This window comes from Dasypus novemcinctus, chromosome 14 (genome assembly GCF_030445035.2).
Source record: "Dasypus novemcinctus isolate mDasNov1 chromosome 14, mDasNov1.1.hap2, whole genome shotgun sequence".
NCBI lineage: Eukaryota > Metazoa > Chordata > Mammalia > Cingulata > Dasypodidae > Dasypus > Dasypus novemcinctus.
The window spans coordinates 108,760,699-108,888,562 of NC_080686.1; the positions used below are offsets into that span (position 1 = coordinate 108,760,699).

The window sequence follows — 127,864 nt, forward strand, 5'->3', positions numbered from 1 at the left end:
AAAGCTGACTGTGTCTGTTGGGTGGGACAGAGCAGGGCGCGCAGCAGGGCACAGAGCTTCCCCAGGCCTGCCGCCACCGTCCCGTAAGGAGGCCGAGCGCCCCCCGCCTGCCGCCACCGGGTCCTGCGTATGAGCAAGTGATAAAGGCATGACCGTCGCTGGGCTCCCGTGTGGTTTCTCGGGATTATCACATTCGTTGGTCGGGCTTGACCACTGTGCTACAATTGGTGTAGTCGGCAGGATATTCCAGAGTCGGCAGGATATCCCCAAGTCTCCCAGTGGTGTAAGAGCTGCGGAGGCCATGGCAGTCCCTTTACTGGGGAGTCTGCAGGGAAAAATCCCGAGCGGCCTCATTCCTCTAAGTGGTTGTGTTTAACCCTTCAGTCTGCTTGTGCCTAGGAAATGAGACCTGGGGTCCTGTACGTGACTTGGGGGGTGCCCTGTATACGCCTGCAGAGTTAGTACAGTTAGAGAAGAATGTAGATGTCTTCCTGATGAAGAAAGCACTGGGCCATGGCTGCAGTCGCTGCTTGGCCCTCGTTAGCCGCCGTAGGAGACTGCTGCTGAATCCCATGCACGCTGGGTAAAAGAGGAGCTTGAAAGAGAGTTTAGACTAGTCCAAAAGTATCGCGAAGAAGTTGGAGGAGACACAGGAGCAAGTGCAGACTTTGGCGTGCGTTATGCACCCCTGAAGGGGAGAAAGCTTACTAAAGCACAGATTCGCTAGGTAAGAGAACGGAAAGGGTGGGATCTCCACAAATGGAGCCCCACTTCTGACTCATCCAGCAGTGAGGGGGAAGAACGCATCCGACTACCTATACCCCAGAAATTAAAAGTAGTTTCCAAAAACGAGCTTGCATGTGACAGGCCACACTGATTCCAGAGAGATCTTGAAAGCAGTGAAAATCAGAGATGTGAAATGATGGAGAGCTTAGAAACAGCCATACCAAAGTAGTAAGAGTATGAGTCAATTCAGTCTGTTGGTGTGTCTTAACTCTTTTTTGCGTGTGTTTGTCTGTTTGCTCCAAACAAGATACAGAAAGGGCAGAAGGTTCAGGGAAAAGGAATTTTTGAGGTTAAAGTTGAGTCATAAAATCAGGGTGGAAATAAGTATGACAAGGCTTGAATGAGTAAAGAAATGTGTTTTGTAAAAGTGCAGAGGCCACTTCAATCTGCATATTAAAGTGGAAGACTATAAAAATAAGAAAGTTTCTTCTGTGCTGCTGAAGTTAATTAACATATTTTACATCATCACAGTGGGTGTAGAAGAAGCAGTGTAAGTCTGCTTGCAGTACATTGCAGTTTTGGGCTCCTGCAGCAGTCGGCAATCTCTGGATAGTGGACAGAGAACACATTGCAGTTTCAGACTCCTGCAGCGGCCAGGAATGGCTGGGGATGGCCAGGTGTACAACAGACCTTTCAAGTGTTGTCACAGGGTTGTTTACATACACCCACGTTGTGTCCTAACCTCTAATGATGTGTTAATCAGGGAAAACTATGCATGGGAATAGGAGGAACCCCCCAACAGGCTGCTTTTAAGAAGTGAAAAGGGCCATAGCAAGGGCTCAGGCAGTAAGGGGGCACAGTGGACCCTAACTTCCCTGTGACTTGGATGTGGCCAGCACCAATATTGGCTTTGGGTGGGGTTGTGGCAAAAGCAGCAGTCTCACAATTGTGAGAAGGGGCCAAAGTAAGATGCAGCCTCTTAGAAAAGCAACCCTGTGCAGCATGCCATGCCCTGTTGCAAGTAAAGGGGTTAATTCAATAGTGTCGGTCACTCTGAGGACTGCCATCCCCATCTGGGGGTGGAATGTGGTGCTGGAAGAGCAGTAAACTGTCACTATCTGTGAGGGGAAAGACCCATGGGGCGTCCACTGGCAGGTAAAACCAAGAAGCGGCAGAGTGGCTCCACAGGAAAAGTGGGCATCATGGCTACCAGACCTTGTGGTGCCAAGCCTAGCGGTTCCAGCCGCATTGTGCTCACTGCAGCCACGGCTGCTTCACCGGATTGGACAGTGACCAATCACCTCATACAGACCGCCCTTTAAAGGAAGAGATAAAAGGTGATATGGGATCACCGTCAGCTGTGGCCCTGGGCAGCTGAAAAGCTAATAGCATACCGCTGCAGGCAATGAGATTACAAGTTAAGCGGCCAGCGCCTGAAGGGTTGGAGAACCCACAGGCGGGTACCTAGGAAGGTTTCCCAGAAAGCCAGGTGGGCCTGAAGCTTCCAAGCAGGAATGGTGTGTGCACAGACCTGAGGGGCCAGGCCCAGAAGGGGAAGTAATAATAATCTGTTGTTGCCTGTGCCTCGAACTATACAAACTGGGAAAATGAGGTCGTGTGGACATTGTACTGGCCTATGCAGCTTCGCTGGCTGGAAATCTTAAGCCCATTTAATGTTAGTAAAGGAAACTTAGAGAATTTAGAAGGGGAAAAGGTATGGTATGGGAAATTTGTATGAAAGGTCCCACAAAAAAAAGGAGAAAGAAAGAGCAACATTTGACAATGACATCAAGGGCAATGCATGACCCTGGACAAGATTTAACAAGGGAGCAAAGAAGGCTCAAAACAACATTATTGGACATATAAAGAATTGGAATATAGACTGTAAGCTTTGTATTAAGGTTAAATTTCTTAAGCTTGGTAACTGCACTTAAGTGATTACATGGGTGAATATCCTTGTAAATGTACATGATTTTGTTGTTGTAGAATATGATAGGTCACCAGAAAATAGTTAGAGAATGGAAAGCTGAGGGCTAGTCTGTGCAGAATTGGTTGTAAATCTTCATAAATGAATGGAAATGGTGAGAGCACATGATATTTGTGACTAGCAGAGCTATTATACGGATATGAGAGTGGCTGAAAGGGAAAGTTTGTGAACATGGATATTACTGGAGGGAAATTTTTAAAAAGTAAATTGGGACTAGTGAAATCTTACGTAAAATGTATTGACTACTAAAATATATTGACTGCCATTGACCGTAGGCTTCGTGGTGCCTTATATTGTTGCTGTGGACTTGGGGTACACTGCATCAGTGCCCTAACTGCTCAGATATTGCGGAAGATTTAAGGGGCAGAGCGTATGGTGGAAAGAGCGTTGGGGTGGAGTGTAGGATGAGTGAAGATGGAATGCCCTTTCCATGAACTCAAGGCCCTGGAATGCTGGGTTGGTCTGGCAGCCACCTGACCCTCATAAACAGGGTTTTGGATGTGAGCATCGGGGGCACACCTGCGACAGTGATCAGGAGGTCTGGTAATTATTAACTAGGCCACTGTTTATAACCTTATGAAAGCTGTGTCTGTTGGGTGGGACGGAGCAGGGCACCGAGCAGGGTGCAGAGCTTCCCCCGGCCTGCCGCCACCGGGTCCCGTAAGGAGGCCGAACGCCCCCGGGCCTGCCGCCACCGGGTCCTGTAAGGAGGCCGAACGCCCTCCCCCGGGCCTGCCGCCACCGGGTCCCGTAAGGAGGCCGAGCGCCCCCGGCCTGCCGCCACCGGGTCCCGTAAGGAGGCCGAACGCCCCCGGGCCTGCCGCCACCGGGTCCTGTAAGGAGGCCGAACGCCCTCCCCCGGGCCTGCCGCCACCGGGTCCCGTAAGGAGGCCGAGCGCCCCCCGGCCTGCCGCCACCGGGTCCCGTAAGGAGGCCGAACGCCCCCGGGCCTGCCGCCACCGGGTCCTGTAAGGAGGCCGAACGCCCTCCCCCGGGCCTGCCGCCACCGGGTCCCGTAAGGAGGCCGAGCGCCCCCCGGCCTGCCGCCACCGGGTCCCGTAAGGAGGCCGAACGCCCCCGGGCCTGCCGCCACCGCGTCCTGTAAGGAGGCCGAGCGCCCCCCGGCCTGCCACCACCGGGTCCTGTAAGGAGGCCGAGCGCCCCCCCCACCCCCGGGCCTGCCACCACCGCGTCCTGTAAGGAGGCCGAGCGCCCCCGGGCCTGCCGCCACCGGGTCCTGTAAGGAGGCCGAGTGCCCCCCCCCCCCCCGGCCTGCCGCCACCGGGTCCTGTAAGGAGGCCGAACGCCCTCCCCCGGGCCTGCCACCACCGGGTCCTGTAAGGAGGCCGAATGCCCCCCGGCCTGCCGCCACCGGGTCCTGTAAGGAGGCCGAGCGCCCCCCGGCCTGCCACCACCGGGTCCTGTAAGGAGGCCGAGAGCCCCCGGGCCTGCCGCCACCGGGTCCTGTAAGGAGGCCGAGTGCCCCCCCCCCCCCGGCCTGCCGCCACCGGGTCCTGTAAGGAGGCCGAGAGCCCCCCGGCCTGCCACCACCGCGTCCTGTAAGGCGGATGAGCACCCCTTGGCCTGCCGCCACTGGCTCCTGTAAGGAGGCCGAGCGCCTCCCCAAGGCCTGCCGCCACCGGGTCCTATAAGGACGCCAAGCGCCCCCGGGCCTGCCGCCACCGGCTCCTGTAAGGAGGCCTAGCGCCCCCCCCCCACCCCCCCCACCCACGGCCTGCCGCCACCGGGTCCCGTAAGGAGGCTGAGCACCCCCTGGGCCTGCCGCCACCGGCTCCTGTAAGGAGGCTGAGCACCCCCCGGCCTGCCACCACCCGCTCCTGCGTATGAGCAAGTGATAAGGCACGCCCGTGGCTGGGCTCCCGCGTGGCTCCTCGGGAATATCACATTAGCTGGTCCGGCTCAGTCCGCGTTACAATTGGCACAGTCCGCAGGCCAGGGTCTCCATCAGTGTTACAGAGGTGGCTACGTGACATTATGCATATGTCAAAATGGATAATTCTTCATCATGTTAGTGAAATAAGCCAGATCTAAAAGGACAAATTTCGTATGGTCTCACTAATAGGAAAATTAAAATAAGGAAACTTATACTCAGAAACTAGAATACAGGTTACCATTGCTGGGGCATGGGAAGGGAATGGGGAATTAATGTTTAATTGGTGCAAAGTTTTTGTTTGGGGCAAAGGACAAGTTTTGGTGTGATGATAACATTGTGAATGTAATTAACAGCAGTGAATTATTTATTTTAATGTGGTTAAAAGGGGAAATTTTAGGTTGCATATATGCTACTAGAATACAATTGAAAAAAAAAAAAAAACAAAACCCCGGGCTGTACAACACAGTGAACGCCAGTGTAAACTATGGACTGTAGTTAATAGTATACTTACTATGGTATTGTGTCACCAACGGTAACAAAAATATACCACACGATGGAAAATATTAACAGGGGAGCTGTACAGGGGATGTGGCAGTTTGAGATTAGTTATGAGTTCCAAGAAGAGATATTGATTATGCTTGTCAACTGGTCTGTGCCTCTGGGTGTGATAGCCCTTGGATTGACTTAAATTCAGAGGTTTCGCTTTCACTCTATTAAATCGAGATTAGGGCTTTGATTTCATCACATCACTAGGGTGACTAGTTTGAATCCCTGCCCCCTTCATGGACTATATAAGGGGATGGTCACACAAGAAAACAGAGGAAGATGCAGGGGTCTAGAGAGCTCCACAGCCAGGCAGAGGAGAGAACGTGAACCTGGGCCTGGAGAGAGGGGGCCTGAGAGGCCACAGCTGGCCTTGTGAAGAGGCCAGAGCAGCTGGGCCAGAAAGACGAGTCCTCGGGCCCACAGCTGAGACGGGAGAAGCTGGGCTCACAGAGACTTAAGACGAGGAGGAGGGCTGGACCCTCGCAGATGTCACCCACCATCTTGCTTCAATATGTGGCAATTGGTGAGAAAGTACCTCTTATGGTACCTTGAGTTGGCCTCTTTGGGGTCTGTGACTAAACTTCTACCCCAAATAAATACCCTTTTAAAAGCCAACAGAGTTCTGGTACTCTGCATCAGCACCCTTTGGCTGACTAATAGAGGGGGTTATACGAGAACTCTATATTTTCTGCATGATTTTTCTATAAACCTACAGCTTCTCTGATAAACTTTGGAGAACTATATACACAATGAGTGAACCCTAATATAAACTATGGAATTTAGTTACTAGTAATGTATCAATATTGGTTCATCAGTTATAACAAATGTGCCACACTATAATCCAAGATATAATAGGGGAAACTATGAGTGTGTGTGGGTGTGGGGTATATAAGGGAACTTTCTGTGTAACGTTTCTATAAATCTAAAATCACCCTAAAAATGATTTATATTTTAAAAAAGGAAAAAAATGTTGACTGTGGCCCTTTCCTGGAAGCATAGGGAGAAGGAAAGAGAGGCGCTGGCTAAACCTGACAGAGTAAGACAGGGCAGTGTCCTTCCCCCACCCCAGGAGGGTCAACAGGTGACCCAGGCCCACGGCAAGGTTGTACACCCTGAGGTTCAAAACAGCTCAGGGGGCAAGAGCCAACCAGCCCACGGCCAGGACACTGTCCCACCACTCAGCCCACCACGGACCCTGCGTGTGGCCAGAGTGGGGTGAGGAGGCTGGCAGGCGGCTTGGATCCTCCTCCTCTGCACAGCAGCAGCGGCCTTGAGAAGACAGCTTTAGGGGAAGCTGGCTAAAGCTGCAAAGAATTCAAAGCCGAGAGGGAGCAAAGATTCCAAAGTCCTCCAAGCTGGAAAGATGTGCCAAACCTAATGAGACAAATTTGAATGGGGACAAACTGTGCAGAAGCCAGTGACCCCAGAACGGTGGCAGGGGGAGAGTGGGGATGGTGCTGAGTCAGCAAGTGGGAAAGCACCCACGGCTGGTGTGCAGTGAATTCCAAATGAGCCCGTTAGGACTGAAGCCCTGGCTGCTCTGGGGCTGCACAGGCACCCTGCGTGGGTGCCAGGAGGGCCTTCCTCCCGCTGCACGCTGAGGACACCATCAAGGGCGCAGGCCGCACAGACACCCGCTGCAGCTCGCTCCCTGGACTCTCAGCCCCAGAACACAGGATCCAGATTGAGGTGGATAAATTTGGGGATGAAGCCCTCACTCTCCAAATGTTTTCTATCTTTATCCCAAATTCACAACTCAGACCCAATAGATTTAGATACCAAAGGACTGTTTTTTATACATGACCAAAAAAAAATAAGTCAGAATGAAGAAGTAAGAGTGGAGAGCACGGGTGTCGCCTGGGAGGTGAGTGCAAGGAAAGAGCTGGGGCTGGTTGTCCGCTGGGGGCTGGGCCTCTCCTGTGGGCCCCTGCTGCACGCTGCCCAAGAGGCACGGAGGCTGGGCCCAGGAGGACAGGGATGGTGAAACGGTACCCCACACGCCTTCCCCTCGGCCCAGCCCCCCCATCTGACCCTCCCACCTGCCCCTCCAACCTCTCCAGTCTGGCGTAGCCAAATCGCTCCATCAGCACAGTCTGGCTTCAAGCACGCCCTCGGCCTTCCCCTGACCTCTCAGCAGCCCTGGTCTGCTCTGGGGCCCAGGCGGGCTGGTCCTCCTCCCTGCCCTGCTCCCCACGGGCCCCTGAGGCCCCTTCTCTGTTCATCCAGGGCTGGGGAAGTCATCCACTCCCATGGCTTCACGTGCCACCCAGACGCTCACAACTCCAAGAAGTCTTCCAGCCCTCCCAGCTGGTTCCCCCTGGGCCCCACAGCAGGACACCCTCTGGCTCCTCGCCCTGTGTCTTCTTGGAGGCCTCAGAGGCATCTTGCCCTCAGCAAGCACAGCCCACCTTGGGATCTTTGCTCCACACTTGGCCTTCCTCACTGCCGGGCTTCCCCGAATACCTGTGCTGGAGACTGAGAGGAAGCCATTGCTCTCGCCCTCTGCTTCCCCCATTTCCAACCACACCCAAACCTACCCGTTCCATACCTGCTAAACATTTCTCAACGCTGCCCACTTCCCGCCCTCTCCACGGCACCAGCCGAGGCAGGCCCACCTTCACCTCTTGCTTGCTCCTTACTGCCCTCCGCTCCCTGGCTCCTGGCTCCAACCCCTTCTCCACACCCCTATTCTCACAGCCCCTCAAGGACTAGCCAAGCCCTCAGCCCTCAGCAGCATGCACACCACTGCCTCTCACTGCCGTCGACCCCACACACCTTCTTCCAGCTCTTTCCATGGCGTGTCCTCCCCCTCCAGGGCCTTCCTCCACTGGACAGCTCTCCCACACGTGGTCCGGCCACTTCCTCAGGGAAGGCTGCCCAGCTCTGCCTGGTCTCGGCCCTCTCCCAGCTCTGTGCACCGCCCTGTGGCATTTATCACAGGTGTAGCGTGACACTCATGTTAACATCTGCTCCCCCAAGATACAGAGGCAGTGCCCGGGTCTGACTAGCCCTGAACCCCAGTTCCTAACACAATGTCTGCCACACAGTTGGTTCTCGATGTAAGCGTTGAGAAGGCAGGAAGCAGTATGCAAGGCAGCATGGCAGCTCTTCAAGAAGCTAAATGCAGAGTTACCCCATGACCTGGCAATCCCACTGCGGGTGTCGACTCTCAGAGCGTGAAAACAGCGCTGCAAGCAGATGCCTGTACACTCGTGTTTGCAGCAGCATTACTCACACCTGCCAAAGGTGGAAGCAGCCCGTGTCCATCAGACAAGCGACGGATAAACAAAACACGGTCCATATACCAATGGAATATGATTCGGCCGCTAGAAAGAAGTTCTGAGACAGCTGCACCATGGAAGATCCTTGAAATAAGCTCAGTGAAATAAACCAGACACATACAGCCTAACTGCGTGATGTCACTTAGGAGAGAGGTTCAGAAACAACAAATCTGCAGAGACAGGAGGCCGACGAGAGGTGATGGGGGGCGGGGGACTAAGGCAGGAATGGTTAGTGGCTGTGGGGTGGGTGCCAATAAATCAGTAATAAGGAAAGACAGCACCAGCCCAAGGAGAAGGCTGGAGGGGAGGATGAGCCATCCAGAGGACAGAGACGAGCGTCGGCGCTGGGCTCGGCCTGCTGGGGGGAAAGCCTGCAGAGGCTCTGCTTTGGGGAGGGGAACTGCAGGCCCTGGTCCTGGCGGGACTGAGCCAGCAGGGGTGACAGTCTGGGGCTCGGAGGAGGGGTGGGGGCTGGCCCCCCATTGTGAGGTCTGGGTAGAACGCTCAACTCAGACTGCCCCCAGGCCAGGCTGACCCCCCTCGCGCCTGATGGCCCTCCCGCCTGGGCCCCACCCTCCCACCAGGATGCCCTCTGGCCCGCCCGGGGTCTCCACCAGCAGAGGTCTCAGGGACCCCGAGCTCAGGCCCACGGAGCTCTCTGCATAGATGACCTAGGGAAGGGCGGGTGGTGAGGACTTGGGGCCTGGAAAAGAGGCTCTGAGTTCTTGGGACCAGAAGAGGAACTCAGTCTTGGGCTCTTGAATGGTTCAAGTCAGGAAAATTCATGGAGCCAGGAGCAGAGGCAGGGACAACCGGGAGTTTAGAAGTCATGGAAACGGAGTTGTCAGAAGTGGAAACTCCCAGCTGCAGGGAGCCAGGAGCTGGGCAGCCAGAGGAAGACACTGAGGGCCGGGGTCAGAGGCCAGCACAGACACGAGCCTGGGACAGGGTGGGCCCAGGGAAGGCATGCCCGGGATCGCAGCGAAAGGGGCAGCCTGGCTGGGAAGGCGGACGCTGAGTTTCCATCCTCTAGTCACCTAATTTTCCATTACCCACCTACACTGTGCCAAGCCCAGGGCTGGACGCTGGGGGTGCCAGGGTAAGTGGTGCAAAACCCTGCCCTCACCATACAGGGAATGAGATGGCCGCAGAGAGAGAACTGCAGGCGCCATGGGAAGGGCTACGGCAGAGGGGGACACATGCTGGGGCGGCCAGAGGGCGGGAACTGCCTTCCCGTGGGTGACAAGCCGCTTTGGAGGAGGCAGCCTGAGGGCAAAGCTGGCGGGACAGAGAAGGCACAGCCGTGCGCAGGCCCGGAGGCACGGAGAGCGGAGCCTGCTGGAGCACAGGCCAAGGAGGAGGGCACAGCCTCTGACCTCACAATACCCAGGGCCCTGCTGGGCCAGCCTTGCGAGCTCTGGCGCCCCCCACCCCCAGCCCGGGCAAGGCCCGGGGCCCTGGGCAGCCTCCCCCGTGCAGCCCCCCCCGAGGGCCGCACCCTCCCCACTGCCCCGGGGCATGTCTCTACTCACCAATTATGAGGGGCTTCGGCATCAGATCGAGAGGCTAGTGCGGGAAAACGAGGAACTGAAGAAGCTGGTGCGACTCATTCGGGAGAATCACGAGCTCAAGTCGGCAATCAAGACTCAGGCGGGTGACCTGGGCATCAGCGGGTTCACCGGCGGGCTGGGCGAGGCAACGGCCGGCCCTCCCCGCCAAGGTAACTCTAAGAGGGGAGCGGAGGGGGCTGGGGTCGTGGGAATGCAAGGAGGTAGAAGCAAGCCTGCGGGCAGGGCCCACCGGGAGGGGGCAGCAAGGACAAGGACCTTCAGGAGAAAAGGGCAGAACTGGCCCCAGGCGCAGTCGCCTCCGGGAGGCACCTCGCCCCACGCCTCCCCCCTCAGCTGAACTGCGGGCTGCGCCACAGATGGCCTTTCCCAGCCCTGGAAACCAAACGCGCCTCAGGCTGGGTCCAGCACAGCCCTCGGGGCCTCCCCCACTGCTCACCACGGCCCCCTCCCCGTTCTCAGCGCCCCCCTCCCCTGCTCTCCCCATCACTGTCCAGTCGGAGCAGCCTGTAGGCAGCTGGCAACAGCAGCGTAGAGGCCCAGGCGAGGCCCAGGCCTGAGATGGAGGCTCGGGGCTCACTCGTGTGCACGGGAGCCTCGGGGCTGGAGACTTACAGAGCAGGCTGAGCGTGGCGGAGGCCACTGGAGAAAAGCATTGGCAGTGCCCACCCCATGGGAGGCCCGGAGGGTAGGGCCTGAGGCTGGGGGTGCCCAGAGGCCGGGAGGAGAGGCGGGAGCAAACGAGGTGCTGGAAGGATGGAAGGCTGGGGGCGGGGTGCTTGCATTGGAGGTATCAGAGAGAATCTCCGGGGTGGCAAGGTGCCAGGGTGTGCCCAGAGCAGGCGGTGGCTGGAAGGGGGTCTGGGCGAAGGGAAGAGCGGCGGCTATGACTCCCTCCTGTCCTGGGGAGGCTGGGTGCCCCCACCCCCTGCAGCGACCTGCCCTGTGCCACACACCCTCCCCGTTGGCCTTCCTGCTGGGCCCTTCCCGTCCACACTCGGGCCTGACACCCTCCTCCTTCCCTGAAGGGCAGTGTGCCAGGAGGCCCCTCCTGCTCCACCCACTGGCACCTCAGGGGCAGCAGCCCCAACACTCGGCTGCCCCAGAAAGGCCCTCGCGGCTTCCCGGGGCCGCTGCAGGGCCCCGGGGCTGAGGAGCCCCAGGTCTCCTGCCCTGGCTCATCCTTGTGGCTCTGGGTGCAGCCCCTGCCCTCCCCTCCACTGCCTGTCAGAGGGTCCCTCAGACCCAGCAAGACCCCGGTCCCTGGAACGCAGACACGCTTCGGAAGAACTTGGGCCTCCTCGTGGGCCGCTCGGGCCCGGATCTGCCCTGGCCCCTACTCTCCCTAGGCTCAAAGCCCCCTTCCCTGGACCCCTAAAGGCTGCCCTCCCCACTCCCTGCCTCGGGTTCCCTGCCATCCACCTGGCTGTGGAGAGGGGCCAGTCTTCAAGGCCCTGTGACCACAGGCCCTTCCTGCTAAGGTGAGAGGCGCCAGCAGGCAGGGCACGGCTGGACCCTGGCTTCCAGCCACCCCGTGAGCCTTCCCCTCTGAGGCCTGAGGCTGACGGGAGTCCCCGACCCACTTGGGATCCTCAGGGGAAGGGCCAAGCTTAGGGGTTTGGGAACGGCTCTCTGGAGGAGGGAGCAGAGAGCTCCTGGTGGGGCAGGGGCGAGTGAGCCGCAGGCAGAGGGAGCAGCGTGGGCAAAGGCCTGGGACCCCTGGGGGTGGCAGACGTGACAAAGACATCAGCGGGCTAAAGCCCAGACTGTGTGCACGTGTGAGAGGAAGAGTGTGTGGCCTGTGTGAAGGTGTGTTTCAGAGACAGTGGGCATGTGTCGGCTGTGTGCACGTGGAGCATGTATGTGAGTGTGATGTGTGTGTGTGGTATTTGTGAGTGTCAGGTGTGCAAGTGTGAGTGAATTGTGTGGAGTGTGTGGTGCATGCATGAATGGGTGTGTGAGGATATGTGTGAATATATGTGCAAGTCTGGAGTTGGTGAGTGTATGTGGAGTGTGGTGTGTGCATTTGTGTGAATGTGAGTGAATCCGTTGTGTGTATCATGTGTGAGGTGTAGGTGTGCGTGTGACTGTGTAGTTGTATATGAGTGTGTGTGCTTTGTGTGGCTTGTGAGTGTGGTGTGCATTTGAGTGTGAGCGTGAGTCTCCACAGTGCGTTGCAAGCTGCGGAGGTCAGCAGGGTCAGATGGTGCAGGGCTGTGCGTGGCGTCCTAAGGACTGCGCTCGACCTAGAGGCGATCCTCGGAAACGGACGGTTTGTGCTTCAAAGGCCTCAGCTGCTGCGGGAAAATGGTTTCGAGGCCGAGGGAAGCAGACGGGTTAGATCGAGGCTGTCGCAGTCGGCTGGGTGGGAGATGATGGTGGGAACCAGACGGTGATGGGGAACTGGTTAGAGTTATTAACATTTAGGAAGCAACAGGGACACCCTAGCTGCTCGGCCGTGAGGGATGATGACAGCGTCCACACGCGTCTGGGTCCTGGCTGGCACGACAGGGTGCCTGGTGGGGCCCCTCCCTGAGACTGCAGGCCTGGCCGACCCGCCCCCCCACACACGCGTAGGTCATCTCTGTACAGCTGCCTCTGAAGATCCTTCTCGGGCCCCCTGCTCATCCTGCCCGTTCATCCTGCCTGGTCCTGTGATAGGCCTTCCTCTTGGGGTCAGGTGCACCCTCACTTTGCTCCCATGAACTTGACCCTCGAGTCCTCGCCTCTGGGCCCACCCTTCTCCTGCCTTGTGCTCTTGTGCACAGCTCTCGCTCCTAAGGCCCCCTGTTCAGAACTTCGGTCCAACCCCCTTTGGGAGAGGGCACAGGAGGTGTGAGCACAGCCAGGACACATGGGCTGTGGGTGCTCACAAGCAGGGGCGCCAGCCCCTCACAGGGCAGCAGAGCGGGGGTGGGAAAAGGAGGGGTGCAGGATGAGGGTGAGGGCCTGGAGCTGGCTCTCCTGGAGCCACCACATTCTGGCATGGAACTCCAAAGAGTCCAAGAATTCTAAACACAAATGAGACCGTCCAGGTTGTGACAACGGTTCTATTGTACAATTAAAAAGAAAGAATGTAATTTAACAGTCTGTTAGCTTGACAAATAACTTTGAAATATTTCTATCTACGGTATGCAGCCCCCCCATTTGTGCGCTTGCCAGGGCCATGCAAATGTCAGGGGTGAGCCTGGGAGAAGGAAATGCAGTTTTGGAGGAAGAGTATGAGTTGTATTTCAGACTGACTTAAGGACATGCCCATGACATCTGTGTGGAGTGTCCAAGAAGCAGTGGTGAGGTCAAGTCTAGAGAGAAAAGACTGCAGAGTGTTGATCTTTGAAGCTGCGGGAGGGGGTGGGAAGAGAACATCCTGGGAAGGAAGGAGGCGAGGCAGGTCCCGAGTGAGGAGGGCTGAGGAGGGGGTGGCACAGGAGCACCAGAGAGGCAAGGGGCACTTCAAGGAGGGATGTCCCGGAAGCCAAGAGACAGCCTTAGAGGGGATGGAGTGTCAGCAGGCTAAAGAGCAAAGACCGAGCAAGAAGTACGCTAAAAATGGGCCACAGCCTCTAATGCCTTGGAGATGTAACGACGTCCGTCAGTGCAACTTCATGCCAGGATAGATGGAAGGGCAGCGGAGTGAGGGGAAGAGGGCTCGAGACAACGGAGGTGACAGATGCCCACACGCAGGTCAAGAAGTCTGGCTTGGAGGAGGTAGTGGGGCGCGAGGGCGCTAGCTGGAGACAGCTGGGAGTCAAGAGATGCTTTTCCAGATGCAGAGACACCAGTCTGTTTAGATAAGGAGGGGAAGGAGCCAGAAGAGACTGAAAATATGAGAGAGAAAGGGGCGCTTGACAGAGCAGGGCCGGGTGCGCAGGAGGTGGGCTGGCCTTGACGGCAGGAAGGCAGGCCAGCGCCGACAGCGAAGGGGTGAGCGGAGGGAACTGCAAACTGGCTTCAGCGTTCTCTGTACAAAAAGATGGAGGAGCAGATGTGGCTCGAGCAGCTGAGCCCCTGCCTCCCACACGGGAAGCCCCAGGTTTGGTCCCTGGTGCCTCCTGGAAAAAAACAAGAACAAGCAAACAGAAAACCCCACCAGCTTCCCACACATGAGGTCTGGGATTCACCCACCCCAGTATCTTGAAAAAAACCCACTGTGATTCTGGAGAGCAGGGGTGGAGGGGGAGGCTGGGGCAGGTCTGCAAGGGACGGAAAGCGAAAGCCAGAGAAGCAGCTGTGAGGGGCAGGGGGCTGCTGGGCGCACGGCGGCCCCAGGGGAGTTAGCGCCCTGGGTTAGCACAGGCGGCGAAGCACAGCACCCAGGCGGTGCCGCAGGGGGCTCGGCGGGATGTCACTGCGCGCTGGACCGCCCTGGACGGGGGGCAGGCCCGGAGGGTGTCGGCGGCCACCTGAAGGGCAGGCCAGGGCCGTGAGGCCAGCGATCAGGGAGGCCGTGAGGTCAGGGGGGCTGTGAGGCCAGGGCAGGGCCAGCGGTCAGGGTGGTCGTGAGGTCATGGGGGCCGTGAGGTCAGGGCAGGGCAGGTGGTCAGGGGGGCCATGAGGTCAGGGCAGGGCCGGCGGTCAGGGTGGCCATGAGGTCATGGGGGCCGTGAGGTCAGGGCAGGGCAGGTGGTCAGGGGGGCCATGAGGTCAGGGCAGGGCTGGCGGTCAGGGGGGCTGTGAGGTCATGGGGGCCGTGAGGTCAGGGCAGGGCAGGTGGTCAGGGGGGTCATGAGGTCAGGGCGGGCCGTGAGGTCAGGGCAGGGCCAGCGGTCAGGGGGGCCATGAGGTCAGGGGGGCCATGAGGTCAGGGCAGGGCAGGTGGTCAGGGGGGCCGTGAGGTCAGGGGGGCCATGAGGCCAGGGGGGCCATGAGGTCAGGGGGGCCGTGAGGCCAGGGCGGGCAGGTGTTGGTGGTGGCCGCGGCCTTTGCCCCGCTGCCCGCCGGGCCCTCGTCCCCTCTCAGCACCGGCCCCTCGGGCCCGCAGGCGGCGGACGCTTCCGGCAGGAGGGGGTCTCCCCCCCTGGGGGTGGCCCTTCCCCTCCGCACCTGCCTGCCCCCGCTGGGCCGCACCCCCCAGGGCCCCCATCCTCCGGGCCTCCCCCAGGCCCACCCCCTCATGCCCACCCCCTCAGGGCCTCTCCCCTTCAGGCTCTCCCCCCTCAGGCCCACCCCCTCACGCCCTCTCCCTCAGGGCCGGCCGCCCCTCCGCGGCTCTCTCGAGGCAGCGCGCTCTCACAGACCTCCCCCTCATCTGCCGGGCCTTCCTCTCCGTCCTCAAACTTTTCCGCCTCAACTTCCCGCCCAAACTCAGGCCCCGCCCACGGCCGGCCCCGCCCACGGCCGCCCCCTCTCCCCGCGTCTTGGCCACGCCCCGGCTTCGCACGTCCTGGCCCCGCCCCCGGCCGGCCGCCCTATCGGCTCCCCCGCCGGCTCCCTCACGTCTTGGCCCCGCCCACACTTGCTCCCGCCCCCCGCGCCTACTCACGTCTTGGCCCCGCCCACGGCCGCCCGCCCCCTCCCCTCACGCCCTGGCCCCGCCCCCCGGGGTCCTCTCAGGCCACCGCTGTCCCCAGCGTCCCGCGTCTCACCCGCGGACGAAGGCGCCCACCCGCCGCCCGCCGCGCCTCGGTCTCGCCGTTGGCCTCGGGTGGGTCGGCCCGGCCCTCGCGCGGCGTCCCCTCGGCGGCCCGTGGCACCGGCGAGGAGGAGCGACGCGGGAGGGCCCGGCGGGGTCCGGGTGCGGCGGCTGCAGTCGGGCGGCGGCGAGGCCGGCGGGGCCGCGAGGCGGCGGGTGGGCGCGCGGGAGAGCAGCCTCCGGCCGAGGGAGGGCGGTGGAGGGGTCGGGCTGAGAGGGGCGGAGCAGGTTGGGGGGCGCCCAGCGCCGCTGAACAGAAGGGAACTGCATTGGCACGTTTGGGACTTCTGCTTTTACTACTTTATTCTTATTCGCGGAGTTACAGATTTTCATAAAAATCATGTGTGCAATACACGGTTCCCACATACGCCCCTATTAACACCTTACGTTAGTGGGTGCCTTTATTACAACTGATGAAAGAACTTTTTTTTAAATTGTACTATTAACTAGTTTATGGTTTACATTTGGGTTCCCCATTTGTGTTGTAAAGTTCTTTTTTTCCTCTAGTAACGTACATTAAACTAAAAGTTCCCCTTTAACCACATTCAAAGCTGTAATTCAGTGCTGTGCTATCATCATGCATTACCAAATGTTTACCATCAACCCAAATAGAATCTCTATTAATTCTGGATTTTAAACTCTCATCAGATATGTGGTTTCCAATTATTTTCTCCCCTTCTATAGGTTTTCTTTATACTTTCATGATGAAGTCCTTTGATGCATAAAAGTTTTTAATTTTGATGAAGTCCAATTTATCTATATGTATAATTTCTTTGCTTGTGCTTTTGGTGTAAAATCTAAGAAACCATTTGCTAACAAGGTCTTAAAGATGCTTCCTTAGATTTTCTTCTAGAGTTTTATAGTTCTGGTTCTTATATTTAGGTTTTTGATCCATTTTGAGTAGATTTTTATATACGGTCTGAGGTAGGGGTCCACCTTCATTCTTTTGAGATCCAGTTTTCCCCGCACCATTTATTGAAGGAGTTATTCTTTCCCCATTGAGTGGACTTGGCACTTTGTCGAAAATCAACAGATTGGTAGAGAGCGGCTGTAGCTCAGTGACAGCACCTGATTCCCACGTAGGAGGTGCCAGGTTCAATCCCCAGGATCTCCTGAAAAAAACACCAATTGGCCCTACATGTGATAGTTTATTTCTGAACTCTCAAATCAGTTCTATCAGTCTATATGTCTGTCCTTGTGCCAATACCATGCTGTTTTTATTACTGTAGCTTTTGATAAGTTTTAAAAATCAAGAAATTTGAGTCCTCCAACTCCATTGTTTTTCAGGATACCTTTGGCCATTTGGGCCCCTTACTCTTCCATATAAATTTTATGGTTGACTTTTCCATTTCCACAAAGACTGCCATTAGAATTTTTATTGGGATTGTGCTGAATCTGTAGTCATTTTGGTTAGAATTGACATTTCAACTAAATTTATTCTTCCAATCAATGAGCACAGAATGTCCATTTATTCTTTTTAAATTCATTTAAGCAACGTTTTGTAGTTTTCCATGTACATGTCCTTTGCATACTTGGTTTAATTTATTCCTAGATGTTTGATTGTTTGGGTTGCTATTGCAAATGGAATTTTTCTCTATTTCCTCTCCAGGTAGTTCATTACTAGTGTATAGAAACATTACTGGTTTTTGCTTGTTGGTATTGTACCCCAGGACTTTGTTGAATTTGTTTATTAGCTCTAGCAGCTTTGTTGTGGATTTATCAGGATTTTCCATATATAATCTTGTCATCTGGAAACAGGGAAAGTTCTACTTCTTTTCCAATTTGGATCCCTTTTATTTCTTTTTCTTGCCTAATTGTCTAACTATAACTTCCAGTACAATGTCGAGTAACAGTGGAGACAATGGGCATCCTTATGCTTTCCTGACCTTAGGGGCAGAGCAGTCTTTCACCACTGAACGTGATGTTAGCTGTGGCTTTGTTTTTTACAAATGCCCTTGATCATGTTACAGTAGTTTTCTTTCTATGTCTTGTTTTCTGTGTGTTTTTATCAAGAAGGGATGTTTGATTTTGTCTTTTCTGTGTCGATTGAGATGATTGTGTAGTATTTTTCATTAGTTCTATTAATTTGGTATATTCCATTAATTTACTTTTTTTATGTTGAAACCACCGCATGCCTGGTAAAAAGCCCACTTGATCATGGTATATAATTCTTTAACTGTGCTGTTGAATTTTGGCTTGCCAATATTTCAATGATGGTTTTTGCATCTATATTCATGAGGCATGTTGGACTTTAATTTTCTTCTGGTATCTTTATGTGGCTTTCATTTTAGGGCAATATTGGCCTCATACAATGAATTAGGAAGTGGTCTCTCAATTTTTTGTAAGAGTTCAAGCAGGATTGGTGTTAATTCTTAGAATGTTTAATAAAATTCACCAATGAAACCATCAGGTACTGGACTTTTCTTTATTGGGTGTTTTTAAAATTACTTATTGTGGTAGTTTAAAGCTATTTGTGGCCCAGATAAGCATTTTCTTAAATTTCATCCATTCCTGTGGGTATGAACTCATTGTAAGTAGGACCTCTTGATAAGAATGAAACTCAGACAGAGAGAAAGTCACAGGAAGTAAGAAGCTAAAATCAGTGAAACCCAGAAGAGAAGGAGAGACCTGGAGATGCCACCTTGTGCTTTGCCATGTGACAGGAGCCAAAGATTGCCCGCAGCCAGCCCCAGAAAGCCACAGGCTCTGGGGAGAAAGCTTCACCTTGATGATACTTTGATTTGGACTTGCTTTTAGCCTCAAAACTGTAAGGCAATAAATTCCCGTTGTTTAAAGCCTGTCCATTTAATGGCATTTGCTTAAGCAGCCTAGAAATTGAAACACTAATTCAATCTTTTGTCATTGGTCTATTGAGATGTTCTATTTCTTCTTGAGTCAGTGTAGATTGTTTGTATGTTCCTAGGAATTTATTCATTTCATCTAGGTTATCTAATTTGTTGGTGTCAGATTGTTCATAATATCCTCTTATATTCCTTTTTTTGTGGGGTCGGTAGTAATGTTCCCATTTCATTTCTGATTTTGGTTATGTGTGCCCCCTTTTATCTCTACAGTCTTCCTAAAGTTTTGTCAATTTTATTGAACTTTTTAAAGAACCAAATTTGGTTTTGTTGAATCATTATATTTTTTCTTAGTTCATTTATTTCTGGTCTAATGTTTGTTATATCTTTCCTTCTGCTCACTTTAGGTTTAATTTGCTTTTCTGTTTCTAATCACTCCAATTATGATATCAGCTCTCTGGTTTGAGATCTTTCTTTTTTTTTTCTTTTCTTTTTTTGATAGATTTTCTTTTTTGTCTTTTTTTTAAAGATACATAGATCACAAAAAATGTTACATTAAATAATATAAGAGGTTCCCATATACCCCACCTCCCAACCCCCCTCTTTTTTTTAAGATAGGCTTTCAGAGCTTTAAACTTCCCCTCATCATGGCCTTTGCTGTGCTTTCTGTAAGTTTTGATTTGTTGTTTTTCCATTTTCATTTGTCTCTAGATATGTCCAAATTTCATTTGTGATTTCATCTTTCACACATTGGTTTAAGAGTGTGTTGTTTAATTTCCACATATTTGTAAATTTTCCAGATCTCCCTCTGTTACTTATTTCTAGCTTCATTCCATTGTGATCAAGGAAGATACATAATAGGATTTCAATATTTTTAAACTTATTAAGACGTTTTTGTGAACAAATGTATGGTCTATCCTGGAAAATGCTTGGTTTGTATTATTGTTCAAGTCTTCGCTTTCCTTTCTGATCTTCTGTCTGAATGTTCTATCCATTGAAATTCATGTATTGAGGTCTCCTACTATTATTGCAGAACTGTATATTTCTCCCTTTAAATCCATCAATATTTATTTTGTGTATTTTGGGGCTCTGCTATTAGGTGCATATATATATATATTTAATTAAAGTTAATAGATAACAAGGAATGTTATATTTAAAAACATAAAAAAACAAGAAACATAAGAGGTTCCCATATAACCCACTCCCCCCACTCCCCACCACATCATTTTTGTAAATTGTATTTTTTTGAAAATATATACATCACAAAAAAAATGTTACACTAAAATATATGAGAGGTTCCTGCATACCCTCCACCCCCCCCCACCCCACTCCTCCCACACCAACAACCTCCTTCATCATTGCGGCACACTCATCACACTTAGTGAACACATTTTGGGGCACTGCTGCACTACACAGATAATAGTTTACCTGTGGTTCGCACTCTCCCCCACTACATTCAGTGGATTATGGCAAGATATATAAGGTCCAGCATCTGACCCTGCAATGTCATTAAGGACAACTCAAAATCCCAAAAATGCCCCCACATCACATCTCTTCTGCCCTCTCCCTGCCCTCAGCAACTACTGTGGCCACTTTCTCCACCTCGATGCTAAAATTTCTTCTATTACTCGTCACAATAGTTTTATAGTAGAATATCATTAAGTCCACTTTAATCCCTATTTTATTCCTCCATTCCATGGACCCTGGGATGGCAATGTTCTCTCCACCTTTAGATCAAGAGGGGGCTTAGATTCCACATGGATGATGGATGCAATTCCTCTGCTTACAGTTCTAGGTACTCTTGATTCCCTGGTGTGGTGGTTGACCATCTTCACCTCCCTGTTAGCTGCCCTGGGTAAGACCAACGAACCAGAGAGCAGGAGTCACCACTCTGCTGAGGCTCAGGGCCCAGTTGGCACATGGACAGTCCAGAGATTCAAGTCTCCTGAGTATGGACCATCCCTTGCGCCAACCACAGGTTCAGTAAAAGTGACAGAAGAGGCACGTGTAGAAAAGTCACATCTGAGTCCAGCTCCATCACACTCAGGAGCACAAATTCCAAAGTAAGGCCATCTGACATGGCACAGAGCTCCAAATCCATCTGCCATGACCATATATACAGTAGATCTCCATAGCCTTCAGGAGAACCAGTACCTAGGGTTGTATCTACTTTGGCTTTTTCTGGGGTCCTGCTGAGGTGTGCATAAGCATGACCCCTCTGATGACCTCCCGACTCTTTTTGGAAGACTTTTAGCCATAACAACTCATTTGTCTTTGCCATTTCCCCCTCTTATTCAAGGTCAAAGAGCAGTTTTTAACACTTGATCCAACATGTAGGCTGAGATATTGTGCTGGCCTGAGTTGACCCTTTTATTTGAGGTCTCTTTCTAGTTGCTTCTCCAGTTAGTGATTGGTAGTAATCCCTCGGCGCTAGGGAGGCTCATCCCCAGGAGTCATGTCCCACGTTGGGGGGAAAGTAATGCATTTACATACTGAGTTTGGCTTAGAGAGTGGCCACATTTGAGCAACATGGAGGTTCTCAGGAGGTAACTCTTAGGCACCCTACAGCTCTAGACCTAGTTCATATTTCAGGCACACAGGCCTCTAAGCATAGTCATCAGTATCAAGGGCTCATTATTGGACCATCCTTCCTTGTTGATCTTTGCTGTTGCACTTGGGTATATATTTATAATTATTGTGTCTTCTTGTTGAATTTAACCCTTTATCAGTATGTAGTGTCCTTCTCTGCTCCCCTTACCATTTTTCTTTAAAAGGTACATGGGAAACAGGTGCTTAACCACTGACTATACCCATTCCCCAACCCCTTAACAGTTTTCGACTTAAAGTCTATTTTATCTGCTATTAGTATACCTACCCAGCTCTCTTTTGATTACTGTTTGCATGGAGTATTTTTTTCTATCCTTTCGCTTTCAAATTACTTGTGTCTTTGAATTTATGGTGAATCTTACACACAGCATATATTTGAGTCATGCTTTTTTTATCCATTCTGCCTTTTGACTGGAGAGTTTAATCCATTTACACTTAAAATAATTACTAATAATGCAGTACTTTCTTCTGCCATTTTGCTATTTGCTCTGTTAGTCTTATCCCTTTTTCTGTCCCCCAATTTTTACATTAATGCCTACTTTCATATTTATTTGATTTTTTTTGTAGTGTGCCATTTTGAATCCCTTCTAATTTCCTCTGTATACATTTTTCAGTTATATTCTTTTTTTTTTTTTTAAAGATTTATTTTTATTTATTTAATTCCCCTCCCCTCCACCGGTTGTCTGTTTTCTGTGTCTTTTTGCTGCGTCTTGTTTCTTTGTCCGCTTCTGTTGTCATCAGCGGCACGGGAAGTGTGGGCGGCGCCATTCCTCGGCAGGCTGCTCCCTTCTTAGGGCTGGGCGGCTTTCCTTAGGGGTGCACTCCTTGCGCGTGGGTCTCCCCTACGCGGGGGACACCTCTGTGTGGCACGGCACTCCTTGCGCACATCAGCACTGCGCATGGGCCAGCTCCACGCGGGTCAAGGAGGCCCGGGGCTTGAACCGTGGGCCTCCCATGTGGTAGACGGACGCCCTAACCACTGGGCCAAAGTCCGTTTCCCTCAGTTATATTCTTTGTGATTACTATGGTGTTTAAATTTTTTCATCTTTATGTATTTACATTTTATATAAATGGAATCATACAATATGTTACACAATATATTTAGTTCATAGTAACACAATCATACATTATTTGTCCTTTCTTTTTAAAGATTTGTTTTTATTTCTCTTCCCTTCTTCCCCCCACCCCCGTGTCTGCTCTCTGTGTCCATTTACTGTGTGTTCTTCTGTGTGCGCCTGCATTCTGGGCGGCACCGGGAATCTGTGTCTCTTTTGGTTGCATCATCTTGCTATGTCAGCTCTCCATGTGTGTGATGCCACTCCTGTGCTTTTTTCACATGGGGCACACTCCTTGCACATGGGGCTCCCCTACGCAGGGGACACCCTGCGTGGCACAGCACTCCTTGTGCACAACAGCACTGCGTGTGGGCCAACTCACCACATGGGTCAGGAGGCCCTGGGTTTGAACCCTGAATCTCCTATATGGTAGGCAGATGCTCCATCAGTTGAGCCACATCCACTTCCCCATTATTTGTCCTTTTCTGTCTGGTTTGCTTCACTCAATATAATATCCTCCAGGTTCATCCATGTTGACATATGCTTTATGACTTCATTTCTTCTTGCCAATGCATAATAGTCCATCATGTGAATACACCACAATTAGTTTATCCATTCATTCATTGGTTGATGGACACGTGGGTTGCTTCCAACTTTGGCAATCATGAATAATGGCGCTATGAACATTTGTGTCACTGCTCTCAGTTCTTCTGGGTACATACCCAGTAGTGGTATTGCAGGGTCACATGGAAAAATCTATATTCAGCTTCTTTAGGAACTGTTCTCCGCAGTGGCTGTACCACTCTTCATTCCTACCAACAGTGAATAAGTGTTCCTATCTCTCCACATCCTTTCCAGCATTTATAGTTCTCTTTCTTTTTAGGTATGAGGTGGTATCTCATTGTAGTTTCCTCTTGCATTTCCCTAATTATGAGTGATGTTGAACTTTTTTTCATGTGTTTTTGTGGGGTTTTTTTGCTATTTGTATTTCTTCTTTGGACAAATGTCTTTTCAAGTCTTTTGCCCATTTTTAATTGGGTCCTTTGCTTTTTTATTGAGTTGTAGCATCTCTTTATATATCCTGGATATTAAAACCTTATTAGGTGTGATTTCCAAATATTTTCTCCCATTGAGTCAGTTGTCTTTTCATCTTTTTGACAAAGTCCTGTGAGATGCAAAAGTGTTTAACTTTGAGGAGGTTCCATTTATCTGTTTTCTTTTGTTGCGCGTGCTTTGGGTATAAAGCCCAAGAAACCACTATCTACCACAAGGTCTTGAAGATGTTTCCCTACATTTTCTTCTAGTGGTTTTATGGTCCTGCCTTTTATAGTTAGGTCTTTGATCCATTTTCAGTTGGTTCTTGCATAGGGAGTGAGACGGGGTCCTTTTTCATTCTTTTGGTTATGGACACATAGTTCATACAGCACCATTTGTTGAAGAGACTGTTTAGTCCTGTTAACATGGACTTGGGAGGTTTGTTGGAAATCAGTTGGCCTTAGAGGTGAGGATTTATTTCTGGACTTTCAGTTCTATTCCACTGGTTTGTCTATCTTTATGCCAGTACAATGCTGTTTTTACCACTGTCACTTTGTAGTATGTTTCAAAGTCAGGCAGTGAAATTCTTCCCATTTCACTCTTCTTTTTTAGAATGCTTTTGGCTGTTCGGGTGCACTTTCCCTTCCAAATGAATTTGGTAATTGCTTTTTCTATTTCTGTGAAGCATGCTGTTGGAATTTTGATTGGTATTGTATTGAATCTATAAATTAGTTTGGGTAGGATTGACATCTTCGTGATATTTAGTCTTCCAGTCAGTCCTTGAACACGGAATGTCTTTCCATTTGTTTAGGTCCTTGTTGATTTCTTTTACCTTTGTTTATAGGAACTGCACTTCCTTGGTTAAATTGATTCCGAGGTCCTGGAGTCTTTTTGTTGCTGTTGTAAATGGAATTTTTTTTTCTAATTTCCTCCTCAGATTGTTCAATACTAGTGTACATAAACATTACTGATTTTTGCATGTTAATATTGTATCCTGCTACTTTGTTGAACTCATTTATTAGGTCAAGTAGGTTTGTTTTAGACATTTCAGAGGTTCTGAATACAGGATCATGTCTAATTGCCCTAGCTAGAACTTCTGGTACAATATTGAATAACAATGGTGACAGTGGGCATCCTTGTCTTATTCTTGATCTTAGAGGGAAAGCGTTCAACCTTTCCCCTATGAGTACGATGTTGGCTGTGGGTTTTTCATATAGGCCTTTTATCAGTTTGAGGAATGTTCCTTTATTCCCTTCTTTTGAAGTGCTTTTATCAAGAAAGGATGCTCGATTTTGTCAAATGCCTTTTCTGTGTCAATTGAGATTATCATGTGGATTTTTTTCCCTTCAATTTGTTAATGTGGTGTGTTATGTTGATTGATTTTCTTATGTTGAATCAGCCTTGCATACCAGGAATAAATCCCACTTGGTAGTGATGTATAAGTCTTTTGATTTGCTGTTGAATTCATTTGCAATTTTGTTCAGAATTTTTGTATCTATATTCATTAGAGAGATTGGTCTGTAATTTTCATTTCTTATAGTATCTTTATCTGGCTTTGGTATTAGGGTGATTTGGCTTCATAAAATGTGTTGGGTAATTTTCCCTCCTCTTCAGTTTTTTGGAAGAGTTTAAACAGAACTGGTGTTAATTCTTTTCAAAATGCTTGTTAGAATTCACCTGTGAAGCCATCTGGTCCTGGACTTTGCTGGGAGATTTTTGATGACTGATTCAAGCTCTTTCCATGTAATTGGTTTGTTAAGTTTTTGTATTTCTTGTAGTGTCAGTGTAGGTTGTTTGTGCGTTTCTAGGAATTTGTCCATTTCATCTAGGCTGTCTAGATTGTAGGCTTACAGTTTCTCATAGTATCCTCTTATGATCCTTTTTATTTCTGAGGGAAAGTCGTAAGTTCCCCTCTTTCATTTCCGATTATATTTATTTGCATCTTCTCTCTTTTTTTTTCTTTACTAGTCTAGCTAGGGGGTTGTCAATTTTATTGATCTTCTCAAAGAACCAGCTTTTGATTTTGTTGATTTTCTCTGTTTTTTGGTTCTCAATTTCATTTATTTCTGCTCTAATCTTTATTATTTCTTTCCTTCTGCTTGCTTTGAGATTGCTTTGCTCTTCTTTTTCTAGTTTCTCTAGTTGTTCAGTTAAATTTTTGAGTTTAGCTCTTTCTTCTTTTTTAATATACTTGTTTAGGGCTATAAATTTCCCTCTTAAGACTGCCTTCACTGTATCCCATAAATGTTGATAAGTTTTGTTCTTGTTTTCTTTTTTTTTTTTTTTTAAGATTTATTTTTTTTTAATTTATTTAATTCCCCTCCCCTCCCCCGGTTGTCTGTTTTCTGTGTCTTTTTGCTGCGTCTTGTTTCTTGTCCGCTTCTGTTCTCGTCAGCGGCACAGGAAGTGTGGGCGGCGCCATTCCTCGGCAGGCTGCTCCCTCCTTCGCGCTGGGTGGCTCTCCTTATGGGTGCACTCCTTGCGCGTGGGGCTCCCCTACGTGGGGGACACCCCTGTGTGGCAGGGCACTCCTTGCGCGCATCAGCACTGCACTTGGGCCAGCTCCACAGGGGTCAAGGAGGCCCGGGGCTTGAACCGCGGACCTCCCATATGGTAGACGGACGCCCTAACCACTGGGCCAAAGTCCGTTTCCCTGTTCTTGTTTTCATTTATCTCAGTGTATTTACTAATTTCACTTGCAATTTCTTCTTTGACCCACTGATAATTTAGGAGTGTGTTGTTTATCTTTCACACATTTTTTAAAATTTACCTCTTTTCTGTCTATTATAGATTTCCAGTTTCATTCCATTATGATCTGAGAAGGTACTTTGTATAATTTCAGTCTTTTTATATTTATTGAGAGCTGCATTGTGCCCTAACATATGGTCTATCCCAGAGAAAGACCCATGGGCACTTGAGAAGAATGTATAATGCGCTGAGTTTGGATGCAACATGTATAACGCGCTGAGTTTGGATACAACATTCTGTATATGTCTGTTAGGTCTAACTCATTCCTCATATTGTTCAAGTTCTCTTTACCCTTGTTGATCTTCTGTCTAGATATGAGCGGTGTGTTGAAGTCTCCAACGATTATTGTAGAGATACCTATTTCTCTTCAGTTTTCCCAGAGTTTGTCTCATGTATTTTGGGGCACCCTGGTTAGGTGCAAAGATATTTATGACTGTTCTATCTTCCTGGAGGATTTTCCCTTTTGTTAATATATTATGGCCTTCTGTATCTCTTATAACTTTTTTGCATTTAAAGTCTGTTTTGTCTGATATTAGTATAGCTACCCCTGCTCTTTTCTGGTTACTACTCAGGTGGAGTATCGTTCTCCAGCCTTTCACTTTCAGCTGGTTTGTATCCCTGGGTCTAAGATGAGTCTCTGGTGAGCAGCATATGGATGGCTTATGTTTTTTTTTTAATCCACTGTCAGCCTATATCTTTTGATTGGGGAGTTTAATCCATTCATATTCAATGATATTACTATAAATGCATTATTTACTTCTACCATTTTATTCTTTGGTTTTCATATGTCATATCATAATTTCTTTTTCAAAGATTTATTTTTATTTATTTACACCCTTCCCCCCCAATTTTTTTATTTTTTGCACTCACCATCTGTTCTCTTTGTGTTCTTCTGTGTCTGCTTGTCTTCTCTTTAGTTGGCACTGGGAACCAATCCTGGGACCTTGTGGAGTGGGAGAAAGGCACTTAATCTCTTGCACTACCTCAGCTCCCTGGTTTGCTGTATCTCTTATTGTCTCTGTGTCTCTTTTTGTTGGCATACATCTTGCTGCACCAGCTCTCCAAATGGGCCAGCATTCCATGTGGGCCAGCACTCCTGCATGGGTCAGCAGTCCACATGGGCCAGCACTCAGCTCAGGCCAGTTCACCACGCAGGCCACCTTGCCCAGGAATCAAACCTTGGACCTCCTATATGGTGGGTGGGAGCCCAGTCACTTGAATCACATCTGCTTCCCTTTTTTTATTCTTTTGTTTATCTTTTCTGCTATTCTTTCTTCTATACTCTCTTGCGTTCCTGTCCTTTTCTTTTAGACTCTAAGGATTCCTTCAATACTTCTTGCAAAGGTGGATTTTTTTTTTTAACTCTCTTAGTTTCTATTTGTTTGTAAATATTTTATACTCCCTTCATATTTGAAGGACAATTTTGCTGGATAAAGAATTCTCAGCTGGCAGTTTTTCTCTTGCAGTATCCTGATTGTATCATACCACTGTCTTCTCACCTCCATGGTTTCCGATGAGAAATCTGCACTAAGTCTTACTGGGCATCCCTTGTATGTGATAGTTTGCTTCTCCCTTGCTGCTCTCAGAATTTTTTCTTTGTCTTTGACATTTGACATTCTGAGTACTAAGTCTCTTGGAGTAGATCTTTTCAGATTTATTCTGGTTGGGGTACGGTGCACTTCTTGGACATGTAAGTTCATTTCTGTCATGAAGTTGGGAAATTTTCTGCTATTATTTCCTCAAATACCCTTCCTGCCCCTTTTCCCTTCTCTTCTCCTTCTGGAACTCCCATGACACGCATGTTGTTGCTTTTTGTGTGTCACTCACCTCCCTGAGCCCCTGCTCAATTTTTTCCACTTTTCTCTCTCTGTTCTTTTCTTTCTTCAATTTCAGCTGTTCAGTCTTTGATATCACTTATTCTTTTTTATATCATTTTGAATGTGCTGTTGTATGCCTCTAATGTATGTGTTTTTTTTTTTAAGATTTATCTTATTTTATTTATTTCTACCCACCCCTTCCTTGTTTGCACTTGCTCTGTCTGCTCGTCTTCCTTGTTTCTTTAGGAGGCACCAGGAACCAAACCCACAACCTCTGCTGTGGGTGGGAAGCACCTAAACCCAAGCGCTCATACCACCTCTACTCCCTGATTTGTTGCATCTCTAATTATGTCTTCCTTCCTTGTGTCTCTTGTTTCATCATCTTGTTGCATCAGCTCGCTGCGTCTGCCTGACACATCAGCTTGCTGTCTTCTTTAGGAGGCACTGGGAACCAAACCAGGGACCTCCTGTGTGGTAGGCAGAAGCTCAGTCACTTGACCCACATCCACTTCCCTCTAATGTGTTTTTTTTTTTAAGATTTATTTTTTATTTATTTCTCTCCCCCCCTCCCCACCAGTTGTCTACTCTCTGTGTCCATTCGCTGTGTTTTCTTCTGTCTGCTTATATTCTTGTCAGGGGCACCTGGAATCTCATTTTGTTGCATCATCTTGCTGCATCAGCTCTCCGTGTGTGCAGAGCCATTCCTGGACAGGCTGCACTTTTTTCATGCTGGGTGTCTCTCCTTACAGGGTGCACTCCTTGCGCATGGGGCTCCCCTATACAGGGGACACCCCTGCGTGGCACTCCTTGTGTGCATCAGCACTGTGTGTGGGCCAGCTCATCACACGGGTCAGGAGGCCCTGGGTTTGAACCCTGGACCTCCCTTGTGGTAGGCAGATGCCCCATCCATTGGGCCAAATCCACTTCCCTCTAATGTGTGTTTTTTTTTAATGGTGAAAGCACACCATAGTGGGTTTTTTTAAGATTTATTTATTTATTTCTCTCCCCCTCTCCCCCAGCCCCAGTTGTCTGTTCTCTGTGTGTTCTTTGTCTACTTCTGTTGTTGTCAGCGGCCAGGAATCTGTGTTTCTTTTTGTTGCGTCATCTTGTTGTGCCAGCTCTCCGTGTGTGCGGCGCCATTCCTGGGCAGGCTGCACTTTCTTTCGTGCTGGGCAGCTCTCCTTATGGGGCGCACTCCTTGCTCCCCTGCACGAGGACATCCCTGCATGGCACGGCACTCCTTGCACATCAGCACGGCACATGGGCCAGCTCCACACAGGTCAAGGAGGTTCAGGGTTTGAACCTTGCACCTCCCATGTGGTAGGCAGACGCCCTAACCACTGGACCAAGTCCATTTCTCCTCTAATGTGTTTTTTATCTCACCTATTGTGTCTTTTATTTCCATGAACTCTATTACTTTTCTATTCAGGATTTCAAATTCTTTTTATTTGCTCAACATCTTTTTTTTTAAGATTTATTTACTTTATTTTTCTTTATTTATCCCCCACCTTCCCCCAGACGGTTCGCTTGTCTGTCTGCTCACTGTTTGCTTACCTTCTCCAGGAGTCACCACAAAGTGAGCCCAGGACCTCCTTCCTGAGAGGTGAGTGTCCACTGGCCTGGGCCACTTCTGCTTCCCTCAATGTCTTCTCAGTGTCATTTATCGCTTTAGCCATATTGCCTTTCAACTCATTAATTTGTTTTTGGAACTTTGTCTGCATCTTGTTCATTAGTCCTCTCAAATTCTGCGTCTCTTCTGGGGCTTTGATATATTCCTTTTCTTGGGCCATTTCTTCCATTTTCTTAGTGTGGCTTGTAATTTTTTGCTGCTGTCTAGGCATCTGATTAGGATGGTAGTTTTCTCAGATGCTCAATTTCTTTCTCTTTCACAGGGATTTAGTGGCAGGAGGCTGTGTAACTGCTGCTCTTGGATTCTTGGTTCGACCTGGGTCATTAGGCTTGTTCCTGTCGGGTGCTCAGAACGGGGCCCTGGACCCTGAAATGGGCAACAGACCTGCTTCCTAGGGCAGTGGGAGGAGGCTGTCAAGGCCGGAAAACGCCTCCTCATCTGTTCTTAATTTTCTCACGCGCACTTCCTGGGTCCGCCAGCAGACGGCGCCTCCGGCAGCCCTCAGTCCATTGCCTGGTTGGGTGTGTTCACTGCAGCAGGGACTGGATCGAGGTGACAGAGGATCCTGCTGGAGGCCGAGAGCCTGTAATTCAGACTTTCTCAGGGGCAGTTCTCCCGCCGCCGCTGGCAGCCCCCTCCCTTTTCCCGGGAAGGAAATATCTCCACTCCCCCCTGCGTCCTCAACAGCCAGTCCTGGTCAGTAGAGGGAGATTGAGAGGTCGGATCTCTTTAGCCTGTTGCAGGTTCCCGAGGAAACCCAGCCTGGAAGGGCTCCTGGACACAGCAGACCAAACCTGGGGTCAGGAGCTGAGGCACCTGAGGCTGAGGCCCCCTCTCTCCCCTTTCCTGGGGTGGCGGGTCTCGGCCACCCCCTTTGTCTGTAGCCGCAGGCCCAGAGGCCGGGGATTCTAAAGTGTCTTTAGTGTGGGAAGGGAGCCGGCAGCAGCAGCCGCTGGGCTCAGCGCACTGTTCTGTCATGGCGAGTCCCTCCTTTGTCCCTTTCTCTTCTGGGTAGTGTCCAGCCTTTGCCTAGTGTCCTAAACCCTGCAAGATTTTTTCCCCAGGCCATTTAAGCTTGTCCTTTCACTATTTTTCTCTGGTATTTAAATTTGACTACTAAAATCTATAACAATTATGTTTGATTTTATACCAGCTTAAGTTCAATAGCATACACAAATACTTCCTATCTCTCTCCTTTTCCCCCTTTTTTGGTGTACTTGTTACAGATCATATCTTTATACACTGTATGTCCAAAACCATAGACTTATCATTACTTTTTATACATTTGCATTTTTAAACCCGTAAGAAGTAAAAAGTGTATTTAGTTACATACCAAAAAATAAAATAGTACTGACATTGACAATTACCTGTATGGTTATATTTACCAGAGGTCTTTATTTTTTATGCCGCTTTGAGTCACCATCTGCTGTCCTTTCCTTTCAGTGTGACAGACCCGTTTGCACTGCCTGTAGGGCAGGACTAACAGTGATGACTTCCCTCAGCTTCTGTTTATCTGGGGATATCCCTCATTTTTGAAAGACAGTCTTGCCAGATATAAAATTCTTGGTTGGCATTTGTTTTCTTTCTTCTCTTTATTTTCACTCACTGCCTTATTACCTCCATGTTGATGAGAAAATGGTACTTAATCTTACTGGACTTCCTTTCTACAAAATAGCTTGCTTTTTTCTTCCAACTTTCAGCACTCTCAGGAGAGTTCCTTTGCATTTGACAGTTTAACTACTATGTATCTAGGCATGATTCTCTTTAAGTTTATGTGTTAATTTGTGTCTTTTTATTTTCTTTTTTCTTTTTTTTTTTGAGGTACTGGTAACTGGGGGTTGAACTCAGGACCTCATATGTGGGAAGCCAGCACTCAACCACTGAGCCACATTGGCCTCCCTGAGTTGGCTTTTTCATTTGTTTTGCTTGCTGTTTGTTTTTTTGTTTTTTTCAGGAGGCACCAGAAACGGAACCTGGTAACTCCCATGTGGGAGGGAGGCACTCAACTGCTTAAGCCACATCTGCTCCCCTGTGTGTCTTTTTGAACACTGGAGGAACAAATGAGTTTGTTGCTGGAATTACATGAAATGAAAGTACCTGGACAGAAATTTTTATTTAGGAGTAATCCTTCCATTAATTTATTGAGCTGCCCTTTGTCTGTTATTTTATTTTTTGAATTTGAAAGAAAGTTTGAATAAATAAAAAAGAAAAACTAAGAGATATAGAAGATCTCACACTTTTGCCTAGGACTGATCTTCTTGAAAGGAGGCTAAACTATTGGGCATACACCAACCCCAGCACCATCCACAGGTATAATAAAAGGGACATAAAAGGCATGTGTAGAGAAGTCACACCTGAGTCCAACTCCATCACACTCAGGAACACAAATTCCAAAATGGGGCCCCCTGGCAAGGCACTGAACTCCAGAGCCATCTGCCGTGACCGTAGGACCTGGGTGTCTCCATAGCCCTCAGGAGCACCACTAACTGGGTTTGTATTTACTTTGGCTGTCTCTGAGATCCTGCTGAGACATGCATAAGCGTGACCCCTCTGACGACCTCCCGACTCATTTTGAAGTCTCTTAGTCATATAAACTCATATGTCTTTACCATTTCTCCCTTTTATTCAAGGTCTTTTTCTAGTTGTATCACCAGCTGGTGATTGGTAGTAATCTCTGGGTGCCAGGGGGGCTCATCCCCAGGAGTCATATCTCACAGTGGGGGGAAGGTAATGCATTTACATGCTGAGTTTGGCTTAGAGAGTGGCCACATTTGAGCAACATGGAGGCTCTCAGGAGGTAACTCTTAGGCACCCTGCAGCTCTAGGCCAAGTTGTAATTTCAGGTAAAACAGGCTCATAAGCATAGTCATCAGTATCAAGGGCCCATCACTGGACCATCCTTCACTGGTCTTTGCCTTTGATTTAGGGGATTGTTGCTGTTCCATTGGGGAATGCAGCAGAGCTCCCCCGGATGGGAACCCAGCACTCCCTCAGTTGTTGTGTGAATCTCTACCCACTGTATCAATACCCAAAAAACATCTCAGCAGATCTATATACCCCATATGCATGTCCTGGAGAACTCGCTCCCATGCATCCCCCATCAATGACCCCAAAATCAATGCTCCTGCCATGGCTGAACCCCTCTGTGCTCCAGAACTTCTTCAAAAATGAAACCTAATATAATGCCAAATTAAATGAAATAGTAATGGTAGGTTTAAACATTAGAAATAAAATACATAATAATTTAGAAAAGCTAAAGTAAAAAGTTGGGGTATTAAAAAATGAAAAATACTATATAGACACACTACTGATTTTTGCATATTAATCTTGTATCCCACCATTTTATTGAAATCATAAGTTCTAATAGTTTTGTTGTGGATTTTTTAGGATTTTCTAAGTATAGGATCATATCATAACAAATAGCTAAAGTTTTATTTGTTCCCTGTTTCTTTTCTTTTTGTTTTTTTCTTGCCTACTTGCTCTAGCTAGAACTTCTACAATTTTGAAAACAGTGGAGAGAGTGGGCATCCTTGTCTTGTTCCAAATCTCAGCAGGAAAGCTTTGAGTACCATTGAGTACAATGTTATATATGGATATATACACTTTATCATATTGATAAATCATATCATATTGAGAAAGTTTCCTTCTATTCCTGTCATTTGGAAGTGTTTTTATCAAGAAAGGATGTTGTGTTTTCTCAGATGCCTTTTCTGCATCTATTGAGATGATCATGTGATTTTCTTCAATTTATTAATGTAGTGTATTACATTGATTGATTTTATGTTGAACCACCTTTGTATACCTGACATAAAGCCCACTTGATCATGATGTATAACTTTTTAATGTGTCTTTTATTCAATTAAGTATTTTGTTGAGGATTTTGCCTCTATATTCATTAGAGAAATTGGTCTGTAATTTTCTTTGTTTCTTAATTTTGTCCTTGGTATTGGGGTAATGTTAATCTCATAGAGTGAGTTTTGTAGTGTTCCTTCCTGTTCAATTTTTTGGAACAGATTGAGCAAAACTGGTAGTAGATCTTCTTTTAATGATTGGTAGAATTCACCTGTGACACCATCTGGTTCCTGGACTTTTCATTTTGGGGATGTTTCTGATGACCATTTTCAGTCTCTTTACTTGTAATTGGTTTGTTGAGGTTTTCTATTTCTTCTAGAGTTATTATGTTTTATTCGTGTGTTTCGAGGAATCTGTCCCTTTCATCAACACCATCTAGTTTGTTGGTACACAGTTGCTCATACTGCCCTCTTATGATCATTTTATTTATGTTGGCTCAGTAGTAATGTCCCCCTTCTCATTTCTGATTTTATTTTTTTGCATCTTCTCTCTTTTTTTCTTTGTTAATCTGGCTAAGGGTTTATCAATTTTGTTGATCTTCTCAAAGAAGCAACTTTTGGTTCTGTTAATTTTCTCTCTTCTTTTTCTTTCTCCATTTCATTTATTTCTGCTGTAATCTTTATTATTTCCTTCTGCTTGCTTTTGGATTGGTTTGCTCTTTTTTTTTTTTTTTAGTTCCTCCAGGTGTGCAGTTAGGTCATTGTTTTTAGTTCTTCTTTTTTGATATAAGCACCAAAGGCTGTAAATTTCTCTTTTAGCACTCCTTTTGCAATATCCCATAAGTTGTTTTTTTTAAACACTAGTATTTTTTTAAATTTCTCTCCTCTTCCCCCTCCCCTTGTTGTCTACTCTCTCTGTCCATTTGCTGTGTGTTCTTCTGTGTCCGCTCGCATTCTTGTCAGCAGCACTGGGAATCTGTGTCTCTTTTGGTTGTGTCATCTTGCTGTGTCAGCTCTCCGTGTATGTGACACCACTCCTGGGCAGGCTGCGCTTTTTTTCATATGGGACGGCTCTCCTTGTGGGGTGCACTCCTTGCGTGTGGGGCTCCCCTACATGGGGGACACCCCTGCATGGCATGGCACTCCTTGCACGCAGCACCACTGTGCATGGGCCAGCTCCACACAGGTCAGGAGGCCCTGGGTTCAAACCCTGGATCCCCCATGTGGTAGGCAGATGCTCTATCAGTTAAGCCAAATACACTTCCCTCCCATAAGTTTTAATATATCTATTCTCATTTTCATTTTCTTTTTTTTTTTTTTAAAGATTTATTTTTATTTATTTAATTCCCCTCCCCTCCCCCGGTTGTCTGTTCTCTGTGTCTTTTTGCTGCGTCTTGTTTCTTTGTCCGCTTCTGTTGTCGTCAGCGGCACGGGAAGTGTGGGCGGCGCCATTCCTCGGCAGGCTGCTCCCTCCTTCTCGCGCTGGGCGGCTCTCCTTATGGGTGCACTCCTTGCGCGTGGGGCTCCCCTACGCGGGGGACACCCCTGTGTGGCACGGCACTCCTTGCGCGCATCAGCACTGCGCATGGGCCAGCTCCACACGGGTCAAGGAGGCCCAGGGTTTGAACCGCGGACCTCCCATGTGGTAGACGGACGCCCTAACCACTGGGCCAAAGTCTGTTTCCCGATTTTCATTTTCTTGAAGTATTCAGTGATTTCTCTTGTAATTTCTTCATTGACCCACTGATTATTTGAGTATATTGTTTAATCTTCATGTATTTATAATTTTTCCTTTTTCTGCCTGTTATTAGTTTCCAACTTTATTATATTATGATCAGAAAAAGCATTCCATATAATTTCTATGATTTTAAATGTATTGAGAGCTGACTTATGACCTAGCATATGGTCTATCCTGGAGAAAGATCAATGAACACTTAAGAATAAGGTATATCCTGTTTTGGGGCGTAACGCTCTATAAATGTCTGTTAAGTCTAATTCATTTATCATATTATTCAAGGTCTCAGTTTCCTTGTTTAGCCTCTGTCCAGATGTTTTATCTTATGCTGAGAGTGGGTGCTGAAGTCTCCAGATGCTATTGTAGAGATGTCTGTTTCTCCCTTCAGTCTTGCCAGTGTGTATCTCATGTATTTTGGGGCACCTATGTTAGGTACAACATATTTATTATTGGTATTTCTTCTTGGTGAGTTGCCCCTTTTATTAATATATAGTAACCATCTTCATCTCTTACAATAGTTTTTCATTTAAAATCTATTTGTCTGGTATTAGTATCACTATTCCAGCTCTTTTTTAATTAGTATTTGCATGGAATGCCTTTTCCAACCGTTCACTTTCAGCCTGATTGTGTCCTTGTATCTAAGGTGAGTCTCTTATAGACAACAAATAGATGGCTTATGATTTTTTTATCCTTTCTGTCAGTTATGTCTTTTAATTGGGGGTTCAGTCCATTAACATTCAGTGTTGCTGCTGTAAAGGCGTTACTTGCTTCATCCATTTTGTCCCCTGGTGGGCTGTATAAGTGGACACTGACTTAAGAAGACACACAGAAGAAGATACACAAGAAAAGAGAAAGAGCTCCATAGATGCCAAGGAGAGAATTTGTCATGGCACAGAGTGGAGAGAACTTGGTCGGGTCGGTCCTGCCAAGGGACAGAAAGGAGGAGGCTCAGACAGCGAGAGCCCGGGGAGAGCTGAGCCATTCGCCTGAGAGTTCGCAGCTGAAGAGACCAGAGCCCTGAGCAGCCGAGCAGGCCTGGAAGGAAACGAGCCCTGCAGCCTACAGCAGAGATCGGGAGAGGCGGGGCCCACGGAGCCTGAAGAGGAGGAGGAAGTCAAGACCTCGGCAACCATCTGGCTTCAGCGCGTGGCAGCAGACTTCTGTGAGGAAGTCACTCTTACGGGACCTTGAGTTGGGCTCTTAAGGGCCTTGGAGCTGTAAACCTTTACCTGAAATAAATACCTTTCATATTAGTCAGGGTTCTCTAGGGAAACAGAATCAACAAGAGATATCCATCAATAGTATGCGATTTTAGAAGACTCTCACGTGACCGTGGGCATGCACAAGCCCAGGTTCCGTAGGCAGGCTGCAACCAGGGGCTCTGATGAAAGTTCACGTTGGCTGTCCAAAGATGAGCTGGGAAATTCTCACTCAGTGCTGAATCACTTCCCCTTCTAAGGCACTCAACTGACTGCATAAAGCGTCACTCACCACTGATGGCAATCTCCCTGATTGCTGTAATTGTAATCAGCTCACTATGATTCACCACTGCAGTAAAGTCAATGGTGACTAAAGTCCATAAATGCCCTTGTATTACTGTTAGCCCAGTGCTTGCTTGACCAAACAACTGGGCACAATTACCTTGACACAATAGCCTAACCATCACACCTTTATAAAAGCCAACAGATTCCTGGTACTTTGCATCAGCACCCTTTTTGGCTGGCTAATACATCCACCTATGTAGTTTCTTTTACCGGTTTAATTCTTCATATGACTTTGAGTTTCATTCTAGCCTGAAGGACTACCTTTAAGCATGCTTGCAGGAAATGTCCCTTAGCTTTTGCTTATCTGGGGATGTCTTAATTTCTCTTTCATTCTTGAAGGATAGTTCTACTGATTATAGAATTTTTGGTTGACAGTTTTTTTTTTCAACACCTTAAGTATGCCAACCCATTGCCCTCTGGCCTTGAGGGGTGTTTTCCCCCTTTTCCTCCCCCTCCCCCACCATGCTGTTTTTGCTGTGTCCATTCACTGTGTAATCTTCTATATGTATTTCTCTTTTTGTCTTCTCCCCTTGTCTTTCTCCTCTAGGATTCACCAGGATTCAATCCCGGGGACCTCTGATGTGGAGAGAGGTTCCCTGTCAATTGTGCCACCTCAGTTCCTGGTTTCTGCTGTGCTTCACCTTGACTCTCTCCTTTGTCTCTCTTTTGTTGCGTCATCACCTTGCCGCGTGACTCACTTGAACAGGCACTGGTCACCGCGTGGGCACTTGGCTCACCGCACAGGCACTGGCCCACCAGGCAGGCGCTTGGCACTCAGCTCACCACGTGGGCACTCGTGCAGCACTCAGCTCCCCACGCGGGCACTTACAGGGGCACGTGGCTCACCACATGGGCACTTAGCTCGCCACGCAGGCACCCACATGGGCACTCAGCTCCCTGCCTGGGCACTTGGTTCACTGCGTGAGCACTGGCTTGCCACACGGGCACGCTTTCTCTTCTTTTTCACCAGGAGGCCGCAAGGATGGAACCCAGGTCCTCCCATATTGTAGGCAGAGGCCTTTCACTTGAGCCATGTCCGCTTCCCTCTTGACGGTTTTTGATAAGTCATCTGTCCATCTTGAGTATCCCTTGAGTGCGGTAAGTTGCTTCTCTCTTGCTGCTCTCAGGATTCTTTGTCTTTTGATAGTTTGACTATAATGTGTCTCAAAGTAGATTTCTTAGAGTTCGTTGGATTCTTGACTGTGTAGACTCATGTCTTTCATCAAATTTGGGAAGCTCTATGCCACTTTTTCTTCCCCTTTCACCTCTCTTTCCCTGCAAGGATCCTGTGACACATGTGGTAGGACCCTTGATCGTGTCCCACAGTTCTCTTCGACTCTGTTCATTTTCGGTGTTTTCTCTTGGCTCCTCAGTCTGGATAATCTCAGTTGACCTATTTTCAAGTTTCCTGATTCTTCTGCCTGCTTAAATCTACTGTTGAGCCCCTCTAGTCATATATTCATTTCAGATATAGTATTTTTCCTCTCCAGTTTTTCTATATGTGCCCTTCTTATAATTCTGTGTCTTTCATTTTATTTTCTGTTTGGTGAGACGCTGTTCTCCTGAGTTCCTTTACCTCTTTGTCCATGGTTTCCTTCAGCTATTCAAGCACATTTAAGACAGCTGATTTTAAAATATTTGTTGAGTAAGTCCAATGTCTGAGCTCCCTTGGGGCCAGTGTCTATTGACCTTTTTCTTGTGAATGAACCATACATTCCTGTTTCTTTGCCTGCCTCATACTTTATGGTTGAAACTGGACATTTTAATAGTATAATATGGTAACTCTGGCCATCAGATTTTCCCCACCTTACAAGGCTTATGACCGCTGTTGCGGATTGTTGTTTAGTGACTTTTATCAGCTATTTTTGTGAAGACTGTCTTCTTTGCCACGTGTGGTCATTGTAATGTGTTCTATTAGCTTAGTAGTCAATTCATGGTTTGACAGAGATTTCCTTAAATACCTGCAGCCAAGGAGGAAAAGAAAGAAACCCTCCCAGGGTTTGCTGTTTGCCCGTGTCTGCACTCCTCGCGCATTCTGCCAGCACCCTGCGCTTCCCACCTACGGAGCCTGAAGGCGCGCCTAGGGGAGCGTTGGCCACTCGGGGCCTCGGGGGGTGTGCTGGCCCTCGCCCCTGCAGCCTGCTCGGTGTGCGCGGCGCCCGCCTCGCCCCTGCAGCCTGCTCGGTGTGCGCGGCGCCCGCCCCGCCCCTGCAGCCTGCGCGGTGTGCTCGGCGCCCGCGGGGGTGCTCAAGGCCCTTCCACGCAGCCCCTCCCTGGCTGTTCGGTCTGGCTGCTGCCTCCTGTCTCGCTGTCCCCTGGGAGCTGCAGCTGTGCGCTGGCCTCTGTGTAAGTACAGGCCGAGCAGGGTGAAACCAAGCCCATGTCTGCGCGCTCCTCCGGGACCACCGGACAGCTCAAAACCACAACCACGTTCGCCACAAACAAGGTCCAGGGACTGGGTGTGGCTCAGTGGCTGAGCGCCTGCCCCCCAGGTATGAGGTCCCCGCTCAATCCCTGCACCTCCTACAAAAGCAGAGAACAAGGTCCACGTTGCTCCCGCTGGCGCCCTCTGCCCCCGGCCGCCGAGCGAGGCAGTGGTTGGTGGGCAGGTGGGTTCAGCCTCCACAGAGCTGTCTCGTTAAGCATTCCCCTGGTAGTTTTAAGTTTTTGATGAGTGTCCAGACTTCCAGGAAAGTGGATTCTGCCAGCATCTGCCAGCCTAATCCTTGCCGCGGGGAGGGACAGGGATTCGCAAGTCCCTTGTGCCCTTTTTGGCAATCTCCTGTCCAGTTAGTTTTGAATCCTCAAAGATGCAGACAGTGCCCGCCCTCAGCCCTCTGCTGTGGACGATGCAGGCAGTGTCCACCCTCAGCCCTCTGCAGTGGGCGATGAAGGCAGTGTCTGCCCTCAGCCCTCTGCTGTGGACGATGCAGGCAGTGCGCGCCCTCAGCCCTCTGCAGTGGACCATGCAGACAGTGTCCACCCTCAGCCCTCTGCTGTGGACGATGGAGGCAGTGCCCGCCCTCAGCCCTCTGCTGTGGACGATGGAGGCAGTGCGCGCCCTCAGCCCTCTGCAGTGGACCATGCAGACAGTGTCCACCCTCAGCCCTCTGCTGTGGACGATGCAGGCAGTGCGCGCCCTCAGCCCTCTGCAGTGGACCATGCAGACAGTGTCCACCCTCAGCCCTCTGCTGTGGACGATGGAGGCAGTGCCCGCCCTCAGCCCTCTGCTGTGGACGATGGAGGCAGTGCGCGCCCTCAGCCCTCTGCAGTGGACCATGCAGACAGTGTCCACCCTCAGCCCTCTGCTGTGGACGATGCAGGCAGTGCGCGCCCTCAGCCCTCTGCAGTGGACCATGCAGACAGTGTCCACCCTCAGCCCTCTGCTGTGGACGATGGAGGCAGTGCCCGCCCTCAGCCCTCTGCTGTGGACGATGGAGGCAGTGCGCGCCCTCAGCCCTCTGCAGTGGACCATGCAGACAGTGTCCACCCTCAGCCCTCTGCTGTGGACGATGCAGGCAGTGCGCGCCCTCAGCCCTCTGCAGTGGACCATGCAGACAGTGCGCGCCCTCAGCCCTCTGCTGTGGACGATGGAGGCAGTGCCCGCCCTCAGCCCTCTGCTGTGGACGATGCAGGCAGTGCGCGCCCTCAGCCCTCTGCAGTGGACCATGCAGACAGTGTCCACCCTCAGCCCTCTGCTGTGGACGATGGAGGCAGTGCCCGCCCTCAGCCCTCTGCTGTGGACGATGCAGGCAGTGCCCGCCCTCAGCCCTCTGCTGTGGACGATGCAGGCAGTGCGCGCCCTCAGCCCTCTGCAGTGGACGAGGCAGGCAGTGTCCGCCCTCAGCCCTCTGCTGTGGACGATGGAGGCAGTGCCTGCCCTCAGCCCTCTGCTGTGGACGATGGAGGCAGTGCGCGCCCTCAGCCCACTGCGCAGTGGCAGCAGCTGGCCCCGCAGGCTGAGTGCTGTCCTCCGGGCCCCATCTGGGCTGGAGTCTCGCGCTGACCTTGGCTTTCTGTCCACGCAGGAGCAGCAGAGGCCCGGAGCGGGGAGGGGCTCCGCAGCGTTGCTGAGCATTAGCAGGCTCGTCTCACCGAGCAGGGGAGGGCAGCTCGTGGGGAGCGGGGCCAGCTGCTGGCCCTCCCTGCAGCACAGAGGCCGTCAGCGGGGTCGTGGCCCCTGGACAGAGGCCTCACCTTCTCCAGGCCTCATGTCCGTTTCTGCCTGCGAGCATGCCTCCATCTTCTTCCAGCTGGCCTTGACCTCTCGGGTGCTGGCCAGGAGGGCACCTGGGAAGAGGCCTGGGGTCCAGGGAGGGCAGGAGGTGGCGGGAAGGTCCAGGGTGCTGCCTGCCCCCAGGCTGGGAAGGGCGCCCGCCGGCCCCTGGCGCTGAGCGCCCAGCCTGTGCCCACCTGCCTGGGGCCCAGCTGTTACAGGCGAGCAGGGGCACCAGGGCAGCACACTCTCCTTTCGCTGGAAAACACTCTTCATAAAGTTACCTTTAAAAACCCATGCTCACTATACATACTGCAGAGAATACATAGAAATATGGAGGGAAAAACAACTCCACATTCAGCCCCGAGAGAGGACCCCACCAGACCAGGAGGGATTTACCCAGTGCTTCCAGCGAAATGGGGAGTAGAGGTGCAGGGGTTTTTGTTTGTTTTTTTAGGTGCCGGGCTGGGGGTTGAACCTGGGACCTCGTGTGTGGGAGGCCCCCACGCGGCCACCGAGACACACCTGCTCCCGAGTTGGTTTTCTCGTTGTTTGCTTGTTGTTTGGTTTTTTGTTCTTAGGAAGCACCGGGGACCCTGCCAGGACCTCCCGTGTGGGAAGCGGGAGCTCGACTGCTTGAGCCACGCCCGCTCCCCAGCCTTCAGCTCTGATCCTACTTTTACACTTCCCGCGTGACACTGGTGTAGACACGCGCTGGGCTCTCTTTGGATGGTTCATGATTTCTGATGACTTCTCCGTGTTGGGTTGTTTCCAGTTTTTACCATTAGCAGGCAAACAGAAGGACGGACTTTCCCTCCCACAGGCTGGGGTCCAGAAGGGAGCCCCTCTCCCCCCGCCACCCCCCGCCCCTCCACCCTCTGCCCACAGGGCCCCCGCCCCCACACAGTGAGCCCTGCCCGCTGCCTCCTGCCGCCCTCCTCTCCCCACACCCGTCGTCACCCCCGACCAGGTGCCTGAGCTCACTCTCTCGGTGCTGGCCTGGGCAGTTTCCCACCCACAGGGATGACCGTGGGGTCGGCTTTGTAGATTTCGGTATTCTTCTGTGAGTTGCACCCATGGGTATCCTAAAGTTGCCTCCTTTGTCCCATTTGAGGCTTCTTACCCAGAATCCAATTTGTCCAAAATGCAGATTAGGGCCTTTCCACCGGGTGAGCCGGCCAGGCCCAGACCAGCTCGCCCTGTCGGATGCGCAGCAGTCCTCGCGCATCTCCTTGCCGGCTGCTCCGGAAGTCAGGCTGCCCCGGCCGAGGACGAGCGGCCACCGCCCGCCTCTCTCCTGCTGTCTTTTGCACGGGGTGGGGCGGCCAGGAGTGACGCTATGTCGGATGCCTTTTCCTGGGGAACTGAATCACTTAACCAGGCAACACTTGGAATAGGCTCAGGAAGCAGCGGCACATCCAGACGATGGAAAGCCGTGCCGCAAGCGGCGTGCTGGCGCCTGGCTCGAAGGGGCACAAAGAGCGGGCACGAGGAGTGGGCCACGAAGGGGGCTCTGGCCGCTTGGCAGCCGCGTGCTTGTGCGCTGCTCGCAAGCTAAGAACGGACTTTACCTTTTTACACGTCAAGAGAAAATCGAGGGCTTTTCATGACATGAGGTGCCTGGAGGTAGAGTTGGCATCCGCCTGCGTGGTCCACACAAGCTCAGGGCCGCCGAGTGGCCATGGCACACGTGGCCCACGGAGCCGGCCGGAGGGGTTACAGCCCCTGAGCCGCACCGGCACGGGCAGGTCCCCCGTTCGCACGCAGGGCGCTGCATCAGCCGTGGCTTCTCTGTTCTTCTCTGCCTCTGCCGCGTTTCCGTTTTGTCCCTTAAACGAGCATGTACTGCCTTCACAGCAATAAAAAGTAACGAGTAAACGTAGACATTCTCCAGTAATGGACAGAAGCTCCCCTGCTCGGCTGCCTCAAGGGCCGCCTCCCCAGCCCCCCAAACAGCCTCCCCGAGGGGCCCCGACTCGTGTGTCGTGGACGGGAGGTCAGGGAACAGCAGGGCTGACACGGCGACCCGGGCGTCCAGCCAGGAGGAGCCCCCTCTGCTCCAGGAGGGCGTTCCGAGCTGGGTGGAGCCCCCGGGGGCTGAGCTAGGCTCGGGCATCCTGCCACGCCCCGTGGCCCCCGAGGCCCAGGTAGGAAGCCAGCCTACAGAGCAAGCCCGGAGCACTGGGCAGCCCCTGCGCCGCCAGACGGGGGCCCGGAGGGGCGCGCGGGGCTCTCAGGGCCTGCTCTGTGTCCCCAGGTGTCTTCCTGCCCTCGCCCCCAGCAGCAGCGAACGAAGCGCGCCTGGAAGACATGGGCTCGGTGGCCCTGGCGCCCCTGGCCGACATGCTCGCCAGCCCGCAGCCCGGCCCCGCCGTGGCGCCCCTGGCCGGCGCTCTCAACACGCTGCTGTCCTGCCCGGGGGCCGTGTCGCAGAGCAGGCCACTCTCCAGCCTCCTGACCGGCTCCCTGCCCAGCTCCGGGGCTCCGGCAAGCACGCTGACCAGCAACCTGGGCCTGCCGTCCACCGGCCCCCTCACCGGCCACCTGTCCAGCCCCCTGGCCATGGCTCCGGTGGGCACACTGACCGGCCATCTGGGCCTGCCGCCCAACAGCCACCTGTCCAGCCCCCTGCTGGCCCCCATGGCCGGCCCCGTGACCGGCCCTCTGGGCAGCGCCCTGCTCTCGCCGCCGGCGGCCCCGCTGGCCGTGCCTCAGGGCCTGCTCAACCCCATGAGCGTGGCCGTGTTGGAGGGCCCGAAGTTGAGGCTGGCGGAGCCCCTCGTAGGATACCCCGCCAGGGCCCCGCCCTCGGCAGGTGCTGGGCACACGGCCAGCTCCAAAGGTAACGGGCGGGGCGGGCAGCCCCCTGCCCCCCCCCCGGGCCTGCTCTGACGCTCCTCTCTGCCCCACCCCACCGCCAGCCCTGCTGCCCGAGCAGCCCAGGCCCACCCAGGACCCGGAGACCGGCGGCCTGGAGTTCGTGGGCGCGCCCATCCAGGCCTCCACCCCCATCAGCGCCGCGGACGTGCCAGGCCCCGTGCCAACCTTCGCCTTCAACGCTGCGGACCCCCAGGCGCAGCCCAGCGCCCCCCAGGGACAGCCCGCCCCCGCCCCCACCCCCTCCGCCACCCCGGCCCTCCTCACGGTCCCCGCTCCCGCCCCCCAAGCCGCCGCCACCAGCCACAGCCCCTCGGGCACGGGTGTCGCCCAGCAGGCCCCCAGCGCCCCCAGGCAGCCCTCCCCTACTCGCAGCTCCCACTCCTCGCCCCCCACCTCCACCTCCCCACCCTCGGCCTGCGACGCCCGCTCGCCGCGCACGGCGGAGCCGGCTCGGAAGAGCATCCTGGAGCTGGAGCGGAAGCTGGCCCGCCGCAAGGCCAGCAAGTTCCCCGAAGGCCCCCGAGGTGAGCGACGCCCCAGCCCGCCGCCCGCCCTAAGCCCCGCCCACCGTGACGGTGACCGCGGCCCCCATGCACCAGGGGTGCGGCTGACAGGCCCTTCCCGTGCCCAGAGCAGAGGCAGGTGTCCTGGGAGAGGCTGGTGGGGGAGATCGCCTTCCAGCTGGACCGCAGGATCCTCTCCAGCATCTTCCCCGAGCGCGTGCGCCTCTACGGCTTCACTGTCTCCAACATCCCCGAGAAGATCATCCAGGTCTGGCCCCCACCACCCGGGCAGGAGTGGGGGACACGCCGGTCCTCAAGGGGCGTGGGGAAGGGCAGAGGGAGTCAGGGGGCCTGGCATGGGAGGAGTCCGCGGTCCAGCCCCCGTGGGCTCCCCAGAGAAGGGACGGGGTCAGCGCACGGGGCTGCGCCCCTGCCTCCAGCAATGGCTGCCCGGGTGGCGGCCCGGCTCCCGAGCTGAGTGAAGGGTCTGCAGCACGTGGTGCCCGCCCCCAGGGCCCACACCACCAAAGGCCTTCTCTCTGGCCCTGGGGGTCCCCCGGGGGCTGCCGGGGCCCACAGCCCCCGCCAGGGACTCAGGCCCAGCTCCCGGCGGTGTGCTCGGAGGACACGGTCCTCTCGCCCTCCTCCTGCCGCGCACTGGGAGGAGGGACGCTTCCCTGACGTCCTCTGAGTGTACCTGGGCCGGTGGTGAGAGCCTGACCCGGGGAGGGCGCGGGCCAAACGGGCGCCGCTGGGCGCACGCTCCCCCACTGCGCTGGCACGGGCCCCGCGGCCAGGCACGCAGGCACAGCCCCCAGCTCACTGACCACTCGTGCCCGGGGCTGTTCCCACGGCGTTTCCTCCCAGGCCGTCTGTGTCGGGGACCGCAGCCCGTGGGCATGGAGCACGGTGGGCTGCGCGGCGCGGTTTTGCAGCCAGGTCTGAAGGCGGGCTTTTCCTCTGGTTAGGCTGTCTTTTGTCGCAGGTTTTAAGTCCTAGTGTGGTCAAAAGTGTGCATCTTTCCTTCACCGTTTGTGCTTTTCACATCTTGCTTAAGATATGAGAAATTTCTGAAATTATTCCGTTTTCTTCGAAGGTTTAAAGCTGGGTTTTTCACCCATTCGTGCACGAATGGTCACTGTGTGGGGGTAGGTGGGGAATCCGCCCTTGTATGGACCCGGTGTCCAGCCCCAGGGGTGCGCAGGGGGCGGAGGATGGCATGGGCAGGTGCACGGCGGGGCAGTGCACGGGCACCGGAGCCACAGCTGGCCACAGCAGGGCACTCCTGGACCCTAGGCCAGGAGATGGGCAGAGAGGACAGGGCGCCCTCCTGGGAGCGGCACGGCCAGCCCACGGCGGCCCCACAGGGGGGACACCCACTCGCCCCAACTCCTGGGCTCCCAGGGCCAAGGAGAATGGAAACCGCTCATGGCCAGCCTCCCAGGGCCAGAGCAGGCAGCTCACGGGGTCGAAAGGCGGCTGCACAGCCCCGCGGTCAGCAAGGCCTCCTGGCCACAAAGCCTGGTCCATGCCTGGGGACTTGGAGCCCACTGGCCTGTCCCTGCAGCACGGGAGGGTAAACTGAGTCTTGGGGCCCCTGGACAGCCCTCCCTCCTTGCTCTTGCTCCAAATTGTTTGGCCTGTGGCTCCTCAGTCTGCCTCTTGGCGTCAGTCTGAAGATTTCTAGGCTAAACTGGGGAAGCTGCGTCTGTGTGTGCGGATTCCTCAGCGCCCAGCGTCTCTGGGGCTCTGGCCGTGGGGCCTCTGCAGGCCCCGTTTCACATCATCCCGCGTTGATGGGCGTCTAGGGGCGCCACCACTGCCACTGCCCACAGGGCCCGCTGGGCAGGGCCGCCTGGACAGGTGCACACCGTGCCTCTGAATGCGGCGGCCGACAGCTTGTTGGCAAAGACCACCTTTCATTCTAAATGTGAGCCTAGGTTCCCACGCAGAAATTATACAGAGCAGTGAAGAAAGCCTCGTGTTGCTCAGAAATAGGTTTGCAGGGATGATTGTAGGCTGCACGGCTCTTGATGGAGGAGCTGGTGTGCAGGACTCTCCCCCTTATCTCCCACGTGCATGACCGGCTGTGCATAGCACTGAAGCGTCGCTGCGCCGAGCGGCACCTCTTTGGGGCAGAGGCAGAAGGACAGGGTCGGATTTCTTTGGGTGTCTGAGGACGTCAAGGTTTCCCCAAGCCAGGGCCTTGTCCACCATCTCGGCAGCCTTTGGCCACTCCCCGGCGGCCACTGTCACTGAGTCCATGTCCACTGGCCCCGTCCCCTGGCTCCCGTCAGCAATGGCCGGCTCTGCTTGGGAGCCCGTCGACAGCAAAGGTGCTTGCTGGGCAGCAGTTGGCACCTTCCGGCCGGCGCTTCCCGGGCCTGCCGCGGGCTGGCTGATGTCCAGTCTCACTTGGGGTCGCACAGATGCCCCCCGCCCCCCAGGCCGTCCTACCTGCCTGGCTGCATCATCTGTTGCTCCCATCTGCTTCTGACTCCACTTTGCCCAGGCTTTTGGTTTCCTTCATCAAAACGTCTGGGGTTTCTGTGGGGTTTTTTCTGCCCGTTGGTCTCCAGCATCAGTGGTTTCGTAGAATCCCCACATCCTGCCCCAGCCGCTAAGCCTGGCCAAACCTGGTGGTGCCCAAACCTGGCTCGTGTGCCCTGCCAGAGCTGTCGGCTTCAGGCCAGGCGGCTCTGGGGGCCCCACTGCTCAACGGGCCCTGGCCGCGGCTTCTCCGTGGCCTTGCAGGGTCATGACACCTGCTGAGCCGACCAAAAGCCGCCGCCTTGCGCACGTCTTGCGAAACCTTCTGCCCAGCGACCAAGGGCGTCCTTGTCCCTGCCCTCAGGGGCCCCAGTGGGAGGTGCCCGGCCCGTCGTCCTGGCCCAGCTGCGTTGGTGCGAGGGCGGCTGCGAGGGCCGGGCGCGCGGGGCGGGGCCTGGCTTCCGGTGCCCCTGGGGTGCATTCGCCTGCCTCCTGAGTGGGCGTCGCGCAGGGTGCCTGGGTTTCCAGCTGTCCTAGTCCTGAGAGCTTGTGACTCCCTTGGCTTTTCTGTTGAGGCGTTCCCATGCTCTACCAGCAAGGGCAGCGCAGCGCTCCCGGGATTCTTAAATCTCTCCGTTTCTTTCTCTCGTGTTGGCTGGATTCCCAGCACAGTGTTCTAAAGACGCCGACAACGTGGGCAGCCTTAGCCTCGTTTCCGACCTCACAAGCACCGCTTGTAGTCTCACCATCACGGCTGAACCGCGTTCCAGGCTTCTGGACAGAGCTTTATCAGGCAAGTCAGCCAGAGTTCTGAGTTGCGAGCAACAGCATCCACACCAGGCGACTGAGGCAGAAAGGGGCTTATCAAGGACACTTGGGGGGTCAGAGGGGCTCCAGGAAGGCTAGAGGAGTTTGCTATAGACCCGTAAAAATGCCAACACAGAAGAGACATGGCAGGTGGACACGCCTTTGCCACCTGCCCCAGGGACAGCATGTAGCCGTGCAGCCAGCCGCCCAGGAGCCAGTTCCACAGCCCTTCTGCTCCCCCCACGGATCGGGCTCCCCGCGCATGCTTGGCAGAAGCCCGGGTCGTGGGGGTAGGTCGCTGCAGGGAAGGCTGCAAAAGGTGGTTTTTAACTTTCAGTCTTTTAAGGTACAGGAAGGCAGTAGAAGGTGCTGGAACAAAAGCTGGGTGAGCTGGTTTCAGTCTCTGCCACATCAGACGAAGACGTTTTCCTATTTGTCATTCGTCGAGTTTTTATCATGCACAAATACCGAGTTCGTAGGTCTCTCTGAGCGGCCCACGTCTTGTTCCTCTCCTATCACTTACCGTGTTAGGTGTTCTGATGATAAACCCTGCCGCATCCGTGGGATAAACCTGACTTAGACACGAGCAGGCGTCTTTTGGTACTGGATGCAGCTTGCTGTGACGTGGACGTCTGCGCTCTTGCTCTGCTGCGACTTAGGCACCAGCTGCTGTGACAGGTGCAGGGCCGCACAAGTCAGGGTCAGCCAGCCTGGGGGGCCGCAGCACGGGCAGGGCTCTCGGCCGTAGACTCAGCCCCTTGGCTCGAACTCAGGGCCGTGCCCGGCCCCGCCACCAGGCCACCAGGCCACCAGGCCGGCAGAGCAGTGGCCCCAGCTGGGCAGCCCCGGCAGGCACGGCCGGCCACCGCGCTCTCGGCCAGCTCCACGTTGGCTGTTGAGTCTGCGCACTCTGCTCTCTAATCTCTGCTCTGTTACTTCCGGACCCCTGCTTCCTTTCGATTTACTTCACTGTTTCCCTTCCTGGCAACGACTGCCTCACATTCTACTTTACATCCCTTGTGGTTTTCGGGCATGACGTTCCCTCTAATCTGGGAGATACTCAAAATCTGTAACTGGGACACGCTTAGCCCGAGCCGCCGGGCGCAGCAGGCCGGGGAGAAGTGCAGTCTAGGGCGGCCGCCGCCGTGGGATTGCCAGCCCGCGGCCCCCTGGCTGCGACCCCCAGGGCTGGAGGGGGCCAGACCTTTTCCAAACTAAGCCAACGACGAGGCACTCATCCGTTTCCGTCGTCTGAGGGCCACTGGGCTATCTCGCCGGCCACTCCTAACTCGTCCTGCGTTCGGAACACAGTGTGTGAGACTGACCCTGCACCATCTGGGCCGCTTCCCTCACGAGGGAGCCTGTGTCGGTGTCCCGGCTCCCAGGCTGGACAGGCAGGCGAGTTCACGTGCGCCTCCCCCCACCCCGCCCCGCACCAGCTCCTCACGCTCCCGCTGCGTGGTGCCCGCCACCACCACTCCCCCCGGCCCCATCCCACCCCAGCTCCCAGGAGCTGTCGCCGCTCACCCGGTCCACACACTTCACCCTCCACTCACGAGCACCGAGCACTCAGTGTGTGCCAAGTGTGTACGGAACAGGGCCCTGCCCTGGGGCAGCCCACCCTGAGCCGGGAGGCCTTCAACTAATAAGTCACGCCGTCAGCACACAGCGGAGGGCGGGGAGCCTGGAGGCGGGAGTGGGTGCTGGCCCTGCGGCCCCTGGCGTCTCCTCCTCACACCCAGCTTCGGCTCACCTGGCACACTTCAGCGCCCTGAGGCCACCGTCCCCTGCTGTCCCTTCACGTGGTGGCCAGAGGGAGAGCTGGGGACACGGCTGGGGCTGTCCCCGGCGCCAATGAGGATGGGGTCACCCCTGACAGCCGCGTGCTGAGCCCGGGTCTCCCCTCACCTCGGCAACACACTGAGCCCTGGCCTGGCCCCCGCCGCCTCCCGGGCGCTCCTCCTCGCCCTCAGGCTCGCGCCCCCTTCCTGGACCCCTGGCCTCCGCGCAGCACCCCCCCCCCGGGGCACCCCCGACGCCTGCACTGGCCGCAGCCCTGTGGAGGCACCCCCGCCCTCGCACCGGCTGCACCCTGGAATTCCTGCCACCTGGTGTGGTGCCCAAAGCAGGGAGGGCTTGGAGAAGCCCGGTGGCTAGAGCCCCTGCCCCTCCGCCCAGCTCCCGTCCCCCCGGCCCGGAGCCCCCAGCCCCTCGAGGACGGGCCTGCCTGGCACTCTGCCCGGCCCCAGGCCCCCCCAACCCCCACGAGCCGCTTTCCTGCCCTGCTCGCCACCCCGTTGCTCAGCTCAGCCTGCGCGAGTCCCTGGAGGCGCTCCCTGGAGGGGTGGCTGTGCGCCTGTCTGCGGCAGGCTGGGGGGGCAGGGGCTCAGCCACGGCTGGGGGTGTGCACAGGCGACGAGCCCTGCGGCGGGCTGGCACCCAGTTGCTGGGTACCGTGGCCGTGGGCCCACCCGCCCGCAAACGCTTGCTGCGCTCCTGTGACCCGCCCGACACACGGAGCCTGGGAACTGGGGAGGGGGAGGCGGGCGTGTCCCCAGGAGGCTGAGGGGCCCCAGGAGCGCCGGGGGTAGCACCAACGATCAGGGAGCGGATTCAGGCCCGAGCCCAAGGCGCGGCGTATGCCCACACTCCATCCCCACTGCTCAGAAAGCACCACTGAGAAAGGGCAGCCCTGGGGGTCTTCCCTGAGGAGGTGACGCCTGAGGCGTTTGTCCAGGCAAGAAGTGGGGAACCAGGGCAGCACAAGGGGACTACGGCGTTGGTGGCACTGAAGGGGTGTGCAGGGCCAGATCGAGCAGTGGGGTCAGCGGGGGGGTTCAGACGGGGCGAGGCGCCATCTCAGGACGTGAGCGTGGCTGTGCAGCGAGGCCCGTGCGCCGAGGCCCGTGCGCCGAGGCTGGGCTGGGGGCGGCGGCGCCTGAGCGGGCACCACAGTTGGCAGGGCCCCAAGCAAAACCAGTGCGTGGGGCCTCCTGGCTCAAGAGCGCACAACTTCCGGGCGGCAGCAGCACAGCATCTGCCCAGCGGGGGTCCCTGCCTGCCCCGCCCGGCTGGGCCCACCCGGCTCCCCCTGCCCAGCTCCAGCAGCCCCTCTGGCCCGCCCCAGGGCCGCCCCGAGCCCGGAGCCCCTCCATGCGCCCCGGGGTGGGCGCGGGGTCCTGACGCCCGCCGCCCCGCAGGCCTCCCTGAACCCCAGCGACCACAAGCTGGACGAGGAGCTGTGCCAGACGCTGACGCAGCGCTACGTGAGCATCATGAACCGGCTGCAGGGCCTGGGCTACAACGGGCGGGTGCACCCCGCGCTGACCGAGCAGCTGGTGAACGCCTACGGCATCCTGCGCGAGCGGCCCGAGCTGGCGGCCTCCGAGGGCGGCGCCTACACCGTGGACTTCCTGCAGCGCGTGCTGGTGGAAACGGTGCACCCGGGCATGCTCACCGACGCGCTGCTGCTGCTCTCCTGCCTCAGCCAGCTGGCGCACGACGACGGCAAGCCCATGTTCATCTGGTGACGCGCCCGCGCGGCCATTAAAGCTTCACGCGGATGCCGGCCTCCGGGCCACGCCTGCACCCTGGGCACTGCTGCTTCCCGCTGCCCTCGGCCCCGCGGTCCCGCCCTCGGGGTCTGGCCCACCCCATCGCAGGACCCTCTCCCAAGGGAGCCCGAGACTTGGGGTGGGAAGAACGTGAGGGGGACGGGGGAGTGGGCTCGGGGCCAGCCGGGGCACCTGGCGGGGTGCCAGGATCTGAAACCTGGGTGAGGAGGATGTGGGCACGCTCCCCCCACTCTGTTCCAGGCAGGGGAGCCGGGGAAAGCCGTCTCACCCGGCCCTGGGCTGGGGGCCGCACGGGAGTTGGCAGTCCCTTCCCAAGGCGCCCTGCTCCATGCAGTCCCTGGAGAGCTGGGGGGGGGGGGGCTCCGAGCTGTGAGAGCACAGGCAGGATGGGCCAAGCGGGGCAGGGATGGAAACGATAGGAGGGGGGTGGGGGGCTCTAGGTGGGAAGTTAGAGGGAAGCTGTAGGCTGGTGGGGGGCCAGGGGGGTGGAGAGAGATGGACAGTGCAGGCCACCTGCAGGGCGGCCTGCTGCCACAAGGGGGAAAAGAAGCGTGCCCTCCTCGGTGCAGGCTGCGGCCCTCAGCAACCTGCAAGGAGAGCAGGGCCAGCGGTGCCTGCAGCAGAGGGAAAAGGGGCGCACGGCACCCGGCGCCAGCAGCTCCCTGCCTCTCAGCACGACCCCCCAGGGCTCTGTGACCCGGGACCTGGCCACATGGCTTGCTCAGCCCCTGGGAAGGGCAGGGAAGGATGCCCGACCCAGAGAGGACCAACAGAGCCAACAGAGCCCCCCGCCCTGGCGTCGAGGAAGCCAGAAGCACCCCTCGCCCTCAGCCAGGGTGAAGGGCTGGCCTCACCCAAACCACAGGAGACCGCAGGGCTGCAGAAGCAATGTGGGGCTGGACAGGGAGGTGGGCAGCGCCTGGAACCTGACGACAGAACTGCGCCTGGAAGCGCGGGCCGCGCGGCGCTGAAAACCGAGGGGGCGGAGGCGGGAGGGCTCGGCTCAGGCGGCAGCCTTCCCTCCGCTGGCGTGGACCCTGGGGACGCCGGGCAGGGTGGAGCCAACGTTCCCTCCCCCCAGGTTGGGAGCCCCTTGGGGCAGGGTCACAGGATGACCCACCGCTGGCCAGCCGCCTGGGGCTCCGCGCGGCGCTGGGCAGGAGGCAGGTCTGACCGTGCAGCCTGTCCCCATCTGTGCGTGTCTGGACTCAGGCGCCGGACACCGCGGCCACAGGGCAATGGTCCGTGTTGGGGGCAGAGGGATGCCTCCGTCTGGGCGGCGGGAGCGCCGGCCGATTCTACTCAGCTCACCAGCGCCCACACGCGCCCCGGCAGGGTCGCTTTCCGCGTGTGCACCCCGATGCCCCTCTGGTCCGGATGGACACAGGTTCCCCGGCGTCCCCGGCGGCCTTCAGGGGAGGAGGGGGCGGGCCGAGGAGGGCCGAGGGCGGGGCTGCGTGGCCAGAGTCCCTTTCGCTTTCCCTTTTGTTCTCCCCAAGAGCTGCCGAATTTCCCACTGGTAAGGTGCCGGCGGCCTCCCCAACACGCCCCTCTCCCCTGCGCCCACAGCCGCAGGCTCGCGGGGCGGCGCTTACCCCTTCTTCACCCATCGCGCCACGTAGCCTTGAGCTCTGCGGACGCTCTAACGGTCGACGGGCACGCAGGAAGCGGATGAGCTGCAGGGGCGCCCCGTGAACGAGAAGCCCCGTGCGCCATGCAGTCCCCGCCCGACTGGCCGCCTGCGCCCGGCGCCCTGCAGCCCTCGCCGTTCCCGCACCCGGCGCTGCACGCCCTCCACGGCCTGGCCCGCGCGCTGCTCTTCCCGGCGTACTGGGCGCTGGACCAGCTGCTGGGCTACTGGGCGCCGGCGGCGCGCGCGGGGGGCCTGGGCTGGCTGCGGTCGGCGGCGGGCGCCGGGGCGGCGCTGCTGCTGCTGCTGCTGGCCGGCCTGCCCCTGGCGCTGCCCGGCCTCCTGCTCTGGCTGCCCCTGCAGCCCTGGCGCCGCCCCTTCTGCTACCAGCCCCCGCCGCAGGGCTGGACGCCGCCCGCGCCCTGGCGCCCGCCCGCTGAGCCCGCGCGCTGCTTCGGCTTCCTCAGCGCCAACCTGTGCCTGCTGCCGCACGGGCTGGCGCGCTTCAACAACCTCCCGCACAGCCAGCGGCGGGCCGAGGCCGCGGGCGCCGTGCTGCTCGCCGGCCTGCGGCGCCCGCGCTACGGGGCCACGGGCTGCAGCGCGGCGCAGCGCGGGGCGGTGGTGGCCGCGGTGCCCGCGGGCCTGGACTTCGTGTGCCTGCAGGAAGTGTTCGACCTGCGCGCCGCGCGCCGCCTCGTGCGCCTCCTGGCGCCCGGCCTGGGCCCGGTGCTGTACGACGCGGGCGCGCTCGGCCTGCAGCCCGGACCGCACCTCAAGCTGCTGGGCAGCGGGCTGCTGCTGGCCTCGCGCTACCCGCTGCTGCGCGCCGCCTTCCGGGCCTTCCCCAACGGGCGCCGCGAGGACGCGCTCGCCTCCAAGGGGCTGCTGTCCGCACAGGTACCGCGGGCTGCCCCGGCCCGGGAGGGCGCGGGGGCGGGCGCGGGGCCCGAGGGCGCGGGAGCCGGGCCCACCGTGGTGTTGCAGGCGCAGCTGGGCTTTCTGGACGGGCGCCGCGTCGTGGGCTTCCTGCACTGCACGCACTTGCATGCGCCGAGTGGTGAGCCGGGGCGCGGCCGGGGGGGCGCCCGGGCAGGCTGTCCCTGCGTGGCGGCGGCGCGTCCCCGCGCTCGCCCGCACCTCTGCGCTCCGCCCCCTCCCCTCCCGTTGCTTCACCGCCTCGGGCGCAGCGGGTCCCCAGCAGTGCCTGCCTGGGAGGGACCACGGCCAGGGCCCGGCGGTGGGGGGTGGGGAGGGCGAAGGCTCCGGGGTGCATCCGCACGCGGCCTGAGGGCCCCCACCCGCAGAGGACGGGCACCTGCGCTGCGAGCAGCTGGCGCTGCTGCTGGACTGGGCCGAGCAGTTCGAAGCTGAGAGCCACCAGGGTGCCGAGGCCGTGGCCTTCAGCGTGCTGCTGGGCGACCTCAACTTTGACAACTGCTCGCTAAGTGAGGGGCGGGGGCGGGGGCGACACGGGGGCGGGGCGGGGGCGACACGGGGGCGGGCAGCGCTGGCCTGGCCCCGCCCCCGAGCGCCCGCCTCTCCCCGCAGACGACGCGCGCGAACAGGAGCACCCGCTCTTCAGCCGCTTCCGGGACCCCTGCCGGCTGGGCACGCGCCAAGAGGAGCCCTGGGCCCTGGGTACCGCGCCCGGGAGGGGGTGCCCCGGGAGGCCCGGCGGCCGCCGCGCGCGCTGACCCGCCCCGCCCGCAGGGACGCTGCTGCGCTCCTCCAGGCTGCACCACTCGGTGGCCTGCTCCCCCGAGATGCTGCGGAGGTGAGCGGGGCGCGGGGGCAGGTCCCGCCCCGGGCCTGGAGCGGGGCCCCGGCCTTGGTGACGCCGCCCTCCCCAGGGCCCTGGAGCAGAAGGAGGGGCGCCTCGAGTACCTGGAGGGCCCCCCCGGAGGAAGCGGCCCCGCCGAGGCCTGGCGCGGCCGGCGCCTGGATTACATCACGTACCGCGGAGTGCCCGGGGGCCCGCTGAGCCCGGTGAGTGCCGGGGCTGGGGCGGCGGGGAGGCACAGGCGAGGCGCGCGGCCCCTCAACCGGCCTCGCCCCCCAGGAGGTGGAGCAGGTGGCCTTCAGCACCGCCCTGGCCGGACTCTCGGACCACCTGGCCGTGGGGCTCCGGCTCCGAGTGTCGGCGCCCTCGTGACCCAGGCACGCAGCCGACGGGCGCACGGCCGCGCGGAACGAGTGACCAGGAGGCGGGGCCGGGTCTCGGCAAGGGGTCGCGGCGCCCGCCAAGGGGGCGACCTCGGGGCCCTTTATTGCGGGGGCGGTCACACGGCCTCCTGCGTCCGGCGGTACTCGTAGACGCTGCCGCGCTCGGGGAAGGCCGGGGCCTGCGGGGGCGACCCCGGCGGGGGCGCGGGGTCTTCGGGGTCCCCGTAGCCCCCACCGCCGGGTGTGTGAAGGCAGAACACGTCCTGGGGGGCAAAAGAGCGGGCTCAACGCGAGCGTCGACCCCTCCCGCCTCCCTGGCACGCCCCCCCGCCCAGGACTCGCCCACCCGCCCGGACCTCGGAGACCCGGACGCCGCCCCCTTTTCTTCGGAAGCCAAATTAAACTCCGTCTCTAGACGTTTCTCAAAATCTGTTCACCGCCCCCCCTAGAGGAGGGCCGCCGTAGGGGTCGGGGCTGGCGGGACCCTTACCCCGGGGTACACGGTCACCGACGTCTTCCCGCCCAGATTCACTGTCCGGCCGTCCTTGCGGATCAGCAGGTTGAGGCCGCAGGCGCCGGGCTCGCCCCCTGCGGGAGGGGAGGGGAGGGTTGAGGAGAGGCTAGGGGGGCGGCCAGTGGGGCCCGGGCGGGCGGGGCTGGGCAGGCGGGGAGAGGCCTGGGGGCGGGGCCGCGGGGGAGGGGCGGGGGCGCCGGGAGGGGCGGGGCCGCGGGGAGGGGCGGGGCTGGGCAGGCGGTGAGGGGCCTGGGGGCGGGGCCGCCAGAGGGGCGGGGAGAGGCCTGGGGGCGGGGCCGCGGGGGAGGGGCGGGGGCGCCGGGAGGGGCGGGGCGCCGGGAGGGGCGGGGCCGCGGGGAGGGGCGGGGCTGGGCAGGGGCGGGGAGAGGCCTGGGGGCGGGGCCGCGGGGAGGGGCGGGGCTGGGCAGGGGCGGGGAGAGGCCTGGGGGCGGGGCCGCCGGAGGGGTGGGGCCGCGGGGAGGGGCGGGGAGAGGCCTGGGGGCGGGGCGCCGGAGGGGCGGGGCCGCGGGGAGAGGCCTGGGGGCGGGGCTGGGCAGGGGCGGGGCCGCGGGGAGGGGCGGGGCGCCGGAGGGGCGGGGCGCCGGCAGGGGCGGGGCCGCGGGGAGAGGCCTGGGGGCGGGGCGCCGGAGGGGCGGGGCCGGGCGCTCACCGTGGAGGCCGTAGGGCCGGAAGGCGCGGCGCTCGGTCAGCACCGACAGCAGCGCCTCCTCGCGAAAGAGCAGCTCGCGGACCACGCCGTCGCCGCCCCGGAAGCGGCCGCGGCCCCCCGAGCCGCTCCTCAGCTCGAAGCGGCGCAGGATCACGGGGTACCTGCGCGGCCCGGGACTCAGCGAGGCGCCCCGCCGCCCCCTGCCCCGCGCCTCCCGGCTGCTCCCCGCGCCCCGCCGCCCCCTGCCCCGCGCCCCGCCGCCCCGCGCGCCGCTCACCGGCTCTCCAGGATCTCGGGGTCGGTGATGCGCGTGTTGGTCATGTGGCTGTGCACCCCGCTGCGCCCGTGCCAGCCCGGGCCCGCGCCCCGCGCCGCCCGCCACCGTCTCGTAGTAGCCCATGTGCGCGTTGCCCAGCGTCACGTTGTTCATGCAGCCCTGGCGGGCGAGCCCCGCGGCTGGGTGGGCGTCCCGGCCGCCCGCCCCCCGCCCGCCGGCCCCAGGAGGCGCGAGGCCGGGGAGGCCCAGGCGGCGCCCACTCCCCACCCCCACCCCCCGGCGCACCTGGGAGGCGGCGCAGGCCCCGAAGGCCCCCAGGATGACGTCCACCACGCGCTGGGAGGTGAGCACGTTGCCGCCCACCACGGCTGCCTCCGGGGACGGGTCGAGGATGGAGCCCCGCGGGATCACCACGCGCACCGGCGCCAGGCAGCCCTGGGGGGCGAGCGGCTCTCAGCGGCCAGTGCGGCGGCCCCCCAGCAGCACCCCCGGATCACTCAGGGGACCCTCCCGCAGGACACCGGCGCACCTGGTTGAGCGGGATGTCGCGGCCCACCAGGCAGCGCAGGCAGTAGATGAGCGCCGACAGCGTGATGGCGCGCGGCGCGTTCAGGTTGCCGAACACCTCGGGGCCGGTGCCGCTGAAGTCGAACACGGCGCTGCCCTGCGGGGGCCAGGCGGCGGTCAGCGGGGGCCTGCGCAGGCTGCAAGCCGGGCGCCAGCCCACCCGGCCCACCTGGCTCACCTGGCTCAGGTTGAGCTGCACGCTGAGCCGGATGGGGGAGCCGTCGTCCATGTGGTCCTCGGCGGACACCTCCAGGGGCAGGCCGCGCGCCTGCCGGGCCACCCCGAAAGCCCGGAGCATGTCCCGCACGGCCAGCTCGGCGTTCGCCTGGCAGGGAGGGGGTTCAGCCACCGCCGCGCCGTGGCCGCCCCTGCCCGGGCCCCGCCCTGGCCCACCTGGATGTGGCCCATGTAGGCCTGCACCACGTCCAGGCCGTACTGCCCGATGAGCTCCCCCACCAGCTGGATGCCCTTCTGGTTGGCCGCCACCTGCGCACGCAGGTCCGACAGGTTGTCGTGCAGGTTCCGCGTCCCGCTGCAGCCGGGGACCTTGCCTGGTGCCCGGAGGGCCTCGGTCACAGCTGGAAGGGGGGCGGCACGCTGAGGCGCCTCCAGCCCCAGGCCCACCCTCCCCACTTGGATAATCGCCTGCTGCACCCCAGGGGCACGGCTGAGCTCTCCACAGGCTCCCCATCCCTAGGCCCAAGAGCCCCTTTCCACACCCAGCACCCCGGGGCGCCCGAGGCCTCGACCAGCAGCTTCACCCGAGGTGCCTGGAAGGGGTGCCGCGTCCCCCAGCCAAGCCCCTCTCCTTCCGTCCTTCCTGCTGCCCAAAGCCAGAGGCACCCCTGAGCCCCCTTGCCGAGATGCCCACGCCAGCTCTCTACTTACTACCCCACCTCCCTGGCCCCACGGGCGTCCACCTTCCCTGTGCTTCTGCGCCTGGCCAGTGCCGTGGCCTCCATCCTCCAGCTGCCTGTGCTTGACCTCTGACCTTATTCAAATCCCATCCACTACTAACGAGACCCCCCACCCAGCTCCCTGGCTCAAGGCTCCACACCACCCACCCAGGACGACCGCAGCCGCCCCTGCCCAGGTCTCCAGGCGCCCTTAGCTCCCCCATCGTCTGACAGTGGGCAGGGGGTCTTCACGGAGCGTAGGTCGAGAGGCGAGCCCTTTCGCAGCCCCCCGCTGCCCAGGGGCTCGGGCCCGGGCCCTTGGGACGGCCAGGGAAGCCCCCACCCGCCTTTCTCTCCAGCCCCAGGGTGGACACCAGAAGTGACTGCCTGCCTCGAAACAGGCTCCTCCGTCCTGCACCCCCCGGGGCCCGACACTCTCACCCCCCCCCAATGAAATCGCCTCCCACAGGCCCTGGAGCTCAGGGCTGCTGCGCTGCCCCCTGGCCCTCCTGGGCCCTGAGTTGCATCCCAGCGCCTGCGCAGCCTGGCCCACTGGCCCCCGCTGGCACGGCCCCGCCCACTCACCATCCTCCTGGAAGACGCCCCCCTGGACGAGCTTGAAGGACAGGAAGACGGCGCCCTCCTGCTGCAGCGTGGTGGAGTGGGGGGGCATGGAGCCCGGGGTGCTGCCCCCGATGTCCGCATGATGCCCCCGGCTGGCCACGTAGAACACAGGCCGCGCCTGGCCTGGCCAAAACACCTAAGGGTGCAGCGGCGGTCAGCGGCGCCGGCCAGCCCCACCCCCCACCCCGCAAGGGGAGCCGGCAGCACCCCGCACCGGTGTGATGACGGTCAGGTCTGGCAGGTGGCTGCCCCCCGCTCTGGGGTGGTTGCTCAGGAGCACGTCGCCGGGGTGGAGGTCAGCCCCCAGGTGCTGGATCTGCAAGCGGCAGGCAGGTGGGCAGGGGGAGGGGCAGGCTGGGGGAGGGGCAGACCGGAGGGGAGGGGAGGGGCCAGGAGGGGCCCACCTGGAACTGCACCGTCTCCTGCATGGCGCCCAGGTGCACGGGAATGTGGGGCGCGTTGGAGACCAGCCCCCCATCGGGCCCGAAGAGGGCGCAGGAGAAGTCCAGCCGCTCCTTGATGTTGGTGGAGATGGCCGTGCGCTGCAGGATGCGGCCCATCTGCTCTGCGGGCACAGAGGGGCGGGCGCCGGTGGCCGCATCCCCACGGCCGAGCCCACGCCCCAGCCTGCCCTCCCCACCCAGTGGTGCCCCAGGATCGGACCCTGGGCCTCGCTGCAGCCCTGCTGTGCCCCCCGGATGCTCCGCCTTGCCCAGCACCCCTCAGACCCCCACCCTGCCCCAGGTCCACCCCCAGACAGGGTGCCACACCCTCTCCCCGTCCCTGGAGAGGAACGGCGGCCCAAGGCACACGGCTGCAGGTTGGCAAACGCCGGCGCCCCCCTGCCCGAGGCCTGTCCCGGCAGCGGGGCCGGGGCTCCCCAGGCCACACGGCCCACCCGGCACAGCCGCACCATCGGCGACCACCCCAGTGCCCACCCGGTGAGGAGGGGCAGCCCGGCGACGGGAGCCAGGGCTGCGGGGAGGCCAGTCGGCGCCGCTCACCCGCGATGCTCATGAAGCGGTGCGAGAAGATGGAGAGCTGGATGGGGTCAAGCTGGGCGCTCACGGCGCTGGCAGCCTCGGCCCCCACGGAGATGCGGACGTCCCCGGTGTTGGTCACCTCCGCCTGGCAGCCCGGCTCCACCAGGATGGTGCTGGGGCAGGGGACGCAGGGGCTGCAAGGGCCCGGCCAGGCCAAGACCCCCCACAGCCCCGCAGCCAGGCCCCCACCCACCTGTTGCTGTCGATGACGAGGCAGGGCCCCTGCAGCTTGTGCCCGTGGCCCAGCTCTGCCAGCAGGTACACGGGGGTCTCCTGGTAGCCCCCCTCGAAGTAGCACTGGGTCATCTGTGGGGAGCGCGGGGTGAGCGGGCCCCTCGGTCCGGCACCCTCTCTGGGCGTCCCGTGGGCGGAGGCACCGACCTTGTCCACGCGGGGAGGCCCGGTCTGGACCTTGCAGGTGTCCTCGAGGCGAAGGCCGCTGCGGCCGGTGCCCCTCACCCGCACATCGTCCACCACCACTGGCCGCTCGGGGATGACAAAGCCAAACTCCCGCATGTACCTGCGGGGTCCCGGGGGGGCGGTCAGGGCGCGGTGCCATGGCCAGCAGCCCCCAGGCCTCCCGGGGCACGGGGCCCGCACACCTCTCCACGAAGGCGGCCCCGAAGTCGCCGGCACGGGGCGAGCGGGCCGAGGCCGGGTGCTGGTGGGCAGACACCATCAGGGAGCAGTCGGTGCCCTGGTAGCGCAGGTGCAGGAAGCTCTCGGTGCTGACCTGGGACCTGCGGGCCGGTGGGTCTCACGGGGGCGCCAGGGCGGCCCGGCACCCCTGCCCGGGAGCCCGTCCCCGTGGGCCCACCTGGGGAAGCCCTGGGCCCGCAGGGCGTCCACGCACTGCTCCTCCAGGCGGCTCAGCCTCTGGTCCAGCTGCTGGAAGGTCTCGGGCCCGTAGAGCAGGGAGCAGGGCTCCTGTGCCTCGTGCACCACGTCCGCCAGGGCCAGCCCCAGCGCCGAGAGCAGCCCGCTGTGTCTGGGGGGGCGCACAGTGAGCACCCGGGGCGGGGCGGGGCCGGCCACCCCCAGGCCCGCGGCGGGCGCGTCCCCGCACACGCACCTGTGGATGTGCACCGTGTCCATGCCCAGGGCCCGGGCGATGGCGCAGGCGTGCTGCCCGCCGGCGCCCCCGAAGCAGGCCAGCACGTGGGCCGAGGGGTCGTGGCCTCGAGCCTGGGGAGTCGGCAGGGGCAGAGGCTTCAACGCCACCGTCTGGCCCTGCAGCCCCTTGCCCTGGGCGGTCACCAGGCCGGGGCGGTCACCAGGGCGGGACAGGCTGAGCGGCCTGGGGGCCGTGGGGCGGGGGCAGGGCCGGCGGGCAGGTGGAGGGGCGGCGGCGTACCTGCGTGAGCGCGCGGATGGGCCGGCACATGGCCTCGTTGGCCACCCGCACGAAGCCCATGGCCACCTCCTCCAGGCTCAGCGGGGCGGCGGGGCGGGGCCCGCTGGCCAGGAAGCTGTTGACCTCGGCGGCCACGGCCTCCAGCGCCTTGCGGGAGGCCTCGGGGGACAGCGGCTGGTCCTCTCCAGGCCCGAAAATGCAGGGGAAGGAGGCGGGCAGCAGGCGGCCCAGGACCAGGTTCGCGTCGGTCACGGTCACGGGGCCCCCTGGGAGAGGGGCGGGGCGAGGAGGCCGGGGGTGGGAAGGGGGCAGCCGCGGGGGCCGCAGGCCTGGGCGGCGGGGGCGAGGACGTCACGGGGCCCCCTGGGAGAGGGCCGGGGCGAGAGGAGGCCAGGGGTGGGAAGGGGGCAGCCGCGGGGGCCGCAGGCCTGGGCGGCAGGGGCGAGGCCATCCCGGGGCCCCCTGGGAGAGGGGCGGGGCGAGACAAGCGGGGGGTGGGAAGGGGGCAGCCGCGGGGGCCGCAGGCCTGGGGCGGCCGGGGCGAGGCCGGCGGGCTCCTACCTTTGCGGTAGCAGGCGGGACCCGGGTGGGCTCCTGCCGACTCAGGCCCCACCACAAAGAGGCCCGACCTGGGGAGAGGGAGGCGAGAGTGGGTGTGGGCCCGGGGCCGAGCGGGGGCCGCGGCCTGGGTCAGCAGCTGACCTGAAGAAGAGGCGGGAGCCCCCTCCGGCTGCCACGGTGTTGATGTCCAGCTGGGGGGCCTGGAGGGTGATGCCGGCTGTGCTGGCCTCGAAGACGTGCTCGAATTCCCCGGCGTAGCGGCTCACGTCCGTGGACGTGCCTGGGGGCGGCGGGGTCACCCTGCGGCCCGACACCCGGCCGTGCCCGGCCCCCACCCTGCGGCCCTCCTACCTCCCATGTCGAAGCCAATGACGGGCTGGCAGCCCTCGGCCTGGTAGGTGGTGGCCGAGTAGCCAACCACACCCCCCGCGGGGCCCGAGAGCACGGCGCGGGAGCCGCTGAAGGCGTCCATGGGCGCCAGGCCGCCATCCGAGCGCATGAACAGCACCTGCACGTCCTGCGGGCGGGCGGTGGGAGACGGGAGGCAGGAGGGGCAGACCCGGAGGGGACGGGCGGTGCGGGCGGGGGCCAGGCAGGCAGCAGGAGGGGGTGGGCAGTGCAGGTGGGGGCCAGGTGGGCAGCAGGAGGGGGCGGGCAGTACGGGTGGGGGCCAGGTGGGCAGCAGGAGGGGGCGGGCAGTACGGGTGGGGGCCAGGCGGGCAGTGCGGGCGGCAGGCCAAGTGGGCAGCGGGAGGGGGAAGGCGGTGCAGGTGGCGGGCAGTGGGAGGGGGCGGGTAGTGGGAGGGGGCGGGCAGTGCAGGCAGGAGGCCAGGAGGGCAGTGTGGGCAGCAGGCCAGGTGGGCAGCAGGAGGGGGCGGGCAGTGCAGGCGGGAAACCAGGTGGGCAGTGGGAGGGGGCGGGCAGTGCAGGTGGGGGGCCAGGTGGGCAGCGGGAGGGGGCAGGCAGTGCAGGCAGGAAACCAGGTGGGCAGTGGGAGGGGGTGGGCAGTGCAGGCGGGGGACCAGGCGGGCAGTGGGAGGGGAAAGGCGGTGCAGGTGGCGGGCAGTGCGGCCAGGAGGCCAGGAGGGCAGTGGGAGGGGAAAGGCGGTGCAGGTGGCGGGCAGTGTGGGCAGGAGGCCAGGAGGGCAGTAGGAGGGGACGGGCAGTGCAGGTGGGGGGCCAGGTGGGCAGTGGAAGGGGGCAGGCAGTGCAGGCAGTGGGAGGGGGCGGGCAGTGCAGGTGGGGGCCCAGGCGGGCAGTGGGAGGGGGCGGGCAGTGCAGGTGGGGGCCCAGGCGGGCAGTGGGAGGGGAAAGGCGGTGCAGGTGGCAGGCAGTGCAGGCAGTGGGAGGGGGCGGGCAGTGCAGGTGGGGGCCCAGGCGGGCAGTGGGAGGGGGCGGGCAGTGCAGGCGGGGGACCAGGTGGGCAGCGGGAGGGGAAAGGCGGTGCAGGTGGCAGGCAGTGCAGGCAGTGGGAGGGGGCGGGCAGTGCAGGCGGGGGACCAGGTGGGCAGTGGGAGGGGGCGGGCGGTGCAGGTGGTGGGCACTGTGGGCAGCGGGAGGGGGCGGGCAGCGCGGGCGGGCGGCGGCCTCACCTTGAGCTGGCCCTGGAAGCCGCGGCGGAAGCCCTGCACGTAGCGCTGGATGGCGGGCGTGAGGTAGGCGTCGGCGCAGGCCGTGTGCCCGCGCGGCACGATGCGCACCATGGGCATGGCCTCGGAGGACAGCGCCACGTGGGCGAAGCCCAGCTCGCGGGCCAGGGCGCCCACCCGCTGCTCGTGCGGCGCCCAGGCGTAGGAGTGCATGAGCACCACGGCCAGGCTGCGGACGCCGCGCGCCAGGAGCCCCTCCAGCTTCCCGCGCAGGCTGTCCAGGTCGAGCGGCTGCTGCACCTCCAGCAGGGCCCCGGTGCGGCCTGCGGGGAGCCCGCCGTCCGTCACCGCCCGGCCGGCGCCGGCCCCCGCGCCCCGGCCCCCCGCGCCCCCGCACCTTTGAGAGGCGTCCCCGCGCCGGGCTCCCCCCGGTACAGCACCACCCGCTCGTCCACCTCCAGCACCTCTTCGTACAGCACGTCGGGCATGGGCACGGCCTGCGGGCGGCAGGGGCTCGCAGGGTGGGGCCCAGGGGTGCCGCGGCGCCTTGCGGGGGCCGGGCAGTGCAGGGCCGGCGGGTAGGGTCTCCAGGATGGCCCACCAGGGTGCCTTCTGCCCTCCCCCCTCGCGGCTCCCACCCCCACCCTGAGCGCCCGGGGTCCGCGCCGGGGGCCCTCCACGCCCTGCGCACTCCCGCTGCGGGCGTGGGGACGCGGGGGCCTCCCGCGGCGCCCCTGCAGTGCCTGGCCGCCGGCGCGGGGAGCTCACCAGGTCGAAGAGGTCCTGGCGCGCCTGCGTGCCCACGTGCAGCAGGTCTCGGAAGCCCCGCGTCACCAGCAGCGCCACCCGCTCCCCCCGCCGCTCCAGCAGCGCGTTGGTGGCCACGGTGGTGCCCATGCGGATGCTGGCGATGCGGCTGGTGTCCAGGGGCCGGTCCCGGGGCAGGACCTTGCCCCCCTCCTGGGACGGCGCGGCCGGCGTCAGGCCCCTGGCCCCGCTGGCCTCGCCGCCCCGGCCCCGCTCGCACCGCGGCCCACCTGCTCCAAGATGCGGCGGATGCCCTCGGTGGGGGCGTCCGCGTAGTTGGCAGGATCCTCCGAGAGCAGCTTCAGGACCCGCACGTGCCCGCCCGGGCACTGGGCAAAGACGTCGGTGAAGGTGCCGCCGCGGTCGATGGCGAAGTGGAAGCGCCCGTCGGGGCCGCCCATGGTGGAGGGGCTGCAGCCCACGAGCGGCTCCTCGGCCGGCGGCCCTGGGAGAACTGGGGAGGCCGGGGCTCAGCTCCCCGCACAGCGCCGGCGTGCCCAGGACCGCAGGGCCCGGCCGAGCTGCCCATCACGTGGGCCCAACGCCCCTTGACCCAGTTCTCGGCGCCCCGGGGGGGAGGGGGCGCCGCAGGCCCCGGGGCCGGGGACCCCGCGTTCTTTCCCTACCAGGAGGCTCAGGGCGGGGCGGCCGGGGCCAGGCGAGAGGTGCCCGCTTCTCCCCGCAGGCGCCGCGGGTCACCGCCGAATGCGCCCGGCGCCGGCGCGGGGCGTACGCAGGCGGCGGGGCGGGCCCGGGAGCGGGGCGGGGTTGCGCCGTGGGAGGCGGGAGGTGGCGGGGGCTGCGGGGCGGGACGCGCGGGGTCGGGCGGAAGCGGGGCCCGCCCCCCGCACGGCAGGTCCCGGGGCGCCCGCCCGCGGGTTGCGTCAGTCTGCCCTGCCCGGAGCCGCCGCCTCCGCCCCCCGCGGCCCGCGCCCGCCCGTGGGCGCCCCGGCCCCGCCGCCGGCGCACGCTGCCGCCCGCACCCCACGCCCCCACGGGGGGTGACCCCGCGGGGGCCGCGGCCGGTCCCCGCGCTCCCGTCCACCCGGGGCCACGCAGCGGGACAGAGAAGCTGCTTCCGCGCCGCGCAGGCTCCCGGCTCTGCTGTGCGGGGGCGAGGGCGACGCCCGGGGCCCTGGGTCTTGCCCCCCAGCCTGGCAGCTGGCTGACGGGCCGCCTCTGGCCTCCCCGCCGGGCTGTGCCCTGCGCCCCCCAGGGATCCCCGCGAGCTTCGGCGCTCCCTCGGCCCCTTGGCAGGCCCCGCGCTCTCTCCTGGGCCGGGAGCGCTCTTCACCCAGCGGCCGTGGCTGGCGTCCACTGGCAGGCGCGAGGGCTCATCGCTCTTTCTCTAAGCCCCAGGAAGACAGGGTCCTCCCCCCGGCCCGCTGACCCCTCCTGCGCTGGCCCCTGAGATTCAAGGAGCCCCGAGCTGCCTCTGTGCCCCGGCTGGAGCATGCCCTGGGGGGGTGATCGGTGGGCAGCGGCCTCCCCAGGGGAGCCTCATGGCAGCCGGGGTCTGGGAAGGCTGTGGCTGTGGATCTGAGGGCCCGGGGCAGGGGGAGCCCAGCGGGGAGCACTGCCTGTCCATCAGCTCCTGGGCCTAAGCAGCTCAGGGCCCTGAGAAGGCGGCCCCAGAGGAGCAGCAGCTGTGGGGGCCTGAGGTCAGCTGAGCCCACAGCTCTCACCTCACCTGTGCCTGACCCCCCGTCCCCAGGCTGCTCCCCCATCGCAGGTCTCTCCCCGATCTCAGGCTGCTCCCCCATCCCAGCCTGCCCCCCCATCCCAGGCTGCTCCCGCACCCCACACTGCCCCAGGAGAGCCGGCCTGGCCGGGAGGCCGGTGCCTCGAGAGGGCAGCTGTGGGCTGCACCCCAGGCCGCAGACGGGGCCCCTCACTGGTGGCCTTCAGCAGCCTCGGCGCTCTCCTCCAGGTCACGGGGGATTCGAGGCCGGGGGCACAAAAGGAGACAGGGTTTAGAAGACACTGGCGGAGCCTGGCTGGGGCTGCTAGGGAGGGACACGGGTCCCTGCTGTGCACTGGCCCCGCCTGTGTCCTCTGACCTCGGCCCTCCCGGGGGCTGTCCCTGTGCCACATCCCAGGCCCCGGCCCATCCATCGGCCACCGTCCCCATCTCCACTGCCCAGCTCGGCCCAAATGGGACCCAAGACCCATCAGTCACCCAATTCGGGCACCCACCACCCCTTCTCTGAGCTGAACAAGTGACAGCTCCGGCGGCGTCCCCACTTCACCCACCACCCCTTCTCTGAGCTGAACAAGTGACAGCTCCGGCGGCGTCCCCACTTCCACGCAGGCCCCTCCTGGCCACCTTGGGGCTGCCGGCCCTCACATCTGGCCCCTGCTTCGTGTGCCAGAGTTGAGCCCGCCTCTGCCGCGGGCTCCGTGCCTGGCCCGCCCTCGCTGCGGGGACCTTCCCGCGCCGGCGCCCAAACCCTCAAGCCACCCCTAGGTCTCTCGTGCCCCACGTCCCTTCTGCCAGAAATCCTGTTACTTCAGTCTTCAAGATACGTCCAGAACCCCACCACTTTCAGCCCCGTCCTGGCCGAGGCTCTGCGCCCTCCCAGGGCTGGGGCCGTCCTCCCCTGACCGTCCAGGGAGCCGAGAGAATCCCGGGCACCCCGTCCCAGAGGGCGCACTGGCCCCCCCGTCAGCTCCTCCCCGCTCGCCCCACAAGCAGCCGCATGGGCTCTGCCTCAGACACAACCACCTCGCTGCCACCTCGGCCTTGACACAGACTGTCCCTTAGCCGGAGAGCCGTGCCCGCCCGCCCAGCCCTGCTCAGATGCCCCTTGCGACATGTCACCTTCTCTCTTGGCCCTTCTAAAAGAGCTTCACGCGCCTCCGTCTCTGCCCCTTCCCGTGCCACCTGCCTTCCTTCCCATGCCACCTGCCTCCCTTCCCATGCCACCTGCCTTCCTGGCCACCTCGGCACCTGGCAGGTCGTGGCTCCCCGGGCAGGGCTTCGGCTGCCTCGGCACGAGTTGTCGGAGCGAAGCTCCCCGGGCTCTTGGCGACGGCGGGCGGGAGGAGGCCCGCAGCGCAGCTCACCTCTCTCGGCATCCTTGAACTTGAGGGTCCTGCGCCGGGATGGCCGGGGACCGGCGGCCACCTCGGCCAGGAGCCCCGAGTTGTACAAGGCCAGGCCGCTGCCCCGGTTCCTGAGCACCAGCTTCAGCTCCTGGTTCTCCTGGATGAGCTGCACCAGCCGCCGCAGCTCCTCGTTCTCCTGCGCCAGCCGCTGGATCTCCTGCCGCAGGCCCTCATAGCTGCCGAGGAGGGACATGCCGGCGGGGGCAGCGGCCGGGGGCCGCCAGCGGCTCTGCAGGGCCAGCGGGCCCCGCCACTGTGAGGTCAGCGGCTGTCCCCGCCCCCGCGCCTCGGCCACATTCCGGGGCTTCCCGTCCCTACCACCCCCCCCCCCGCAGGGGTCACGTGACCTCTGACCTTAAAACCCCCCCACCCCTTGGGAGGGACCAACAGCGGGTGTCCTCAGAGCTGCCCCAGGCCCGGGAGCCCTGCGGGAAGGCCGTGTGTGAGTGGGGAGAGGGCGCACGGCCTCGCCCGCCCACCGGGCCAGGGCGTGGGGCGGGGGTGGAGGGGTGGACCCTGCCTTGCGGTGCCCACAGGCCACCAGGAGACGGAGCACAGTGGGCGCCGTCAGGGAGGGTGGGCGTTTGAGCGGCCTGGCGGGGGGCTGGGGAGTCTGCACCTGGGGTGACGGGAGACCGGCGTGCTAGGGGCTGAGGAGAGCGGGGCACGGTGAGGACGGGCTGGTCCGTGGCCCTGCCGCCCGGGGCTCAGCTCAGGGCAGGGGGCGGCAGCGGCGAGCGGCTGGGGGGCCAGGGTCAGCGCAGGGCGGGGAGCCGCCCCCCAGGGTTGGCCGGCTGCCGGGCGACAGTGACGACTGGGTGTGCCTTTTAGGACGGAGCGGGTGCTACTCTTCTCGGGCCTGTCCTTTGAGGGGCCTGCGGCATGGCCCGTGCCCCCGCGTTAGGGTTAGCCTGTGTTTTGCGTGGCCCTGCCCTTCCTGCCGGCTCCATCCCTGCAGTTTCCGCTGGCTCACTGCTAGGTGCTCTGGGGTGTTTCCGTCCCCCGAGGGTACCTTCCCCTGGGCCGGGCGGATGGGAGCGGTCCAGTTCCAAACCGTTCTCAGGAGACTGGGTGGCGACTGTACTTAACCTCTGTGGGAATAATGACAACGTTTGTACACCCTATCATCAAGAAATAATCTTCTTTATTTATTTTTTACTGCATTTTTTTTGAAGATACATAGATCACAAAAAAATGTTACATTAAAAAATATAAGGGAAGTGGCTGTGGCTCAATCAGTTGGGCTCCCGTCTACCATATGGGAGGCCCTGGGTTCGAGTCCTGGGGCCTCCTGGTGAAGGCAGGCTCGCCCGCACATCACAGAGCACTGCAGCTAACTCAGCAAGATGACACAACAAAAAGGGAGACAAGTAAAGACACAGAGGAATGCGCAGCGAATGGACAGAGAGAGCAGACAGCAAGCAAGCCACAAGGAGAGGGGAAAAAATAAATAAAAATAAATAAAAAATACACGTAAGAGGTTCCCATATACCCCCAACACCCCACTCCTCCCATTTCAACATCCTCCCTCGTCACTGTGGCCTATTCGCTGCACTTGGTGGATACATCTTGGAGCACTGCTGCCCCGCATGGATAGAGTTTACCTTGTAATTTACACCCTCCCCAGTCCATTCAGGGGGTTATGGCAGGTTATATAATGTCCGGCAACTGTCCCTGCAACTCCAAGTCCTGAAACTGCCCCCACAACACCTCTCCTCTTCCCTCTCCCTGCCCTCAGCAGCTCCCGCGGCCACCGTCTCCACATCATCTTGACTGTAAGGATGACGGGGCAGAGGGCTGCGGCAGCGCCAGCTCTCAGGCGGCACGAGCACCGGCTCGGGGCAGTCGACCTCCAGCCAGGAGCTCCGAGGGCCGGGGGCTGCCGTGGGCCCGACGCCGAGGAGGCCTGCCCTTCCCTCCCCCCGGGCTCCTACCGCGTCGCTAGGGCACCTCACGGAGCAGGTGACTTAAGAACGGCAGACTGTCCTGGGCCAGCTGACCTGACAGGTGTGCGCTGGAAAGGACCCGGCTCTGCGGCGGAAGAGTTTCCACTGGGAGAGGGCTCCGGGGGCTCCCGCTGCCAGAGGGGGCCGCGTGGCCAGAAGGCCGCGACACGCCCTGGCCGCGCGCAGGGCCACCTGAGCAGGCGCCCCAAGGCCACCGGTCCTCGGCTGTGACGTTCCTGTCTCTGCTGCGGCAGTTCCCACTCACCAGGGATAACACAACACTGACTGACTCTGGAGGCGCCAGAGGCCAGACGTGCGAACTCAGCACCGCCGGCCGGCGCGGGGGTCAGCCGCGGGGCAGGCCCCTGCTGGCCCTCCCGGCCCCCCACTCCCAGCCCCCGGCCCCTGGGCCTCGGCCGCACCGCTCCAGCCTCGCCTCCACGGCCACGTCACCTCCTCCCGGACTTCAGGACAACCCCCCTCGCCGTGATCCAGTTAACCGCACCCGAGGCGACGGCCACTGACAGCCACAAGCCCCGGCGGGGAGGATGGTGTCTGCACTACGCAGGCTCCCGTGCTGGCGCGACCTGCGCAGCCTGGACGGTGCCCCAGGAGACACCGCTCCACCGGAGGGGAGCGACGGCCCGAGGAGCCTGGCTCGGCTGCCCACCGGCCAGCGGCTGGACCTTCGGAAGTGGAAGAGAAGTGATCCTTCTCTTGTGCCACCTCAGCTCTCTGCTCTGCTACGTCTCTTACTGTCTCTCCTGTGTCTCTTGTGGCATCATCTTGCTGCGCCAGCTCTCTGCATCAGCCTGCACTCCCGCACAGGCCAGCTCACCACACAGGCCAGTTGGCATTCACCGGGAGGCCCTGGGCAGCAAACCCTGGACCTCCTACAGGGTAAACGGGAGCCCAACTGCTCGAGCCACATCCATTTCCCCCTCTTCTATTTTTTAATGTAACATTTTGTATAACCTATTTTTGAAAAAATAAAATTTAAAAATTTATTTGAAAAGCATAAAATAACACCTATAAAACTGGGTTGTTTTGACTACAGCATATAAAGCCATAATATATTTGAAAAGAACAACACAAAGGAGGGGGGAGGGAAAGAAGGTAGAGCAGAGCAAAAAAGTGACGTCAGACTAATTCAAATCCATGGAAGAAATGAGGAGCACAGGAAATGGTAAATAAGAAGGTTAGTATAAAAACTTTATAAATATAATTTTTCCTTATTTTTCTGTTTTTGTTTCAAAAGACATGAGATCATTTAAAGCAGAAGCGTAATACTGTGTTCATTTTCTATTGCTTCTGTGAAAGAAATACTAGAAATGTAGTGGTTTACAATGACACAAAACTTATTTTCTTATAGTACTGGAGATCAGAAGTTTGAAACGAATCTCAGAGCTAAAAGCAAGGTGTTAACAGGGCTGTTTCCTTCTGGCGACTCTCAGGAACAATCCATTTCCTTGCCTCTTCCAGCTTCTAGAGCAGTTCTTAACCTTTTTTGTTCCATGGACCCCTCTGCCAGTCAGGTGAAAACTGCGGATCCCTTCTCAGAATGTAGCGGCAGATAGTTTATGACACTCAACCTCAGAGGACAGAGAAAATAAAGATAAGTTGATTGTCTTCAGCTCAAGCTCTCAGACCCCCTGAGATCCTTCCACGGGTCGACGGACGCTGGTTAAGACCCCGGTTCCAGCGGCTGCCCTCACCTCAGCCCACGGCTGCACACACCACACGGCCTCTCTGCTCCCCTGCGTCCCTTCTCAGGCTCCCTTCTCCTTTGACCTTCTTGCTTTTCTCTTGTAAGGACACTTGTGATTACATTTAAAGCCCACTGGATATTTCCACATCTCGACATCCTTGATTTAATCACACCCTGAGTCCCTTTTTCCATATGAAATAACATTCTCAGGCGCCGGGCATTAGGGTGTGGCTATTTTCAGAGGGGCATTCGTCAGCCTACTAAATAACAGGTTGTTGGGTCTGTAGCATATGTGGCTATGCTGTGTAAGACAATAACAGCACAAGGGGGGGGAAGGAAGTTATAATGAAACACGTTTTCTGTATCTCACTGGAACTAAGTGTAAATCTAAATTAGAGGCTATAAGTTAAATAATAATTTGCAATCCCTGGGGCAACCACTAATAAAATAACTCAAAAATGTAACTAAAAATCAATAAAGGAATTAAAAATGGCACATTAAGAAAGATCCATGTAATATAACACAAGGCAATAAAAAAAGAACAGGCACAAAATATGATAGATTTAGAAAATGAATCGCAAAATGGCAGATGTAAATCCAACTACATTAATAATAGCATTAAACGTGAATGACTATAATTACCTAATCAAAAGGCAAAGATTGTCTGATAATTAAAAAAAACAAACCAAGATCCAATTATATGCTTTCTGTGATTGTCAGTTTTGTGCATCAATTTAGCTAAGCTATTGTACCCAGATATTCAATCAAACACTAATCTAGGTGTTGCTGTGGAGATTTCTGCAGCATGTCAATTGCCTTTACACAAAGATTATCCTGAATGATCTGGGTGGGCCTAATTCAATCAGTCGAAAGGCCTTATGAGATAAACTGAAACAGATGTGGCTCAACCAAATTGGGCTCCTGTCTACCATATACAAGGTCCAGGGTTCAATGCCCACAGCCTCCTGGTGATGGCAAGCTGACCTACGAGGGAATGCCACCCGCGCAGGAGTGCTGGCCAATGCAGAAAGCTGGCGCAGCAAGATGACACAACAAGAGACACAGAGAGAAAATAAGAAGACATAGCTGCAGAACAGGGAGTTGAGGCAGTGCAAGAGAGTAATCTCCTCTCTCCCACTCCAGAAGGTCCCAGGATCAGTTCCTGGAGCTGCCTAATGAGAATACAAGCAGACACAGAAGAGCACACAGCAAATAGACACAGAGAGCAGATAATAGGGGAAACAGCAGGGGGAGAGAAATAAATTATTTTAAAAAAGAGAGATAAACTGAGGATTTCCAGCCTGCCCTTCAAGTGCCCTAGCCAGCGCCCACAATTGTGAAAGTCAATTCATTGCAATAAATCTCTTTCTTATGTATACCAGATTCTATTTACCTGGTAGAATGCTGACTGATACACTGTCCAAATAAGAGACACTTTTTTTTTTTTTTGGTGCCAAAACCTCGGAATGAAAAGACACACTTTGGATTCAAAGATACAAATAGATTGAAAGAATGAAAAAAGAAATACCATGCAAACAGAAATCCTAGAGCTGAAGTGGCTATACCACACTATCAAATAAAAAAGACTTTAAGGTAGGAAATGGTGCTAGAGACAAAGAGAGACATTTTATAATGACAAAAGTGTCGGTTCAGCAGGTACTTAATTATAAAAAATAAAGAACACAAAATCATGGTGAATGGACCTAGAGAGGATACAATCGTTCTTGGACCCCCCAAAGAGTCTCCCCGTGCAATGACTGGACAATAAACAAATGCATAGGTTCCTCTTTTCTGCACGTTATTCTAAATGTTCATCACCAAATCACTGTCCCTTATGTGGCTCGTATGAATGTATTTTAAATCAAATAGTTTCCATAAGGGCTCCACAAGGCACCACTGTGATTCTCCTATGAGAGAGGTCAGGTGATAGAGTTTCCCTCAATCTGTCTCAGTGGTTGTAATGGGTTCCTGGGAATTTGTGGCTATTTCCCTTGTTCCCAAAAGCATAACTGGAGGCCGGAAGAGGCACACGTTGGTTACTTGACTGTGGAGCAGGACCTCTATGAGAGGAAGGACCAGGTAGAAGCTCCTCAAAATGTTTCCTCACACACCAGAAGAGTAAATAAAAGCAGTATTATATCCCTGGGAAAAAACAGAAATAATAGGGCAGCATCAAAGATTTAAAAGATGCAGGGTGGTGGCCGCTCTCATAGCCTCATTTAATTCACCTGCGTGACCCCTGAAAGCCCAGGTGGATCTCAGCGGAAGGCGTGTGGACTGATACAAATTTAAGCAGGTGGTGGTACAGTCACAGCTACAGTTGTGCGTGTGTTATCTTCACTAGAGTTTATCCATGCAGCCTCTGCATTTGAGAAACAGCCGTTGGTCTGGTGAATGATTTCTCAGTGGGGAAGATCAAAGGCCATTTACCTTCTAATGGCAAGGATCACATGATTCTGCAGTAATGCTGGAAGGATCTGTGGTGGGTGAGGAGGCAGTGTGGGGTCTACGGCAAGCTCCCGCAGGAGAATCACAGCAAAGACCCCCAGTGTTCTGGATCAAGGCCTGGTCCTCTGTGGCTATTTCTCTGCCACAGAAATAGCCTCTGTGGCAGTGAAACAGGCCCTAGTGCAGACGGAGGGTCCAACTATGGGACACCAAGTGATGACACACCACACAACCTGGCCCAAGAGGTTATACAGCCAGGCACATCCACCGACAATCCAGCATGCACTAGTCTCAAGCAGCTCAGAAGGTATAAGCAAATTACTGAGCAGTGGCCCAGTCTCCCACGTCACCTGCTATACCAACGCATCTTCCTCAACCCAGAGACCAGCTGACTGAGAAGGAAAGAACAAAGATCTGACTCACAGATGGGTTAGGGGGGCAGATCTACACTTGCTGCTGCACACCACAGCCCCTCTCTGGAGAAGCCCTGAAGGACAAACATGAAGGGAAAACCTCCCAATGAGCCCAGGTGCAAGGTACATTGGGGTACCCACTGTCTACGGATGGGGCCCTGAGGCACGCACAAAGACCGAGTCCTGAGCAGGGGTGAAGAGCTTGGTTGGTTCACAGGAGCCTGCAGTGAGTGAGACCAAAACAAGAGTAACAAGGAGGCCAGGGCAGGTGTGCGGATGGACCCTTGGGGGTGTGCACCAAGCACCTGGGCTGGCTCTTGTTGTCTCGTCTGTGCCCACCAGAGTCCACCATGGAGGTGGCCAGAGAACCAGATGGACAGGCCAGCCTCTCTCACCCATCTCAGATTCTGAGCACTGGGCTGGTGAAGAATGGCGACAGTGGCAGAGACGGCGGCTCTGAGTCCCACAGCCACTGCCGAATGCCAGCCTGTCAGCAGCGGAGACCACAGCTGTGCAACAGCAGTTTGTTCTCACTGGAACTGACCCTGGACACAGGTCTGCCCTCCCTCGCCCTGCTGTTCCTCTGCCAACACCTCCATCCCAGGCCCACCAGAGGTCCTGTCCTCCCCGCTCACACTGCCGCACACCTGTGACCCCTCTTACAGCACAGAAGGTGTGGCAAGGCACTCCTGACCAGGGGAGCGTTCTTACAGATTCCCCATCAGCCTAACAGAATCCAGAGACAGGGCATGGTGAAGGCCCTGCCAGCAGTGTCAGGGTGGGTGGCACACTGCCAAGATGTGTCTGTGCTGCTCTAAGAAGTTAGAGCTCGAGAGACAGGCTCACTGGCAGTCACGAGTCTCAGCCCAAGACCCCCCACCCCCACGGCCCTTTCCAAGGTCCTGGGTGGCCTAGCAAAGGATTCACATGGACGTACACCTTACAGAATTTGCAAATGTAAAACATCTTAATCACAATCAGTTAAGACTGTGTCTTCACCGCCCCGTTCTTAAAAAAAAAAAAAAGGCAAGAAATGTTTTTATTTCAAACAACCTGCCGGATAGAGCTGGAGTGGGCGTTTGTGGGGAGGCTGAACTGGGGGGTAGATTTAGTCACGTTTCAGCAAGAACACTGGCTGCCTGACAGTTACTGCTAGGCATTCTGTAGAAATGACTTCCAGGGACACACATGCCAACCTGTGTGTGGCGTGTGGGGCCACAGCGACCTGAGGAAACTGGCTAACGAGAACTGTCGAGCGGAGGTGGACCCCAGCAGGGCGCGACGGGGACCCGGGCACGCGCGGGTGAGGGCGGGGTCGGCGCCTCGGGCGGCCCCGGAGGGTTGCAGGGCGGCCGGCCGGGAGGCGCAGGAACCAGAGAGCGGCGCGGTCCGGAAGGGACCCGCACGACACACCCGCGGGGGACAGGAGGGGCAGCCATTAGAAGGCGCCGGGCCAGCTCCAAGCACGCCGCCAGCGCCGCCCTCCCGCGCGGCCCAAACGTGCCGGAGCGCCCAGGGACCGGAAGTGGGTCCAGGGGAACTGAAATTCTCAGGGACCGGAAGTGAGCGCAGGGCCGCTGGGAGCCGGAGGTCCCCGGACCCGGAAGTGGGCGCGCGGCCGCTGGGAGCCGTAGTTCTCCGCGAGGCGGGGCGCGGGCGGCATGGCGGGGCTGGAGCTGCTCTCGGACCAGGGCTACCGCGTGGACGGGCGGCGCGCGGGGGAGCTCCGCAAGATCCAGGCGCGGATGGGCGTGTTCGCGCAGGCCGACGGCTCGGCCTACATCGAGCAGGGCAACACCAAGGCGCTGGCGGTGGTCTACGGGCCGCACGAGGCGAGTGGGCGCGCGGGCCAGGCTGCGGGGTCGCCGGGCGGAAGCCGCTGCGGGGGCGACGGCGGGCGCGCTCGTCCGTTCCCTCCTGGTGCCCGCTGGCCGCCGGCAAGTCCCCGGCGCTTCATCGGCCACGGCCCTCTGCGTCCTCCACTTCTCTGGGCTGCTCTTGGGCGTGACGCGCGCTCCCGCCTCGGCACCCCCGCTCTTCGTGCTCCCCACTTCGCTCCCTCGCTCCTCGGCTCCCCTAGGACGTCACGGTCCGGACAGCGCGCCTTCCAGACCACCCTATCTACGTGACCAACCCCGCCCCTCCAGCACACACGTCTGATCCCCTTCCCTGCCTGTCAACACAGACGGCGGTTTGGACATTCGCATCGTTTGTCTCCCCGACCGGAATAGAAATTCCGTGAGAACAGGGATTTTGTCCGCCTTGTTTTATTGCCCTGCCTCCCGCTCTAGAACAGTGCTCGCCTTGCAGGCAGTGAAATAATATTTGCTTAGTGTGTGTCTGGGAACCCAGGCCTCCCGGCGAGGGGACCAGAGTGTGAAGGCCAGAGGACTGGGGACAAGCATGGTGTGTTTGCAGGGCAGAAAGGCTGCTGGTGAGGGAAAGGGAAAGGGAAAGGGAGGGCAATTCTAAGTGAGGCTGAGTGGTCTCCAGGGAGAAATGGATTTGGGATTTTATTTTGTGTGATGAAAGGGGGCAAAAAAGAAATGTGCCAGACTTGGTGTCTGTAAGTCTACTCCGGGTGAGGAAGCATGGTATCAGGAAGGCTCATTAAGACATGCCATGTCAGAGGTGTCAGTGGCTCAGAAACTGGGTAAGCAGCCCTTCCTCCGTGCAGACTTTGGAGATAAAGTAGAAGCTCCATGCCCAGACACTGAAGGTGGAGGATGACAGCTGCAGTAAAGGCTCTGAGCCACAAGAGTCAAGGTAGAGTGCCTGGGAAAGAGGGGGCTTGGCTCATGTGCCTTTCCTCCCCCAGATCCGGGGCTCCCGGGCGCGAGCTCTGCCTGACCGGGCGCTGGTGAACTGCCAGTACAGTTCAGCCACCTTCAGCACCGGCGAGCGCAAGCGGCGGCCACATGGGGACCGCAAGTCCTGCGAGATGGGCCTGCAGCTGCGCCAGACCTTTGAGGCAGCCATCCTCACACAGCTGCACCCCCGCTCCCAGATTGATATCTACGTGCAGGTGAGCCCTCAGCCTGGGGTAACGGCGCTGGAGGGTGGAAGAGGGAGTCAGCAGCCTCACGGACTGATGGCTGGGGGTTCCCGCAGGTGCTGCAGGCAGACGGCGGGACCTACGCAGCGTGTGTGAACGCGGCCACGCTGGCAGTGCTGGATGCTGGAATACCTATGCGGGACTTTGTGTGTGCCTGCTCAGCTGGCTTCGTGGATGGCACGGCCCTGGCGGACCTGAGCCACGTGGAGGAAGCAGCTGGCGGTCCCCAGCTGGCCCTGGCCCTGCTGCCAGCCTCAGGGCAGATCGCGCTGCTGGAGATGGATGCCCGGCTGCACGAGGACCACCTGGAGCAGGTGCTGGATGCCGCTGCCCGGGCCGCCCATGCTGTGCACACCCTGCTGGACCGCGTGGTCCGGCAACATGTGCATGAGGCCTCCCTCTTGCTGGGGGACTGACCCCCAGCCACCCCTGCCCAAAATAAAGCCCTGCTCCTCTGCCCAGGCGTGCTCCACCGTGTTTCAGCCTCCATGCCTCCTCACAGCACCTCTACACCCTGCAGAGCCTGGCCTCGAGCTGGCTCCAGGGACCCGCCCTCATACACAGACTACAGACTTCTTGCAGTCTCAGGACTCAAACCCTGGAGAGGAAGAGAGTTGGGCCAGAGGAGAGGTCCCTGGGTGGAGGGAACACTGAGTGCTGGGAAGGGGTCAAGGCTGCTGAACAATGAGGCTGAGCTTGGCAGGACCAGCCAGGCCGCTAGACTGTGGAGCCTTCCCTTCCCCCAGCACGTCCAGCCCTGGCTGCCAGGCGCCCTGCGCGCAGGGCCTAAAGAAAAACTCAGCTGGCAGTGGGCGCCTTTTCCCACATCCTCGGGACCGCAGCTTCCCCAGGAGGCCCTTGGGCCCATCCTACCATTTACTTTGGGCTCCAAAAGTACCGGACACACGTTCTCAGCTGCAGTTTTCTCCCCTCAGCCCTGCCCACACCCTAAGCTGACAGACCCTCTCCCATGCCACCACTGCCGCCTCTGCTTCAGCACACCCCCCTCCTCACTCTCCTTTCAGAATGCAGGCTCCACTCCCCCGCCCGCAGGCCTTCCCGAGCCTCTGGCGGCCAGCCGCCTCACCTGGACAGGTGAGTGCACGCCCCAGGCACTCCTACTCCCCACAGGCAGCGCTGTCGAAGCCCGTCTCTGCTAGGAGCGCCATCACGACCCGACTGACGTCACGGCGGCCTCAGCAGTGAGCGCGCGCTGCGACCGCATTCGAGCTATTGTCGTTTCGGGGGACGCGGCGTCCCTAGGAATCATCTTCCGACCGCCTGTCCTCGGCGCACGGGACCCCTTCCCACGCCCGCCACGCCCCCCTCATTCGCCTCTGCCAGTAGCAGCACCTCCACAATCTCCCCGCACCCAGATCTGCCCCCACCTGCCCTGCTGACTCCTCTGGTTCTTCCTTGGGAGGCAGCCGAGCCCGCGAGCCGCTGGGCACCCGTCTTCCCCCGGCACGCCCCTGCGGGAGCCTCGCGGGCGAGAGAAGCATCCAGGTCCCGCGCCGGCACACCAAGACATCTGCGCGTGCGCGAGGGACGGGTCTCCTGCTCTGCGCGTGCGCGAGGGACGGGTCCCCTGCTCTGCGCGTGCGCGGGACACGGGACCGGAAGTGCTGCAGGGACGGGCCTCCGGGGCCGGAAGTGTGGCGGCTGCGGAGCCCGGCGTCTGGCCCGGATCGCGAGCTCGGCGGCCGGAGCCGGGTTCCGGAGCACCGGGCTCCGCCATGGGCCTCCTGTCCGACCCGGTGCGCCGGCGTGCGCTCGCCCGCCTCGTGCTGCGCCTCAACGCGCCGCTCTGGTGAGGGCCGGGCTGGGGAGGCGGGGGCTCTGCGCCGGCTCCCGGCTCCCAGCGGCCCAGTGCCGCCCGCCTGCCTGCAGCACTGCGAGCCCGGGCCCGGCTCAGCTCTCCCGCCTGGCGTCCCGGTTGCCCGGACTCCGGGCCCAGGTCCCTCAGACACGCCCCCTCGGTCCTTCGTGTGGGGATCAAGGCCCCGGGCGGGGGCCGGGTCCCGCTGACACCCCGGCGGCCCCTCTTCCCCTCTCCCCGCAGCGTGCTGAGCTACGTGGCGGGCATCGCCTGGTTCCTGGCGCTGGCCTTCCCGCCGCTAACCCAGCGCACGTACATGTCGGAGAACGCCATGGGCTCCACCATGGTGGAGGAGCAGTTTGCGGGCGGAGACCGTGCTCGGAGCTTGGCCCGAGACTTCGCTGCCCATCGCAGGAAGTCGGGGTGAGCCGCAGAGCCGTGGGCCTGGGGAGCGGCAGAGGGAGGTGACTCCGGGCAGCGCTGCTCAGGGCTCGCTCTGAATCTCCAGGGCTCTGCCCGTGGCTTGGCTGGAGCGCACGATGCGGTCAGTGGGGCTGGAGGTCCACACGCAGAGTTTCTCCAGGAAGCTGCCCTTCCCAGACGAGGCCCACGAGCGCTATGTATCGGGGGGTCATGCCTGGGGAAAAAGCACCTTGGTGGGGGGTGGCCAGGGGCGGGGAAACCCAGTGGGGAGGGTCGTATCCCAGCCAGGAAACCTCTGGTAGGGGCGTTCTAGGGCCAGAAAGGGGGTTTCAGCTCTGGTCGATGAGCGTTTGCTGAGGTCGTCTCTCAATACCGCGCTCAGGTGGTGTCCGGCACCAACGTGTACGGCATCCTGCGGGCCCCGCGCTCTGCCAGCACAGAGTCCCTGGTGCTCACCGCACCCTGTGGCTCCGACTCTGCCAACAGCCAAGCGGTGGGGCTGCTGCTGGCCCTTGCTGCCCACTTCCGGGGTGAGCCTTGGGGCCGCCGGCCTGGGAGGGCCTGGCCATGGCCCCAGCCCCTGCTAACCCTGCTTCTGGTTTCCAGGGCAGATTTACTGGGCCAAGGACATCATCTTCCTGGTGACAGAGCACGACCTGCTGGGCACCGAGGCTTGGCTTGAGGCCTACCACGACGTCAACATCACTGGTAGGTGCCCCAAGCTGGTCCAGCTCCCACCCCCGGGCCACGCCCCCACCGGACCCCGCTGGCAGCTCGTTCATCTGCCCCTGCAGGTATGCAGTCCTCGCCCCTGCAGGGCCGGGCCGGGGCCATCCAGGCGGCCGTGGCCTTGGAGCTGAGCAGCGACGTGGTCACCAGTCTTGATGTGGCTGTGGAGGGCCTCAACGGGCAGCTGCCCAACCTTGACTTGCTCAACCTCTTCCAGACCTTTTGCCAGAAAGGGGGGCTGCTGTGCACACTGCAAGGCAAGGTGGGGTGCGCCGCCCGCCAGGGGGCGGGCCGCCCGGGGAGGGGCCTCACCTGACCCGTCCCTGCACCTCCAAAGCTGCAGCCCCAGGACTGGACGTCGCTGGATGGGCCGCTGCAAGGCCTGCAGACGCTGCTGCTCATGGTTCTGCGGCAGGCCTCCGGCTGTCCCCATGGCTCCCACGGCCTCTTCCTGCGCTACCGCGTGGAGGCCCTGACCCTGCGTGGTGTCAACAGCTTCCGCCAGTACAAATATGACCTGGTGGCAGTGGGCAAGTGAGCAGCCTCCGTTCTGCTTCCGTGCTCGGGGGTGGCCGGCTGGGACGGGGCGGGCGCTGGGGCCCGGGCGTCTGGGCTCAGGGGCTGCCCAGGAGGCGCCCTCTGGGGTCGGGCTGGCTGTAGCCCTGTGCCACGCCAGCAGGGCTCTCGAGGGCATGTTCCGCAAGCTGAACCACCTCCTGGAGCGGCTGCACCAGTCCTTCTTCCTGTACCTGCTGCCTTCCCTCTCTCGCTTTGTCTCCATCGGCCTCTACATGCCTGCCATCGGCTTCTTGCTCCTGGTCCTTGGTCTCAAGATATCCTCTCCCACAGCGGCCGGGGGCCCTTGCCTGAGGCTGGGCGAGTCCTCCGTCCTGTGCCGGGTGGGGGCAGGGGCTGAGCCCAGGTCCCCAGCCGGCCCGTCCCATCCCATCTCAGGCTGAGTCCTTGACTGGGCCACGCTCTGGAACTGTGGATGCAGCTCCACGAGGCCGGAGTGGGCCCCAAGGAGGCAGGGGGGGCCCCCGGACAGAGCCCCCCCCTCCCTCCAGCTCAGGTGACAGCACCCTCCCCCCAGGTCCAGCCAGCCTTCTGGGGTCCGGGTTACGGTTATGGCTGCCACTACCACCTCAGCTGGGAGGGGGTGGCGGGGTTCCTAGGTCCTGGTGGCCCCGTACCCCCTGTCACATGCCCACGTGCCCTGCAGGGCGTGGGGCTGGCCTCGCTCGTGGCGCCGCTGCTGGTCTCACAGGCTGTGGGCCTGGCCCTCTACATCCTGCCGGTGCTGGCCCAGCACGTGGCCACCCAGCACTTCCCCGTGGCTGAGGCCGAGGCCGTGGTGCTGACCTTGCTGGCCATCTACGTGGCCGGCCTGGCCCTCCCGCACAACACGCACCGGTGAGGGGCAGGCCTGGGTGGGGCGAATGGGAGCGGGGCAGCCCCGTGTGCCCGCGCCCCCGGGCTGCCTCTGCACCCCCGGCCTTGCAGGGCGTTGAGCACGCAGGCCCCCGACAGGGGCTGGATGGCGCTGAAGCTGGCGGCCCTGAGCTACCTGGCGCTGCAGCTCGGCTGCGTCGCCATCACCAACTTCTCGCTGGGCTTCCTGCTGGCTGCCACCATGGTGCCTGCAGCTGCCCTCGCCGAGCCCCGCGGGCCCCGGTACGTGCTGGCCACCCTGGCCCCCCCCCAGGGCCTGGGTCTCCACCGAGCAGCCCACCTGACGTCACCCTTCCCTCCAGGCCGCTCTACGCCGCCCTGCTGGTGCTGACGAGCCCGGCAGCCACGCTCCTGGGCAGCCTGTTTCTGTGGCGGGAGCTGCAGGAGATGCCACTGTCGCTGGCCGAAGGCTGGCAGCTCTTCCTGGCGGCGCTGGCGCAGGGCGTGCTGGAGCACCATGCCTACGGCTCCCTGCTCTACCCGCTGCTGTCCCTCGGCCTCTACCCTTGCTGGCTGCTCTTCTGGAACGTGCTCTTCTGGAAGTGACGCCCGCCTCCCTTGGCACCTACATCTCCACTTCCTGGGAAATAAACAGGAGTTCGCAGGAGCTTGCTGGTGCTCTTTGGGCTCCCACCGGCCGTCCACAAGGCCAGAGCATGAGGCTGAGACGCCTTGGCCTGCAGGAGGGCGTCCCTGCACCTTCTTGGCGGGGTGTCCAAGAGCCCCACAGACACTGCCTTGGTCCAGCGAGTGCAGCCTTGAGAGCCTCGGGTGGGCCCTTGGGTCCGGCCGGCAGGGCCTGGGAGGCTGCTTGGGCTTGGAGGCCTCTGGCTGGCTGCTGCTGCGGGAGGGGAAGCGGGCACCCAGGGGAGCTGGCCCCCAGGGGCTGGCAGTTGCAGAGGGCCTCACCGCTGGGGCTGGGGGGCAGAGGGAGCCCGATGGGCGCTGCACCTGCGGAGGAAGCCCGGGGCACAGGAAGCAGGGGCAGCTGCAGCCACTACGCTGGCCTGAGGTTGGCCCCGAGCCAGCCTCCTTTGATCAGAAACAAGGGGACGGGCACCCAGGGGAGAACGGGCAGAGCTCCCCCAGCGTCACCCAGAAAGTGCAGTCAGCACTGGGGACAGCGGCCCCCAGGCTAGGAGGTCCTCGGGCTGGAGCTGGCAGAGGAGCCATCAAGTACCAAGAGCCCTGAGGGGACCTGAGCGATGCAGTGTCCACTGGGGGAATGGGAAGGTGCAGTGGGACCCTTCGGTGCTGCGAGGACCACATCAGAGGCCCCTCGTCACAGGCTGGGCAGGGCGTCGGGCAGGGCCCTGCGGCGCAGCAGTCAGCGGCCGTCTTGGGTGTGGGAGAAGCCAGGCGGCTCTTGGGAGCCCATCGGCAGGGCGTTCCCCTCAACAGAGCATCAAGACGCTGAGGGGCCGTGTGGGGGTTCTGGGGAGCACCCCTGGGCATGGGGAGAACACGCCCCTCCCCGCTGTGGGCACTCGGTGGTCAGCAGCTCCCCTGGCCAGCCGGGGAGCTCCCCCAAGGCCAGGACCTGGGGGGCTTTGGCAGGGGCCACTTCCCCAGAGGAGAAAACTAGGTGCGGGTGGTACCCCAGGCAGGAGCCCCTTGGGTCCATTTTTGTGATGAGCAAACTGGTTCCCCAGGTTGGGGAGAGATTGCCGCCCCCCGCCTTTACCTGCCCTCCACGCACCGACTGCTCACTGGCCTCTCCCTGCTGGCCAGCTGCCCCCACCCACTGGCGCCTGCTCTGCCGTCTTGGCTCCGTGGGATGACATCTAACCATGCTTTCTGGATGTCGTAGTTTGCACGTCTGCTCTCACGAACTCCACGCATGGTTTCGTTAAGCAACCAGATCTTGTAGGCTCATAGTTAAGAGGCCACGAGCCCACAGTGTAGACGTTGGGAAGGCTTGCTTTCCCCCAAAGCCTGGCATTGCTACCCTGGCCTCAGCAGGAGCCCCTGGGCAGGCTCCAGGGTCTGTGCCGGCCTGGGGCTGGTGAAGGACTCTCCACTGCTGCTTCAGCAGATCTCTGCCGTGAGGCTGCGCATCTCCCAGCTCCAGCACGAGAACAGCATCCTCAAGGGGTCCCAGATGAAGGCATCCTCGGCAGCCTTGCCTCCTCTGCATGTGGCAAAGCTGTCCCTCCCGCCCCACGAGGGCCCTGGCAGCGAGCTGGCTGCTGGAGCGCTGCATCGTAAGACCCGCCAGCTGCTGGAGACGCTGAGTCAGCGGAGCACGCACACCCACCAGCTCTGCTGCCAGAAGCCCACGGCTCAGCTCCTGGAGCAGGTGGCTCAGCTCAAGTCCCCGAGCGACACCATCGAGAAGCTCCAGGATGAGGTCCTCGAGGAGACCGTGTCACAGCGTCCTGGAGCCACAGTCCCCACTGCCTTTGCCACCTTCCCGTCATCAGCCTTCCTCAGGGCCAAGGAGGAGCAGCAGGACGACACAGTCTATGTGGGCAAAGTGACCTCCTGTGCGGCTGGCCTTGGACAGCGACACCGGCTGGTGCTGACTCAGGAACAGCTGCATCGGCTCCACGGCCGCCTCATCTCCTAAGCACGCCTTTCCCTGCTGTCCCCTTCGGCCCGCAGCCCTTCTGGTGCTGCAGTGCCCGATGCACAGCCACCTCCGCTGGTCCCCGTAGAGCATCTGTGTAAAGCTCTTCCCACACTCAGCTTCACGCCTCATGCTGCTGGTGCCCAGCCCTCGCCCCTTGCCCCAGGCTCCCCCGTGCCTGGACTCTGTCAGGATTTATTGATCAGCTGCTCTGTCCTTCCCGAGGGGCCTCAGGGCATGTCGGGGGTAGGCTGAGACACTCACCAAAGGTTGGGTGCGATCCCCCTGAATGAGGACTTCACCGCTTGATTAAAGGAACTTCTACTTAAAAGCGTGAAAGGGGCGAGGACGTGGCCTCGGCGTTGTGGTTTGGGGGTGGCAGGATCTGCTGCTCGTCCCGATAGCCGTTCTCTGCCTCCTTAGAGCTGTAGAACCCCAAATTTACATGAGCAAGATCACCCCAAATAGACATGTTCCCAGGCTCCCCCACAGCGAGGTGTGGCCATGTGAGCAGCTGCCGCCCAAAGGACAGAAGTGCCAGGTGCAGACTCCAGGAGCGAGTGTGCTCCAGCACGGGCCCTGGCGTTCCTCTCCTGCCCGCTGGGACGGAGGTGGTGGTCGGAGTGTGGGTGCCACAGTGGACCACAAGGTGGCAGCACCACGCCGAGGAGGGTGGGGGAAGACCCCCTCCCCGGGCTCCAGCCCCCGCCAGCCCGGGATTCACTCCGGGCAGGGGTCCCTGGGAAGACTTCGGGGTCCATGCGCTTGAGGTGACAATTCAAAAAACGCTCTTGTGGGACGTGTTGGTGCAGGTGTGACATTAAACGACACAGTGCAGGGCTACTATGGTATCTCTTTGATGTGGTGTCTTCTGAGTGCAGCGGATAAACCGCCTGAAAAACGGTTGGTGAGGATGGGGGAGATGGTTTTATGACGCCGCGGGAAAACTCGAATTTCTAAATGTTTGCTGAAAATGGCCGTGTGAGCGATGCTGAGCTGTGTCATCAGGTGCTGAACGTTGTAAAATGTAACTCGGAGCAATCGTGAATTTTAATTTAAGGACATGCCCATGCTGAGCGCCACGAAGCTATCCCCTCTGCGTCCTGAGAAGGGGTCCGGGGGACACAGTGTTAAGAACCTGATTCAGGAGAATGTTGTGTCCTCTGAGCCAGCCGCAGGATTCACCCCAAAAGAAGAAATAGGGGGAGACTCGGCCAGGACTGCCCCAAACCACCCTGCGATAGGGCTGGTTTTATTTTGAAATAAGAGGCGCTAAACCCAGGGTGATCCGGCCCAAGCCACCGATTAGGTGAACTGCTGCGGACACCGCAAATGCCGGGTTCCCTGAGCCTGTCCGCACCGCAGAGACCGCGCTCCAGGCTGCGCGGAGGAGCCGGGGGCTGCGGGTCGGAGGCACCCGGGCCGTGCCTGGGGCCGGCGGCGCTGGGTGACGGCACCCAAAGCCGCGAGCTTCCAGGCGCTCCCAGGAGGGCGGCTGCGGGGCAGGCCCCGGGCCTGCTTCCAGGACGCCGCGGGGCAGCCGCCTGCCCGTCTGCAGTCCGCCGGGGCCCCGCCCCGCTCTGACCAGCGAGGCCCGCCGAGCTGCGGGCCACACGGGGGTGCGTGGCTGCCAGCTCCGCGGGGCTCTGTGCCGCGAGTGCCGGACGCGGGGCGGCGCGGGGGGTCTGCGCGCTGCGGGCCCCGGGGCGGAGGCGCCGCGAGGGCAGGGCCCGTGGTGTCCGCGCACGCGGCGGTGGTCGGCGGGAGGAAGGGGCGGAGGCCCCGGGGTCCCGAAGGAGGCTCCCGGGACCACCTGCCGCGACGCGGCACTGGGGCCTCAGACGCCCTGCCTCGGTCGGCCCGCACCGCCGCGCCCCGCACCTGGACGACAGGCGCACGGCCTCCCTCCCGGGCTCCGCGGCGGACGGCGGCGCAGGCGGGCCAGGTCGTGGCCCCGACGGCTCCCGAGGACAGCGATGCCTCAGGCGCCTTGGGCTGCGCCCGGGCCCGGGGCGGGGAGGAGGAGACGCGCGAGGCCGCGGTGCGGGTGGGCGCTGCGGGCTGGTGGGCAGAGGGTGCGGGGAGCCTGGTCTCGCGGTGGACGCGGTGGTGGGCGCAGGGCCAGGGGCCGCCGGCTCTTGGGGGACGGGGGCGGGGAGGAGAGGCCCCCGGCCTGGCAGTCCCCACGGACTGTCCCCGCGCAGGCGGTGGCTCACACGCCCCCCGGGCTCGCAGTGCCACGTGTGCGGCGCCCGCGCCCGGCCCCGCGCCCGGGACCCGCTTTCCCACCCGCAGCCGGCGCTCGGCGCCCCCGCACGCGGCGCACAGGGGCCTGCGCACCCGCACGCGCACTTTCAAACAGAGTAACCAGCGGCCAGGGTGGAGTCGTCCCCTCGGAAAGTCCTCGCCCCGGGCTCCTGTAGCGCGACCCTCCTTCCAAGTAAGAGAGGCCGTCGGATGACTCAGGCCCCGTACGGCGAGGGCGTGCGGTGGCCGGTCCCTTTACAGGAAGGAGACGCGGTGCGGGGAGGGAGGCAGCCTCCCCGGGGCGCCTCGGCCTGTGGTGGCGCGGAGGGGTCGGGGGAGGCCGAGGGGCCCTGCCTCCTGCTCAGGGGCTGGGGCCACCCACACCTTGATCTCTCACTGGAGCTCCAGAACTGGAGGAGGGCGCCCTGGGGTCAAGGCCCCGCGTTTGTGGGGCTCCGGGCAGGCGTTCGGGGACACGGCGACTCACACTTGGCGGCGTAAAGGGTGCCCCAGCTGCCTGCGGTGTGTCCAGGCGCTTTGGCAACCTTCACCACGACTCATCCCCGAGCAGCCGTTAGCAGCCACTTCCCCTTCCCGTCGCGCCCCCGCCCCCGCCCCCACCACCGTCTACCTCCCATCCACGTGGGTTTGCCCATTCTGGGTATTTTATATAAATAGAATCCAATAATGTGACTGGTCAATTCGTGGGTCAGCTTGGCCCGGGGTGGTGTCCAGTGGTTTGCTCCAGCAAGCACTGGCCTGTGCTGTCAGGCTATTTTGCGCATTTAAATTATCAGTAAGTTGACTGCATCGACGTAAACTGGCTTATTCACTGCTGGATACAATCAACTGAGGAGGCTCCTTTCTGCAACGGGAGACCTCGTGTCCGAGAGGTCGATGGCCTTAAAAGGAGCCGTGATGATTGGGCTCCCACCTCTGCTCCAGCCAGCTCCTCCTGGGGGGCTCAGTCCCCACTCTGAGGCCTGCCCTGTGGAATTTGAACTTGCCCGCCCCCGCGGTCATGTGCGCCAATTCCTACTAAAAAAACCATCATATTTACGTTTTATATATATATATCCTGTCAGTTCTAATTTCTAATTTCCTAAAGTTCTATTTCCCTAATACATATAATATGGGACCTTTTATGCCTGACCTCTTTCAACTAACATGTTACATCCATGGTGTAACATGTATTGCTATTTCATCCCTTTTCTGTTGCATGGATATACCACAATGTGTACCCATTCATCAGTTGAATATTTGCATTGTTGTTTTGTTTTTTTTTTGCTATTATAAATAATGCTGATATAAATGTTTGATTACAAATTTTTGAGTGGGCACATGCTTTCAATTCTCTTGGATATATACTTAGGAGTAGAACTGCTGGGTCACATGGTAACTCTATGTTTCATTTTTGGAGGATCCACCAAGCTATATTCCAAAGCAGCTGCACTGACTTATTTTCCCAGAAGCAGTGGATAAGGGTTCTGGTTTCTCCTCTTCTTTTGGATTCAGGCACCCTAGTGGTCTGAAATGGTATCTCATTGTGGTTTTTGTTTATTTTTTAAAGATTTATTTAGTTTTTGTTTATTTCTCTCCCCTCCCTCCCCTCCAGTTGTCCCCTCTCTGTGTGTTCTTCTGTGTCCGCTTGTATTATCAGTGGCACCAGGAATCTGTGTCTCTTTTTGTTCCATCATATTGCTATGTCAGCTCTCCATGAGTGCAACGCCACTCCTGGGCAGGCTGCACTTTTTCTGCGAGGGGTGCACTCCTTGCACGTGGGGCTCGCCTAAGCGGGGGGCACCCCTGCGTGGCACGGCACTCCTTGCACGCATCAGCCCTGCGTGTGGGCCAGGTCACCACACGGGTCAGGAGGCCCTGGGTTTAAACCCTGGACCTCCCATGTGGTAGGCGGACACTCTATCAGTTGAGCCAGATCCTTGTCCCTCATTGTGGTTTTGATTTGCATTTCCCTCAGGACTGCTAATGTTGAGCATCTTTTCGTGTGCGTATTGGCCATTAGTATGGTTTCTTTAGAGAAAGGTGTAATCCCTTTTTAAAAGGCTTTTAGAGCAGTTTGAGATTTACAGAAAAACTGCACGGTAAGTACTGAGTCGCCTTGTACCGGCTTATTTTCCCTCCTGCCCCCACTCCCCTGGTTTCCGCTAGCATTAGTGTGAGCTGTGTGTTACGAATGATGAGCCAATAGCGATACAATATGATACAAAGTCCCCAGTTTACAGTAGTGTTCACCTTTTGTGTTGTGCAGTTCCTTGGGGTTGGCAAATGCGTAAGTCGTGCATCCACCACTGCAGTGTCAGGCAGAGCAGTTCACTGTCCTAAGAATGCCTGTGTTACAACAATTCTTCCCTTCCCCTTCCACCCGAACCTCTGGCAGTCACTTATCTTTTTCCCTCTCTACATTTTGCATTTTCCAGAATGTCATGCAGTTGGACTCATAGTGTATATAGCCTTTTCAGACTGGGTTTTTTTCTAGCAGTATGCATTAAAGGCTTCTTCATGTCTTTTCGTAGCTTAATAACTCATTTCTTTTAATTCAATATCTGCGTGGCTGTATCACAGGCTTTTCATCCGCTCACCTATGGAAGGTGACCCTAGTTGCTTCCAATTTGGGGCAATTATGAATAAAGCTGATATAAACCTTCTCCGCAAGTGCTTGTGTGGGCATAAAATTTCAGTACATTTTGGTAAGTACCTAGGAGCACAATTGATAGATAGTATGAGGAAACTGTATGTAGCTTTTTAAGAAACTATCAAACTGTCTTCCAATAACCAATTTTTAATGGACTGTTTTTCATTTTAGTGTCAAGTTATTGGAGTTCTTTTTATATTCTGGATTCTAGACCCTTATTGAACTTGAAAATATTTTTCCCATCTTGTGAGTTCTCTTTTAACTCTTTTCATAATATGCTTTGGTGCAAAAAAGTTTTAAATTTTGATTAAGTCTCAACTTGCCCATTTTTGCTTGGTTGCTTGTGCTTAGGTCATAACTAAGAATCTACTGCCTAATCCAAGGTCACAAAGATTTATAGTTTTAGCCTTCACATTTGGGTCTTTGATCCATCTTGAGTTAATTTTGAATGTGGTGTTAGGTAGAGGTCCAAATCCATTTTTTGCATCTGGATTTTCAGTGATCCCAGCACGATTTGTTGAAGTGACTGTTTTCCCCCATGAATGGACTTGGAACCTTTCAAAAATCAACTGGCAATACAGGAGAAATCAATAAATATCTTGAAACAAATTAAAATGAGAATACCACATGTCAGAACCTATGGGATGCAGTGGAGGCAGTGCTGAGAGGGAAATTTATAGTCCACAATGCTTTCATTAGAAAAGAAGAAAGAGCTAAAATTAAAGACCTAACTACACAGCTGGAGTAACTAGAAATAGAACAGCAAAGTATTCCCAAAGCAAGAAGGATTGAAATCTCAATGATCAGAGCAGAAATAAATGAAATTGAGAAGAAGAAGAAAAAAAAGAATTAGCAAAACCAAAAGTTGTTTCTTCAAGATCAATAAGTTGACAAACCTTTAGCTAGTATGACAAAGAGAGAAGATGCAAATAAATAAAATCAGAAATGAAAGCAGGGACATCACTACTGACACAACAGATATAAAAGAGATCATAAGGATACTACGGAAAATTGTACGCCAACAAACTAGACAATGCAGATGAAATGGAAAAATTCCTGGAACCACATGAACAACCTACATTGACCCTAGAAGAAATAGAAGTCCTCAACAAACCAATCACAAGTAAAGAAATCGAAGCAGTCATCAAACAAGTCCCCAAAATGAAAAGCCCTACAGTTCCTAAAGAAGTTGAATATACATTTGCCCTCCAATTCCACTACTGGGTATATACTCAGAAGAACTGAGAGCAGTGACATGAACAGACATCTGCACACTAATGTTTATAGCAGTGTTATTCACGATTGCCAAAAGTTGGAAACATCTTATGGTCCATCAACTGATGAATGGATGAACAAACTGTGGTGTATTCACATGATGGAATATTATGCAGCTGTAAGAAAAAATGAAGTTGTAAAGCATATGACAAGTTGAATGAACCTAGAGGACGATATGTTTAGGGAAGCAAGCCAGACACAAAAGGATAAATACTGTTTGATTGCGTTGCTATGAACTACATATATTGTGTAACCTCATGGAGTTACCAACTTGGATATGGGGCACCAGAAAATAGAATGAGTTTAGAGAATGGAAAGGTAAGGGTTAAATTGTGCATAATTAGTAAAAAGGATGTGTGTTAATCTTTGGAAATAAATAGGAAAGGTGAAAGCACAACATAGTGTTTGTAACTAGCAATGCTATGATGTGGGTATGAAAGTGGTTTAAAGGGAAAAATCTAATTGTTTATTACTAAAAGGAAAGTTTAAAAATGTAACATGGAATAGTATAGCATAGTAAAACTGCATGTGAGGGGTGGGGGTGGTGGGGTTGAATGGGACCTCATATATATATATTTTTTTAATGTAATATTATTACAAAGTCAATGAAAAAAACTGCATGTGAAATATGAATATGGGTAAAATTATATATGACTGTTTTTCTTTGAAGCTGAACAAATATATGTTAATGGTACAAAATGTTAATATCAGACAAAAAACCACACTGTGCTAAGTGAAAGAAACCAGACACAAAGTACTACATATTATGTGATTCCATTTATATAAAATGTAAATATAAATCAATGTATAAAGATGAAATTAGATTAGTGGTTATATAGGGCTGGGGAAGGAATGCTAAGGTGCTGAGACCAGGTCAGCAATGGGCTGCACAAGGGAAGCAGACTTGGCCCAATGGATAGGGCGTCCACCTACCACATGGGAGGTCCAAGGTTCAAACTCCGGGCCTCCTTGACCCATGTGGAGCTGGCCCATGCACAGTGCTGATGCGCGCAAGGAGTGCCGTGCCACGAAGGGGTGTCCCCGCGTAGGGGAGCCCCACGTGCAAGGAGTACGCCCCGTAGGGAGAGCCACCCAGCGTGAAAGAAAGTCCAGCCTGCCCAGGAATGGTGCCACACACACGGAGAGCTGACACAACAAGATGGCGCAACAAAAAGAAACCCGGATTCCCAGTGCTGCCGATAAGGGCAGAAGCGGTCACAGAAGAATACACAGTGAATGGACACATAAAGCAGACAATTGGGTGGGGGGAAGGGGAGAGAAATAAAAATTAATTAATTAAATTTAAAAAAATTAGGTCTGCACAAAGGGAAGGCAACACAGAACTGAAGAAATAAAAGGACAGAAAGAAAGACACAAGAGCAGAAACAAAGATGGGACCAGGGGACTTCACAGCTTTTGAAACTGAGAGCCTCAATACTAGTTCCCCATCCTATTTATTTGAAAGCTTAATGAGCAGCTGTGGGCTACAGGAAGCAACTTGTAACATCTATAATACGGTAATTTACAATAGCAGGAAGTAACTTAGAACATCTTGTACAATAACAGAAAGCAATTTGCAACACCTACAATAAAGTAATTTACAATAACAGGATGCAACTTAGAACATTTTGTACAATAACAGGAAGCAACAAATAGGTAAGCCAATTTCCCACAACACTAAGGGGTATGGAATTGTTTTGTTTTGTTTTTTAAAGATTTATTTTATTTATTTCTCCCTCCCCTGCCTTGTTGTCTTCTCTCTCTGTGTGTTTATTGTCTGCTCGTCTTCTTTTTAGGAGGCACCAGGAACCAAACCTGGACCTCCCATGTGGGAGGGAGGCACCCATTGGCTTGAGCACCTCCATTCCCACTTGTTGTGTCTCTCATTATGTCTCTTCGTTGCATCACCTTGTTGCATCACCCCATCACTCCAGCCTGTCACATCAGCTCACTGTCTTGCTTGTCTTCTTTAGAAGGCACTGGGAACCGAACCAGAGACCTCCCTTGTGGTAGGTGGGCACACAGATGCTTGAGCCACATCTGCTTCCCTGGGATTTTTCTTTTTAGAGTAATGAAAGTGTTCTAAATATTTTTGTGGTGAAGAATGCACAACAGTGTGAGTATACTAAATGCCATTGTATAAAACCAATATCACCCTAATACCAAACTAGATAAAAATATTACAAAAAAGGAAAATGATGGACCCATTTCCCTAATGAATATGGATACAAAAATCCTCAACAAAATACTCACTAATCAAAACCAACAACACATTAAAATAATTATTCATCATGACCAAGTGGCTTTTACCCCAGGCATGCAAGGATGGTTCAACACAAGAAAATAAATCAGCGTGATACACCACATTAATAAATCAAAGAAAAATCATATGATCATCTCAAATGACACAGAAAAGATATTTGACAAAGTCTAACATGTTTATTGATAAAAAATGCTCCAAAAGATAGGAATTGAAGGAAACTCTTTCAACGTGATAAAGGGGTATATAGAAAACCTGCAGGTAGCATTGTAGTCAACGGGAAAGACTGAAAGCTTTCCTGCTGAGATTGGAAACAAGACGAGCATGCCACACTCTCCACTGTTATTGAATACTGTACTAGAAGTGAGCAATTAGGCAAGGAAAAGAAATAAAAGCCACCCAAATAGGAAAGGTAGAAGTAAAACTTTCCACTATTTGCAGATGATATGATCCTATACCTAGAAAAATCTACAACAAAGCTACTAGAGCTAATAAACAGATTTAGCAGAGTGGTAGGATACAAGATTAATATGCAAAAATCAGTCGTGTTTCTATACAATAGTAATGAGAAATTTGAGTAAAACATTCCATTCACAATAGTGACTAAAAGAATAAAATATTTAGGAATAAGCTTAACCAAGGACGTAAAGCACTTGTATTCAGAAAACTACAACACACTGCTCAAAGAAATGAAAAAAAACTAAATAAATGGAAGAACATACCATGTTCATGGATTAGAAGACTATCATTAAGAAGTCTATTCTACCCAAATTGATATATAGATTCAATGCAGTCCCAATAAAAATTTCAACAGCCTTTTTTTAAAAGAATTGGAAAACCTCATAGTTAAATTTATTTAGAAAGATAAGGGGCCCAGAATAGCCAGAAATATCTTGAAAAGGAAGAATGATGTTGAAGGACTCTCACTTCCAGACTCATATTACCTAGCTACAATGGTAAAAGCAGCATGGTACTGGCATAAAGATAGATATAGAGGGAAACAGATTTGGCTCAACAGATAGAGCATCTGCCTACCATGTGGGAGGTCCAGGGTTCAAACCCAGGGCCTCCTGACCCATGTGATGAACTGGCCCATGCACAGTGCTGATGTGCACAAGAAATGCCATGCCACTCAGGGATGTCCCCTACATAGGGGAGCCCCACACACAAGGAGTGCACCCTGTAAGGAGAGCCTCCCTACACGGAAAAAGTGTAGCCTGCCCAGGAATGGCGCTGCACACATGGAGAGCTGATGCAGCAAGAAGAGACTCAGATTCCTGGTGCCACTGACAAGAATATAAGCGGACACAGCGAATGGACACAGAGAGCAGACAACTGCAGGGGGGAAGGGGAGAGAAAAAAGATAGACATAGAGACCAATGGAACCTAACTGATGGTTCAGAAACAGACCTTCACATCTACGGTGAAGTGATTTTGACAAGGCTGTCAAATCCATCAGCTGGGGCAGAAGAGTCTCCTCAAAAAATGGTCCTGGGAGAACTGAATATCCATTCCAAAAGAAAGAAAGAGGACCCCTATCTCACGCCTTATACAAAAATTAACTCACAGTGGTTCAAAGACCTAAGCATGAAAGTTACAACTATAAAACTCCTAGGAGAAAATGTGGGGAAACACCTTCAAGGCCTGGTGGTGGATGACGGTTTCTTAACCTTGCATCAAAAGCACAAGCAATGAAATTTAAAAATGGCCAAATGGGACCTCCTTAGACTTAAACACTTTTGTGATTCAATGGACTTTGTCAAGAAGGCGAAAAGGCAGCCCACTCAGTAGGAGAATATTTGGAAACCTCATATCCAATAAGGTTTTGATATCCATGCTATATAAAGAGCTTATACAACTCAACAATAAAAGCAAGAAATCCAGTTTAAGAATGGGCGAAATACTTAAATAGACATTTCTCCCAAGAGGAAATAAAAATGGTGAAAAAGTACATGAAAAAAATGTTCAATATCACTATCTATTAAGGAAATGCAAATCAAAACTACAATAAGATATCATCTCGCACTGCACAGAATGGCCATTAAAATATAAGCAGAAAACTAGAGGTGCTGTTCCCACTGCTGGTGGGAATGTAGTCTCTGTGGAAGACAGTTTGGCAGTTCCTCAGGAAGCTAAATATAGAACCGCCATATGATGTGGCAATCCCTCTACTGGGAATATATCTGGAAGAACTGAAAACGGGGACACAAATAGGCATTTGCACACTGATGTTCATAGTGGCACTATTTACAGCTGCCCAACGATACAAACACAAATGCCCACCAAACCAGTGAATAGATGAACAAAATGTGGCATATACATAAGATAGAATACCATGCTCCTGTAAGAAGAAATGAAATTGGGATACATAATATCATGGACAAACCTTGAGGACATTATGCTACGTGAAATAAGCCAGGCACAAAAGAACAAATATTGTATGGTCCCCCTAATATGAACTAAATATGAAGAATAAACACATAGGATGAAAACCTAGATTATATCTTACTAAATGATAGGCGAGGGCTAAGAATGGGAGCTGATGCTTAATGTATGCAGAATTTTAAATGAGCTTGACAGTATAAGTGTGGAAATGGATAGAGTTGAGAGTAATGCATTACAGTGAATATAACTAACACAGCTGGTTTATAAATGTGATTGTGGCTGAAAGGGGTAGTCTAAGTTAGCAAATGTCAACTGAAAGAAAGCTAGAGAATAATTTAGATTTGAATAACACAGTGAATCAGAGGTGAATGATGAGTGTGGTTAATAGTATAAATGAACTAGAACAAATGTATGCCACTATTACCAGGTAATACGGAGCTGTATGGGAAAATACAATTAAGGTAACTTATAGACTAAATTTAACAGCGATATTGTAACATTCTCACATCAGTGTCAAAGAAGGTACTATATCAATGCTAAGGGCCGATAATGGGGGTATGGATATTTCTTTTTGCCTAAGGAGAACATTCAAAGGTTTACTGGGGTGATGACTGCACAACTCTGCGGTGAAAGCGAGCGCCAAGGAGGGTGCACTTTGGATGGACTGTGGAAAGCATGGGGCTGTATAACACAGTGAGCCATGTGGGGGAAGATGGATTGTGGTTAACAGTACAAATATGAGAGTTCTCTCATAAACTGTAACGGTACATGGTGTTAACAATAGGAACGTGTGGAGAAAATGTACCAAGTATATGTATGGGCCATAGTTAGGGGTAATGGTCTGATCATGTTTTTTCATAATCTGTAAGAAATGTTCCACAACAATGTGAGGTGTTGGTGGAGGGGTGATGTTCAGGAATTCTGCACATTATGCATGCTTGTTTTGTAAGCTCACAAGTTCTCTAATAAAATATTTTAAAAAGTGATTTGGTATACAATAAAGAATATAAAGTGGTTTAAAAAATCAATGGGCCATGGATGTATAGATTTATCTCTGGACTCTCCATTCTATTCTATTGGTTTATATGTCTATCTTTATGCCAGGACAATGTTGTTTTAATTACTGTAGCTTTTATATTAAGTTTTGAAATCAGGAAGTGCGAGTCCTCCAACTTTGTTCTTTTTCAAGGTTGTTTCGGCTATTTGGACCCCTTGCAGTTCCATATGAATTTGAGGATCAGCTTTTCCATTTCTGAAAAAAGAAACTGCTGGAATTTTTATAACAATTGCATCAAATTTGTATAGTACTTTGGGTAATATTGATATCTTAACAATATTAGCCCCTCAAATCCATTAATATGGGATGTCTTACCATTTATTTTGATCTTCTTTAATTTCTTTCAGGAGTGTTTTGTAGTTTTCAATGTATGTCTTGCAATTCTTTTGTTAAAAGTATTCCTATTTTTGGTACTTTTGTAACTGAAATTCTTTTCCTAATATCATTTTCAATTTGTTGTTAATGTATAGAAATACAACTGATATTTGTATATTGGTCTTGTATGTTGAAAGTTTAAATTCATTAATGAGCTCTAATACTGATTCTTTAGGATTCTTTAGGGCTTTATGTATACAAGATCATGACATCTACAAATAAATGGTTTTACTTCTTCCTTTCTAATCTGGATGGCTTTCATTTCATTTTCCTGCTGAATTGCTCTGGATAGAGCCTCCAAAACAATTTTGAGTAAGAATGATGAGAACATACATCCTTGTCTTGCTCCTTATTTCAGGGGAAAAGCATCCAGTGTTTCCCATTAGGTTTGTTATTTGCTGTGCGTTTTTAGTAGATGCGCTTTACTTGGTTGAGGAAGTTCTCTTCTATTCCTGGTTTGTTGAAACTTTTAATCCTGAATGCGTGTAGAATTTGTCAAATGCTTTTTCTGCACCTATTAGGATGGTTTTTGTCTTTTATTCCAGGAATACAGTGTATTTCATTAATTGATTTTTGGATGTCAAACCGATCTTTCATTTTTTAAGTTTTTTTTTTAAGATTTATTTTTATTTATTTCCACCCCCTCATTGTCTGCATTTGTTGTGTCTGTTTGTTGTGTGCTTCAACCAATTTTGAATTCCTGTGTTAAATCCCACTTAGTCTTGGTGTATAATCCTTTTTATAAATTATTTGATTTGGTTGAGTATTTTTAAGGATTTTGCATCTGTATTCATAAGGCATATTGGCCTGTAGTTTTCTTTTCTTGTGATGTGTTTGTCTGTTTTTTTGGTATCAGGGTAATACCGATCTTATAGAATGAGTTGGGAAGTTCCCTCATTTTCTGTTTGTGTAAGACTTTGGGAAGGATTGGTATTAATTCTTCTTTAAGGTCTACTCAGATTTCTTATTTCTTCTTGAGTCAGTTTTGGTACTTTATGTCTTCCTAAGAATTTTGCCATTTCACAAAGTTATCTAATATTTTGGCATAAAATTATTCATATTTCCTTATAATCTTATTTTATTTCTGTAAGATCAATAGTAAGGCTCCTTTTTCATTACTGATTCTAGTAATTTTAGCCTTATAATTTTTCCTCTTGGTCAGTCCAGATTAAAGTTTGTCAATATTGTTTATCTTTTCAAAGAACCATCCTTTGGTTATTGGTTTTTCTCTATTATTTTTCTTTTCTTATTTCACTGATTTTCACTCCGTTTTTTTTTTAAGATTTATTTATTTATTTATTTTTAATTCCTCCCCCTCCCCCGGTTGTCTGTTCTCTGTGTCTATTTGCTGCATCTTGTTTCTTTGTCTGCTTCTGTTGTCGTCAGCGGCTCGGGAAGTGTGGGTGGTGTCATTCCTGGGCAGGCTGCACTTTCTCTCGCACTGGCGGCTCTCCTTACGGGGCGCACTCCTTGTGCGTGGGGCTCCCCTACGCGGGGGACACCCCTGCGTGGCAGGGCACTCCTTGCGCGCATCAGCACTGCACTTGGGCCAGCTCCACACGGGTCAAGGAGGCCCGGGGCTTGAACCGCGGACCTCCCATGTGGTAGACGGACGCCCTAACCACTGGGCCAAGTCCGTTTCCCTCACTCTGGTTTTCATTATCTTTTCTTTTCTGCCTTATCTTTTTTTGGGGGGTTTGGTTTACTCTTCTTTTCCTACTATTTTTAAGTTGGAAGGTTAGATTATTTAGGATCTTTTTTTTTTAATACAGGCATTTGCAGCCCTAAATATCCCCCTTAGCATTTCATTCATTGCACCCCATAAGTTTAGATATGTTGTAATACGTTTCCCACTACCTCAAAGTATTTTCTAACACGTTTTGTGATTTTTTTCCCACTTATCAGTTATTTTGGAGTGCCTGTTTAATTTCCACATATTTGTGAACTTCCCACGTTTTCTTCTGTTATTGATTTCTAATTTTGTTGGGTTGCAAAGAACATATTTATATTATTTAAATAAGTTTACATTTATTGGGACTTGTTTTACAGCCCAAAATATCATTTATCCTAGAGAATGTTCCATGTGACCTGGGAAGAATGTGTATATTGTTGTGGGTAAAGTGTTCTGTAGATGTCTGCTAGTTGGCTTATAGTGTTATTCAAGTCATCTATTTTCCCTGCTGGTCTTCTGTCTAGCAGTTCTATCCCTTTTTTTTTTTAATTTAAGATTTATTTATTTATCCCCACCCCTCGTTTTTGTGCTCACTGTCTTCTCTCTGTGTCCATTCATTTTGGGCTCTCTGTGTCTGCTTGATTTTCCTTTAGGAGGCACCAGGAGCTGAACCCAGGACCTCCCATGTGGGAGAGAGGTACTCAATCGTTTGAGCCACCTCCGCTCCCTGCTTTGTTGTGTCTCTCATTGTGTTTCCTCTCTTGTCTCCTTGTTGTTTCAGCTTGCTCATCTTTTCTAGAAGGCACACCGGAATGGAACCAGGAACCTCCTATGTGGTAGGTGGGTGCTCAAAAACTTGAGCCACATCTGCTTCCCTCTATTCCTAATTAAAAGTGGGGTGTTGAAGTCTCAAACTATCATTGTAGGACTGTCTATATCTCCCTTCAATATTATCAATTTTTGTGTTATTTGGGTCTCTGTTGTTAGAAGCATCTATGTTTATAATTGTGATGTCTTCTTAATGGATTGACTTTTTTTTTTTCCTGTATAAAATGTCTTTCTTTGCCTCTAGTAACAATTTTCATCCTAAAGTCTATATTTTGAAGGAAGCAGATGTGGCTCAAGCGACTGGGCTCCTGTCTACCATATGGGAAGTCCAGAGTTCAATTCCCAGAGCCCCCTGGTGAAGGCAAGCTGGCCCATGTGGCAAGCTGGCCTGAGCAGAGAGCTGGCCATGAGGAGTGCTGACCTTCATGGAGTACTGGCCCGAGAATTAGCGCAGCAAGATGACACCACAAAAAGAGACACAGAGGAGAGACAATGAAATGCAGCAGACTAGGGATCTGAGGTGGTGTAAGAGATTGAGCGCCTCTCTCCCACTGCAGGAGGTCCCAGGATCAGTTCCCGATGCTGCCTAAAGAGAAGACGAGCAGATACAGAAGAACACACAGTGAATGAACACAGAGAACGGACAACGAGCGTAAAACAAAGGGGGGTGCGGGGAGAAATAAATAAATAAATCTTTAAAAAAATAGTCTATTTTGATTGATATTAGCATAATTATGCCAGCTCTTCTGATTACTGCTTTCATGGTATATCTTTTTTCAATTTTTACATTTAGCCTGTGTCTTTTATAGACAGCATGTGGTTGGATCATGTTCTGTTATTCTTCCCATTCTGCCAACTCTGCTTTTTTAATTGGAGATTAATATAACTAGTGATAAGGTAAAATTTCCATCTGCTATTTTGCTATATGTTTTCTGTACATCTTACGTCTTTTTTATTCCTCAGTTCCTCCATTACTGCCTTCTTTAGTGTTAGACATTTTCTGGTGTACCATTTTGATTCCCTCATTGTTTCTTTTAGTATAAATAATTTTAGACAATTTCTTAATGATTCCCCTGGGATTAAAATTAACATCTCAATTTATAATAATCTTATTCAAATTAAAACTAAATAAATTTCAGTAGTATTCCAACCTTGCTCCTACATAGTTCTGTTCCCTGCTTCTTTATGATGTTATTGACCCAAATTATAACTTTCTATACTGTGTGCCCATCTATATAGATTTATAGTTATTGCTTTATGCAGTTGTTTTAATTTGGATAGGAAAAAAACTTACAAGCAAAATTATATTTATACAATCTTTTTAAATTTTATTTATTCCCCTCCCCATTGTTTTGCGCTCGCTGTCAGCTCTCTGTGTCTGTTCGTTGTGTGCTCTTCTTTTGGGGAGGCACTGGGAACTGAACCCAGGACCTCCTGTGTGGTAGGCGGGTGCCAGCTGCTTGAGCCACACCTGCTTCCCACCATCTTTTAAATTTGCTGATGTAGTCACTGTTGCTGGTGGTCTTCATTGCTGTAACAAAGGGCCACACACCAGATGACTTAAGCAACAGAGCTCTAGGGCCTCCCAGCTCTGGGGGTCAGGGGCCCGACGTCTGGGGGGCAACTCCCTCCCTGGCTCTTCCTTCCTGCTCTGGAGCCTTGCCGGCTGTCCTCGGGCTTCCTTTTTTGCCTCAGTTGTCACGTGGCCTCTCCCTGCGTCTGTGCCCAAATGTCCTCTTCTCATAAGGACACCAGTCCAGTCATATTGGTTTAGGGCCCACCCTAATCCAGTTTGGCTTCATTTAATGAAATAATTCCACCTGAAATAACCCTATTTCCAAAGAAGCTTACATTCTGAGGCCCTGGGGACAAGGACTCAATATATCTATTTTGGGGGATGCAATTCAACCCAAAACATTGTGCTCTTAATTTCTCCATATGGATTTGAGTTATCGTCTAGCTCCTTTTCATGAAGCCTGAATGACTCCCTTTAGTACCTGGTGGGCAGGGGGCCAGCGACAATCCTTTCACTTTGTTTATCTGGGAATGCCTTAGTTTCTCCTTTGTTCGTTTTTTTAAGATTTTTTTTTTAATTTATTCTCCCCGCCCCCCCCCCCCCCCCCCCCGCCATTCCCTCCATTGTCTGCTCTCTGTTCATTCACTGTGTGTTCTTCTGTGACTGCTTATATTCTCATTAGGCAGCTCTGGAAACTGATCCTGGGAACTTCCAGAGTAGGAGAGAGGAGATTACTTTCTTGCGCTGCCTCAACTCCCTGTTCTGCTGCTATGTCTTCTTACTTTCTCTCCTCTGTGTCTTTGTTGTGTGATCTTGCTGTGCCAGCTCTCCGCATCGGATGGGACTCCTGCGCAGGGCGGCTCTCCTGAACTGGGTGGCATTCCCACGCAGGGCGGCTCTCCTGTACGGGGTGGCATCCCCGCATGGGCCAGCACTCCGCATGGGCCAGCTTGCCCTCACCAGGAGGCCCTGGGCATTGACGGGAGCCCAATTGGTTGAGCCACATCCATTTCCCTGGCCTGGTTTCTTAACTATGTATATGCCATACTTTGTTTATTTTTTGCATGGTTCATAATTTTTTGTTGAACACTGGGCATTTTAAATAATGTGATAATTGGAAACCAAAGTCTCTCTTCTAGGGTTTGTTTTTGTTACTGTTTTAATTGTTTTAGTCATTTTTCTCAATTAATTCTGCTAATTCTGTACTCTTTGTTCTTGGGGTCACTGAAGTCTCTATGTGGCTAGCTTAGTGGTCAGCTAATGACTGGACAGGTGTTTTCTTAAATTCCAGAACCGATAAATCTCCATCTTTCCTAGGGCCCTGTGTGCGGGCTGGGTCTTGCCCTCAGCACTCAGCCCGGCAGTTTACAATTCTCCACCTTCGCCTTTACTTCCTGCTTGCCCAGCTTTCTCAGGTCTTTCTGAGCTTGCACACTTGCCTCATGTCCCCATATGGCCTTCTACATTCCCAGGCACATGTTGGGCTTTTCAAAGTTCTGGGAACACCTAATTTCCCAGCTTTTCCTTTTAAGCTACTTTGTTAGCCTGTTTGCCCCCTGGAATTAACCATTGCCTCACTCAGCTGCAAGGTGAAAGCACTTATCTGCAATTGCCTTTGACAAACCCTCGGGAAGAAGGCTGTTGACACGGGGTGAGCACCACGTCAGCGTCCCACACGGGGCCTTTGCAGAGACAGGATGAATAAAGACAACTTTACTTTTGCAAGTGAAGTCCATTTTGGTTGCTCCAGTAGCAGGGATACAGGCTATTTCTCATGGCTTCTGGTGAGCTGGAGAGCTGGGATGGGACTAGGGAAAGTTATGCTGCTGTTGAGAAATAAAAAGCATAACCTTGCAAAAATATCTAATGAGCCACTCCTGCCCCCACTTCTGTACATCAACCCGTGAGAACACGGCCTTGCAGGAGACTAGCAAACGAACCACTCCTGCCCACCGCTTCTGTAATCTAACAAGCCACTCCTGCCCCCCCAATTCTGTAAATCAGCTCATGAAAGCATGACCTCACACCTGCCTTCTGCTTCTATAACCCCGCTTGCAAAATTTCACCTAGCAACGCGTTAGCCAATGAGCAAAAGTCATGCTGATCCCACATAAAATCCTATATAAACCTATGAAAACTGAAAAACGGAGCTCAGAATTTGGAAATTGACTCCCCTCTGGGCCCGCATGTAGAAAATCTGTTCCTCAGTCCCTCCCAGTGCCACTGGCTTTTTCTGCCCTTTAAAACTCCTGACTTTGCTGCCACACTGCCACAAAACTAGTTAGTCTGACCAAGATTCAGCTGTTTTTCTTGAATAAACACTCTCCCCCATGCTGCAGACCTTGAATTTCCCAAGTTCTGAAAATGTTTATTCCGACCATTTTTTCCAGTGTTTCATTTTTTATTTTTTATGGAGGGGTGAATTTTTGAATATCCTTCCTTTTCCATTTCGCTGTCTACAGACAGCAGTTTCTTGAGGGAACTTGGCTGCTCTGCTCACAGGCATATGTGCCTGCTAACTCCTTGCAAAATGAGTGGCGAGCACAGGGTGTTCGCCCCGAGAGGGGCCAGCGCGCCGCTTGCGTGCGGCCCGGGGCGGGGGTGCAGGCTGCGGCCCAGAGGCGCCGCCCTTTCCCGCCTGCCCTCGCTCTCCTGGAGCCAGGCCGCCGCGGCCGGGGCGGGCGGAGCGCAGCCGCCGACAGGACGAACGGCACGCCCGGCGGGGCTGCCCGGGCACGGGGCCTCGCTCTCGGCGCGCTGTTCGCGGCCGCGCCCTGTCCCGCCTAGAAAGGCCGCGGGACGCGAGCACGCGGGGGCCTGGATGGTGTCGCGGATTTGGACTGGGAGCGCCCAGGCGTGGGCGGGCGCCGGGCACCCGGGAGACCCAGGCGCAAGAGGCCGGCGGCGCGGAGGGGAAACCAGGCCGTTGTCACGGCAACAGGGAGACGCGATCACGACGGCGCGGGAGCCCCGCAGCCGGTTTCCAAGACGACCCGGGGAGCGCGGGTGCAGCGCCCAGCCCCAGCAGCGCGGCAGCCCCGCCCCTCCCCGCGCAGCCCCGCCCCTCAGGCCCCGCCCTCCCCGCGCAGCCCCGCCCCCCGCAGGCCCCGCCCCAGCTCTCGCGAGCGTTGCGCTCCGGCGGCCCCTCAGGGGCCGATGGGAGCCGCGGCCGCGCTGAAGAGGGCCAAGATGGCGGCAGCGGCGGCTTCGCTGCGCGGGGCGGTGCTGGGCCCGCGGGGCGCGGGGCTGCCGGGCGCGCGGGCCCGGGGTTTGCTGTGCAGTGTTCGGCCCGGGCAGCTCCTGCTGCGGACGCCTCAGGTGAGCGCCCGCCCTGGCCATGCCCGCCACGCGGCTCCGTGGCCCCGTGAAGGTCACAGCGGGGAAGCTTCGGGCACGCGCAGGGGCAGCCGGGCAGCGACCCTGGCGCCCCCGCCCCGGCTCCGCGCTGTCCGCCCACCTTGGGCGCCCGGAAGTAGGGCCTGGCGCCAACTCCTCCGACCCGCAGGGCTCCTGGTCCGAGGGTGGGGGGCGGCGGGGCGGGCTCGCTGCCGGCTCCGGGCTGGGGCCTTTCACTGGCGCCCCAGGCCGGCTCCCGCCTCTGGCCGTCCAGGCTCAGTCCGCGTCCTCGAGTGACCCCATCCTGACCTCGCCCGGCTGCTTGTGACCTTGACCTGCCTCACCTCCCCTGCTCACTTCGGCTCGAGCCCCGGCCCGAGAACACGCCTCACTTCCCCTCCGGGGTCCGCAGCGGACTGGGGTGGACCGGCAGGGGCAGGGCGTGCTTCACTGTGCTGGAGGTGACCGGGCTAGCTGGTGGGTGGAGGAGGTGGGCGCTGCGAGGCAGATCCCCAGGTGGAGCGAGCCTGTTCTGGCAGGCGCTGAGCGGGCCTCTTGCAGGCAGCGGCTTTGTCGTCCAAGTCTGGCCCGTCGCGGGGCCGGAAGGTGATGCTGTCAGCGCTAGGCATGTTGGCGGCAGGGGGTGCCGGGCTGGCCGTGGCTCTGCATTCCGCCGTGAGTGCCACTGACCTGGAGCTGCACCCTCCCAGCTATCCCTGGACTCACCGCGGCCTCCTCTCCTCGCTCGACCACACCAGGTGAGCTGCTGGCCGGTTCTGGGTGGCCTGGGGGGTGGAACCTCCCCACCCCTAACCCTCCCTCCCTCTCTCTCAGCATCCGGAGGGGCTTCCAGGTGTATAAGCAGGTGTGCTCCTCTTGCCACAGCATGGACTACCTGGCCTACCGGCACCTCGTGGGCGTGTGCTACACGGAGGAGGAAGCTAAGGCCCTGGCTGAGGAGGTGCGAGGCTTGGAGTTGTGGAAAGTCCAGGACTTGGGGCTCCTGCTGTGGTGGACAGCAGGGTTGTGATGGGGCTCTTGGTTTTAGGTGGAGGTGCAGGATGGCCCCAACGAGGATGGGGAGATGTTCATGCGGCCAGGGAAACTCTCCGACTATTTCCCAAAACCATACCCCAACCCTGAGGCTGCTCGTGCTGCCAATAATGGGGCCTTGCCCCCTGACCTCAGTTACATCGTGCGAGCTAGGTACACCAGCCACTTGCAGTGGTGCTGGGGTGGGGGAGGAGGGGCTGCGGCCTGCTGGGGACTGATGAGCTGTGGAACTGGCCCTAGGCACGGTGGCGAGGACTACGTCTTCTCCCTGCTCACGGGCTACTGTGAGCCACCCACTGGCGTGTCGCTGCGAGAAGGCCTCTACTTCAATCCCTACTTCCCTGGCCAAGCCATCGCCATGGCACCGCCCATCTACACGGATGTTTTGGAGTATGACGATGGTAAGGGGGCCCTCAGCCTGGGCATGGGCACACTGGTCTGTCCCCTGGTCAGCTGGGGTGCTCTCTGTTCGCCTGAGGTGGCTCGTGGGCAGCCCCACAGCTCTGCCTCTGGTCCAGGCCTCTTGTGTGTCCTCCCTTTGAGGCCATTGGCAGGGATCATGGTCTGTTCCACGGAGGAGTGTGCTCTCAGGGCTGCCCCAAGCTGGTTAGGGGCTCCCAAGAGCAGCCCTCACCAGCCTGTCCTTGGCCAGGTACCCCAGCTACCATGTCCCAGGTGGCCAAGGATGTCTGCAGCTTTCTGCGATGGGCAGCTGAGCCAGAGCATGACCATCGCAAACGCATGGGACTCAAGGTGAGGGGTGGGCAAGGCATGCAGGGGGCATTGGGGGGCTGCGAGCTGGGCAGCGCCCCACCTTCCTCTTCTGAGCCTGCCTTGTCCCCCAGATGTTGATGATGATGGGTTTGCTGCTGCCCCTGATCTATGCCATGAAGCGGCATAAGTGGTCAGTCCTCAAGAGCCGAAAGATGGCATATCGGCCACCCAAGTGACCCTGTCTGCTGTCCTCCTGTCATCCAGCTTGAACAGGCCCTTGTGTCCAGGAGCCACTCGGGACCGGCCAGACCTCAGGCCTGTGTGGCCAAGCCCCTCTTCCTTTGGGACAAGAGGGAAGGGGACCGGGACCTGCTTGTTGCTCCAGATCCTCCTTCAGCCCCATCATGGGAATAAATTAAGTTTCTTGACATACACCTTCTGCATTGTTGCACGAAGGGATGAAGCTTGCAGGGGACCTTGTGACTGAGGCCTTTGCCCTCTCAGTGCCCAGGAACACCTGGTGCAGTGTGGCCGGACTGCCCGACTAGTGGGTGGCTGGGGTCCAGAAAGGATTGAGCACCTGTGGACAGGGAGCAGAGAGCCAGCTGCTCAGAGGCGGCAGCATTCAGCAGAGAGGAACGATGCCTGGACTCTCCAGGCAGACAGCTGGAGGTGCCCTCCACAGAGAAGGAACGCTGGGCAGGAGTGGGCAGAGCGCAGGTCGTTCAGCTGCCCAGAGGCAGCTGGGTGGTGGGCCCAGGCCAGCCAGCCAGTGGCCAATTCCCACAGTACCGTGGGGGGGGGGGGGGGGACAGCAGTGAAGGGGCAGTGACAGGAGGGCCAAAGAGGCCTGGCCTCAGCAGTACTGGGTGCAGCCCAGGACACAGGCTGTGGCTCAGGGCTAAGCCTTTGAGCTTTTCCTCTACTGGATGGAGGAACTGACACACCAACCCCAGACGCTGGCTGGATCAGCAGCCCGCAGCCCAGGGAGGGCGTGTGCTCCAGCTGAGGGGGGAGGGCAGGGGGAGCACTCGAGGGTATGTGGACAGAGCCAGGACATCACTGCAAACAGGAGCCCAGGCTCAGAGGGTCCTGCCCACAGAGCCCCAACCCCGCCCCTAGCCCTGGGGTCAGGGGTCAGTGGCGCTTTGCTCCTGTGGCCAGTGGAACTCCAGCCCACTATACTCAGCAGTGGCTGCTGGGCCTGGCTGGGGAAGCCCCACCTCTGCAGAGTCCTCATCTGCGAGGGCTCAGCAGCCTGGAGACTGGCCAGCAGTTCTCCGTGAAGACAAGGTGAAGGGCACTTGATTGGCTCTGAAGTGTCTTTAATGTCCCAGCTTGTGGGTCCCTCCCCCAACCCTGCTTCTGATCCTGGTGAGTAGTCAGCAGAGGTCCCCCGAGAGGTTCAACAGGGGGTCCAGGGACCTCGGGCCTGGGAGGGACGAGCCATCCTCTCTCCTTGAGACCTGGCAGGGGGAGATGGGTCACTCCTGCTTTGCCCCACTGCCCTGCCTGCCCTCCCCCACCCCACCCCACCCCACCCGCCGGTACCTTTGGTGGCTGCTGGGTGGGGGTGAGGGGAAAGGGGGCCCAAGCACGGGGCCTCTGAGTGCTACACATCTCACAGCCAGGGCGGCCTGGGGCGTTGATGAAGGTGCAGGAGGGGCAGGGCCAGCCAGGCTGCAGAGGGGGACACCTGTCACTGATCCTTCTGCCCAGAGCCACCAGCCCTGCCCCACCCTGTCCAGTCCCTTGGCCCACCTGCAGGGAGCTGGGGAGGCTGGTGGTGGCCAGCTTGGGGGCTCGGGGCAGCCCCAGTGACTGGGGGAACAGGCGGCCTAGTTCCCCATCCATCTTCTGGGGGTGCTGAGGGCTATGTCCTGTGGCAGAAGGGGGGGGTCAAGGCTGTCTTGGCTATACCCCACCTCCCTTCTTCCCCAAGGGGACTGACCTGAGGCTTTTCGAGGAGCTGAGAGCAGGTAGAGGAAAGCAGGGTCCCCGTCCTGCTGGACCCCGTAGGAGGCGAGGCTGCGCTCGGGCACACAGAGGCACTGCCCGATGACCCAGCGCTGCACGGCTGGCGGGAAGCCATACTCTGAGAACACCTGAGGCCAGAGCGTCAGGGCCAGGGGCCTGTCGCCCCAACCACCCCACCCTACAGGGCTCCCCACGTCCTGGGCTTACCTGGTCCTGAAGGGTTTGGACGGTGCAGTTGGGGTTGACCTGCAGTGTGACGTGGGCTGAGGATGCAGCATCTTCCACCGTGACCTGTAGCCTGAGCCAGAATATGGGCCAACAGGTAGACGGGCAGGCAGGTGGACGGACTGGGGGAGCTAGGAGGCCTGGGAGGGTGGGGGGTGAGAAGGAAGGGCCCAGCCAAGCTCACCTGATGAGGCCTGCGGTGAAGCAGGCCTCCTGCAGCCGGACACTGAGGGCCACGTGCTGCTGGGCCAGCAGGGCAGCCGCTCGGGCCGCGCCCTTCTCGTCCCCACAGGCGATGGCCTGGGCCAGGCTGCCCACCAGCTCTTCTGTGGGGAAGAAAGAGTCAGTGCAGGCACCAGCCGCTCCCCAAGCCCCTCCAGCTGCCTGCCCCTCCTCACCTTTCTCCGCCAAGACCCCGGGGCTCCGGGGAGGACCCGCCTTGGGTACAGGGTCTTCGGAAGGGCTGGGTAGGGAAACAGGGCACGTTTCTGGGCCCAGGGCTGGAGGTGGGCTGCCCCTGCCTGGGAGGGAAGATGGGTGGGCTGGTGGCCTCCCGCGATCCGGCTCCTCAGCCCAGTCCTCCCCTCTGTCCGGAAGCCCACCACACCACCTGGCCTGCCCTTTGACCTGGGCTTCAAGGTCTTTGCTCGCACTTCCTCATACCCACCTATGCCGGGCCCTGCCTTGGCCTGTCTGTGCTGGAGCTGCACCTGGCTCATCCTTAGGCTCAAGTCCTGCAGGACAGGACCCCTGCTGCCGGGTCCCACCTGTCCCCATCCTCCTTAGAGGCCCGGCCACCTCTCCTGGTCTCTGTCAGCCCTGCCTGCCAGCAAGGGCTCCCCACTCAGCCTCAGCCAAAGCCAAGCAGCTTCTCAGACAACAGCCCGCCTCTTTTTCCCCTCGGGCTGCTCCGTTCCCAACAAACCCCCTCTGGGGCTACCACCTCCTTTCGGCAGCTTCACAGACCTGGGTTCACCTGCTGCCTCCTTTTCTTATCTCCACCTCAAGGCCCAGCTCACTGCAGCATGGGGAGGGCTCCTCCCAGGACAAACAGCTCTTAGGATAGTCTAAGGCAGCTCCCCCACTTATCTGAGCTGTCTCCCAGTAAAAAGGGGAGTGCCAGGCACCCTGTGCTGAGCATCAAGCCACTGCTTGAGCACCTCTGTACTTGCTGCTTCCTCCACCTGTGGTTTGTCAGGACTTTCCCATTATACTCTGTCACGTTCTCAGCGATGCCTCACTACCCTGCCAGCCCCAGCATGCCCATCCCTCCATTTACCAAGAATTTTATTATTTTCTATGCTGCTTCCCCACCTGCAGAAATGCAAGCTCCAAGGGGGCTGAGATTTGAGGTCTTGGCTGTGGAACCTCCAGTGCCCAGAGTGCCTTGTAGGGACGGAGTGGGTGCTGAATGGGCAAATGAGCAAGCAAAAGGACCCTTCTCTCGGCCTGCTGAGCTTCCTGGGCCTCTGCTACATTACACTGTCAGCCTTTCTCCCTCACATACTCATGGGCTCTCTCCTTTCTCTCCCCACTGCACTGTCCGCATGCCTCCATTCTCTTGCTTCTCTCTCCTGGCAACCTTGGTTGGCTTCTCCTACTCCTAAGCCACACCTCTCCAGCCCAGATGGACCTGCACTCTAGGGAGGTGTCAGAAGCCAGCCAGCTCCGTGTCCTCCCCAAAAGGACCTCATCTGGAAGCCTACTGCCCCTTGTCTTCCATCTTTCCCAGCCTTAACCAGTAATTCTTCCATCTGGCCAGGTCCATCGCAGCACCTCTGGAAACGCCCTCTCTCCAGCCTGATCTGCACCACCCCACACAACTGCACCAGTTCCTACCAGTATCACGTGCCCCAACCTGGGCCTGGCTCTTCCCCACTAAATACCTCCCTCTGGTCTTGAGAGCATTTCTTCTCCTAACTCTACTGAGGCCTTCTGGCTCTGTCCCTGCACACCCTTCTGGTTCACATCTCAGCTCCTTGACCTTGACGACTCTTCTTCCCCTTCTCTCTTCTCCAGACTCCAGCAGTGGGTGAGATATGCCTAGCTTTCCCCACAACAGCTCCCGTCCAGGACCAGGGGCCTAGCTGCTTCCAAGTCCCCTGCACACCAAACGAGCCTCTGCTCCAGGCACTGACCATCTTGTCCCTCCGTGGGGGCACCTCGGATCAGGGCTGCCCACCGCTCAGCTTCCTGAGGGTTGGAGAAGTGCAGCCTGAGTGCCCCAGGTCCTCCAGGTGGAGGCTGTAGCTCGTGCTGGTTGGGGCTGCGGACGGTGTAGGAGACGGACTCCAAGGGCCACTCCAAGTTGACCTAAGGAGGGGGAGACACCACATTCAGTGCCTCCCCAGACACCCCATGGTAATGAAAGCAGTAAAAGGTGACATTTACAAGCCACTCGATTTTTCTAAGCCCTTCACTCGCGGTCTCTGAAAATCCGCACAGTCTTACAAAGGCGGATATAGCAGCATCCCACTTTCACACACGCAAAGCGAAGGAACCGCCCGAGGGCACGCGGCAGGCGAGAAGGGCGTCGCCTCGGGCTCCGCGTTCCGCGGGCCCCCAGGTCCGCCCGGCCGCGCGCCCCCACCGCCCCGCACTCACCGCCCCGGGTCCCGCGCCGAGCAGCTGCAGCCGGAAGCGCCCGGGCCGCTCGGGGTCCACGCTCAGCTGCAGCTTTCGCAGCTGGGTCTCGGCGTCCGGCCCGGCGCCCAGCGGGCTCACGGCGGCGTGCACGGCTAGGAGCACCACGGCCGAGCCCGCGTCCTGGGCTACCGCGCCGCCCGCCGGCGGCGCCATCTCCGGTCCCGCCGGGTCCCGGCCCCCCGAGCCCGCTTCCGTGGGCCGGGCCGCCGGGCGCTGCCGCCGGGCGGAAACCCGGGCCGCGAACCTGAGGTTCCGGCGCGGCCGGGGCGTCGGGGACTGGGAGGCGGCCGAGGCCACGAGCCGGGCCGGGCCTGGACCGCCCGCTCCGCCCAGGAGGGCCACGGCGTGTCCCACCCGTGACTGAGGCCCGGCCCCGCTAGCGGGGCGGGAAGGGACCGTTTCGAGACGGTCACGTTTGAGCCGTCCTTGAGGTCAGTGCGCCGGGCTCTGTCACGGACGGAAGCACCGGACAGGCCTGGAAAGCGGGGGCCGGGGAGGAGCGCTGGGGCCCGGGCGGGCGGAAGTTGCGGCCCGGAGCCCCGCGGCCACTATCTACCCCCCCGCCACCGCCCCACAGCCCGCCCCGCCGGCCCCGCCCCCAGGACGACGGGCGGCCCGCGACCCGCCCACGCTAGGCACGGAGCCGGCGAGCCGCCTCTCCGGAAACGGACGGCCCCCGGGGGCGGAGCGGGCGCGGGCCGCGGCCAATGAGCGCCAGCGGGGAGGCGGGTTCCAGGGGGGGCCGAGTGCGTGACTGACAGACGCGTCAACCAGTAAGAGCGGGAAGCAAGAATGAGCGGCGGGTAAGGTGACCAATGGCAACTGGAGCTCTGGACCCCGGAGGCTGGAGCGGGCCATTCAGAGGAGTGGGGCCGGGCCTTGCGGACGCTTGTTGTTGTCCGGCCGAGGGAGGCGGAGGTCGCTCGCTCGCTCGCTCGGTCGCCGGGGCGATCCGTGGCGGTCGGCGGGCAGGTCGTCGCGATAGTCGGGCGCTGTGCAGGGGGGCGAGGCTATGTCGCGGTGGCAATCCGGATGGGCCGGCAGGGCCGGGAGTAACGGGACGTCGTCGCGGAGCTTCTTCCCCCGGATACAGTGCGGCCCGAGCGGAGGCCGCGGCGCCGCCCTCCGGTCCTGAGGACACCGCGCTGCCCGAAGCCGCAGCACTCACCGCCTTCTCACCGGCGCCGTCGCCACCCTACCCGGCCCAGCCCGAGCAGGTAGGCGTCTGCCCTGTGCCCGGCCGCTGTCTGCGGGCCGCCGGAACCACAGCCCCCAGCAGGCCTCGCGCCATTGCGCGTGCGCTTGCCTCGGCGCAATGCCTCCTGGGACTTGTAGTTCCACCTCGGCCAGGCGGGGCTTCCCCCTGCCCGGAAGGCGGGCGCTGCGGGGCGGACGGCGGCTCCCGTCTGGCCCTTCGAGAGCAGCGGGGCCTCCCTCCGCTCCTTGGCGCCCTCGCCGAGAAGAACGGAGGAACCTATGGGGGTTCTTCGCTCCTCTCTGGGAAACAGCCGGTGGAGCAGGGAAGAGCACCTGTCCGGTGGCCACAGGTGTCGTAACTCCTCAGCCGGACGGGCGTTCTTGCTCTGGCTGCGTATCCCAGCCCGACCTGAGGGGCGCTGCAGGGGTCGAGTTCCTAAGCCGACTCCGTGTGACCCTCATGGTGGGTGAGGGCTCTTTCGTATCACGAGGAAGCATTGAGGGGGAGACTAAATCAGCAGCCCCAAACCTGGACCTAGAACTCCTGGATGGTGCAGGGGTGAGGCCGAGCTGGGGCCCGGACCTGTCCCAGCCTCAGATCACAGGGTCTCATCACTTCACCGGCCCGGGCCAGAGCAGGGGGGGCAGGGCATGAGCCCGGGAGCTTGGGCAGGGGCCGGACTCAGCTTGTTTGTGGTGCCCACACTCACCAGGGCAGGGGGGCCGATGGCCGAGCCCCACCCCGGCAGGTGCCCAGGGCCAACTTTCCCACACCCTCAGGCAGCACTAGTGCTGTGGAGCCTGGATTCCCCAAGGACCATGAAGCTGTTGGAGAATTCTAGCTTCGAGGCCATCAACTCACAGCTGACGGTGGAGACAGGAGATGCCCACATCATTGGCAGGTGAGGCCAGGTCCTGACCGGAGTGGAGCGGGCTTGGGTGCGGGTGGGGATCGCACCACGGTCCCACCCGCCTTCCCACAGGATTGAGAGCTATTCGTGTAAGATGGCAGGGGACGACAAGCACATGTTCAAGCAGTTCTGCCAGGAGGGCCAGCCACATGTGCTGGAAGCACTGTCTCCACCGCAGACCTCAGGCCTCAGCCCCAGCAGGTGAGCGGGTGGGCCGCCCCCCAGGCTGGTGGGGGTCCTGCGGCTGCAGGATCCTGCTGACCGTCTCTACGTACAGACTGAGCAAGAGCCAAGGCGGCGAGGACGAGAGCCCGCTCAGCGACAAGTGCAGCCGCAAGACCCTCTTCTACCTGATCGCGACCCTCAACGAGTCCTTCCGGCCCGACTACGACTTCAGCACGGCCCGCAGCCACGAGTTCAGCCGGGAGCCCAGCCTCGGCTGGGTGAGCGGGGGGAGAGCCTCGCAGCCCCTCGGCCGGCCCCCGCGCCCCCCACCCCGGCGGCCCTGACTGTGGCCCACCCTAGGTGGTGAACGCGGTCAACTGCAGTCTCTTCTCGGCCGTGCGGGACGATTTCAAGGCCCTGAAGCCACAGCTGTGGAACGCGGTGGACGAGGAGATCTGCCTGGCCGAATGCGACATCTACAGGTGGGCCGGTGTCCTTGCAGGTGGCCCCAGGTGGGTGTGGCACCTGGGGCCTCACGCTCCCTCTCGCCCATACTCCCCAGCTACAACCCAGACTTGGACTCGGACCCCTTTGGGGAGGACGGCAGCCTCTGGTCCTTCAACTACTTCTTCTACAACAAGCGGCTCAAGCGGATCGTCTTCTTCAGCTGCCGCTCCATCAGGTGGGCCCGCCGCGCACTCGCGTGTGTGGCTCCCGCCCCCCTCCTTCCCCACTTCGTCTCAGGCCATCTTCCCTGGGCCCCTTAGGCCCAGTGGCAGGCCTGGGGTCCTAAGACGGAGTCCCCCCACTTCCCCCAGTGGCTCCACGTACACGCGCTCGGAGGCGGGTAATGAGCTGGACATGGAGCTGGGAGAGGAGGAGGAGGAGGAGGAGGAAGAGGACGAGAGGGGAGGTGCAGGCCGTGAGGGCAGAGCCGAGGAGACCAGTGCCATTGAGGAGGACAGGTGTGTGACGGTGGTGGTGGCCCAGCTCCCCAGGGTGGGTGGGTGGGGGTGGGGGGGGCCCCTCTGCCTGGCGGCCTGGCTGTGGTTCTTCAAGGGTTTCGCCAACCTCTGCCCAGGGTCCAGGTCATCTGTATGTGACAAGCAAGAGGAGAGGCCCCAGCTTTACGCGGCTCCACCCGGTGCCTGCACCTGCCCGCCTGAGGGGCCCGGGGCCCCCCACTGCTGGCCAGACCCAGTTGCTGCCACAGCTGTGACGCCGCCTGAGGCCTCGTCCACGGGGCTCCAGCCTGTGACTGTCCACCTAACCGCCCCCAGGCCCCTGCTGTCCACACTGCGGCTGGACTGGACCGCAGGGGCCTGGTGAGAGAGAGCCTGCCCAGAGGAACTGCCGGCGGCAGGGACAGCTGGACCACAGAGTTTATTTTTGTATTTTGTCCTGGCAAGGCCCGGGCCTTCACACTCCAGCCCAAGGGCTTCTGCCTGAGGCCCAGCCGGGGCCCCGACGCCCACCTAGACCCCCCACCTCGCCTTCCCGGCCGCGTGCACTGAGTGTCACTTTGCTGCAGCTCGTTTGTTTCCAATAAAAGTTTCTGTGATTTGGCACTGACCCGCCCGCGGTGTGGTGCGGGGAGGGAGCGCGTCGGCGTCGGGGGCGGGGCCTACGGCGGCAGGTGCCTTAGCAACGGTTGCTGGAACCGCCAACGCGCACGCGCACGCCGCTGTTGGCGCCTGGCCCCGCGGCCGCCGCCATGGAGTCGGCGGAGGCGACCAGCGCCCTTCCAGGGCAGAGAGACGGCTCGACTCTGAACACGGATCTGTACGACACGGGCATCTATGCCGTCCCGGACCCCGGGCTACTCCAGGAAGGGAACGGTGAGCGCGGCCTGGCTGGCCCCGGCGCCGCTCCCCGGCAGGCCTAGCTCGGGCGCAGGCTCCTCCGCGCACACACGGCTCCCTGGGCTGACCCGGCACGGCCCGCAGGGAGGCCCCAGGGTTGAGGGCCCAAGGCCAGCGCCGATGGCTTCTGCCGCCCGCCCACAGAGCCGCCGTTCTCGGAGACGCAGCAGGCCCTGCGCTATTTCACCACCCACCCGCTGTGGCGCACCCTGACCCCGCGCGCCCGCGCCCGCCAGCTGTGGCTGCTGTTGCGCACAGGCCTCCACGACATCGTGGAAAAGGTGCGGCCCGGTCTTTTCCCGAGGGGTCCCCAGCACGGCCCCTGCCGGCTCCTGCCGGCATCCTCACCGGCGCCGTGGTCACTTGACCCAGGCCCGCCCATCCTGGCCCGCAGGAGAAGAGAGCCGAGCTGCACGTGGCGCGCCTGACGCACGGGCTGGAGCCGCTGCGCCGCCTGGAGTTGGCGGCCGGGCTGCGCTCGGTGGCCCAGGACCCGGCGGGCGGTCGCTTCGTGGTGTTGGACGGCGCGGGCCGCCTGCACCTGCACAGAGAGGACGGCTCCGCGCTCGAGGAGCTGCGCGCCCCCATCGCGCTCACGGGGCTCGTGACCCTGCCGGGCCCGCTGGGCGACGTGGGCCGCTTCGTGGGGTGGGGACCCGCGGGGCTGGCCATCCTCGGGACCGACTTCAGGCTCTTGTGGCTGAGCGAGCCCAGGGCGGGCAGGGGGTCGGCCCGCGAGCCCACCTGCTGCCTGCCAGTGCCCCGCCCCGGGCTGTTGCTTGTGGCCGAGGCCGGCGGCAGCCTGGCGCTCTGGAAGTTCCGTTCAGGGTCTCGCCGCCTGGTGCCACACGGGCTGCCCTTGCAGCTGCCGCCGGGCCCCGCGGGCGCGCTTTCGCGCCTGGCTCTGGGGCCCCCGGGGCCCCACCACCACCACCACCACCACCACCATGCCCCGCGTTGCTTCGCGGCCTGCGGCGCCGCAGTGCTCACTTTGGATCTGCATTCCTGGGCTCTCGTCGACGTGCGCTGGGATCTGCACAGAACGTGAGGGGGCGCGGGGCAGGGGCACGCGAGGGGGTCCCGGCGGACAGGCACAAGCTCGGGGGGGACAGCCGGCCACGGCAGGGGCGCAGGGGGCGGGCAGCAGTGGCGGTGCTGAGTCCGAGGGCCGCCCCTCCCCCTTCCCCTAGTACCATCTCCGACCTGGCCTACTGCGCGGCGGTGGAGGCCACGGTGACGGCCTCCCGGGACAGCACGGTGAAGGTGTGGGAGGCCAACTGGCAGATCCGCACGGTGTTTGTGGGCCACACAGGTGCGCCGCGCCCCGGCAGCTCAGAGTGGGTTCCCCGACAGCTCTGGCCGCACCCCTCCACTGCGGCGCGCCTGCGTGACCCGCGTCCTCCCGCAGGCCCGGTGACGGCCATGGCCGTGCTCCCCAACACGGCCCTGGTGCTGTCCGCCTCGCAGGACGGGACGCTGCGCACGTGGGACCTGCAGGCGGCGGCGCAGGTGGGCGAGGTGGCGCTGCGCTCCTGGGACCCGGACGTGCCGTTGAGGCGTGTGAGTCGCCTGCTGGCGCCTGCCAGGGCAGGCTGGCCCGTGTTCTCTCTCAGCGCGGGCACCGTGGAGCTGTGGCGAGTGCGCGAGCTCTACTCGCTGCTGGCACAGCTGCCCGCGCCCGTGCTCCACCTGCACGTGGCGCCGCCTCTGCCCGCGCCCGCGCACCCGCCGCTGCCAATGCGCCTGGTGTGCGCGTGCGCCGACGGCTCCGTCTGCCTGGTGTCGGCCTCGACCGGGCGCACGGTGAGTGCTTTGCTGCTCGAGCCCGAGGACCGCGCGGCCGCGGTGGCCTACTGCCTGCCGCGCGAGGTGCTGTGGCTGCTGACGTGCGCCGGGCACCTGGTGCGCGTCAACGCGGCGCGCTGCCCCATGCGCGTGCTGCGCCGCGTGTGCCCGCCGCCGTCCCCGGCACCGCGGCCCAGCTGCCTGCACCTCTACAGCCACATCCCAGACCCTGCGAGCGCGCGCGACAACTGGGAGGCCGTGTGCCAGCATGGGGGCGAGCTCGGCCCTAGCGACGTGGCGGGGGCCTGGAAGGACAAGAACCGGTGTGCGCCCGCGAGCCGGGCGGCCGGGCGGGCGGTGTGGCTAGGCCCGCGCCAACGGGCTCCCGGGCCCGCAGGTACCTGCCGGTGGTGGGGCGCGTGGACGGCGCGCTGCTGGTGCTCGAGTGGCACACGCTGCGGCCCGTCTTCCACGCCGAAGCACACGGCCCGGGCCCCGTCACCGCCATCGCGTCCACCTGGAACTGCATCGTGTCGTCAGGTTAGTGTTGCCCCCGGCTTTACTCTCAGTTGCCCCCTGGGATCCCCTCCCGGCTCCCCCAGAGCCCAGCCCGGCCCCCGTCGCCCGCAGGCGCAGACCTGACGGTGAAGATGTGGCGCGTCTTCCCCTACGCCGCCGAGGAAAGCCTGAGCCTGCTGCGCACCTTCGCGTGCTGCCACCCCGCCGTGGCGCTCTCCGCGCTGGGCGCGCGCGTCACCGTGGGCTTTGAAGCCCCGGCCAGTGCCACCTACGGCCTCGTGCAGTTCGGCCTGGGCAACAGCCAGCGCTTTGACCACCGGCCCCAGGATGACCCCACCGACCACATCACGGGTGAGCGGGCGGGGCCAAGCCGAGGCCCTGCGGGGTCCCGCCCTGCCCTTGACCCCGCCCCTCCACACGCCCACCCAGGCCTGTGCTGCTGCCCCTCGCTCAAGCTGTACGCCTCCTCCAGCCTGGACTGCACCGTCCGCCTCTGGACCTCCGAGAACCGCCTGCTGCGGTGGGTTGGGGCCGAGGGGCTGGGGGCGGCCAACCGGGCTCCCCTCCCACCCTCCAGCAGATACTAGCAGCGGGTTGGGGGGCGAGGACCTCGGCTCTGCTCCTGCCTCGGTTTCCCTCGCTGTGGAGCAGGGGCTGGACGGTGGCACCTGGGCACCCCTCCAGGCTCTTGCAGCTGAATGGTGCCCCTCAGGCCCTGACCTTCTGCAGCAACAGTGGGGACCTGGTGCTGGCCCTGGGTCCCCGCCTCTGCCTGGTGTCCCACACGCTCTACTTGCCCACTTCGTACCTGGTGAAGGTGGGCACCGAGGACGGGGCGGGCCCGGCGGGGCTGCCAGGACGTGGGCCCCTAGGCCGGGGCTCCAGGCTTCTCTCCCCTGCTCAGAAACTGTGCCAGAAGCTCCCCGAAGTTGTGGACGACCCTCCACTGCCACTGACCAGCCAGGAGCTGCTGACCTCAGCCCAGCTGCAGCGGCTCGCCAGCCTGCACGGGGCGGCCAGCCTTAGGTGCGCCGGCCTGGAGGCCCCACCCAATTCCCTGGGTCGGGGCCTGGCTGCCTGCCCCCAAGACGAGGCCCCAGGGCTCTCGGAGCCCTCAGGGGACCCCACAAGCCCGCCCCAGCCCCGGCGGCCCCATGCCTGGCAGGCGCCCTGTCCCAGCCCTGCCTGACCCCACCGGTCGTGGCATCCAGCGCCCCCCCTGCGCTCATCCTATCTGCAGTGCGACTCTGACTCTCAGCCATCACCAGAAGGCGACGCCTCAGCCAGTGTTGGAGGAGGAGGTGGGGTGGTCCCCATCTCCTTGCCCCCAGCCCCGGCGCAGGCCTCACCCCCTCGGTCCCTGGGGCAGGCCTGGAATCCCAGCGGTTGCCTGGGTAGGATGTGGCGGGGTCCAGGAAAGAATGAGCTGACCCCTGACCCCCACCCCAGGCCATCGAAGCTTTAGCTGCCCGGGACCGTGACCTCCAGCAACTGAGGCTGGGGCTGGTGGTCCCAGCAGCCCCGCCCCCACTGTCCTGGACACAGCACGAGGCAGCCTTTGACAACTACCTGAATCTGATCTACGGCCCTGACTTGCTGGTGGGTGGGGCTGCCCCCACCCGTCCCCCGTGCCATCCGCCCTTGGCATCAGGCCCTTTGACGCCCCCATCTGCTCCCAACACCCTCCCAGGGGACGTGCCCCAGGAGGGGGTCCCAGGAGTGGAGCTTCAGGGCCCACCCAGCAGAGAGAGACGCCAGCGAGGAGCTCGGGCAGTCTGGGGTCTTGGCCCAGCCTCAGGCAGGGCCCACAGCCCTGCCCCGGCGGGACCTGGAGGCCCTGAGCCAGCGCTTAGCCCGCCCTCCCCGAGCCCCCTTGCCCATCCCCCCGGCCTCCCGGAAGGTGCACAGCAAGGCATCCCAGGTGAGTCATGCCCCTGCCCCCACCCTGCCGCTCCCCCGCGCCCCCGTGCTGACCTCGTGACCCCTGCGCCCTCAGCTGCTGGCCCACTCCTCCCTGAGCTACATCCTGGGCCTCAGCCTGGACTTGCAGCTGCAGTCGGAGCAGCTCCAGGAGGAGACACAGGTGGCCCGAGACCTGCCATCCTCTCGCCAGCAGCCCAAGGTGAGGCCTCCAGCCAGGCGGGCTGCCAGCCAGCCACGGGTGTGGGGTCGGCGCTCCATCCTGAGCCCTGTCCTGTCCCCAGACTCCACCGAAGAGACACAGCGGGAGGCTGCTGACTGAGGGCTTCTTTCCTGCCACCGTCCAACTCGTCGACCAGGTGAAATCCCCTCCTGCGCCCCTGGGCTCCCCTCAGCTGAAAACCTGTGTCCTAACCTGGTCGAGGGCCGGACCCCTTGTAGCCAAGAGGACCAGGGGCCGGGCCTCCTGTCACGCCCTCAAGGGCCACCTCACCGGCTCCCCGCTGCCCCGGGCATACCCCCGCCAGCGGCAGGTGCCGGGACTCTGCCCCTCCCCTCCTCAGCAAAGTGGGGATCCCTGCCATCTTCGCAGTTGCCGGAGGGACACACGGCCCCTGGAGAGCAGGCTCTTCTGACCCCCCCACCCAGGCCCCCGCTGGCCTCTGCCCTTTCCCCAGCCTGGGGCTGGGCACCGCCCCGACCACCACTGGCCCCTGGCGACTGCGCTCCCTGCCGGGCCCTGGTGCCGCCTCTCGCCGGCGTCCCTGCCCCACGGCGGCAGGCTGGGGATCCGCGGAGAGCAAAGGCGGGTGTCCCTGCTTCCCTCCCCTCCTTATGGCCCCTCCACCACATTATCTGAAGGCTCTCAGCCTGTGGGTAGGGGGAGGCAGGGGTGCGGGCCCACGGCGCAATTCAGGCCCTTGCCGGCCGCTCTCCTCCGCCCACAGCGCCTCCTGTGGCCCATCCGCTTCCCGGGCTTCGTGCCCAACTCGGCGGTGCTGCAGCGGCTGTGGCCGTGGCGGCAGATGGGCGGCCCCGGAGCCCGCACCCTGCTGGCCCCACAGAAGTGGACCAAGGCAAGGCCAGCAAGGTGGGGCGTGGCAGGGCTCCCAGGGCCCCAGCTCACGCCCCGCAGCCCACCAGCCGGCCTCTCCTGCCCTCTGCCCCCGCAGTCAGGTGCAAACTTGGACGACCAGTGGCCCTCACTGAGCAGCAGGCAACATGGCACCATGTGGCAACGGAGGCTGGTCCAGTGGCTGGAGGACAGGATCCAGGAGGAGCAGCCGGCGGAGGAGGAAGAGGAGGAGGAACTGCAGCGGAGCCTGTCCTCCCTGAGCTCGTGGGGGCCACCCTCAGAGGAGCTGGCCCTATCCAAGGAGCAGAGGGCGCTGGTGCGTGCCCGGGGCCCCACCTGGGGTGGCTTGCTGTCGGGACCGGGTAGTGGGGCCGGCAGGTGCCGGCCGCTCCCCCAGGAGCTCCACGGTCTGGGCCTTGCCCTCACAGGTGCTGGGCGATGCTGCTGCTGCCTCTGCGCGCTCCCGGCTGCCCTCCGGGGGCTGGCTCTGGGAAGAGCGCTACGGGCACCTGCCCAGCTTCCTGCATTTCTTCATCTGCCAGAACTGGTTCAAGAAGCTCTTCCCCCTCTTCAGCCTGGAGGTTTGGGGGCGCCCGGGACAACTGGGAAGCCTGGGGAGGGGGCAGGGGGTGCGGCGGGGCGCGGCCTGGCTGCAGCGCGCGCGTCCGCAGGCCTACCCAGAAGTGGGCACGGTGGAGGGGCTGGCCTCGCTGTTCGCTGACGCCCTGGAGAAGGCCTCCTGGGCAGACCGCGTGAGCATCCTGGGCGCGCTGCTGAGGCTGGTGCCCGACGTCAGCAGAGACCTCCGCGGCCGGCTGCGGCCCGTCCTCCTGCGCTTGCTCAACCAGGACCGGCCCCCCAGCCTGCAGGTGCGCCCGGGCCGCCCTGCCCCGCGCGCGGGGCCTCCCGCTCCGCCCACCCTCGGCCGTCTCCCCGCAGGACAGCACGCAGAAGCAGTTCGTGCTGCTGGCGCTGCAGCTGCTCCTGGCCTGCACCCTGGAGTCGTGGGACGTGGTGCTGGAGCTCCTGACCTACTTCCTCTACTCCCCCGCGGACTGCCAGTGAGTCCCGCGCCGCGCGCTGCGCGCCGTGCGCCCCGCCGGGGCCTGGGCTCACACGCGCACCCGTCCTTCCCAGGCCGGAGCTCCGAAAGCTGCTGAGCGGGCTGGGCCTGCAGGACCCGCAGGGCGTGCTGTTCGAGGAGATGGTGACCTGGGCGCAGGGCTGGGAGATCAACTCCAAGGCCTCGCTGCGCAGTCGCTGTGGCCAGAAGCTGCAGGACATGGTCCGGGCGCTGCAGGTGCGGGCGGGGAGTGGGCAGCCGCGCCTCCCTCCCCGCTGCGTCCCCCGGCCCCTGCCGCCGGCCTGCGCTTCCCGCCGTCCCGCCCAGCCCGCGGGCAGGCCTCCTGGCCCCGCGCCGGGTGGCAGGGCTCTGGAGCAGCTCCCCACCCCCTCACAGATGGAAACTGTGCTGCTGCCAGTCCCGGCGGTGCTGCCCAGGGTCTCGGAGACCTCGGAGCCTTCCTGGAGTGTCCCCAGGGGGACCCAATCGCAGGCGTCCCAGGACTCCGCCACGCTCTCCAGCGCCTCCTGGCCGCTCTCCGGGGTCCTGGCGCCGCCCGAGCCACTGGCCTCGGCCAGAGCGCAGGACTCAGCCGCCCCGGAGCCCCAGGCCGCACCCGCGCCCGCGGGGGCGCGCATCCCGCGGACCCGACGCACGCTCTCGGAGTCGCTGCAGCCCTTCTGCACCTCGCCGGAGGCGCCCCTGCGCACCTCGGCGCCGGCCGCGCTGCGGCCGCTCGAGCAGACGGCCTGGGCGCGCTCTCAGGTGCTGGACCTGGAGCCCGTCGACGCGCTCAACCTCTTCTGCGAGCGGCAGCTGGTCAGGCGCGGGGGCTTGCTGCAGGAGAAGGAAAAGGAGGCCCTGCGCTTGCGGAGTCCGGGCACAGTGGTGCGGCAGCCGCTGGATAGCAGGTGCGCGGGGCGCGCGGTGCCGGGCACGGGGCACGGGGCGCGGAGCGCGGGGCGCGGGGCGGGGAAGCGCACGTGGCCCTCCTTATCTCGCAGGTACTACCCCATCGTCCGGCTTCAGGAGGCCAAGATCCCGCCTTTGATGAGCCTGAGGGGTGAGTGCGGAGGCGGAGACCTGGCAGAGCTCACTCCTTAACACCCCGCCCCCGCGCCGGCCCCGCCCGGGCCCCTCCTCACTGCCCCGCGCCCGCAGGCGGCACCCCGCGCAGAGCCTCGGCAGGCGGCTTTCTGGATGGCTCCATCCGGACACTGAAGCTGCCGCTGCCACGGGTGGAGCCTCAGCCCTTCCCCCCGGACTGGCCCTGCCCCGCCCGCCCGCTGCCCCCACTGCTCCTGCAGCCCGCCCTGCAGCGCTATTTTCTGCCTGAGCACACCCGGCCGGCCCCGGCCGACCCGGCTGACCCGGCCGACCCGGCCGGCCCCGGTGCCCGGCGAAGGCGGGAGCTGGAATAAAACCCAGAGGCCGAGGCCAGCACACTGGACGCCGCCTCTGATTGGGGCCACCAGGAGGGCAGGGAGGTGGGCCCGTGCAGACTGCAGGGCTGGGGGGTCCCCAGGGCTCACTCAGCCAACATTGCAGACCCGGAGACGTTCCCAGGGCAGGGGGGAGTGGGAGGAGTGAGCGGCCACAGGTGTGCCCGTCCATGTGCTCCTTTGTCAGCCAGGGAAACCAGTAGTCTTTGGGGCACCACATTTTGTTGCCTTTAGGCCAGAAGGGAGAAGAGTGGACGAACAAGCCCCACTTGCCTCCGTCCTTGAAGCAGTCAGGGGCAGCACCCTCGGGGTCCCTCAGGTGAAGGTGTGGGAGGCCGTGCACGAAGCCGGGTCCCGGGTGCCAGGGTTTCCTGCCGAAGTGCAAGACCGTGCACCTGGCGTGCACCTGGCGTCGGCTCTTCAGACTTGTATGTTCCTCTCTAGACTGTCCGGGTGGCAATTTCTTTCAGCCTCTCACTTCAGAGGTTTCTTCTCAGTGGCCTTCTGAACGCCCCCCCGAACCCCCTACTGCACAGCCGCTCTCGTGTTGTGGGGTGCCGAGTGCTGGCGCTCTTCAAGGCCAGGGGCAAATGGACGCCTGGGCATTTTTAAAAGGCCGTTATAGGGGGTAAGCAAGAAACACGGGGACCCTCAGCACGACTTCAGCTGCTTCGTTTTTTAACTGATAAAAACGATAAGTGCTTTTAAAAATACAAACACGAGAATGCAGGGGAAACTTTTAAACAGGTCACAAAACACTAATTGCAAAGGAAGAGAGTGATGTGCATATTTGTGGGGGCTGGAACCACAGCCACAAAAGGCACGCTCAGGCCCCCCGGCCCTGGGGGCGGGAGCCCGTCGGTAGACGGGGCCTTGGAAGACGGTGACGGCGCCCGAATGGACCGAGGCTGGGCGCTGACCCAGTGTGGCTGCTGTCCTCCTAAGCCCAGGAGACGGGATGAAGGAGAGGCTGCGGGGCGTGGCCAGGAGCTGGGCGTCGCCGGAACCCGGATAGAAAGGAGAAGCCACCGCCGTGTGCGTCGCCACGTGGCAGGGCAGCGAAGGTCCAGGGCCGCGGGCAGCCAGCCCCAGATGCCTCGGTCTTCACGGAGAAAGCGTCTCCTGGCTGGTGCCTCGGCTTTAGGCTCCTAGCCTCAAAACCACAAGCCAATAAATTCCTATTGTTTAAGCCAAACCATCGTATTATGTTTGTTTTAGCAGCTGGGAAACTAAGGTGATACCCGTATATAACTTTTTACTTGAGAAATTTATTCATCTAAACACACCATTTAGAGAGTAAAAAGGCTGCAGAGCAGAAGAACGGAGGAAACTGCAATACTTCCAGATTGTATAACCAACTCCTACAAATCATCAGCAATTAAAAAACAAGAGGAAAATATACAAAATGCTAGGCTAGGCACTTCACAGAAGGAGACAAAATGGCCCATTTATATAAAGTTTCTCAACCTCACTAATAATCAGGAAAAAGGAAATTAAAACCACTAGGCTATACCACTTCATATGCACTAAATTTACTAAAACTTAAGTTTAGATCTGATTATAGCCAAATGTGGGGATGTGGGGACACAAGCACGTGCTGCTGGTGGTGGTGGGGTGCACCTGTAACCCATTCGGAAAGCTCTTGGGCGTTAACTAGAAAGTTAGATGTACATATCCCATCTGACCCAGGAATTCCATGCTGCAGGATAAACTCGAGGGACATGCATGTGTAGGTGTGACAGGCCACGGAACAAGAACTTGGTGGCAGCATTGTTCAAGTTAGTGTGGAGCTAGAGATACCCATATGTCTGTCACCAGAGAAACTGATGAATAACTGATGGCAATTTCACAGCTCTTCTCAGCAGCGACAATGAACAAGCTAAGATGGACTGCAGCAATGCGGATGAACCACAAAACCACAGTGAAATAAAAGAATCTGGGCTGGACAATGCCATTTGCATAAAGTCAAAAAAGAGCCATAGTGGAGCTGTGCAGTTTGGAGAAGCTTCCTTAGGTGGTGACACAGTGTCGGGCGGGGAACTTGGGAAAGACACACGTGCCCCTGGAGGGCTGACACGGAGGTCGTTGTTGGGGCTCCGGGGAGCTGGGCTTACAGGTCAGCCTGTTTCACCTGGCACCTCCCACCAAAAAGAGGGGAGCACACTGCCGAAAGCCTTCAGGGTTTGGGAGCACTGCTCTGACCCACAGGTCAACCCTGAGCAGGGCCCTCAGAGGGGACTGTTGCAGGGCGACTGGCGGAACACCTGCCAAGCTGAGGAACTGCACCCCTTCTGTTTGCTCCTCTGGCCTGTGGATGGTAGCAGCCCCCTTAACTTCCAGAGGAACCGCCAAACTGCCCTCCACAGTGGCTGTACATTCCTCCTCCCCACCAGCAATGGACAGTGGTCCTCTCTCTCCACATCCGCTCCAGCACTTGCAGTTCTCCTCCAATAGTGGCCATTCTGACAGGTGTGAAATCATACCTCATTGTAGCTTTGATTTGCATCTCCCTAATAGCCAGTGATGTTGAACATTTTTTCATGTGTTTTTTTGCCATTTCTATTTCTAATTTAGACAAATGTCTATTCAAGTCTTTTGTGCATTTTTAAATTGGGTCATTTGTCTTTTTATCCTCGAGTTGTAGCATCTCTTTCTATATCATGGATATTAAACCCTTTTCAGATATGTGATTTTCAAATAGTTTCTCCCATTGAGTCGGCTGCCTTTTTACCCTTTAAACAAGGTCCTTGTGTGGTGCAAAGGTGTTTGACTTTGAGGCTGTCCCATTTATCTACTTCTTCTTTTGTTGTGCGTGCTTTGGGTGTAAGCTCCGAAAACCACCACCTACCACAAGGTCTTAAAGATGTTTCCCTACATTTTCTTCCAGCAGTTTTATGGCCCTGGCTTTTATGTTTAGGTCTTTGATCCATTTTGAATTGATTCTTGTATAGGAAGTGAGATAGGGGTCCTCTTTCATTCTTTTGGGTATAGATATCCAGTTCTCCCAGCACCATTTGTTGAAGATTCTTTTGTTCCATTAACATGGACTTGGTATATTTGTCAAAAACCAGTGGACTGTATAGGTGAGGCTTTATTTCTGGATTCTCAGTTCTATTCCACTGTCTGATGTGTCTCTCTTTATGCCAGTACCATGCTGTTTTGACCACTGTAGTTTTGTTATATGTTTCAGTCAGGCAGTGAAATTCCTCACACATCACTCTTCTTTTTAGAATGCTTTTGGCTATTCAGGTGCATTATCTTTTCCAAATAAATTTAGTAATTGCCTTCTCTATTTCTGTAAAGTAGGCTGTTGGAACTGCATTGAATCTATAAATCAGTTTGGGTAGGATTGACATCTTCACAATATTTAACCCTCTAATCCATGAATGTGGAATGTCTTTCCATTCGTTTAGGTCTTCATTTTTTTTTTTTTTTTTAGCATTGTTTTGTAGTTTTTTGCATAAAGGTCCTGTACTTCTTTGGTTAAATTGATTCTTAGGTATTTGAGTCTTTATGTTGATATTAAAAATGGATTGCTTTGTTGTTCTTTTTCTAGTTTCTCTAGTTGTTCAGTTAAATCTTTGAAGTTAGCTCTTCTTTTTAAGCATAGATGTTTAGGGCCATGAATTTCCCTCTCAAATCTGCCTTTGTTGTATCTCATAAGTTTTGATAAGTTGTGTTTTCATTTTCATTTTTCTCAATAATTTATTGATTTCACTTGCACTTTCTTCTTTGACCCACTGACTATTTAGGAGTGTGTTGTTTGGCTTCCACACATTTGTGAATTTACCTCTTTCCTATCTATTATTGATTTCTAGTTTCATTCCATTATGATCCAAGCAAGTGCTTTGTGTAATCTCAATCTTTTTATATTTATTGAGAGTTGCATTGTGCCCTAATGTCTTGGAGAAAGATCCATGGACACTTAAGAAGAATGTATAATCTGCTGAGTTTGGATGCAGTGTTCTGTATATGTGTTAGCTCTAACTTGTTTATCATATTGTTCAAGTTCTCTGTTTCCTTGATGATCTTCTGTCTAGTTGTTTCTATCTAATGATGTGAATGGTATATTGTAGTATCTAACAATTATTGTAGAGATGTCTATTTCTCCTTTCATTTTTGCCTGAGTTTGCCTCATGTATTTTGGGGCACCCTGGTTAGGCGCATAGATTTATGGCTGTTACTCCTTCCTGGTGGATTTTCCCTTTTGTTAATGTATAATGGCCTTCTCTATCTCATAACTTTTTTGCATTTAAAGTCTCTTTCGTCTGATATTAGTATAGCTACACCTGCTCTTTTTTTGTTGTTGTTACTATTTGCTGGTTTGTATCCCTGGGTTATGGTGAGTCTCTTGTAAGCAGCATATGGATGGCTCATGTTTTTTCATCCATTCTCTCAGCCTGTATCTTTTGATTGGGGAGCTTAATCCATTCACATTCAATGTTATTACTGTAAATGCATTATTTACTTCCACCATTTTATTCTTTGGTTTTCATGTCATACATTTTCATCTGTCTCTGTGCTCTTTTGGTTATCTCTTCCCCTATTCTTCTATACTCTCCTCCAAGCCTCTCCTTTCTTTTTCTTTCATCTCTAAGTCTTCCTTTAGTATTTCCTGCAAAGGTGGGTTCTTTTTTAATGAACTCTCTTAATTTCTGTTTGTTTGCGAGTATTTTATGCCCACTTTCATATTTGAAGGACAGTTTTGCCAGATAAAGAATTCTCACCTGGCAGTTTTCCTTTCCATATCCTAATTGTGTCATACCACTGTCTTCTCACCTCCATAGTTTCTGATGAGATATCTGTGCTAAATCTTACTGGGAGGTGCCTTGTATGTGACAGTTTGCTTCTCCCTTGCTGCTCTGAGGATTTTCTCTTTATCATTGACATTTGACATTTTGAGTAGTATGTGTCTTGGAGTAGGTCTATTTGGGTTTATTATGATTGGGGTATGGTGTACTTCTTGGACATGTAAGTTCATTTCTTTTATGAGAGTTGGGAAAATTTCAGCTATGATTTCCTCAAATGCTCTTCCCTTCTCTTCTCCTTCTGGAACTCCCATGGCACATACGTTGTTGCCTTTCATGTTGTCATTCAACTTTCTGAGCCCCTGCTCAATTGTTTCCATTCTTTTCTCCTTTCAGTTTCAGCTCTCTGTCTTCAGTATCACTCATTCTTTCTTCTGTCATTTCGAGTCCACTGTTGTATGCCTTTAATATGTTTTTGTTTTTAATTTATTGAAGTATATCACACATACATAAACAATAAGTGTATTGGGGGCAGATGTGGCTCAGGAGCTTGGGCTCCCATCTACCATATAGGAGGCCCTGGGTTTGATTCCTGGGGCCTCCTGGTGAGGGCAAGCTGGCCGTGGAGAATTGACAACCTGCGTTGCCACAGAGAGCTGACAGCAGACAGTGAGTGCAAACAAAAAGGGGGCGAGAATAAGTAAATGAAATAAAATTTAAAAATCTTAAGAAACAAAACAAAACATAACAAGTGTATGGTAATTGTTGTGAACTTACAAAACAAACATACATAGCATCATACAGAGACATCATACCTCACCCTACCAAAAATATCTTGCATGTTCTAAAACCTTTTTAATTAATGATTATAGAGCATCCTCAAATTTTTACTACCAACCAAAGTATCTTACATTTGGTGTATTTTCCCCCCACTCACCCTATTATTATTATATTATTATTATTTATATGTGAACATACATAATAAATGTATAGTAAAAGTTGTAAACTTACAATGCAAACATGCATAACATCATAAAGGGGCCCCATACATCAACCCACTACCAACACCTTGCATTGTTGTGAGACATTTGATACAAATGATGAAAGAATATGATCAAAAGCTTAATACTAACTGTAGTCCTTATCTTACATTGGGTGTATTTTCCCCCAACCCACCCTATTATTTTTTACATATATTTTTATGACAGAAATTGTAAACTTACAAAACAATCATGCACATGTGCAGGATTTCCATACAACACCCCTCTATCAACACACCACACCGTGGTGGAGCATTTGTTACAGATTATGAGATAATATCACCAGACTATTAACAGGTCCATAGTGTACATTTGGCACACTTTTCCCATACTCCCCCATTATCAACACAGTACATCTTTGGCATAGATGCATGAATATTACATTATTACTGTTAACCACAGTCCATAGGTCACTCCAGTTGTATTTTTCCCATGCTTCTCCACATTCCCAACACCCTGCAAAAGTGACATACATCTGCTCTAGCTCACAAAGGACACCCTTGCATCTGTACCATGAACCACAACTCTCATCCACCTCTGAGTTTACTGTGTTATTCAGTATCTAGATTATTCTGTAGCTTTCTTTCAGTTGGCATTTACATTCCTAGACTACCCTTTTCAGCCACATTCCATTTTATGAACCAGTTATTACTATAATGTTTTACCATCAACTCTATACATCTCC

The 127,864-nt window shown here is 57.5% G+C and overlaps 9 protein-coding genes across 10 annotated transcripts; 7 read left to right on the forward strand and 2 right to left on the reverse strand.

Moving 5' to 3' along the window:
• The first annotated feature begins 9,055 nt into the window (after nucleotides 1–9,055).
• On the forward strand, nucleotides 9,056–51,197 carry SPATC1 (spermatogenesis and centriole associated 1). The gene is made up of 5 exons (XM_058276266.1): nucleotides 9,056–10,154; nucleotides 42,868–43,452; nucleotides 43,532–44,014; nucleotides 44,122–44,261; nucleotides 50,491–51,197. Exons 1-5 carry the CDS (start codon nucleotides 9,605–9,607, stop codon nucleotides 50,818–50,820), a joined length of 2,088 nt encoding a protein of 695 aa, XP_058132249.1. The 5' UTR covers nucleotides 9,056–9,604; the 3' UTR covers nucleotides 50,821–51,197.
• Nucleotides 51,198–52,316: 1,119 nt separating this feature from the next.
• On the forward strand, nucleotides 52,317–54,696 carry LOC101440468 (sphingomyelin phosphodiesterase 5). Of its 2 annotated transcripts, XM_071208083.1 has the most exons (8): nucleotides 52,317–52,384; nucleotides 52,488–53,395; nucleotides 53,483–53,555; nucleotides 53,803–53,943; nucleotides 54,047–54,136; nucleotides 54,209–54,272; nucleotides 54,349–54,484; nucleotides 54,558–54,696. In XM_071208083.1, the coding sequence occupies exons 2-8, from the start codon at nucleotides 52,580–52,582 to the stop codon at nucleotides 54,648–54,650; spliced, it is 1,413 nt and encodes a 470-aa protein (XP_071064184.1). In that variant the 5' UTR covers nucleotides 52,317–52,384; nucleotides 52,488–52,579; the 3' UTR covers nucleotides 54,651–54,696. The 2 variants fall into 2 exon arrangements, with proteins under 2 accessions (XP_071064184.1, XP_058132152.1); XM_058276169.2 differs by lacking the exon at nucleotides 52,317–52,384 and having other exon boundaries at nucleotides 52,451–53,395.
• A 17-nt stretch (nucleotides 54,697–54,713) lies between these two features.
• On the reverse strand, nucleotides 54,714–66,911 carry OPLAH (5-oxoprolinase, ATP-hydrolysing). Its single transcript, XM_058276168.2, is given in 27 exon segments — nucleotides 54,714–54,924; nucleotides 55,152–55,249; nucleotides 55,846–56,006; nucleotides 56,123–56,211; nucleotides 56,213–56,281; nucleotides 56,408–56,557; nucleotides 56,652–56,786; nucleotides 56,868–57,014; nucleotides 57,083–57,267; nucleotides 58,171–58,345; nucleotides 58,424–58,525; nucleotides 58,614–58,774; nucleotides 59,214–59,365; nucleotides 59,446–59,558; nucleotides 59,634–59,772; nucleotides 59,855–59,992; nucleotides 60,070–60,240; nucleotides 60,325–60,437; nucleotides 60,607–60,872; nucleotides 61,168–61,235; nucleotides 61,309–61,447; nucleotides 61,519–61,684; nucleotides 62,760–63,079; nucleotides 63,154–63,253; nucleotides 63,525–63,716; nucleotides 63,794–64,017; nucleotides 66,630–66,911. Coding segments are annotated over 27 exon segments (4,155 nt in total). The 5' UTR covers nucleotides 66,865–66,911; the 3' UTR covers nucleotides 54,714–54,777.
• Nucleotides 66,912–74,806: 7,895 nt separating this feature from the next.
• On the forward strand, nucleotides 74,807–76,702 carry EXOSC4 (exosome component 4). Its single transcript, XM_004472015.5, has 3 exons — nucleotides 74,807–75,018; nucleotides 76,005–76,211; nucleotides 76,298–76,702. Exons 1-3 carry the CDS (start codon nucleotides 74,848–74,850, stop codon nucleotides 76,655–76,657), a joined length of 738 nt encoding a protein of 245 aa, XP_004472072.1. The 5' UTR covers nucleotides 74,807–74,847; the 3' UTR covers nucleotides 76,658–76,702.
• A 31-nt stretch (nucleotides 76,703–76,733) lies between these two features.
• On the forward strand, nucleotides 76,734–81,271 carry GPAA1 (glycosylphosphatidylinositol anchor attachment 1). The gene is made up of 12 exons (XM_004472017.5): nucleotides 76,734–78,051; nucleotides 78,304–78,483; nucleotides 78,569–78,680; nucleotides 78,866–79,013; nucleotides 79,090–79,191; nucleotides 79,278–79,474; nucleotides 79,550–79,746; nucleotides 79,892–80,045; nucleotides 80,189–80,284; nucleotides 80,435–80,625; nucleotides 80,716–80,886; nucleotides 80,967–81,271. The coding sequence occupies exons 1-12, from the start codon at nucleotides 77,978–77,980 to the stop codon at nucleotides 81,208–81,210; spliced, it is 1,866 nt and encodes a 621-aa protein (XP_004472074.2). The 5' UTR covers nucleotides 76,734–77,977; the 3' UTR covers nucleotides 81,211–81,271.
• A 21,384-nt stretch (nucleotides 81,272–102,655) lies between these two features.
• On the forward strand, nucleotides 102,656–105,038 carry CYC1 (cytochrome c1). Its single transcript, XM_004472018.3, has 7 exons — nucleotides 102,656–102,819; nucleotides 103,399–103,595; nucleotides 103,672–103,798; nucleotides 103,886–104,043; nucleotides 104,131–104,291; nucleotides 104,543–104,643; nucleotides 104,736–105,038. Exons 1-7 carry the CDS (start codon nucleotides 102,658–102,660, stop codon nucleotides 104,838–104,840), a joined length of 1,011 nt encoding a protein of 336 aa, XP_004472075.2. The 5' UTR covers nucleotides 102,656–102,657; the 3' UTR covers nucleotides 104,841–105,038.
• An 874-nt stretch (nucleotides 105,039–105,912) lies between these two features.
• SHARPIN (SHANK associated RH domain interactor) lies at nucleotides 105,913–109,848 on the reverse strand. Its single transcript, XM_058276171.2, has 9 exons — nucleotides 109,411–109,848; nucleotides 108,945–109,119; nucleotides 107,205–107,327; nucleotides 106,991–107,132; nucleotides 106,789–106,879; nucleotides 106,556–106,709; nucleotides 106,366–106,484; nucleotides 106,156–106,284; nucleotides 105,913–106,070 (listed from the first exon to the last, which is right to left on the reverse strand). Exons 1-9 carry the CDS (start codon nucleotides 109,603–109,605, stop codon nucleotides 105,987–105,989), a joined length of 1,212 nt encoding a protein of 403 aa, XP_058132154.1. The 5' UTR covers nucleotides 109,606–109,848; the 3' UTR covers nucleotides 105,913–105,986.
• Nucleotides 109,849–110,252: 404 nt separating this feature from the next.
• On the forward strand, nucleotides 110,253–113,297 carry MAF1 (MAF1 homolog, negative regulator of RNA polymerase III). Its single transcript, XM_058276170.1, has 8 exons — nucleotides 110,253–110,669; nucleotides 111,430–111,551; nucleotides 111,633–111,761; nucleotides 111,838–112,003; nucleotides 112,086–112,207; nucleotides 112,288–112,407; nucleotides 112,544–112,690; nucleotides 112,807–113,297. Exons 1-8 carry the CDS (start codon nucleotides 110,268–110,270, stop codon nucleotides 112,826–112,828), a joined length of 1,230 nt encoding a protein of 409 aa, XP_058132153.1. The 5' UTR covers nucleotides 110,253–110,267; the 3' UTR covers nucleotides 112,829–113,297.
• A 59-nt stretch (nucleotides 113,298–113,356) lies between these two features.
• Nucleotides 113,357–121,397, forward strand: WDR97 (WD repeat domain 97). Its single transcript, XM_058276172.2, is given in 23 exon segments — nucleotides 113,357–113,563; nucleotides 113,732–113,868; nucleotides 113,982–114,631; nucleotides 114,778–114,899; nucleotides 114,996–115,695; nucleotides 115,770–115,912; nucleotides 116,003–116,242; nucleotides 116,321–116,411; nucleotides 116,576–116,708; nucleotides 116,796–116,917; nucleotides 117,132–117,192; nucleotides 117,341–117,490; nucleotides 117,582–117,812; nucleotides 117,888–118,013; nucleotides 118,096–118,887; nucleotides 118,984–119,202; nucleotides 119,315–119,467; nucleotides 119,558–119,755; nucleotides 119,826–119,947; nucleotides 120,024–120,186; nucleotides 120,346–120,860; nucleotides 120,954–121,012; nucleotides 121,111–121,397. Coding segments are annotated over 23 exon segments (5,511 nt in total). The 5' UTR covers nucleotides 113,357–113,439; the 3' UTR covers nucleotides 121,371–121,397.
• Nucleotides 121,398–127,864: the final 6,467 nt, after the last annotated feature.

Excerpts from the sequence above, each read along its gene's own strand:
- SPATC1 (XM_058276266.1), top strand. The coding sequence starts at position 9,605 with ATGGGAAGGGCTACGGCAGAGGGGGACACATGCTGGGGCGGCCAGAGG. Across the intron at positions 43,453-43,531 it reads GCACACGGCCAGCTCCAAAG|CCCTGCTGCCCGAGCAGCCC; the intron begins GTAACGGGCGGG and ends CCCCACCGCCAG. Across the intron at positions 44,015-44,121 it reads GTTCCCCGAAGGCCCCCGAG|AGCAGAGGCAGGTGTCCTGG; the intron begins GTGAGCGACGCC and ends TCCCGTGCCCAG.
- LOC101440468 (XM_071208083.1), top strand. The coding sequence starts at position 52,580 with ATGCAGTCCCCGCCCGACTGGCCGCCTGCGCCCGGCGCCCTGCAGCCC. Across the intron at positions 53,556-53,802 it reads GCACTTGCATGCGCCGAGTG|AGGACGGGCACCTGCGCTGC; the intron begins GTGAGCCGGGGC and ends CCCCACCCGCAG. Across the intron at positions 53,944-54,046 it reads CTTTGACAACTGCTCGCTAA|ACGACGCGCGCGAACAGGAG; the intron begins GTGAGGGGCGGG and ends CTCTCCCCGCAG.
- EXOSC4 (XM_004472015.5), top strand. The coding sequence starts at position 74,848 with ATGGCGGGGCTGGAGCTGCTCTCGGACCAGGGCTACCGCGTGGACGGG. Across the intron at positions 75,019-76,004 it reads TGGTCTACGGGCCGCACGAG|ATCCGGGGCTCCCGGGCGCG; the intron begins GCGAGTGGGCGC and ends TTCCTCCCCCAG. Across the intron at positions 76,212-76,297 it reads AGATTGATATCTACGTGCAG|GTGCTGCAGGCAGACGGCGG; the intron begins GTGAGCCCTCAG and ends GGGTTCCCGCAG.
- GPAA1 (XM_004472017.5), top strand. The coding sequence starts at position 77,978 with ATGGGCCTCCTGTCCGACCCGGTGCGCCGGCGTGCGCTCGCCCGCCTC. Across the intron at positions 78,052-78,303 it reads CGCCTCAACGCGCCGCTCTG|CGTGCTGAGCTACGTGGCGG; the intron begins GTGAGGGCCGGG and ends CTCTCCCCGCAG. Across the intron at positions 80,046-80,188 it reads TCCTGGTCCTTGGTCTCAAG|GCTCTGGAACTGTGGATGCA; the intron begins ATATCCTCTCCC and ends TGACTGGGCCAC.
- CYC1 (XM_004472018.3), top strand. The coding sequence starts at position 102,658 with ATGGGAGCCGCGGCCGCGCTGAAGAGGGCCAAGATGGCGGCAGCGGCG. Across the intron at positions 103,799-103,885 it reads CTAAGGCCCTGGCTGAGGAG|GTGGAGGTGCAGGATGGCCC; the intron begins GTGCGAGGCTTG and ends TCTTGGTTTTAG. Across the intron at positions 104,644-104,735 it reads GCAAACGCATGGGACTCAAG|ATGTTGATGATGATGGGTTT; the intron begins GTGAGGGGTGGG and ends CTTGTCCCCCAG.
- SHARPIN (XM_058276171.2), bottom strand. The coding sequence starts at position 109,605 with ATGGCGCCGCCGGCGGGCGGCGCGGTAGCCCAGGACGCGGGCTCGGCC. Across the intron at positions 107,328-108,944 it reads CCCCACGGAGGGACAAGATG|GCAGGGGCAGCCCACCTCCA; the intron begins GTCAGTGCCTGG and ends CTTCCCTCCCAG. Across the intron at positions 106,485-106,555 it reads AGCTCCTCGAAAAGCCTCAG|GACATAGCCCTCAGCACCCC; the intron begins GTCAGTCCCCTT and ends CTTCTGCCACAG.
- MAF1 (XM_058276170.1), top strand. The coding sequence starts at position 110,268 with ATGGCAACTGGAGCTCTGGACCCCGGAGGCTGGAGCGGGCCATTCAGA. Across the intron at positions 112,408-112,543 it reads TTCAGCTGCCGCTCCATCAG|TGGCTCCACGTACACGCGCT; the intron begins GTGGGCCCGCCG and ends CACTTCCCCCAG. Across the intron at positions 112,691-112,806 it reads AGTGCCATTGAGGAGGACAG|GGTCCAGGTCATCTGTATGT; the intron begins GTGTGTGACGGT and ends ACCTCTGCCCAG.